Source organism: Adiantum capillus-veneris, chromosome 23 (genome assembly GCF_014529385.1).
Source record: "Adiantum capillus-veneris isolate H3 chromosome 23, ASM1452938v2, whole genome shotgun sequence".
Classification (NCBI taxonomy): Eukaryota; Viridiplantae; Streptophyta; class Polypodiopsida; order Polypodiales; family Pteridaceae; genus Adiantum; species Adiantum capillus-veneris.
The window spans coordinates 34,421,524-34,565,702 of record NC_140953.1 but is presented as its reverse complement, the minus strand read 5'-3'; the positions used below and the strand labels follow the sequence as shown (position 1 = coordinate 34,565,702).

Here is a 144,179-nt window from a genome sequence, read left to right as displayed (position 1 = left end):
CGTAGAAGTCCATCTGTAAAATCATCATACCAAGCATGTCATTATGTGAGAAAACCAACATGCGGCTCAAGATCCAACATCCACCCACATGCTGCTCACAAAACTCAAGTGTGTCTTTAAGATGGAGATGGACCATCAGACTTGGACAATGATAACCATTCATATTCTACCAAAGTGCATGTAGTGTGTTAATTTACAGGTCATCCTCACGCAAACCAATTACTTTCTATGTATAAGAAAACCTCTATGTCATGCAATGGGCCTTTGAATCATACATTCCATCTTTCTTTATCGTACATGTGTCTCAACATTTCAAAAATTTAAGCAGCAATTTTTTTGTATTCCGATAGTTATAGAAAATCCATAGGCTGCCATCTCTTGCAAGGCCCTCACAGGAGGTTGTCGACAATAGAACACGAGTAAAATCCAACACGATGACTTTATGGTCGTTAACCATCCATCTATATTATCAAATTAAGGATGTAATTATTTTAAGAAATCCAAACCAAGTAGTAGTCAACCTTCTTACAAGAATTCATTCACCAAATTATTACCACAATTCACGGCGTAGGTAGTTATTAGTGGTGAAGGATCCCACTTCTGGTCTACCAAAGCCATGTTGCTAGGTAGAAGTTTTGAGTATCTTTTCTGGTCCTCAATGTCTATAATGTATATACTTTCATATATGCTACAGACTTAGCTTTGTTTTTTGTTACAGATCCAACATATCATGTACATAAAATAAATTACAAGATTAAAAACTCGCATACGCTGAGTAAGTGCAGATGCACCTACCTATAGGTCATGTTTTCTTTTTGACATTATCTCCAATGTGTAGGCAATAGAAGCTGGATGTAGATCTTCACAGTAGTAGATGTGTATTTTGTTGTTCTCCTGTATGTGTGTGTGTGGCGAAGGAGTCAACAGTGGAGAAAGAATCGTGCATGAGCCATCAGGTAGGCATGGTACTGATAGCCATTTTTCGGCTCTCCATAATTGCCATAGTAAGTTACTCCACCCTACCAAAATCACCCAAACACTATGGCTATCCCTACCATTTCACTGTAAATAGGCGTGTGTGAGTTAGGGGACTTTTCCCATATTTTCTTAAAAACCCTAAATTAGCTAGTCACTGGGCTAGTTGAGCCAAAAAAATAAAAAATAATAAAAAATAAAAGTATATTATGGCCTCTTTGTGTGTAAATATTTCATTGTATATATGGCCTAAATATAGGGATTTTTTATAATTATTTTGGTATTTTATTTAAATATTTCTACTTAGGTGTGTGTTTTATTAAACCTATGTACACCTTCTTTCATCCTCTTACACCATAATTATATTTTTTGCCAATATGTACATACTCTAACCTCATATTTTTCCTTTATACAAATCACTCCCACATTTTCACCCTCACCCTCGTGAAAACAAAAAATTGATTTCTACTCATTGGTTACTTTTATTATATTATTTACTTGCATACCTTTCCCTCTTTCACCCAAAATAATCCAAGGAGGGACCATATCATATGATTCCGATATCTTTCCATATCCATAACTCCTTCATATTTTTATTATTATTTTTACTCATTATTCTAACACCATGTGCTCATTGAGCTAAAGTCCATGAATAGTCCATACACTAGTCCCACCATGTATATATTTTTTATTTCACCAATAATCCTCCTCCATGCATGGGTCAAGGGAAACTTGAATGCTTTGTATTATAATATGACAAAGGAGGGGCTCACTCTTGGATGCATTGTACAAATTCAACAAAGGAGGGGGCCACTAAAAGACTTTTGCAGGCATAAAAAACAGGCTTTTTGGTGAGAATTTTGGCACCTATCTCCACTCCGAATTTGGAGCGGTGGTCAAAAGAGAAAATGTAGCCCACGCTTTGAATAATCACCTCAAATGTTTTCATGATTTTTGGAGCTACCAGCGGTGAGCTATGATTTTTTGAGTGGACCCCAGCCTGCCCACTTTTCTCACAAGTAGCCCTTAGTCTTCTCTCACCCTTCCACACACCTACTCACTCTTACACATCCCTCCCTCTCCTTCCCTCACTCAAACCTGCAATTTCCATGGCTTCTCCCACCCTCCTCACCATTACCCTTCTCTCTCATCCCTATAGTTCTTTTATGAACCTCTACATACATACACCCTCTCCATGTCTCTCTCTATTGCTTGTATGTTACAATTTCATTTACCTCTCCTAAAAATATCTAAAATTCAGCATCTTAACCATGATAACTTCTGCAAATTGAGGATTTTTCATCAGCAAATCCTCTTTCATCGTGGTGGTCAACCGTGGCGGCGGCGCAAAGAAGCGAAGAAGAAGAAGAAGACCAGCGGTCATTTTTTCCACAATCTACACAAGGGTGAGTTCAAGCTTCTTCAAAGCTTCACCATCTCAATGATTCTCTTTTAATTCACCCCTCTTCCTTCATCAAATCAACTCACTCTACCCATTGTAAATGTAACATTAACTTTCTAGTGATTACTAACGACTAGCATACTAACACAAAATAGCATTGACCTAACCATAAAAGACACCTCACCTCAAGACATGTGTATAGTAACACACTCTCTCTCTCTCTCTCTCTTTCTCTCTCCTTACTTACTTTCACCTTATCTACCATCAATAATGCTCTCGTTTGAGCCCACACCCATGACTCAAGCAGACAAAGAAGGCCCGCAATGTTTTGATATTCAAAAAAATCATAATCCTGATTTGTTAGCTTGTAAATTAGGATTTCCAATAATCTTTATGAGGGGTCTCCAACCTATAAATAGACCCCGCTCCTTCTTGTAAAACAACCTCCAACATCTCACATAGCACCCCAACACTCTATGCGTGAGGAGAGACTTAGGTGTAGCAACCACTTGTGAGCTTCACTCTTGGTGTGAGAGAAGCTTTCAAGCTACACATTGCAAGTGAGAGAGCGTGAGTTTCACAAATCTCAAAACCACTATTGTATATGCTCCTTTATCATCAATAAATTGAGGTTTGGTGCATCAAAGGCGTGATTCGACGTTCAAATCTTCGTCCTTCCATTTGTGCAATACGGTTTGGTGAATTCAAGGTGACTTGTGTATTTTGAGTTTTTATCAGTTGATCTTGATTTTAGAAAGTGTTTTAGTGTGTTTTTCATTGCCAATTTTGTGTCCATTGTAAGAGGGTATTGTGGTGAGAGGTCTCCCACACCCTAAGACAGTGTGTGTGTGTTTTGGCAATGAGTAGCAATCACTAAGCATTGAGTGAGTTTTGTACAAGTTCTACGATAGCATCATAACGAACCATCTCCATTTGCAAGTCACAAATAAGGTATCACGCAAGATCCTTTCCTCTCTCTCTTCCCTTTGCTCTAGCTCTCTCTGGTCCATTTCATGTGTGTCTCGGTGTGAGGTTGCTTGTGTGTGTTGTGTGGTGCATCTTCTTGGTTGTGCCAAAATCTCTCTTGCGTCCTAGTTCGCATACCATAACTAGGTGGTGCCCCTATCTTGTTTGGGTTTGGCTGTGGGTTTGTTGTTGTGTTGTGCTTGTGGTTGCCCCAGCCCCAATTGAGCAGCACGGGAGCCTTGAGGGGTGTTTAGAGGTCGCCTCTCTTGTTGCCCGCCCCGGACCGCCTCAATTTTGGTGCCCCCACTGAGGAGCGATTGTGTGCTTATTGTTGTTGTATTGCATGAATGCTTGAATTTCAGCATAATCGTGTAGATTATATGAATCATGAAAACATGTATGACCGAGGTTAATTTCAAGGAAACAAAAATTGATCTAGAATATGGTTCGGATTATGCATAACATAAGAAAGGAAAAAAACATTTTCACATAAGAATCTAGAATTCATGCTGAAAGACCTTTCAAAACTTTGTGTAGTTAGTTGATGATTGTTTGGAACTAATCTTTTTGTGGTTCTAGCATTGAGAGACTATGACACGCTATACCTTTGATGATATCCCAATCTTCTTCGGAAATCTAGAAGAAGATGTTGATGATTTTCTTGCTGATTTTAGAATGGTTTGTCGTATCCTTGGTAAAAGGGATGACATTGAAAAAGGGGATTTTCTATTGCTATGCCTTAGAGGCAACGCTGAGAAATGGTTTTGGAGTATGTCTTCTCAGATTGAAGATGGATATACCCAAATTTCCAAAGCTTTGAAGGCCAAATTCTCTAAAGTTCCAACAACGGAGAAAGCATGGGCTTCACTACGGAGACTTCAACAACATGGTGAAGACTACTATGCTTATGAGGATATTTTTTCTCGTCAATGGGAAGGATGTGGATTTAGTTCTACATTTCCAGATTATGTAAAAATGGATCAATTTATTTCGGGTTTGTCTCCTTTCCTAAAGACTAAGGTTACTTGTAGTGGACCCTCTACCTTTGAAGAAGCGGTCACTATTGCCCGAAGGAAGTTTCACAAGTACTTCTACATCAAAAATGGTTTCCATCATGCTGGAAGAACCAACCATCATGAAAGTGTTTCTATCAAGGAGTCATCTCTTTTGCCATACTTGTCTCCTTCTACTCCGACAAATGTTGAAGAAGTTACTTACATGCCAACTGATTATTCAAGTGCTAAAGTGTGTGGCCAAGATTCAAATGTGGAATCTCTTTCTTCTACCTTTATCACAAGCATGCAAAAAACGACACAAGATATCTCAAATGGCATTGATGTTTCAATAATGGATATATCCAACCTTTTGGCGGAGGATCAATTTCTAGTCCGAGCAGACGAAGCTTTTGTGCAACATGACTCTATGGAGAATGAAGACCTTGAAGGTAACTTTGATCTTATGGAATGTTCTGAGAGTGTATCTTGTCTAAAAGAAAAGAGTGAAGAAGAAGATGAAATCATAGGTGGACAGATCATAGACCACATTGATCATAAAGAGATGATTGTGTACGTGGAATGCCAACTCCAAAACAAAGTAGAAGAGTGTGAGTTGAATCCATGTGAGGATAATCTCAAAGAAGTGTTTGAGGATGTTGAAAAGCATTGGTATGACCCATGCATGTTAAGCATGGAGGAACCTATCATGCAAGAAGCCAAATGTTTCACAAAATCAAACAGTAATCCATTAACCTTTGAAGTGGTACGATGTGAGGAGTTACAACCTTGCCAAAGGGGGGGCTTAGAAGGGGATGAAGAACATGGGAGAGTAGTAAAAGATAAAATCATAAAAGGAAACTATCAGAAGGGTATCATTCTCTCCAATGGTGTTTTAGTGGTTGGCTCTTCATTCATGGGACAATCTCTTAGCAAGAAAATTCAAGCTTTTGAAGCCCCAATCATCTTCACATTGGGTTTCACCTCTTTAAGGTCAACTTCTCCTCTCTTCACATATAAATTTCATCGGGGACACCATACCTTCTTAAGTGGAAGAGGACATGAATACTTGGTGATAAACGGATGTTTCCAAATCTTCTTCACTTGGTTCTTTGTTGTATGGAGGTCGCACATTGTGATGCTTCTGGTATTCATCATAGATGAAAAACTTGTTGATTGCTACATGTGGATATTTCATCAATCAGTACCAAAATCTATTCTCTTCCAATGTGTTGGAAGCTATAGAAACCTTCATCTATTATCTACTTATGTGGTAAACTATCTGCAATATCTTTCAATAGCAGCTGGAAGCATGGATCAAGATTTCCTAAATCATAAAGGTCATAGAATTTTTTACTTGATGAGCCTACCCAGGTTGAATGAAATTTATGAGCTACAGTTCAGGAATTTGCTCATACAAGATCTTGAAGATCGTAGCAGATACATCAACTTTATACAAGAGGAAGAGAAACCAATCTTTTATATCACATTCATAGTGATAGATGCAATGATGGAAAACAGTAAAATCTACAAGTTTATTCAACCAAAATCAGTAAGTGATTCCATACCATACATCTGGCTTTGGGAAAGATATTTCAAGATCTTTGATCCTGGGGGATGCTTATGGAAACTTTCTCAATGGATGAGGTTTACTCTGTCACTTCATTTCATCTTGCTATTGACTCGGAGAACCTTCTATATCACACAAGGTTTTTTAATCATACAACAAAGGTTCTTCAAAGATAAGAGCAGACAAAGACAGACGTTACATAATATACATGTTGTATGATCAGATAAATGGTACATGAATGTACCATTATCTAAGGGGGGGGCTAATGATAGCCGTTTTTCGGCTCTCCATAATTGCCATAGTAAGTTACTCCACCCTACCAAAATCACCCAAACACTATGGCTATCCCTACCATTTCACTGTAAATAGGCGTGTGTGAGTTAGGGGACTTTTCCCATATTTTCTTAAAAACCCTAAATTAGCTAGTCACTGGGCTAGTTGAGCCAAAAAAATAAAAAATAATAAAAAATAAAAGTATATTATGGCCTCTTTGTGTGTAAATATTTCATTGTATATATGGCCTAAATATAGGGATTTTTTATAATTATTTTGGTATTTTATTTAAATATTTTTACTTAGGTGTGTGTTTTATTAAACCTATGTACACCTTCTTTCATCCTTTTACACCATAATTATATTTTTTGCCAATATGTACATACTCTAACCTCATATTTTTCCTTTATACAAATCACTCCCACATTTTCACCCTCACCCTCGTGAAAACAAAAAATTGATTTCTACTCATTGGTTACTTTTATTATATTATTTACTTGCATACCTTTCCCTCTTTCACCCAAAATAATCCAAGGAGGGACCATATCATATGATTCCGATATCTTTCCATATCCATAACTCCTTCATATTTTTATTATTATTTTTACTCATTATTCTAACACCATGTGCTCATTGAGCTAAAGTCCATGAATAGTCCATACACTAGTCCCACCATGTATATATTTTTTATTTCACCAATAATCCTCCTCCATGCATGGGTCAAGGGAAACTTGAATGCTTTGTATTATAATATGACAAAGGAGGGGCTCACTCTTGGATGCATTGTACAAATTCAACAAAGGAGGGGGCCACTAAAAGACTTTTGCAGGCATAAAAAACAGGCTTTTTGGTGAGAATTTTGGCACCTATCTCCACTCCGAATTTGGAGCGGTGGTCAAAAGATAAAATGTAGCCCACGCTTTGAATAATCACCTCAAATTGTTTCATGATTTTTGGAGCTACCAGCGGTGAGCTATGATTTTTTGAGTGGACCCCAGTCTGCCCACTTTTCTCACAAGTAGCCCTTAGTCTTCTCTCACCCTTCCACACACCTACTCACTCTTACACATCCCTCCCTCTCCTTCCCTCACTCAAACCTGCAATTTCCATGGCTTCTCCCACCCTCCTCACCATTACCCTTCTCTCTCATCCCTATAGTTCTTTTATGAACCTCTACATACATACACCCTCTCCATGTCTCTCTCTATTGCTTGTATGTTACAATTTCATTTACCTCTCCTAAAAATATCTAAAATTCAGCATCTTAACCATGATAACTTCTGCAAATTGAGGATTTTTCATCAGCAAATCCTCTTTCATCGTGGTGGTCAACCGTGGCGGCGGCGCAAAGAAGCGAAGAAGAAGAAGAAGACCAGCGGTCATTTTTTCCACAATCTACACAAGGGTGAGTTCAAGCTTCTTCAAAGCTTCACCATCTCAATGATTCTCTTTTAATTCACCCCTCTTCCTTCATCAAATCAACTCACTCTACCCATTGTAAATGTAACATTAACTTTCTAGTGATTACTAACGACTAGCATACTAACACAAAATAGCATTGACCTAACCATAAAAGACACCTCACCTCAAGACATGTGTATAGTAACACTCTCTCTCTCTCTCTCTCTTTCTCTCTCCTTACTTACTTTCACCTTATCTACCATCAATAATGCTCTCGTTTGAGCCCACACCCATGACTCAAGCAGACAAAGAAGGCCCGCAATGTTTTGATATTCAAAAAAATCATAATCCTGATTTGTTAGCTTGTAAATTAGGATTTCCAATAATCTTTATGAGTGGTCTCCAACCTATAAATAGACCCCGCTCCTTCTTGTAAAACAACCTCCAACATCTCACATAGCACCCCAACACTCTATGCGTGAGGAGAGACTTAGGTGTAGCAACCAATTGTGAGCTTCACTCTTGGTGTGAGAGAAGCTTTCAAGCTACACATTGCAAGTGAGAGAGCGTGAGTTTCACAAATCTCAAAACCACTATTGTATATGCTCCTTTATCATCAATAAATTGAGGTTTGGTGCATCAAAGGCGTGATTCGACGTTCAAATCTTCGTCCTTCCATTTGTGCAATACGGTTTGGTGAATTCAAGGTGACTTGTGTATTTTGAGTTTTTATCAGTTGATCTTGATTTTAGAAAGTGTTTTAGTGTGTTTTTCATTGCCAATTTTGTGTCCATTGTAAGAGGGTATTGTGGTGAGAGGTCTCCCACACCCTAAGACAGTGTGTGTGTGTTTTGGCAATGAGTAGCAATCACTAAGCATTGAGTGAGTTTTGTACAAGTTCTACGATAGCATCATAACGAACCATCTCCATTTGCAAGTCACAAATAAGGTATCACGCAAGATCCTTTCCTCTCTCTCTTCCCTTTGCTCTAGCTCTCTCTGGTCCATTTCATGTGTGTCTCGGTGTGAGGTTGCTTGTGTGTGTTGTGTGGTGCATCTTCTTGGTTGTGCCAAAATCTCTCTTGCGTCCTAGTTCGCATACCATAACTAGGTGGTGCCCCTATCTTGTTTGGGTTTGGCTGTGGGTTTGTTGTTGTGTTGTGCTTGTGGTTGCCCCAGCCCCAATTGAGCAGCACGGGAGCCTTGAGGGGTGTTTAGAGGTCGCCTCTCTTGTTGCCCGCCCCGGACCGCCTCAATTTTGGTGCCCCCACTGAGGAGCGATTGTGTGCTTATTGTTGTTGTATTGCATGAATGCTTGAATTTCAGCATAATCGTGTAGATTATATGAATCATGAAAACATGTATGACCGAGGTTAATTTCAAGGAAACAAAAATTGATCTAGAATATGGTTCGGATTATGCATAACATAAGAAAGGAAAAAAACATTTTCACATAAGAATCTAGAATTCATGCTGAAAGACCTTTCAAAACTTTGTGTAGTTAGTTGATGATTGTTTGGAACTAATCTTTGTGTGGTTCTAGCATTGAGAGACTATGACACGCTATACCTTTGATGATATCCCAATCTTCTTCGGAAATCTAGAAGAAGATGTTGATGATTTTCTTGCTGATTTTAGAATGGTTTGTCGTATCCTTGGTAAAAGGGATGACATTGAAAAAGGGGATTTTCTATTGCTATGCCTTAGAGGCAACGCTGAGAAATGGTTTTGGAGTATGTCTTCTCAGATTGAAGATGGATATACCCAAATTTCCAAAGCTTTGAAGGCCAAATTCTCTAAAGTTCCAACAACGGAGAAAGCATGGGCTTCACTACGGAGACTTCAACAACATGGTGAAGACTACTATGCTTATGAGGATATTTTTTCTCGTCAATGGGAAGGATGTGGATTTAGTTCTACATTTCCAGATTATGTAAAAATGGATCAATTTATTTCGGGTTTGTCTCCTTTCCTAAAGACTAAGGTTACTTGTAGTGGACCCTCTACCTTTGAAGAAGCGGTCACTATTGCCCGAAGGAAGTTTCACAAGTACTTCTACATCAAAAATGGTTTCCATCATGCTGGAAGAACCAACCATCATGAAAGTGTTTCTATCAAGGAGTCATCTCTTTTGCCATACTTGTCTCCTTCTACTCCGACAAATGTTGAAGAAGTTACTTACATGCCAACTGATTATTCAAGTGCTAAAGTGTGTGGCCAAGATTCAAATGTGGAATCTCTTTCTTCTACCTTTATCACAAGCATGCAAAAAACGACACAAGATATCTCAAATGGCATTGATGTTTCAATAATGGATATATCCAACCTTTTGGCGGAGGATCAATTTCTAGTCCGAGCAGACGAAGCTTTTGTGCAACATGACTCTATGGAGAATGAAGACCTTGAAGGTAACCTTGATCTTATGGAATGTTCTGAGAGTGTATCTTGTCTAAAAGAAGAGAGTGAAGAAGAAGATGAAATCATAGGTGGACAGATCATAGACCACATTGATCATAAAGAGATGATTGTGTACGTGGAATGCCAACTCCAAAACAAAGTAGAAGAGTGTGAGTTGAATCCATGTGAGGATAATCTCAAAGAAGTGTTTGAGGATGTTGAAAAGCATTGGTATGACCCATGCATGTTAAGCATGGAGGAACCTATCATGCAAGAAGCCAAATGTTTCACAAAATCAAACAGTAATCCATTAACCTTTGAAGTGGTACGATGTGAGGAGTTACAACCTTGCCAAAGGGGGGGCTTAGAAGGGGATGAAGAACATGGGAGAGTAGTAAAAGATAAAATCATAAAAGGAAACTATCAGAAGGGTATCATTCTCTCCAATGGTGTTTTAGTGGTTGGCTCTTCATTCATGGGACAATCTCTTAGCAAGAAAATTCAAGCTTTTGAAGCCCCAATCATCTTCACATTGGGTTTCACCTCTTTAAGGTCAACTTCTCCTCTCTTCACATATAAATTTCATCGGGGACACCATACCTTCTTAAGTGGAAGAGGACATGAATACTTGGTGATAAACGGATGTTTCCAAATCTTCTTCACTTGGTTCTTTGTTGTATGGAGGTCGCACATTGTGATGCTTCTGGTATTCATCATAGATGAAAAACTTGTTGATTGCTACATGTGGATATTTCATCAATCAGTACCAAAATCTATTCTCTTCCAATGTGTTGGAAGCTATAGAAACCTTCATCTATTATCTACTTATGTGGTAAACTATCTGCAATATCTTTCAATAGCAGCTGGAAGCATGGATCAAGATTTCCTAAATCATAAAGGTCATAGAATTTTTTACTTGATGAGCCTACCCAGGTTGAATGAAATTTATGAGCTACAGTTCAGGAATTTGCTCATACAAGATCTTGAAGATCGTAGCAGATACATCAACTTTACACAAGAGGAAGAGAAACCAATCTTTTATATCACATTCATAGTGATAGATGCAATGATGGACAACAGTAAAATCTACAAGTTTATTCAACCAAAATCAGTAAGTGATTCCATACCATACATCTGGCTTTGGGAAAGATATTTCAAGATCTTTGATCCTGGGGGATGCTTATGGAAACTTTCTCAATGGATGAGGTTTACTCTGTCACTTCATTTCATCTTGCTATTGGCTCGGAGAACCTTCTATATCACACAAGGTTTTTTAATCATACAACAAAGGTTCTTCAAAGATAAGAGCAGACAAAGACAGACGTTACATAATATACATGTTGTATGATCAGATAAATGGTACATGAATGTACCATTATCTAAGGGGGGGGCTAATGATAGCCGTTTTTCGGCTCTCCATAATTGCCATAGTAAGTTACTCCACCCTACCAAAATCACCCAAACACTATGGCTATCCCTACCATTTCACTGTAAATAGGCGTGTGTGAGTTAGGGGACTTTTCCCATATTTTCTTAAAAACCCTAAATTAGCTAGTCACTGGGCTAGTTGAGCCAAAAAAATAAAAAATAATAAAAAATAAAAGTATATTATGGCCTCTTTGTGTGTAAATATTTCATTGTATATATGGCCTAAATATAGGGATTTTTTATAATTATTTTGGTATTTTATTTAAATATTTCTACTTAGGTGTGTGTTTTATTAAACCTATGTACACCTTCTTTCATCCTCTTACACCATAATTATATTTTTTGCCAATATGTACATACTCTAACCTCATATTTTTCCTTTATACAAATCACTCCCACATTTTCACCCTCACCCTCGTGAAAACAAAAAATTGATTTCTACTCATTGGTTACTTTTATTATATTATTTACTTGCATACCTTTCCCTCTTTCACCCAAAATAATCCAAGGAGGGACCATATCATATGATTCCGATATCTTTCCATATCCATAACTCCTTCATATTTTTATTATTATTTTTACTCATTATTCTAACACCATGTGCTCATTGAGCTAAAGTCCATGAATAGTCCATACACTAGTCCCACCATGTATATATTTTTTATTTCACCAATAATCATCCTCCATGCATGGGTCAAGGGAGACTTGAATGCTTTGTATTATAATATGACAAAGGAGGGGCTCACTCTTGGAGGCATTGTACAAATTCAACAAAGGAGGGGGCCACTAAAAGACTTTTGCAGGCATAAAAAACAGGCTTTTTGGTGAGAATTTTGGCACCTATCTCCACTCCGAATTTGGAGCGGTGGTCAAAAGAGAAAATGTAGCCCACGCTTTGAATAATCACCTCAAATTGTTTCATGATTTTTGGAGCTACCAGCGGTGAGCTATCATTTTTTGAGTGGACCCCAATCTGCCCACTTTTCTCACAAGTAGCCCTTAGTCTTCTCTCACCCTTCCACACACCTACTCACTCTTACACATCCCTCCCTCTCCTTCCCTCACTCAAACCTGCAATTTCCATGGCTTCTCCCACCCTCCTCACCATTACCCTTCTCTCTCATCCCTATAGTTCTTTTATGAACCTCTACATACATACACCCTCTCCATGTCTCTCTCTATTGCTTGTATGTTACAATTTCATTTACCTCTCCTAAAAATATCTAAAATTCAGCATCTTAACCATGATAACTTCTGCAAATTGAGGATTTTTCATCAGCAAATCCTCTTTCATCGTGGTGGTCAACCGTGGCGGCGGCGTAAAGAAGCGAAGAAGAAGAAGAAGACCAGCGGTCATTTTTTCCACAATCTACACAAGGGTGAGTTCAAGCTTCTTCAAAGCTTCACCATCTCAATGATTCTCTTTTAATTCACCCCTCTTCCTTCATCAAATCAACTCACTCTACCCATTGTAAATGTAACATTAACTTTCTAGTGATTACTAACGACTAGCATACTAACACAAAATAGCATTGACCTAACCATAAAAGACACCTCATCTCAAGACATGTGTATAGTAACACTCTCTCTCTCTCTCTCTTTCTCTCTCCTTACTTACTTTCACCTTATCTACCATCAATAATGCTCTCGTTTGAGCCCACACCCATGACTCAAGCAGACAAAGAAGGCCCGCAATGTTTTGATATTCAAAAAAAATCATAATCCTGATTTGTTAGCTTGTAAATTAGGATTTCCAATAATCTTTATGAGGGGTCTCCAACCTATAAATAGACCCCGCTCCTTCTTGTAAAACAACCTCCAACATCTCACATAGCACCCCAACACTCTATGCGTGAGGAGAGACTTAGGTGTAGCAACCACTTGTGAGCTTCACTCTTGGTGTGAGAGAAGCTTTCAAGCTACACATTGCAAGTGAGAGAGCGTGAGTTTCACAAATCTCAAAACCACTATTGTATATGCTCCTTTATCATCAATAAATTGAGGTTTGGTGCATCAAAGGCGTGATTCGACGTTCAAATCTTCGTCCTTCCATTTGTGCAATACGGTTTGGTGAATTCAAGGTGACTTGTGTATTTTGAGTTTTTATCAGTTGATCTTGATTTTAGAAAGTGTTTTAGTGTGTTTTTCATTGCCAATTTTGTGTCCATTGTAAGAGGGTATTGTGGTGAGAGGTCTCCCACACCCTAAGACAGTGTGTGTGTGTTTTGGCAATGAGTAGCAATCACTAAGCATTGAGTGAGTTTTGTACAAGTTCTACGATAGCATCATAACGAACCATCTCCATTTGCAAGTCACAAATAAGGTATCACGCAAGATCCTTTCCTCTCTCTCTTCCCTTTGCTCTAGCTCTCTCTGGTCCATTTCATGTGTGTCTCGGTGTGAGGTTGCTTGTGTGTGTTGTGTGGTGCATCTTCTTGGTTGTGCCAAAATCTCTCTTGCGTCCTAGTTCGCATACCATAACTAGGTGGTGCCCCTATCTTGTTTGGGTTTGGCTGTGGGTTTGTTGTTGTGTTGTGCTTGTGGTTGCCCCAGCCCCAATTGAGCAGCACGGGAGCCTTGAGGGGTGTTTAGAGGTCGCCTCTCTTGTTGCCCGCCCCGGACCGCCTCAATTTTGGTGCCCCCACTGAGGAGCGATTGTGTGCTTATTGTTGTTGTATTGCATGAATGCTTGAATTTCAGCATAATCGTGTAGATTATATGAATCATGAAAACATGTATGACCGAGGTTAATTTCAAGGAAACAAAAATTGATCTAGAATATGGTTCGGATTATGCATAACATAAGAAAGGAAAAAAACATTTTCACATAAGAATCTAGAATTCATGCTGAAAGACCTTTCAAAACTTTGTGTAGTTAGTTGATGATTGTTTGGAACTAATCTTTTTGTGGTTCTAGCATTGAGAGACTATGACACGCTATACCTTTGATGATATCCCAATCTTCTTCGGAAATCTAGAAGAAGATGTTGATGATTTTCTTGCTGATTTTAGAATGGTTTGTCGTATCCTTGGTAAAAGGGATGACATTGAAAAAGGGGATTTTCTATTGCTATGCCTTAGAGGCAACGCTGAGAAATGGTTTTGGAGTATGTCTTCTCAGATTGAAGATGGATATACCCAAATTTCCAAAGCTTTGAAGGCCAAATTCTCTAAAGTTCCAACAACGGAGAAAGCATGGGCTTCACTACGGAGACTTCAACAACATGGTGAAGACTACTATGCTTATGAGGATATTTTTTCTCGTCAATGGGAAGGATGTGGATTTAGTTCTACATTTCCAGATTATGTAAAAATGGATCAATTTATTTCGGGTTTGTCTCCTTTCCTAAAGACTAAGGTTACTTGTAGTGGACCCTCTACCTTTGAAGAAGCGGTCACTATTGCCCGAAGGAAGTTTCACAAGTACTTCTACATCAAAAATGGTTTCCATCATGCTGGAAGAACCAACCATCATGAAAGTGTTTCTATCAAGGAGTCATCTCTTTTGCCATACTTGTCTCCTTCTACTCCGACAAATGTTGAAGAAGTTACTTACATGCCAACTGATTATTCAAGTGCTAAAGTGTGTGGCCAAGATTCAAATGTGGAATCTCTTTCTTCTACCTTTATCACAAGCATGCAAAAAACGACACAAGATATCTCAAATGGCATTGATGTTTCAATAATGGATATATCCAACCTTTTGGCGGAGGATCAATTTCTAGTCCGAGCAGACGAAGCTTTTGTGCAACATGACTCTATGGAGAATGAAGACCTTGAAGGTAACTTTGATCTTATGGAATGTTCTGAGAGTGTATCTTGTCTAAAAGAAAAGAGTGAAGAAGAAGATGAAATCATAGGTGGACAGATCATAGACCACATTGATCATAAAGAGATGATTGTGTACGTGGAATGCCAACTCCAAAACAAAGTAGAAGAGTGTGAGTTGAATCCATGTGAGGATAATCTCAAAGAAGTGTTTGAGGATGTTGAAAAGCATTGGTATGACCCATGCATGTTAAGCATGGAGGAACCTATCATGCAAGAAGCCAAATGTTTCACAAAATCAAACAGTAATCCATTAACCTTTGAAGTGGTACGATGTGAGGAGTTACAACCTTGCCAAAGGGGGGGCTTAGAAGGGGATGAAGAACATGGGAGAGTAGTAAAAGATAAAATCATAAAAGGAAACTATCAGAAGGGTATCATTCTCTCCAATGGTGTTTTAGTGGTTGGCTCTTCATTCATGGGACAATCTCTTAGCAAGAAAATTCAAGCTTTTGAAGCCCCAATCATCTTCACATTGGGTTTCACCTCTTTAAGGTCAACTTCTCCTCTCTTCACATATAAATTTCATCGGGGACACCATACCTTCTTAAGTGGAAGAGGACATGAATACTTGGTGATAAACGGATGTTTCCAAATCTTCTTCACTTGGTTCTTTGTTGTATGGAGGTCGCACATTGTGATGCTTCTGGTATTCATCATAGATGAAAAACTTGTTGATTGCTACATGTGGATATTTCATCAATCAGTACCAAAATCTATTCTCTTCCAATGTGTTGGAAGCTATAGAAACCTTCATCTATTATCTACTTATGTGGTAAACTATCTGCAATATCTTTCAATAGCAGCTGGAAGCATGGATCAAGATTTCCTAAATCATAAAGGTCATAGAATTTTTTACTTGATGAGCCTACCCAGGTTGAATGAAATTTATGAGCTACAGTTCAGGAATTTGCTCATACAAGATCTTGAAGATCGTAGCAGATACATCAACTTTATACAAGAGGAAGAGAAACCAATCTTTTATATCACATTCATAGTGATAGATGCAATGATGGAAAACAGTAAAATCTACAAGTTTATTCAACCAAAATCAGTAAGTGATTCCATACCATACATCTGGCTTTGGGAAAGATATTTCAAGATCTTTGATCCTGGGGGATGCTTATGGAAACTTTCTCAATGGATGAGGTTTACTCTGTCACTTCATTTCATCTTGCTATTGACTCGGAGAACCTTCTATATCACACAAGGTTTTTTAATCATACAACAAAGGTTCTTCAAAGATAAGAGCAGACAAAGACAGACGTTACATAATATACATGTTGTATGATCAGATAAATGGTACATGAATGTACCATTATCTAAGGGGGGGGCTAATGATAGCCGTTTTTCGGCTCTCCATAATTGCCATAGTAAGTTACTCCACCCTACCAAAATCACCCAAACACTATGGCTATCCCTACCATTTCACTGTAAATAGGCGTGTGTGAGTTAGGGGACTTTTCCCATATTTTCTTAAAAACCCTAAATTAGCTAGTCACTGGGCTAGTTGAGCCAAAAAAATAAAAAATAATAAAAAATAAAAGTATATTATGGCCTCTTTGTGTGTAAATATTTCATTGTATATATGGCCTAAATATAGGGATTTTTTATAATTATTTTGGTATTTTATTTAAATATTTTTACTTAGGTGTGTGTTTTATTAAACCTATGTACACCTTCTTTCATCCTTTTACACCATAATTATATTTTTTGCCAATATGTACATACTCTAACCTCATATTTTTCCTTTATACAAATCACTCCCACATTTTCACCCTCACCCTCGTGAAAACAAAAAATTGATTTCTACTCATTGGTTACTTTTATTATATTATTTACTTGCATACCTTTCCCTCTTTCACCCAAAATAATCCAAGGAGGGACCATATCATATGATTCCGATATCTTTCCATATCCATAACTCCTTCATATTTTTATTATTATTTTTACTCATTATTCTAACACCATGTGCTCATTGAGCTAAAGTCCATGAATAGTCCATACACTAGTCCCACCATGTATATATTTTTTATTTCACCAATAATCCTCCTCCATGCATGGGTCAAGGGAAACTTGAATGCTTTGTATTATAATATGACAAAGGAGGGGCTCACTCTTGGATGCATTGTACAAATTCAACAAAGGAGGGGGCCACTAAAAGACTTTTGCAGGCATAAAAAACAGGCTTTTTGGTGAGAATTTTGGCACCTATCTCCACTCCGAATTTGGAGCGGTGGTCAAAAGATAAAATGTAGCCCACGCTTTGAATAATCACCTCAAATTGTTTCATGATTTTTGGAGCTACCAGCGGTGAGCTATGATTTTTTGAGTGGACCCCAGTCTGCCCACTTTTCTCACAAGTAGCCCTTAGTCTTCTCTCACCCTTCCACACACCTACTCACTCTTACACATCCCTCCCTCTCCTTCCCTCACTCAAACCTGCAATTTCCATGGCTTCTCCCACCCTCCTCACCATTACCCTTCTCTCTCATCCCTATAGTTCTTTTATGAACCTCTACATACATACACCCTCTCCATGTCTCTCTCTATTGCTTGTATGTTACAATTTCATTTACCTCTCCTAAAAATATCTAAAATTCAGCATCTTAACCATGATAACTTCTGCAAATTGAGGATTTTTCATCAGCAAATCCTCTTTCATCGTGGTGGTCAACCGTGGCGGCGGCGCAAAGAAGCGAAGAAGAAGAAGAAGACCAGCGGTCATTTTTTCCACAATCTACACAAGGGTGAGTTCAAGCTTCTTCAAAGCTTCACCATCTCAATGATTCTCTTTTAATTCACCCCTCTTCCTTCATCAAATCAACTCACTCTACCCATTGTAAATGTAACATTAACTTTCTAGTGATTACTAACGACTAGCATACTAACACAAAATAGCATTGACCTAACCATAAAAGACACCTCACCTCAAGACATGTGTATAGTAACACTCTCTCTCTCTCTCTCTCTTTCTCTCTCCTTACTTACTTTCACCTTATCTACCATCAATAATGCTCTCGTTTGAGCCCACACCCATGACTCAAGCAGACAAAGAAGGCCCGCAATGTTTTGATATTCAAAAAAATCATAATCCTGATTTGTTAGCTTGTAAATTAGGATTTCCAATAATCTTTATGAGTGGTCTCCAACCTATAAATAGACCCCGCTCCTTCTTGTAAAACAACCTCCAACATCTCACATAGCACCCCAACACTCTATGCGTGAGGAGAGACTTAGGTGTAGCAACCAATTGTGAGCTTCACTCTTGGTGTGAGAGAAGCTTTCAAGCTACACATTGCAAGTGAGAGAGCGTGAGTTTCACAAATCTCAAAACCACTATTGTATATGCTCCTTTATCATCAATAAATTGAGGTTTGGTGCATCAAAGGCGTGATTCGACGTTCAAATCTTCGTCCTTCCATTTATGCAATACGGTTTGGTGAATTCAAGGTGACTTGTGTATTTTGAGTTTTTATCAGTTGATCTTGATTTTAGAAAGTGTTTTAGTGTGTTTTTCATTGCCAATTTTGTGTCCATTGTAAGAGGGTATTGTGGTGAGAGGTCTCCCACACCCTAAGACAATGTGTGTGTGTTTTGGCAATGAGTAGCAATCACTAAGCATTGAGTGAGTTTTGTACAAGTTCTACGATAGCATCATAACGAACCATCTCCATTTGCAAGTCACAAATAAGGTATCACGCAAGATCCTTTCCTCTCTCTCTTCCCTTTGCTCTAGCTCTCTCTGGTCCATTTCATGTGTGTCTCGGTGTGAGGTTGCTTGTGTGTGTGTTGTGGTGCATCTTCTTGGTTGTGCCAAAATCTCTCTTGCGTCCTAGTTCGCATACCATAACTAGGTGGTGCCCCTATCTTGTTTGGGTTTGGCTGTGGGTTTGTTGTTGTGTTGTGCTTGTGGTTGCCCCAGCCCCAATTGAGCAGCACGGGAGCCTTGAGGGGTGTTTAGAGGTCGCCTCTCTTGTTGCCCGCCCCGGACCGCCTCAGTACCAAGTGTAAATCATGATTAGCATAAGCGGTACTTTAGACGGATTACCACCATGCTGAATGATTTTGTGTGTAGCTTTGTCATTACATCCAGATCTGTGAATAACGAAGCCAGTACCATTGCACATGAGAGAGAGAGAGAGAGAGAGAGAGAGAGAGAGAGTTTGTGTGTGTGTGTGTGTGTGTGTGTGTGTGTGTTGCATTCTAGACTCATGCATGCAAAACTGGAGAGGGTGTGTGTGTGTTTGTGTGTGTGTGGGATAGCACACACTCACCTATGACATCTCCAGCACAAGAGAGTATGCATGTGTATGCGTGTGTGAGAGCAATAGAGAGAGAGAAGGAAAGCAACTGAAGGAGCGAGCATTTTATGGCATTTGATACAACAAAAATTGCAACTTATCTTTATGGTCGCATGTGAAGGAAATTAAAGAGGCTAGCTACCAATAGTATGTGCAAGTTACCCATTTTTAAAGAGAGTTGTGTTCTTCACATGCATGTCCATGTGTTACTACATTGTGTAGGCCATGGCCATGTGTGTGTGCCCCCAATGGGATGTATAGAAAGTGTTTACACTTGATTGCAACATCGTGAGTGATGCCAAAAGGATAGTAGGAGATCATAGTTTAATGTAGCAAGAGAACATAGTCAAAAGTTGTAGCATGTGTGTGTGTGTGTGTGTGTGTGTGTGTGTGTGTGTGTGTGTGTGTGTGTGTGTGTGTGTGTGTGTGTGTGTGTGTGTGTGTGTGTGTGTGTGTGAATCGATTTATTACCTCCAGGGTGCCTAAGCCTGCAAAATGTGTGGTATTTACATGCGAACACAGAGACAAAGTTGGCGAGTAAGCGGATTCTATAGAGTGTTACTACTCCATAGAGGGTTACATAGGATTCTATAGAGGGTTACCACTCCATAAACTAGAGTCCTGTATGGAAGGGTTTGGTCCAATGTTAGCAAGAAGGTTAGCTTCGACCGACCACCCATGTAAATTTGCATAAGCTATATTGATTGCTCATGGATTTGGTAATCGGTGCCTTATCCATTTATAGTTGATACACCACTAAACATATATATGTGTGTACTTGACCAAGTTTGGTGCCCAAGAGCACCAACCCCTCCGTTTGGAATGGGTGGGTCAAGTATAACAAGCATAATGAGTTTGAGTCAGGTCCATGGAACGAAAATGGGTATGGGCTGCAAATCCTTGTCAAGGGTACTCATAATGAAAATATGCTTTTGACTGATGATTATACTGGATTCTTTTACAAGTTCTTAATGATAGTGAAGTGGGTTTTCCTGAAGATGGTTCTACATCTCTATGTTTTTGCATATGAAGGAGATATGGATGATCGATATTCAAAAAAACGTTAATATTGGTTTGTTAGCTTGTAAAATAGTATTAATCAATAACCTTATGAGGGTCCTTTGATAAAAAGGCCCCTCTCCTTCCTTTTAATTCATCTAACATAGCACACCAACACTATATGTGTAAGGAGTGACCTAAGTGTAGTCACCACTTTGTGAGCTTCACACTTTGGTGTGAGATAAGCTTTGATGCCAAATATTGTATATGAGAAAGAGTGGGGGTACATATCTCAAGTTTCTTATTGTATATACTCATCAATCATCAAAAAAATCAAGAGGTTGGTGCACAAAGGCATAATTTGGATTACAGCATCTCCTTCCCCTCGCTTGTGCCAGACAATTTGATGATGTGACTTATATATTTGGAGTTTTTTTACTTGAGCTTGTTCCTTCTAAGTATTTGTGCTTTCTTCATTGCCAAACTGGTCCATTGTAAGAGGGTGGTACGTTGAGAGGGCTCCCGCAATCATAACACAATCTACGTGTGATGGCAATGATCAACATGAAGCATGTGTTTGAATAGTCTCTGTACAAGCTGTGTGTGTGTGTGTGTAGCTGTTAAATCTTAGATAATAAGACATAATTGAATTTTTACATTCAACAGACAGCTGGCAATGGAACAAGGACTAGATATGTACAAAAACAACTTAGTATTAGAATCATTTAAGTACAATGTTTTTAGGAAAGAGATCCCCTTTCAGAAGCAAAAAGTAAATGAACTTCCCAAGTCATCAATGAGTGTTCCATCCAGAGTAAGATAGCTTGCCAAAGTAAAAAAACCTTAAAAGATAAGATAGAGTCCTTACCTGCATCCATCAAACAAGACAACAATTCAATTAGCCTTGGATGTGTTTTACAGGTATCAATGGACCATACCAGTTGTTATCCATGTCCATCTTATAAACTTTTTTTATTTTAACAAGCTTAGTGAAATTTTCTTCTTTCTCCTTCTTAATAAACCCGAGTTATTAGTGTTAACCCTCACGGCTCTTGGACACCCTATCACCTATGACGGACGTTGTATTATTTACTTGGTAGAGTCAGGTACCGGGCTTGTCGGTCCAATAGGAAAAGGGTAATAGTGATCGCCGATGAGAGGCGTACTTTAACTGGAACATTCAATGGATTAGTTGGCTAAGTATGGGTGCCCAAGTGTGAATGGGGTGAGCTCATATAAAAGTCAACTAAACCTAAAATTCACTCATTCTCTCATTTGTGCAATTGAAGAGTGCTCTTGCTCCATCTCCATCTTCTTCTTCTTCATCCCCTTGTGTGTGTGTATGCGTGATAGAGAGAGAGAGAGAGAGAGAGTGTGTGCAATCGAGCATTACGGAGGCACGATAGCGGAGCGAGGCGGTTGAACGCGGCGTAGCGGCGTCTCCCTCTTCTTTGCGGCGAGGAATCCTCCATGATAGGAAGCGTAGAGCGGTGAGTGACACACCAACGCCATCTTTGAGCTTACTAGTTTAGGCTTGTTGTGTGCTTAGAGCCATTTGTGGCTCACACATAGTGTATCGGCAAGTCCCTTGCATTGACATGTGCGATAGACGCATACATTTTTATGCCGTTGCCGGAGAATGCCATACACTAAGCTTAAATGGCACTCTGTGCTTCTTTTGTGGTGCAATTTCAATTGTAGTAAAGGTAAGGAAGGAGGGTGTGTGTGTTGAGAAGAAGGATTTTGTGTTGCTACCGTGTATTTTTTTTGTTAATGGAGTTTTCAAAGGTATTGTATTTTTTCTCTGTGTAAGGTGTTAGTATTAAGGTTGTTAGTTCTGTGTAATGTAATGTACACTAAGTAGGAAGTAAATCTGTGAGAGCTAATAGAGTGTGTTAGTATGTAACAGTAGGTGTATTAGTTGGAAGTAGGTAGGTAGAGTGTGTGTGTGCTCTCGTGCAGGCCGCGGTGACCTTATCCTTTAAAAGAAAATATAAAAAAAATAAAAATTAATTTAAAAAAAAATTTAAGGTAGGACCGGGATCAAGAATATCTCCCAGACCCAAGCCCAAGCTAACGCTCAGGCTCAGGCCTCAGTCGCCCTTTAAAATTACGAATTTTAGCTTCACACGTAGCAAAAAATCATCTTTTTTGAGGACCAACGGAGCTTCAGGTGACCGAATGTTGTGCTGTAAAGCATACCACGACCCTCTCAGTGATACACTCATTTTGAGCTATCACACTTTAATAAAAAAACCGATCATTAAAAAATATTAAAAAACATAAGAAAATGAGTGAAAATGGACGTCTAAAAAAGGTAAGCGGTTAATCTTCGAGGTTATTCGCCGACGCTTGAAGGGTGCCAAAGACACATGCATCTGCGCTCTGGTCGTGTGCTAGAGACGGAGCAACTAGAGAGAATTTCGACTTACGTGAGTTCTCATTATCCACCTACCTTAGGTTCCGGGCCCTCGGCGGGGACCCAAGGTAGTACAGACCAAGACCCGAACATAGCGGCTAGTAACTCTTCCTCTAACTACGACATCATGGAGGGTTTTCCAATGCCTAATCTCGATAGCTCAAGCCAAGACATGCATGTCATGGGTCCATGGTCCGGACAGAGCGTGCTTAGCCGCTTGAAGGAAACCTTTAGTAGAGCCACTCGCTCCGAACATGGAGCTAATGACGTAAATGAGGGGGGTGGGGAAGTAAATTCTCCATTCATGACCAACGTAGAGCCTATGCCCTTAGAGAATGTGCACGTGAATACTTCATTCATTGCACCTCCTGACTCTTCAGAGCTATTCCCCTCCGAGGTCATATTACCCGATGGTAGAAGCCTTGCCGAAGTGCAAGAGGTTGAGTGATATATCATTGCGACTAGGGAAAAGGAAGTCGAGAGCTTGAGCAAGGTGGAGCAACGAAGAGAGTTAAAAGCGAAATACCCTATGTCACTATCCTTGCTAAGAGAGCAATCAAGTGCTTTTGACTTAGAAACCGCTAAGGGCCAACCCCTAGAAAGCAATATTGCATCTAGCTCAAAGGACACCCCTAGCACCTCAATCATAGATGCGTTCTTAAATGAGAACTGGGAGTATGAACTACAAACGAAAACTCTGACCGACCTATACAGAGGTCACACCTATCACGTGGGTTGGTTAGATGTCCTACAATCCACAATGGGCACTACTAGTGTGGAGGATCAACAACAACGAGTTTGTGAGGTCATCCATAGGGTCATTGAGTTAGAGAGACAAAACAAGGGGATCAACATGCCTTCAACGGGTCTCATGAGATTCTTGGATACAGGAAAGGCTAAACAACCAAGCTTATCGCAAATGGAGACTCCCTCGGTAAGTCCAATGGATCCTCCATATGTTGTTTCTCCAGGGGTCTCAGTGCAATCTGAGCCCATAAGTGATAGCTTCACCTTTCCAAGTCTAGCTCATCTTTCCCTTGATGACACCACGGCTACCATGCCTACCCCAATGATGGACATGCCAAGAAACACGCCATGGACCTCATTTGTTAGTAAAGCACCACTACATGGTAGCTCAATGCCTCCAATAGTACCTACAAGTGTGTACCAATCGTATGCTCCTATGAGTCATCGTACTCATGTAGTCCCTACTCCTCCCATTGTTTCAACAACCTATGCTCCACAACCACAACACCCAAGTTCTTTCCATGGGACTATACCGGCTAGCATTATCATGTCACATCCGATGTTTGCTATGACTAGGGCCACCCATATGAACTATGGACCACCACATAGCACAACATCGTACCCAACGTGGAACCCAAGGGCTTCCTATGCGCCAAGCCCAATGCCAATACCTACTCCATATGTAGTATCTGGAGCGCGGTGCCTTCTCACTTAGGTGACTTGGCAACGTTTGCTCAAGCTATTGGTCGATCTATCGTCGCTGAGAATATGCGTAACACGCCTAATAGAGAACCTAGAAGTAAGGCAGTACAAATAGCCAAGATCACACAAAAATTTAGTGGAGAAGGGGATGTGAGAAAGCATATCAAAGTGTTTGAACAAATATGTGATTCTACACAATGACTTGCATAAGAGTAATGCTTTAAGCCTAACCTTAAGTGGAAAGGCAGGGGATTGGTATAGAACCCTAAGGGTGGAAGAAAAAACGATTTACCCTACTCTTAGGAGACTGTTCTTGAAAGAATACATACGAGAGGGAGTAATTTGTTGTGTAGCTTCTCAGCTCCAGAAAGCCCAACGAGAGGAAGGAGAGTCGGTGAGAGACTTTATAAGTCGCTTGAAGCATTTGAATTCTCGTTGTAATCCAAATGAGCGCTTCAACAATAACCAAATGCTTGATAGATTCATTACGGGATTACGACATGAGGATATCTACAATGGCCTAGTCATTAGAGGTATCACCACTTGGGAAGCAGTCACCACCAATGCGATCCAATTGGAGGATAATTTAATGATTCAAGGAGAAAGAGTGTTTGTTGAGCCTAAATCTATTAGCTCACAAGCATCAGGGCATCAACCAATGACCCTAAAGCATATTTCTAAGGAGCCAAAGATATCTGAGATGACTTTAGCAGATCTCACCAAAGCTATTCAAGAGAGTCTTAGAGACAATCGTGCTCCACAAAACAATCATATGTATCCAAGAAGGGAGCAACAATGGTGCTCAGTATGCTATGGACCGCATAGTACCAGTGAATGCCCTACTTTTAGAGTAAAATTCAATGGGAACTGCAATGCCTGTGGGAGGTATGGTCATCAAGCTAAGGATTGCATAGTATTAAGTGCACGATGGCCAATAGACCAACCTTAGCATGGACAGACACACCTCGAGTGCCTGCATTGATTCCGGACTCACCTCTTGAACAAAAAACACAACACATGGTCCCTAGGGCCCAAAATGTTGTTCAAACAACACTCTTACCACCTCCAGTGCTAGGACCGCAACCACCACATCCGAGAATCACTTCTGTGAATCAAGTGGGTTGTGAGTCATCTATTGCTTGTTTGGAAGGCTGTGAGGAAGATATAGATCCTAATATTGCCTATGGGATGGATGTGCTTGAAGAAAGTCCACAATACTACATGGAGGACTATTGGGGACAAGTCAAACCTGTATATCAAGTAGCTGCTCTTGCGGCAAGAGGCCAAAATATCAATTACACTGCTAAGAGACCACCTCTTCAATGCTATGAGTATGGAGGTCCACATCGTGTAGCCGAGTGTCCTATTAGGCTACAAAAGAATGCCACACTAATGCAAACCAATCAAGCGAGCACGTCTACAATGCCGATACTCATGTGTAATCGATGTGGCATAGATCATTTGATTGCCCAATGTCCAAATAATCCAAATGCACCAAAGATCACGCCATTAAACTTGATTGAAGTTATCGAGGATCCATCACAAAGTACACATGTGGTACCAGTAAATGTACTCACACGATCGATGCTCCAAAAATATATATATATTCTTGAGGAAAGAGACACGGCATCAATTGCCCAATCTCAAAAAAAAAAGAAAACACAAAGGAAGAGATCGCAAAAAGCAGCGAAGTCAGACCCCAGTTCAAAGACCAACATAGGGACTGGTGACGACCCCGTATATATGAACGACGCTAAAGAGGATTCTGATTCAGGTGAAACCATGGAGACCAAAACATCCACTAAGATAGAAATCAACAAGGAAGACCTTCATGAGCCACAATGGCCAGGATCCAAGAAGAAGAATGAACTTATCCAAACCCTACAGAGGAGATTGAGCGAGTCAAGCAATTAAGGAGTTTGGTAGAAGATACCCAAAGGGATCTAGAAATAGCACCTAGGCAGATCCAGATTACAGACACCGTGTTCCCTACGCAACAACAACCTCACCAAGTCCATAGACCCTTAGCCATACCTAGTGTCATCCAAGAAGAAAGTGACTTAAAGTCATGGTAAAGTGGGCGTACTCACTTCTTGATGGAAAGAATGTTTACAGAGGGACTACCTGATCCTATCAAAGAAATGGAGTCCCATCTTCCCCACGTCAAGGGACTGAAGCCCAAAAGGTGCCGTTAAACATTGCCAAATTGATGGATTTCATGTCTTCAGAAGTTAGAACCACCATCATGTCCAAACTATATAAAGACCCTGAGCTAGTCTCAGCTCTTCGAGACTTCCTCAATGGAGAACTGAAGTTTGGGCTACCACAATTTGCCCAGATGGATGGAGCTGGGAAGATGTCAATAGAGGAGGAACACCTAGATGAGAACCTTGTTATAGAAATACATGTTAACAAGTTGGGACAATACTTTGAGGGTGATGAATCCAAGCGACCATACCAATCACTACTAAGGGATTAACTATGAAGTAAATCCTTGATGGTGGCGTTGGGGTTAGCATTGTGACTAAAAATTGCTGGGAAACTATGGGAAGACCTCACCTTGCGACCACAACCATAGTAGTGAATATGGCCACTGGTTCTATTGTTGAACCTATTGGGATGCTAGAAGATCTCAAGATCAAGGTCTTTGGACATAAAATAAGGATTACCTTCATTGTTATGGATTTCTCTAAACACACTATGGCATCGGAGATGATCTTAGGACGTCCTTTCATGAGGGAAGCAAAAATGGTGCATGACTGGTCTAACAACCATGTCTACTTGCAGTTCCAAGATTCTGTCATTCGAGTGGATCTTGATACTAGTCGAGCACATCCTCTAGGAAAGAGGTTTATAATTGATCATAGATATGACACCACAGTTCACTCGGCCCCATTGCAGTATTGTTACACGTGTAAAGCGGACACTGATGCTGGGGAAGATTCTCCTTATATGGATGTACTACCTGGGATGACTGAGTCGGACAATGTGGATTGAGTTCACCAAGCAGCAATCATAGACATTTGGGGAAACAGGGGGAAGACCTGGGTAACACCTGAGGGGGATGAAATGCCCGTACCCTTAAATATGCTACAAGCAATGCATATAGCTTTTGACAAGACCCATCCCAATATAGCAAAGAAAACATACAAGTGGGTCCCTAAAGCTTCTTTAGCGACCATAGCCAGTGCTAAAATCCAGGATCCTGGTAAGAGACGTCCCATGCACCCCAAGAAATGTAAAGAAACATTGTGTTGGATTCCTAAAAAACTATTGGAAGCCCAAGGCTAATATGAAGAAAACGATCAAATCTGGGTGCCAAAACGTAAATTGTGCTCTTACTTGTCACCGGGCCCATGTGAGCTCAATCGTGTCGCTCCAAAACTAATTCAAGATCGTGGAAAGTAAAAAATCACAGAATGTTACACACCTGCTCCAGAGTTAGTTTGGGTACCAAAGAAAGAACGATTTGTTCCACCTAGCTCAGGAACAGGGAAATCAAATGAAGCTTCTTGCTCTTCAATTAGTTCCTATACGGAAATAGAAGCTTCGACACAACCTCCACCTACCATTGTACATATCCATACAAGCAAGAAAGAGTTTGCACCTCCGGTTGCAAGTTCCGGTTGTAAGTTCACCACCTACAACAATGTTGCAAATAAAATCATGGGAGAGTACCTTATCACCCTTGCAACTAGATGAAATGCATAGGGCGGTCGAAAACTATTGGTTAAAACCTTCACCCATAACAACTTGGAACAACTGGTTTCAAGGGGTGACGACATCATTCCAAAAGGTATTATCTACCCAAGGAAGGGGGGAGTGTTTGCTGACATCCATCATTCACTTGCTTCCCTCTCAACCTCCTCCCTGAATTCTTAATCTCCAATCTTAGGGAATGTATATATAAAGCTTTATACTCACAAAAACAAAATAAAAAAGTAAAAGAGCAAGAGCCATAACACAAAATCATAAAAACACATTATGCACAAGAACACGGCCCTTGTAATATTTGCACTCTAACCATCATCTATTTGTGTGTACAGATATGGCTAGTACGCTAGAGTCATCCACTCCTGCCTTGGGTGAGAGGTACCCTCATTACTTTTCACAAATGTTTCACATGGTCTTTCTGGTGCTTGCACGTGAATGGGATTTGGTAGGTACGCTAGCATGTGAGAGGAATTTTGAGGAGTTAAAATGGCTGATACGTCTCTTGACCACGACTGGTCCATACTTAGTAGAGAGCATTTCTCCCATTGCACAAGCCTACCCTTTTGACCAAGATGACTATAGGCGTCTAGTGACCTTCTTAGTAAACATGGGTATCTATGATGAAAAAGAAGATTTATATGACTACACGGATGGCACATATGGTCTCATGGATGATGACTTTGTTTATCTCGACGACGAGGATAGGGGTTTAGTCTTAGGGTTTCCCCCAATCTCTACAATATTCTATTCCCTTGACTCTCTAAGGGGAGTGCAAATAATTAGGTTAGGGTTCCTTATGTTTTTTTGTTGTGTTCAATAAGTGTTGGTACCTTTTCCCATTGATGTGCCTCCTAGAGGTATTCTTTGTGTTTCCTAGTGTGTACAGGAACGTGTTGCTGTTGTTAGGATTTGGACCTTCATGGAATCTTTCTCTCGTTCACACTTCAAATGAAGCGCGACCATCAACACAAACAGGTGTTTCTTGTCCATTGACATTGCCCCTTATCTTTTTGCATCCATGTTTGTCTGCTTTAATTGTGATTGGTAGCATAATATTCAACACATTTGCTTAGTATCAAACATTAAATTCAATGTAATTTTTGTCATAATCACTTGTCTAGGTTTAAAAATCAAGCAGTCCGACTAAGCTAGTTTGACCAAGCTAGGCGTTAGAGATCTTCTCTTAATACCATGGGGAATGCCTTCCTAATAATTAATGGTTACTTAGGTTCTTAATCCGATTTAGGCAGCATTGTGTGAAATGTACTAGGGCTGTCTAGTGGGCTTAGTCCCTATTGACCTTTAGCTTAAGTATTATAAAGGGAGTTTACTAGTGTGATGAGCCTGGGAAGGGTAACAGTGTTATATGTGTTAAGTATGGAGCCTGATTTACCCTTGTAATTTTTTGTGGTAAAAGCGCACATTTGTAAGACCCCCATTATGAGGAGAAGCCATCGTGCGTGAAGGAAAATCACTCACCGGAAATCAAAATTTTCACGGACAAGAATCAGGGGCAACTTTAAAGGCCTCCGCCCCCGAGACTTTTTTTTTCGCCGGAATATTCTTTTTCGCCGGAATATTATGGCCGGACGGCGGCCGGAAAGTGGTCGGAAAACAACCGGTCGGTTGGCCGGTGGCCGGTAGTCAATGGCCGATGGCCGGTGGTCGGAAGTCAATGGCCGGTGGCCGGTGGCCGAATTCAATGGCCGGTGGCCGAATTCAAAAGCGGACTTGTCTTCTCAAGGGCGGCCACACATGGGCAGATTGAAAGGTCCGATTTGGACTTATTCGCACAAGGGCGGTTACACATGGCTGTCTCTCATAAGAGAGGGCAGCCCTTTTGGCCTATAAAAGGAGGCCATTTCTACACACATTTTATAGTGTGTGAAGTTGATGCAACAAGGTGAGTGTGAGGTGCTGAGAGTGAAGCAAGGCGGGAGCTCCATTAAGGGTATAATCCCTTTGTAAACTACTTCTTGTTTTGAAGTACTAAAGCCATTGAGTGGCTGCTTTCCCGTGGACGTAGCCCACATTGGGTGAACCACGTATATCGTGTGTACTCTCTCTCTCTACTCTATAATCTCGTATATATAAATCTGTGTCTCTCCATTAAGTAATCTACTCAATTATCTATTTAGCTACGTCTTATTTCCTAACAATATGACCTCCCAAAGTTACAAAATTAAAATGCTGAAAACGAACAAACAAAAAATCAAAGTGCCACAATGTAAAATCTTAAGCTGGAAGAGAAATCTTAAGCTTGATTTGGTACTTCACTCACATGTATCGCCTATGGTACTAGAGCCCTAGAGGTTCCCAGTGTGGGCGCTTTTCCTTGAAAAGCAAAAAACCCAAGGCATACAAAATAAGCACACACATCAAAATTGAATCATTGTGAAAAGACTTTGGGGGGTCAAAGAAAAAGTAATCAGTCATGCGATGATTTCATGAGAAATTCCTTTTATCGTAGCTTAACTACAAGGTCTTCTAGGTATAGCCTCTAGTCAACCCTCGAACATGAAATACTTGGCTCTCGTGATTAAACAACTTAATTGACCAGAGAAAATTGAGAAGCTTATCCATGGTATTAATAGTCGATCTTTAGTGCCTTTCGATCGTTAAATTAGCGACCCCAAACTTGTTCAATTTTTTACATTTCCAACTGTTTATGCGTTTGATTATATTGCAATTTAATGTTATTGCTGAAAAATGGTTTAGAATTTTGCTACCAATCAATTTGTCTGCCTAAAACTGCATATGCTTTTTAATTGTATATGAGAATGCAATTACTGTGCCAATGTTGTTTGATTTTGTAGACTGAAGGAGGCTAAGGACAATCATCTCAAAAGCTCTTCCACCTCGATGAACGAGCTTCAACTCAATAGCTTCCGTGGATGGAATCTACATCAGGAAGGGGGGCATGTTAACCCTCATGGCTCACGCACACCCTATCACCTACAACGGATGTTGTATTATTTACTTGGTAGAGTCAGGTACCGTGCTTGTCAGTCCAATAGGAAAAGGGTAAGAGTGATCGCCGATGAGAGGCGCACTTTAACTGGAACATTCAGGGATTAGTTGGCTAAGCATGGGCGCCAAAGTGTGAATGGGACGAGCTCATATAAAAGTCAAACAAACCTAAAATTCACTCATTCTCTAATTTGTGCAATTGAAGAGTGCTCTTGCTCCATCTCCATCTTCTTCTTCTTCATCTCCTTGTGTGTGTGTATGCGTGAGAGAGAGAGAGAGAGTGCGATCGAGCATTGCGGCGGCACGACGGTGGCGAGACGGTTGAGCGTGGCATAGTGGCGTCTCCCTCTTCTTCGCGGCGAGGAATCCTCCACGATAGGAAGCATAGAGCGATGAGTAACACACCAACGCCATCTTTGAGCTTACTAGTTTAGGCTTGTTGTGTGCTTGAAGCCATTTGTGGCTCGCACACAGTGTATCGGCAAGTCCCTTGCATTGACACGTGCGACAGACGCGCACAATTAGCAAAAAAAACATCATTCTTATTAGAAAGCCACGACCCCTTCTAATCCAAGTGTCATAGTCCCCTATCATGAATGAATCCTTCAAGATTAATGAAATTTAACCGAAGCTCAAAAAAGACCTCTATTACAGTTCAAAAAATATATAATAAGCTAGTTTATGTTTGTTTTTAGATCAATTAAGTTAAATGTTCATCATGGTATAAGGAATTTAAAACATCCTATAGTGTGTATGACTATGATAGATAAATCTCTTAGCTCATTAAGTGGAAAGGAGCCCTTGAAGTAACCAAGTAATTCAAAATCCATATGCAGCTGGTAGGCCAAGTCTTCAAAAACCATATAGCTGGTACCAGTTATTACGCAAGAGATGTCCGGTATCATATCCTTCTCATGCCCAACCAAAGGGTACATGATATGTAGTTAAATGAAGTCAAAAAAAACAATCCCATAGTGTATACTTACCTTAACTAGGTAAAGGCTCTTAAGTAAGAGAAAATGGGATATGTTACAAAGCATCGGGTGCAACAAGTCAAGGAGTACTTGTATACAAAATTGTATAACTACCCAGCGAATGTGACAGAGGTAATCGACAACCTAATTCCAGATTTTGTACAGCAAACGTATGCAGCCTGCCCAACCAACCCCGCACACAGTGCGTATGAAGCCAAATCAGTACTCCTTATATAAAAAACCAAACGATGAGTTTTACCAGCTTGTATTCTCACCAAATGACCAGTGAACCGTTATCCATGCTTATCAATCAAATCCCAAACCATACCTTCTAAGCAGTTACCTCAATAAAGCAAGAGAACTCATATAGTATTGGTTAGCACCCGGAAAAAAACCTTGTTATAGTACTCCTTTAAAAACCAAAACGATGAGTTTTATAAGCTTGTAATACCACCAAATAACCAGTGAACCATTATCCATGCTAATCAATCCAATCCCAAACCATACCCCCCTTTTTCATACAATACTGGTTAGCACCCGGGGAAAGAAACCCCTCCCCTCCCCTTTTTTTTTAAACAGTAAGTGAATTCCAGTTTTAAGCTAGCCAAGAAAAAAACCCAATTGCCCTTTTCCAATGAATGCCAAATTATCCCGGCCAATCCTTACCCATAATTTCCATGCTTGAGTGAAATGATAAAACCTATCATTCAAGGGCAATAAAAACACCAGCTGTACACAGTGTGAAAACCGACAGACCTCGGCAGGTGTAAGACCTATCATGAACTCAAGCAGAAAATATCTAAGGTAAAAATCCGCCACCATGCTAAAACATATAATGTTTTACCTTATGTTCTCTACAAATAGAAGAAGGAAGCACACTGTACAAAATTCCAGTATAACCAATAACGAGGTAAGCTAGGGTAGGAGAAAACCTGAGACACCTGAGTGGTGAGCTCCATAGCTCCTTTTTGTGAAGCAGGCAGTAAGACTTCTCATAAAAACACAACAAAAAAACATTGGCTAAGTGAGGGGCAGAGATGCGCCCTCACCTGTTTAAATAGCAGAAGGAGGTTGGTCTGCACGTCCTCTGAGTTGGAGTAATGAGTGATTCGGTCCGCACTCCCTTGTGAGTGTGTGGTAGCACAAAACGGCACGTAGATACCCATGAATGGGGAGATCCAAAGCCAGGGAGGAGAGGCCGCCTTCACAGCGTAATGAGGAAAGAAATCATTACTCACACTCGGCTCTTCAGGGGGTTTTATATATCATATTCTATTATTCAAGGGGTAGGCCCCATGGTTTAAACAGGGTAATGTCCTATTTTGAGTCATATCACTTAAGTGACCCAGTAAGATCCGGGCTAGATCCAAGTGGTGGTGGGGGGGGGACTGTTGTGTGGGTAGGTTTGGAGGTGTGTGGGGGTGGTTTGTTTTATATAACTATAAGAGTATAACAGAGTGTGTGTGTGTGTGTGTGTGTGTGTGTGTGTGTGTGTGTGTGTGTGTGTGTGTGTGTGTGTGTGTGTGTGTGTGTGTACCCGGCCTATCCCAGGTGCCATACACAATGGGTCGGTAGTAGGCCCATTGTGTATGGTCCTACTAACTAATTAGAGAAATGAGATTCTCTTGTCTAAAGTGTAACCTAGGCCAGTTATGTTGGGTGAGAGCATGTATAATAGTGTTACAGATTTGATTTCTATTAAACCCATTAAGGAAATTCTTTTTGATAAGTAACCAAAGCTCCTCCCAGGCAAGAAAAGGGGTAGATGAATAATAGCAAATTAATTGTAGTAGGCCAATACAAGAGCTAATAACACCCTTGTAAGGCCTATTGCTATTCTTGTTAATGAATTAAATAAGTGGTACTTTCAGGAGATCCCTTTTCCTAAGATCATACCCTCCAACAGATGGGACATGAAGGGAGATAGAGAGGTTAAGAAATTGGACAGATGGTGCAAAAAGCCCCATAGGGTGTGACGGTCTCATGGAGAGAAGTAGGTTCAATTTTAAGGCAGTGAGGGTAAATCAAACAGATTTCATTGGGGAAGTCACTATTGTTGATGCTAAGTAAATCATACATGTATCTATAAGTATGTCTAAACTGTGAAAGCTTATTCTTGTAAGTTTCCGTGGTCTTGAGACACCACTTGTATTCAAAGAAAGCAAGGTAAATGTTACACATAAGTGGAGAGCAAGAGAATCCCATGGGGATGCCAACGCATTGGTTAAAACAAAGATAACCTGAAACTATAGTGCAGTTACTCAGTAGCGAGGAGATGTAGGAGCAAAGCTTAGTTTCATTAAAGTGTAAAGAGTGTTCGGAGTGAGGTAAGTGAATCCACCTGGGTTTTTTGGAAAGAGAGATGTAAAAAAGCTTCTTCTTTCTAGAATTGTAGAAATCCAATTTAATTACCTTGGCAAGAACAGCCTTAAGGCCAAGATCCCCATCAAGGGGAATGTTTTTGTAACATTGTGTAATGTCAGTAAAAATATGGAAGATCTGCTGAGGAAGGTTAAGCGAGACCTATGTTGAGTTTTTGGTAAGCCAAAAGGGATTATATTGAACATGCAAGAAGTCTTGGCAAATTTTCTGTTTAGTGGCACAAATAAGCTCTAATTCAGATAGTATAAGGTCACGGCAACAAGTAATATCCTTGGTGATATCAGAAAAGATACAATTGGAGGCATCGGATATCCACTTGAACTTATGCTTCTGAATTTTATAAGTGGGAAATAGTACTGGTAACTTAGTGTTCAGCACAGAGTAGCCTAGAAGCCCTAAGTGTTTAGAAATTTTATTGGTAACAATTTGAAGTGTAGATTCAATATGACAGAATTCCTTACCAGATACTCGATCATGGGCGGCCTTCCAAGCCAGGTATTTGCAAACAATAGTGGGACAGTTAGAGCTTTTGTGAAGCCTGACAATAAACCATTTATCAGAGATCTTTGAAAATCAAGAGTTAGTTGAGAAGTAAGCCAAGAATCATTGGCACTATTATAAGAAAATTCTAGAATAGGGAGATAATATTCCCAATCGAATTGCTTCTTGCTAACGGATGCTCATAGCATATTCTCTAGCACTTGGTTAATGCGTTCAGTTTGACCATCCATCTCTAAATGATCAGAAGTACTTACATTGAGTTGTGTTCCCAATCGTTGAAAGACAACCCTCCAAAAATGACTCTCAAACTTGGCATCGTGATCACTCACTAAATTGCTAGGAAAACTATACAAATTGTCCACAAATAACTTGGAAAACTCTGCAATTTTAAAGGTGGGCTTGGTTGGAATATACATACAAAGTTTAGTTAGCCTATCTACAATCACCCATATTGAGTCCTTACCTTGTACATTGGTTGGTAGACCCACAATAAAATCCATAGAGATACTCTTTTCATTTACTAATGGGAGGATGTAAGAGACCTTCTGTCTTCAGGTGCTCTGCTTCTTAAGTTGAAATTTTTAGCAATGCAAGATGTAGTCTTGAACATACCCATGTAATCTTTGCCAATAGAAATGTCCGCATACAAGTACATGTTTTCTTTATGCGTTGGTGCCCTGCACTTGGACTATCATGGTATTCATAATTTTTTGGCTCTGAATGTTTGTGCTCGTCAATACACAAACTCTCCCTTTGTGGAGTAGGTCAATGGCAAAATTATTCAAAAAAAGGATGGATTTTCTTGAATGTCAAATATTAAGCAAGATGTTTAACTCAATTTAGAAAGACTAGCCTGGTGCCACTTCCCTAGGACTCTTTTCTGTACATGAGCTCCTCAAAGCAGGATGCGCATTCATCACCCACTACGCCATGCCTTCTTTTCGCAACTTTGGCCTTGCTGACTGCCCTTCCACACATTCAACTTAGGGAAAAGTAAATGGCACTGCAAGATTCCATTATCAATGGCTTCGCTGATGTCTCACATTGACTTGATGTAAGCAGAGCTACTGATTTTGGTCCTTTAGAGGTGCATCAACTTTTTGTGATTTCTCCTCAGGTTTTCTTCTCGTAGCAAGGGAAATTTCAAGGCATCCAAAGAGAGTTGTGTCCATAGATGTCTTACATGGAATAATCAAAGGACTATCATATGCAGACATTGCTATCGTTTCCCATACCAGCATGTACAACCCCCTCTTCAGGCCTGGGCTAAACAACCCTAATAGATGTATGCCTTTCAACTTCTTCGAACATGCTTCTTGGATATCAGAGGACACTCCTATGTTTGAATTTCACCCTAGAATGTATGAGCATATGCCCCTTCCCAATGAGCACATAGCTCCCAATGAGAATAAACCCATCCACCAGCTCCCTATTCGCCCTATTAAAGATCACCCTAACATTGGGCTTTTTCCCCCTTCAAGTTTTGGAACTCAAAAAGGTCCAAGTCCTACTCCTATTCCCTCTAAGAAAGAGAAAATGAAGATCTGCTAGTTATCAATAAAGTTGAGGTAGATAACTAGTATGATCAACTACAAAAGAAAGTTGTGATAGGGTTATTTCATGGCCCTAGACCCTCACTAGAGTCTCTTAAATCTTGGATCATAGTCAACTGGGAAGGCAGGAATTTTTTTCTTACCACATGCCCAATATTTACCTAATAACTACTATTTATTTTTCTTTGAGGAATCAAGCAATGCAATGCAAGTTATATATGATGGCCAATGGCTTATCAAAAGTACCCTAGTCTCCTTTTACAAATGGTATAAAGGTTTTAACCCCAAGGGTGCTAAACCAACCAAGATAACTCTTTGGGTAGACTTCCTGGATCTACTAGTGGAGTACTACCCATGGCTAAGGAATATAGATGTTCTTTTGGGAAAAGTCTTAGGGAAAAAGGCCAAAGGGGGGATCAAGCCCAAATGGGACTCCCAACTTCTTTATGAAGTGGATATGAGCTATCAAAGACTCAGTTGGCAATTTTCTCCAAACTCAGCATATCTTCTATAGAAATCTTCCCAAGTCATGTTTTCACTGCCACTTTCAAGGACTTCAAATCAAGGACTGTCATGAAATCGTTAGGAATAAACAATAGGAAAAATCTTCTATCTCTACTCAACAAGGAGGTCAAAATAAACAAATCCAACCAGGTGGGAGGAGGAATACTTGAATATGTCTTTGATCCTATGAATGATGTAATGGATAGAACTAACCACACCTCTCAAAAAAAGACAAATACGATTGAGTCAGTTGTCCCCAATGAGGCTATCCCTACTAAAAACATCCCTAGACTTAAAATTCCTCCAACAAGCCCTAATGATTAGCCTCAGGGTTTGTCTTCAGGCTCTAGCAGTGATGAAGTTATCAACAACATACAAAGCATCTCTCAGAATTCTTGAGAGTTTAAGGAGACTAGGGAGAGGAATTTGTCAAAGAGCTTGAAGGACTAGACAATCTAACAAACACTAGCTTGCAGCCTCTCCAAAACCTTCAACCGAGATCACAATGACACAGGCAGAAGAATAAATTCATCCAAGACGTGTTGTACTCAAAATTAAGAGGAAAAAAGAGAACAGCAATGATCCCAGCACAACATCTGTGTCATCATCCAAACCTTCTTCAATTAATTGTAAAGGCTTAACTGACCCTCTCAAGACCCTTTGCATCAAAAAGTGGATTAGTGATTACAGTCTTCAATTGGATTACATATGTTTATTAGAAGTGAAAGTGTCTGCAAAGCAGATAAAGGTTAATCTCAAAAGGATTAGTTCTAAGCATTGATGGTACTACACAGACCACTCTACGGGCAGAGGAGGTGTTGTCAGTGGTATTGCCCAAGATTACAACCATCCGGTTACTTCTGTCCAAAAATCAAGGAGAGACTATTGGATTGCAATCACTCTCAACTTTCCTTTTCACTATACTCTAGTCAATGTGGATGCCCCTAACTCCACTACTAAAAGATCACTATGTTGGCAAGAAATTACATACCTAACCAATCCCATGCCGCTTGTGGGAGATATTAACATGGTTAAGCTAGTCAATGATAGGTGGAAAAATAAAGGTCATAGTATTTAGGTAATTAAAAGCTTCATTGGGATCATATGGCTAACAAATAGGATATGCTGGATATTTCAAAAAAATTGTTGTATTCACCTGGAGAAACAGGCAATCAAGGGCCTCCTACTAATCCATGCCTCATGTGGGAGATTTTAACATGGTTAAGGTATTCAATGATAGGTGGAAAAATAAAGGCCATACTATTTTAAGAAATGAAAAGCTTGAGTGGGATCATATAGCTAACAAATAGGATCTGCTGGACATTTCAAAAAATGTTGTATTCACTTGGAGAAACAAGCAATCAAGGGCCAGCTACAAAGTTGTAAGGTTGAACAGGGTATAGATGTCAGTTAATCTACTTCAGGACCACTGGCAAACAGCAACTAAGTTTGATTCCTCACTGCTTGTATCTAATTATAAACATGTTCTTTTTTATCTCTGTAGAGTTGAGAGCAACTTTAAGGCAAGATGAATACATCTAGATCAGTCCTCCTTCAAGTTAAAGGTTATTAGAAATAAAATTTCAGAAATCTCTATTGAAGCCTTAAACTCGTAGCCTAATGCTTTCTCGGCAAAGCTGTTGCTAAATCCATACAAACTACCCTCATCAACTATAAAAATTTGGCTAAAAAGGTGAGAGCATAGAGAAGGATGATGATATCAAGACATATTCTTCCCCTAGAAGAATCCCTCCCCATCCTAGACTCTCCCATCACTGCTATAACCTTTGTACTCAACCACTATCTTCTCCCTTTCTTAATCTATTTCTTATCTTGTTGGATGCTTTTCAAAACACGAGTAAATCAAGCTATCAAGCTGGCTAGAAGATTTCTCTGAGAAGGGGATGATATATGCACTAGAATTTCGAAGGTAGCATGGAAGATATGATATCCTCACACAACCAGAGGATGATTGGGTATTTTAAATATTGAGAAACTTCCAATTAAATTGGCATCAAAATGGATTCTTAGATCCATTTCCTCAACAGACTTTTGGGCTTACTTGATCAAGAGGAATATCAGCAATCCTACATGTAAGATTATTAAGTCTGGAATAATCTCTCCCTTTGGGATGTGATCATTGCACCAACTACTATCAAATGTCACAACTCTACTACCTCAGACAAATTTTGGTCACCTTGGTTTGAAGCCAAAACACTTAATACAATTTCTCCTTTTACAGGACTCATTTTGGTTTGGACATGTTCCTAATAAGTTTAATCTCACGCCAGGTATTAAAGCACACAAATGCTTTAAACAAGGGATTAGAACCTGGCAAGATATCCACATTAATGGCAGGATCATGTCTTTGAAGAGATTTCTAGCCTTTTTAACATCGCTGCTAGTTGTCTGAGAGAAGTGCTCTACGGGGGTGGAGAAATACAATCTCTTTATTAAAAGTCCACCAGGAAGATGGAAAGTTGAAGACCTTCTTGGGAAAGTTTCTTTGGTACGCTACAAGCAATTATCTCTATTGGCTGATTTTGACTACTCATTTAAAGCTCAGCTAAATTCTAAATGGAATGTCCAATGGAGTTGCAAACAGTGGTTCCATAGGTTCAAATGCATATGGGCAAATTTCATTCCCATTAAACACTCCTTTTTATGTTGGCTGATTGTGCATCAAGGGATCTGGACAAGCAAGAGGGCCCGGCCCTTCAAGCAAAGATTGGCATAGGTCAATACCCAAGGTGTAAACAACAAGAAGATATCTTCCATCTGTTTCTTCAATGCCCTAAAGCCAAGGACCTTCTCATCTATCTGCAAAAGGCTTGTATGTCTTGTACATACTTAGACCTTCTCCTTCAAGGAAATATTACTAGTACAATGATATTCTTTTGTGGAACTTATGGAGGTCATCCTATTGATGGCAGTGCTAGTGTCAAAGAATTCAAGTTGTATATAATTATACACATTTTCAAACTTTCTCATTTTCGTATAAACTTAAGAGATTTTCTATAATTGCCACTCAGTTAATGAGAGGAGCAAGATCCAAAGATCTATCCCTAGGCTAAATTGGTCCTCTACCCTACCACTCTTCTATTCTAGAGAGAGGATTTTTATGAGAGATGACTGTTTAAAAATGTAATACAAGTGAGGTTGGGACCCGCCCCGGCCTTTGCTTGTACACTTTTCTTTTTAATTCATTTCTATATTCCCTCCAAAAAAACAAGATGTTTAAATCATTTCGTTTGAATCAAACACAGAGAAATAACGTGATTTGGCCTCTCGTCCCCTCTCACTTGAGTTCGAGTTAAGGAATCTAGTTGCTCCATGTATGGGACTTTTTGTATCTCCTTCCTTGTAAGCAACAGCAACCGGATCCTCCGGTTGTTCAAGAAACCCCTCACTAGTTAACACGGCCATTCAAAACTCATAACTAACACAACAATCTCATGATTATTAGTTATACCTGAGTGGGATCCTTCGTTTGTGGGAAGAAATCCCTCTATAAGCAACATTGAAATTTAAAACTCATAGCTCTCTAGTTCGCATGAGAATTAAAAACTCATAGCTCTCTAGTTTGCATGAGAATTAAAAACTCACAATAAACACGACAATCGAAAATCGATGTCAACGTTTTTTTTCATCTAGGCAACAAACAAAAAAGAAGAAGCAAAAGAATGAGCATCAAACGTTGGACTTTGACGGCCAGGAATAGTCTTGCACAAAAAGTTCCCATAAGCAGTACTCTCATCCTCCGTGGGTCGCCCTGATTAGTGGGAATGGTCAGTGCATGACCATTCGCTAATCCATAACAATCAATTTCCTTCGCCATAATTCCGTCTGCATCGGCCACATTTGGTGCAAAGGATAGTAGAATCCTCTAGGAAGAGAGTTATATGAGAGCAATGACCAGCAAAAGTTTCTAACATTTACCAATGTGAAAGGAGCTCTTTTCTCAAAAGTTTTCACTATAGGGTTCAACGTCATGAGCTATTGTGAGGGAGGGATCGCATGCCTGGTTAGGTGCGGTCAGCCAAGCATGCGATCCCTCCCTCGCAACAGCTCACTATGTTGTTATAGTCCGCAATGTGGGAATCATAATGAGAATTTGGCTAAAATTTATTGTGCATAGAGAGAGATTTTTGACGTCTACTATGAGACAAGGGTGTCCTCTTATGTATACATGAGGATAAAAGATACAAACAGCGTCCTATGTAATGACCGAGAGAGAGAGAGAGAGAGAGAGAGAGAAAGAGAGAACCTCTCTACTGCTAGCAATCAGTTGCGTTGTATAGTCAGTCAGTGTCTATCGGCTCACTTTTGTAGGAGCATTATCGCTTTACTTAGTTTACCTTATTTTTGCCATATCGAAACTTGATACTGGGAGATAGAAGAAATATATATATATATATATATATATATATATATATATATATATATATATATATATATATATATATATATATATATATAGAGAGAGAGAGAGAGAGAGAGAGAGAGAGAGAGAGAGAGTCAAGGCTAATGCAAAGAGAGACTCTATTTCAATCTTCAAGAATCAATCAAAACACCATATAGTTGATGACATAGACTCCATACTCCCCTTCAGATCTTTCTTCTTAACCATTACAAGCAAAACTGCATCCCCCCCCCCCAACTGATTAATTAAGAATGAAAACCAGCATATAATGAAGAGTTCATCTCTCCCCATATTCGAAGTTCAGGAAATGGTGTACTTGAGAGAAACTTTCTTAGGGCTTCACACCCAATAAACACATACACACATTTGGGCTTTTAAACACTTCCACCCGTAGAACTCTTTACAAAAGCTAACAAACCTACAAAGAGTATAAATGTACACGAAGCTACAAGTTTTTCTGCATATAGTCGTAGCAAAGACGACATATCTGCCGCATCCACTGAATGCAATATAGTGAAATTTGACATGAGGTGGTTATATACCACTACCAATATTCACACTTGCAAGTATACGCTGCAAACATCTGAGCTCGTGGATTATTTTACACGAGCCATAACTAAAAGGACTGCTTTGATGCATGATGAGCCGTATCTATACTAAAATTATGGCCATTGCCGATTCCCATCTGAGCTGCAGCAGATTTAAGCCACCGTACTTCTTCCTTTAACGTGTCATTGAGAGCTGAAATAACATTCATAAATGTAAGAAGTTAGCATTGTTACCCACAAGCTACCTCTTGCAGAAATACAACCCCTCATATATGCACTAGCAAAGCAGCAAAAATCACTTAAAACCTGAAGCCACGAGCCCACTTCTTACTAACCATAATTGATGGTTATTTAATTGCAGAGAGGTCAGCAAAGGCTTTTACATGTTCAGATGGATCTTAGCTAGCAAATGCTTTCTCCTCTCTCTCTTGCAGTGTCACATGGGTTTCAGCCATTTAAGAGTTCAAGGATTTAAAGTGTTTTGTTTGTTTCAAAGCACAGAAAGGTAAATCAGGTTTTGTGAAGATAAACATGAATTTAAGTATGTAAACATACATACATATATATGTATATATGTCCAATTACGCATGTACAAGGAAGGGTAACAAGTATTACAAAAATGAACGGATTGAAAAAACATTATGCAGTTCTTGTGTGGCTGACATACAATCTGTTCTGCCATCGATGATTGCGCTAAAGACAACTAATCATCCTGGGCCATGCAGGTATCCAAAAGACTGTCTTTCTTCAAAGTGTAGATGAGTGCATGGGTCTATCTTTTACAGAAACCCGCGGAGTGGCTTGTTACCAAGCTTGCCCTCCTCTGAGTTTGTGACGGGGAGAGATTTGTACATACACATAAGAGGTGAGATCTCACCTAGAGGGTGCCAAAAAACAAAGTTTTTTGCGACAATCCCTCGAAATTCAGGTTGTGATGTATGAATGATAAGAGGGGGATTTCTTTCCTCCTAGAAGCAAAGGATGTTCTTTGATTTTTTATTTTCCATCTGATGGAAGTTTCAATTCCGGCTTCAATGGATTCTTGTTCATCCAGTATGCATGCAGCAGACCAAGTTCACGTTCCAATGCATGTGTTGGAATTGGCTTTGAGAGGCAGAGGGGAATTCCCTTATCTCCAATACCACTTCTTGTATGATCATCCGACTTCTGAGGTTGAAGTTTAGAGGTGGAGCATGTGGTGCCACATGCTTAGCCAACTATGACAATAGTTCAAGGAGGTTTTATTGGAGTGTGGACTACTCCGATCTCCATGTTCTATCTTCATCGATGGTAGTGTGGCCCTACATATTTGGTCATTTCTATGGCCTTTTGTGAGCTTGTCAATACAAGTTGAGGGACAAGTTCTAGCTGTAAGGTGCATCAGAATGAATGTTTGAACTTTGCTCAAAATGAGTGCTCCGAACTGTGCTTAAGGGTTCCTTTTACTTATGGAAGGGAGAGCCTTCCATTCCTTTAGTGAGAGAATGCAATGGACACAAACAAAGTGAATGGACACTGTGAATGGAAGTGCATGAGACTGAGAGATAGAGAAGAGAATACGACACCAGAGACATTGTAAAACCCTTCTCCGAAGGCCCCACTCTCTATGGTGAGAGCGGTCTACTTATGGTTGCACAAATCTCTACAATGCTTGGACTTGCCGATGATGTCGACGACGACGAGACGGGCTGAAATCTGAAAACGCTAATGGCTGAAATCTGCAAATCTTTATCTGTTGAATTCTGACTCTATGTCGGTGACGATGTCAATGGCGACGGTGCGACGACGACGCGCTGAAAACGCAGATGCTGAAATCTGTGTTTTCCGGGCTGAAACTGCAAACTTCGATGGATCCCACCGTGCGGCGAGGAACTGCTGGGGGAAGGTGAGATCTGCGAGGTTTGGGGGTTCTACTGCGGATACTAAATGCTGAAAACTGAAAATGCTGGGGTTCCTGATGCTCTTGTCGCGCCAGAACTGCAAAAACACTGAGTGTCTATGCTGCTCCAAAAACGCTAGGCTGAAAACTGTCTTCCTGCTATGGAAACTGCTAACGCTACGGGATCTCCTGTGTCGTGATGACGCCGGCTGATTTGCTGAACAAAACTCCAGGGCTGGTCTACTGATGCAAAAATGCTAGTGTAGCTGCTGTGAGGCAAAAACGCTAGGCCTTGCTAGGGGTTGATCTTGCTGAGAAGTTGCCTGTTAACCAATGCTCCTGCTGCCTCTTTTGCCAGAAAGTGCTAGCACTAGGTTTGCTTATATACAAACTTAGCAAAATTGCCCTACCTACTTTCCAACAAAAGTCACTTAATAAATAAGTGAAAAATGTCAAAAATAGGGAAAATAGATTTAATGCACTAGAAAATTCCCCTGAAGGATTCTGATGGATTCTGATGGGAATGCTTATGATCATGCTGTGTGCAACTAGAGGATATGCATCTAATCTAAGTGACTAGTCATGCACGGTCTGCGAACAGACTCACAAAAGTGCCATATCACTTCCTATTCTAGACTGACTTGATCGAACTGAACCCTGGTCATGCTGTAGCTTGTCCACGGACACATAGGGTTGGATGTGTCTCGTGACATCCCCTCCTTTTCAAAGTGAGGTACTGGTACCGAATTGTATGGCGTCGAGGGAGATTGCCAATAGCATCCGGAATCCTAGAAGGGACTCTTCGCCGGCCCACTCTGATGTGTGGGTCGTGTGGTACTTGAACTTCATAAAGGTCTGCAACGCTTCCTTCTTTGGGCCGCGCCGAAAGAGACACGAAGTTTTTTGTGGCTCCTTCAATGCTTCAACTTCGTCTAGAGTCATGCTTCTTCCTTCTTCAAGAATCTCCATGGCTGAAAATTCCTGAAACCATTTCCAACACAAAACCATGAACATACATATTCCCTGTAAAGTGATTGGAAAAAATCTCGTCTGTCGAACAAACTGTGCATGCAATGTAGATGAACATAGAGACGAAGTGCCAAACCGTTCACCACACACACGCAAACAATGAGATCTAATCTTGTCTTGCTGATCTAAATCAATCAATTGTGGCAATTCACAACGGAAATGCCCATGCTTGGTGCTCATACTTTCGTGTGCTCTTTCTGCAACTGTGTCGTGCCGAGGAAGAGACATGAAATGTGACTTCCTTGAATGCATACTTTTCAGCTTTTCATGAACAATCCATATACATTCGTGCTCAACGTACAATATGTCATGCCTAGGAAAAGGGATCACATAAAGACGCTGACTAAAATACAAGAAACAATCACGAATGAAACACTCGTACAATGCGTGCTGACTAATCATGCGAACACATAGTACTTCCTGTGGGGGTTCTTTGGACCAAGGCTCGAGAGCCAAGAGCGGTTATTCCTGAAGGGCTTTGGACCTAGGCTCGAGAGCCAAGATAAATCCTTCGTGATTATTCGAATCTGCAACGAGGTTAGCTTCACTAGAAAAAGCATTAACTAACTCATCATCCTTGTGAACAATCACGTCATCTTCATGCAAATCATCATGCTTGTCATTGTCATCCAAATCATCATGCTCATCATTATCATTCAAATCATCATGCAAATCTTGTGTATCATGCTTTGGAGAAGACGAGACTGAGAGAGTCTCCTTTTCTTGAATCTCTTGCATTTGTGCCTGAACTTGAGAAAAGAGTCGCAAGAATTCTTTCATGTGTTGGTCGCTCTTTTCTTTGATGGCTTTGTTCTCGCGATCAAATTCTGCTTGTCTTGCTTTGTTCTCTGCTTGTCTTTCTGCGCGCTCACGATCCACTTTGGCTTGTCGTTCTTTGGCTTCCAAGCGTGCTTGCTCACGCTCACGTGCTATGGCTGCCATTCTTTCTTGGTGTTCGCGCTCCATTTTTGCTTTTCTTTCTGCTCTTCTTGCTTCGCGTTCTAACTTCCTTTCCATAAACATCTGATCCAAAGCCTCCATAGGAGTTAGTGCAATCCTTGATGTAGATGGGGAAGGGGGAGGGTCGCAAAAACCTCCTGGTGGGAAAATTCTTCTTCGCCTCTCTCATGATCATCACCTCCAAGCGAAGTATCCATTCCGCTTCGCGTGATGACCATCCACTAAAGTCTTGGGTTCTTGTGGTCTTGGGTTCTTAAGTTCACGAGGAACTTGGGTTCTTGGGTTCTTGTGGGTCTTGAGTTCTTGAGTTCTTGAGGTTCTTGAGGGTCTTGAGGTTCTTGAGTTCTTCTTTCGCTTGCAATTTGTGTTAGAGAAGGATCTTCTCTTCACCCGAGTTCTGCTCTTTTCCGCGGGCGCACCCCTTGGCGGCCTTGCGCTCACACCAAGGTTGTTTTTTCCCACCTCACGTCGATTGGCTGGCCGCTAAGTGCATGGTCCGCTCTCAATGAGTGAAAAGAGGCACAACGGGAGGCTAGACAAGCCCTTCATTCCTGGGATTCCTGTCACTCTTCAAAAACACGATTAGAAATCGACACGCCCAAGCGAACTTGGGTTCGTGCGACCTCAACAAGCAAAAAAAATTCTTGTGATTCTTGTGGTTCTTTCCTTGGGTGATACAGAACACTGCCAAAGCTCTAATACCAATGTAAGGTGCAGCGGAATGAATGTTTGAACTTTGCTCAAGATGAGTGCTCCAAACTGTGCTCAAGGGTTCCTTTTACTTATGGAAGGGAGAGATTTCCATTCCTTTAGTGAGAGAGTGCAATGGACACAAACAAAGTGAATGGACACTGTGAATGGAAGTGCATGAGATTGAGAGATAGAGAAGAGAATACGACACCAGAGACGTTGTAAAACCCTTCTCCGAAGGCCCCACTCTCTATGGCGAGAACGGTCTACTTATGGTTGCACAAATCTCTACAATGCTTGCACTTGCCGATGATGTCGACGACGATGAGGACGACGACGAGACGGGCTGAAATCTGAAAACGCTAATGGCTGAAATCTGCAAATCTTTATCTGCTGAATTCTGACTCTATGTCGGTGACGATGACGACGGCGACAACGACGTGCTGAAAACGCAGATGCTGAAATCTGCGTTTTCCGGGCTGAAACTGCAAACTTTGATGGATCCCACGGTGCGGCGAGGAACTGCTGCGGGAAGGTGAGATCTACGAGGTTTGGGGGTTCTACTGTGGGTACTAAATGCTGAAAACTGAAAATGCTGGAGTTCCTGATGCTCTTGTCGTGCCGGAATTGCAAAAATGTTGAGTGTCTATGCTGCTCCAAAAACGCTAGGCTGAAAACTGACTTCCTGCTATGGAAACTGCTAACGCTAGGGGATCTCCTGTATCGTGATGACGCTGGCTGATTTGCTGAACAAAACTCCAGGGCTGGTCTACTGATGCAAAAATGCTAGTGTAGCTGCTGTGAGGCAAAAACGCTAGGCCTTGCTGGGGGTTGATCTTGCTGAGAAGTTGCCTGTTGAGCAATGCTCCTGCTGCCTCTTTTGCCAGAAAGTGCTAGCGCTAGGTTTGCTTATATACAAACTTAGCAAAATTGCCCTACCTACTTTCCAACAAAAGTCACTTAACAATTAAGTGAAAAATGTCAAAAATAGGGAAAATAGATTTAATGCACTAGAAAATTCCCCTGAAGGATTCTGATGGATTCTGATGGGAATGCTTATGATCATGCTGTGTGCAACCAGAGAATATGCATCTAATCCAAGTGACTGGTCATGCACGGTCTGCGAACAGACTCACAAAAGTGCCAGATCACTTTCTATTCTAGACTGACTTGATTGAACTGAACCCTGGTCATGATGTAGCTTGTCCACGGACACATAGGGTTGGATGGGTCACGTGACACCAGCAGCAAGCAAAGTCACAGCGTACGCAGGCAGAGCCACCCTCCGAGCCTGGGGCTCAAACGGAGGAGGGCTGGCAGTAGGTTCGTGCTCTACGTCGGCAGGGGCCACCGCGCCAGCCTGGCACTCATAGTGGTCCTCAGGCTCCTGCAAAGCAGTAGTGGGTTCCCACAGGGAACCGATTCGACCCTCTTCAGCAGGACGAGGTCCCTGCTCCAGCCTCCACCTCAGTCTCACCCTTGAAAACACCCCAAGTTCCCCCCCTCTTCCCCCCCCCCCCCCCCCCTTTCTCCCTCTGCCTCTCCATCTCACCCTCCTACCTTTGTCGATCCCCCTCGCCCCCACCTCCTCCCGCTCCAGTCCCACATCCGTCCCAGGAGGCAGTGCCTTCCTCGGCTGCTAGGAGATCTCTTGGCAGCGCCTTTGCCACGAGTCGCGCGAGAGAGGGACACGCTTAGCGAGAGAGGGACAGCATTTCTTGCGACCCCCTCTTCTGGTGCAGACGTCTCCCTTTGCAGCAGTTCCTCGTGGTCTGACGAGCTTCGACATTCGTCGTCATTGGGATTTTTTGCCTACGACTTTACACGGTTTCTTGGCGACCCCTCACCAGACCTTTGAGGCAGCCTGCTTCAGAGTTCATGTACTGTTCCTTGTAGCTAGGGGGATAGAGGCCTTGGACTTAGAGGTTGGCTTCGCTTTTCCCCTATAGGGTAGGGACCAGGCTGAGTGGACTATAGACTCAGTGTTGGAGTGGCTGCAGACACAGACCCTAGAGTTCTCTCATCAAATGGGAGACCTAGGGATTATAGAGTCTAGACTTGCTTTAGACTCTTTGGCCATTGGCCAAGTTTGTTGAGACACCTCCAGACGCAGCAGGATGTAGACACATTGTGGTTCACTTTTTTGCTGACACGCAGAGCCCGCCATGCTATGTACACATACATGAGGACTCCTGGACAAAGGAGGTTACTTTACGCACGGCTCGGTCTACTTGGGCTTGGGCTAGACACTCTTTGCAGTCACGCCTATCTCGAGGACGCTCGGATGCGGATTACTTCCCATCCAAGCTTGCCTCAAAGATAGCACGGTTAGCTGCTGCGGCAGCATCAGTTCTCTCTCGCTCCCCATGAGGATCGTCTCATGGAACGTACTGGGATTAGGTGGGCCCCAGTTTCAGCGTCAGAGGGGCCGACTGCGTCAGGAGCTTCAGCGATGCCTTGTGGGAGGAGAGATTGATCTTCTTATGCTACAGGAGCATCATCTGTGTGAGAGCCGCATTAGACGTTGTGGTCAACTTTTGCATGAACGATATTAGACTTTTTGGTCAGCTGCATTTGGACCTGGAGGCATCCAAGGTGGGGTATGTATGACTATTGCAGATTCTTTGCATCAGGCCATTGTGGGCAGACGGATTATTGTGCCGGGCAGGGCTCAGTGGATCACTATGCAGGTTCAGGGTTGTCTCGTGGGCTTCCTGAACATCTATGCGCCCAATGTGGCGAGTGCACGTGCAGAGTTTTGGTCTCAGATTGTTGAGTCTGTGCCGCAAGCAAAGCAATGGTGCATAGGGGTGACTTCAACATGTTGGAGGAACCCTCTAACAGGATTGGTGGTAGCCATACTACTGTGCATGTAGTTGAGCTGGCAGCTTGGGAGAGGTTTTGTATGACTTTGCGGGTTTCAGATGTGTGGCAACATTCTAGCTTTGTGAGGCCCCCAGACAACCTGCTGGCCTTCTCTCGTTCGAACCGCAGAGTAGGAGGCATGAATCTATCTCGGATAGATCGCTTCTACACTAGTGACCACTTCTATGACTTGGGTGGGACAGTTGGCATTCTGGCAGATGCACCAGTGATCCTTAAAGTGACTGATAGACAGAGAAGGGGGAGCACGATGCTACGCATCCCAGAGAGGGTCTTGCTGGACTCGGCGCTTAGAGAGCGAGTGGAGGCTCTTTGGACAGAGACCTTAGACATGCAGGATTCTCCTGCTGACAGAGTGGGCTCAGGACTTGCTCAGCTTAATCGACTCTTTCTTCAGGAGTCTTCGCTCGCTTGGCTGCAGCGAGAGAGGAGGAGCAACGTCTCCGACGAGGTGTTGCTTCCTTGCAGAGGATGCAAGAGCAGCATCCAGACAGTCCTTGGTTGGAGGAGCAGTGCAAGCTCGCCAGGAGCTCGTCAGCACAAAGGAGAGGCGCCATGAGTTTGCTTTCCATCGACAAACATCTCAGTGGACCCAGGTGGGTGACAGAGTGACAGGCACTTTCTTTGAGGCAGTGGGACCCCGGCATACGCATGCCAAGGTCAGCCAGTTGAGGAGGCCTGACGGGTCAGTTGCTTTAGAGCCAGAGGACATGCGTGCAGTTGCTACTAACTTCTACCATGATCTATTGTCTGCAGAGCCTCAGTCAGAGCGTCAGGATGCATGCAGAGAGCAGGTGTGGACACAGATGCCTTGTCTTTGACTGAGGAGATGCGCGAGAGGCTTGAGCTGCCTCTTCAGCTAGAGGAGCTACACACGGCTCTTAGAGCACTCCCCCATGGTAGCTATCCAGGTGAGGATGGCTTGACTCCCAGCTTTCTCTTGGAGTACTGGAACTTGCTTGGCTCAAATCTCTGCAGTGCTTTTCAGTTCATCCTGCACAGAGGAGAGATGCTTGACAGCATGAGTGAGGGCTTGATTTACCTCATTCCCAAGGAGGGTGGCTCCTTGGATGAGATTCGACAGTGGCGCCCCATCACCATCCTCAACTCAGCCTACAAAATTCTTGCCAAGGCTCTGAGTTTGAGGATTTAGCCACTTTTAGAGAGCATTATACATGGGACACAGACAGGTTTTATCAAGCAACGTAGTATCCTTGACAACATCTTTACTTGCTGGAAGGCTTTTGCCCTCGTGGGGCTCCGTGGTGAGGATCTGGTGATTCTTCTTCTCGATTTTGAGAAAGCCTACGACAAAGTTGACTGGGACCTTTTGGAGGGCACTCTACACAAGATGGGCTTCTCACCTTGAGCATTGGTGTTACGTTATGTATTGTTTGCACAGCTGAGTGGATATAATCTCTCTAGCACAAGTGGAAAGGACAAAGTTTTGACGAAGATTTTAAGTAAGCAAGTTACAACAATGGGAGTATATGTGCTCTTTCTCAGGTCTTCACTTTCTTAACACTTCGAGTTTACCGGTGCTCTTCATGTGTCTCGAGGCTTAGGAGACTCAAGTTTTGCTATTCAGTTATAGAGGAAGTAGTTTACTCCATGTTGTCACAAATTTCTTTCTCGTGATACTTATTCTCTTTTACAAGGATTAAGCCGGAACAGGGCAAGAAACAGAGCAGTTCCATCCCCAAATGCACTAGCCCCAAGGACTCGTGTCCCTTTCGGTATTTCTTTATTATTGCTTTGCAAATGTGAAACTCCCAGAGGGTCCAGCTCACTCCGAGACTCTGCGTCCAAATGCTCTCTAAAGACTGACTCTCTAAACAGTACAAGGGTTGCCAAAAGCAAAGCCCAAAAAGCTTCAGTTCCAAAAGAACTTACCCCCAAAAGCATGACCAAAATCTGGCGCTAGGACTGGCTGTCTGTATGTTGCTGCCACGCCAACAATTTTCATAAATCACATTGTTAATTGCCGCATCATCACCGATCCGCATTTCATGTTGCTTGTTGTCACCTCAGTGTATGCCCACGTTATACGCTATTGGCTGGTCCTTGGAGGACCATCACATCGAGCTTATGGAGGGAGCGTGGCCTGTCAGTAAGGCTCCCTACCGTTTGAACAAGTCACAGGAGGAAGAGTTAGAGTGACAACTCACGGAGTTGGTGGCTAGAGGATTCATACGTCCTAGTGTAAGTCCTTTTGCTGCTCCTATTTTGTTTGTTCGCAAGAAGGATGGTTCGTCTTGTTTGTGTGTTGATTACAGGGCATTAAACAAGATGACCGTCAAGAACAAGTTTCCAATGCCTCGCATTGAGTATATCCTTGATAGGCTCAATGGGGCAAAGGTTTTCAGCAAGGTCGATCTTAAAAGTGGATACCATCACATACGGGTATTCAAAGGCGACATTTTCAAGACCGCTTATCGCACTGAGCGAGGGCAATGGGAGTATATTGTTATGCCTTTTGGATTGACAGGTGCAGTGGGTACGTTCAATCGTCTCATGGTAGGTCGTTTCGGCGATATGGTCGGTGTATGTGTGTTCATCTTTTTAGATGATATTCTCATTTTTTCTGCATCGTGGGAACAACATGAAAGAGATGTTGAAAGGGTACTAACTCGTTTGGATGAGTGTCAGTTGTACATTGCAGCTAAGAAGTCTGAATTTTTTCTTAATGAAGTCACTTATCTGGGTTATATCATTTCTGCAAAAGGCGTCAAGCTAGATCCCGCGAAGGTGGAACAGGTTCGTAATTTTGATTTGCCCAAAACTGCATATGATGTGCGTCCTTTTCTTGGTTTATGTCAAGCATATAGTTCGCACATAGAGAATTTTGCACGCATTGTTGCACCTATGACTGATGTTTTGAAAGGGGTAAAGACTCGCCTTCAGCGCGTAGACTTGCCCGAGGCAGCCATTGAGGCTTTCGCAGTTCTCAAGGTTGCGGTGACAGAAGCATCCTGTCTTATCCTTGCCTCTTGGGATGATCCCTTTGAGGTATGGACCGATGAGAGCAATGTCGCCATCGGCGCTGTGCTCCAGCAGCATGGTCCTCTTGTAGCTTTCCTTAGCCGGAAGCTCAATAGTGCGGAAAAGAATTATTCAGTTTATGATAAAGAACTTTTGTCTGTCATTCACTCTCTTAAGCATTGGAAGCATTTTCTGTATGGTAGAGAGTTTACAGCATAGTTACCGGGGAACGCCTATATGGGGCCTTGGAACGCCGGAACGGCGTTCCGGCCGATCAAAAATTCAGGGAACGCGTCGGAACGGACTGCCGTTCCGACAGGCAGGCCATCACCGGAACGGACCGGCTGGAACGGGGCGGAACGGCCCGGAACAGCAGCAACGGGCAAAAACGGGCAGTTTTTCAACTTTTAAAAATATAGCTGTTTAGGAGATTTGGGCAGCCAACGGCCATTTAAATTTTACAGCCCTATATAAATCCCCCCTTCCCCCATTCTTCACCAAAGCATCAAGGAAGTTTGAAGGGGGCCATCTCTCCCTTGCTCTCAACTCTCGAGTCTCGACTCTCAAGCCACAGGGGCCTAGCCTCTAGCTCTCAAGCCATAACCTCTCTCTCTCTTGGGCCAACCCTCAAGGCTCAAGGGTCAAACTCTCTCTCTCGGTCTCAACTTCCAAGAGGTGAAGCCTCTCTCTCGAGTCTCAAGCTCTCTATCTCAACTTCTCATTGCTCAAGCCTCAAGCAAGAACGGAATCAAGCCTCTCTCTCTCTCAAGCCCTCTCTCAAGCTATCTCTCTCTCTCAAATCCTCAAAGATCAAGCTCTCTCTCTTTCACGGATAATCCATGGCCTCTTCTTCTCGTTCAACCCCCTCCGTTCATGCGGGCAACACTCAAAAGGCGAAGGAATGGTCGTGGTGGGATGAAGTGACCTCGGAGGGCACCTTGTCGGCGGCGGGAGGTTCTCGTGCATGGGGATGCAAGCTATGCTCTTACACACGGACCTAGACCTTGATGATGAGGAATGGGAGGATGTGCATGATTTACAGCCGGCTACTACGGATTGGGAGGCCTCTCAGGCTAGTGGCTCTTGAGTCTTGAGTCTTTGCCATTTATCCTTACCTTTTTGTATGGCTGCTTGAGCCTTGCCCTCTTTGCCATTTGTAGCTACTAGCATCTTTATGGTATTTGTCACCTTCAGTCTTTTGGTATTGTGGTCACTGAAGTCTGGTTTGAACTTTGCCCCCCTTTGGTTTTTTTGTAGCACCTTGGCCGCTGGCGGCCCTTGAGGCTTGTTACTATGTTAGCCATAATTAATTCCAAAGTGTTATCTCTGACTACTACTCTTGCAATTATTTGAGAGCATTGTGTATGTACTATGGAAATTGTGTTTGCTCATTGTTGTTCATCTGGCTATGTACTCTGGGCGCCTCACATCCCAATCAAGTCATAATAAGGTTAAATGGTCTTCGAATCGTGTTTTTTGTGGGTATTAGAGTCAAAGGACTCTAATACTACTTGTATTCAAACACATAACGCTAAAAAAAATAATATTTGGGTGTTTTTTTAGCCTGCCGTTCCGCGCCATTCCCGTTCCGGGCCCATTCCCGTTCCCCCGTTCCGCAGGGAGGCCCGTCGCCGTTCCCGTTCCGCGTTCCAGGTAACTCTGGTTTACAGTGCGCACATATCATCAAGCCCTCAAGTGGCTCCAGTCTATGCCTAGTGCACATTGGAGTGATCGCCAAGCGCGGTGGTCACAATTTTTTGAGCAATTTGGAGGTTTGATTGAGTATGTGCCTGGAAAAGCTAACCCTGTTGCAGATGCGTTGAGTCGCAAAGGACAGATTTTGGCTCTTGACTCAAGAACCACATTTTCTATTCAGAGTCAGTCTTTTGACAGCATGAAGAATCAGTATGCGGATTCCGAGTTTGGTAAGTATTGGTTGCAGGCTCTTGCTTCCCAAGGGCCCAACAACTATCTCATTCGTGATGGATTGTTATTTTTTCGTCAGCGTTTATGTGTGTTTCCCTCTCTCAAGCCAACCATATTGCATGATGCACATGATTCTCTCACAGGTGGGTACATGGGAATGAACACCAGATTGGAAAAAATTGAACGATTTTTTATTTTGGACTAAAATGAGAAAAGATGTGTTTTGTTATGTCACACAGTGCACTATATGTCAAAAAGTAAAAGCTCCTCGGGGTAAGCAGCAAGGCCTCTTGCTTCCGCTGCCTATTCCCGATGGACCTTTTTAGGATATTTCTCTGGATTTTGTGACTAACCTACCACCAAGTTTGCATTAAAGGAACGCTCAATGTTTAACAATTGTTGATCGTTTCAGCAAATTTTGCATGTTGATTCCTTGTAAAGCCACAGTTACTGCACAAGATGTAGCACGATTGTTCATTAAAAATTGGTACCCCCTCTGTGGTTTGCCAAAATCGATTGTTTCAGATAGGGATGTTAAGTTCACGTCCAATTTTTGGCGTGCACTCTTTGAAAATTTTGGCACAAAGTTGAATTTTTCATCGGCTTTTCATCCACAGTGACATGGTCAAACAGAAATTTATAATCAGTTGGCTTTTGATGTGTTAAAATCTTATGTTCATGATCAGTAGTCTCAGTGGGAGCTCTATCTCCCATTGGTTCAGGCAATTTTGAATGACTCCTTTTCTTCTGCTATTGGTCGAACTCCATATGAGGCAGCTTTTGGCCATCCGTTCCAGTCACGTTTAACTAGATCGGTCAATCAAATGCTTGATGCCAATGCTGAGAGTCAGTCATTGGATGAGATTTTAGAGAGTGTGAAGCTTCGGCTAAGCAAGGCTCAGGAATCTTATTCTCGACAGGCTAACAAGCATCGTCAGGAGGTCTCAATTAAGGAAGGAGATTGGGTATATCTAAGAATCATGAAACGTCTTAAGCAAGTTGGAAAGAAATGTCCTAAGTTGTCTTTTCGTATGTATGGTCCATTTCTAGTCATCAAAAAGATTAATGAGGTTTCAATGAAATTGCAGTTGCCTAACTCATGGTCAATGCACAACGTTTTCCATGTTTCTTGGTTGAAAGTGTTTCAGGGAACACCTCCAAAGGACATTTCGGAAGAAGAAGAACCGGAGATCATCGATGAAGCTGAAGTCATGGAGCCGGAGCAAGTCTTGTTGTATCGGTTTCGCCATGGTTCAAAGAAGCAAGTACGACCATATTTTTTGAAGTTCAAAGATCGAGGAACCCATGAAGCGGTGTGGGTAGACGAAGAGTTCTTCAAGGATTATCCAGAGTTGTTCGCAGACTACAAGGAAGCCATGCAACTCGGTACCAGTACCTCACTTTAAAAAGGAGGGGATGTCACGTGACACATCCAACCCTATGTGTCTGTGGACAAGCTACACCATAGCAGGGTTCCCGTCAGTCCAGTCATTCTAGATTAGAAGTGATCTGGCACTTTTGTGAGTCTATTCGTAGACCGTGCATGCCCAATCACTTAGTGTAGATGCATATCCTCTGGTTGCACACTGCATAAGCATAAGCATTTACATCAGATTCCATCAGAGTCAGTTTGGGGATTTTTCCAATGACTTTAGCCTAATTTCCCTATTTTTGACATTTTTCACTTATTTATTAAGTGACTTTTGTTGGGAACTAAGTAGGGCAAATTGGGTAAGTTAATATATAAGCAAACCCAAGTTAGTACTCTTGGGCAGATGAGCAAGGAGCACAACGGGCCCCCAGGCAACAGGTACTCCCTCTCTCTCAGCAGGAACTCCTCAAGCATCCCCTATCAGCATAGCGTTTTCCTCATCGCCAATCACTCCCCTTCCTTGGCGTTTCTTTTCAGCCATTGCTTGATCGCAATTACTCTTGCATTTACCGTTACCAGATCAGCCCTTAATCACCGCAGGAACTTCAGCGATTTCAGCATTGAATCAGCAGTAAAAACGCAACCCTAGCAAGCTAGCGTTTTCAACAATAAAGGGCTGCAGGTATCAGCATTTTCAGCCAGCGTTTTCAGCATACAAAACGCAGCCCTAGACCTGCTATTTCTCAGCGTTTTCATCAGCCTTAAGACAGCAGACAAACCAGCGATTTTCAGCCACAAAAACAGCAGCCAAAACAGCGTTTTCAGCACCCCAAAGTGGTCCCAGATTTTCAGCCATAATCTCTTTGTGGACAGCAGATAGAAGAGCACCAATTTTCAGCCATAAGGTCATCATCGTCGTCACCGACATAGTCACGAGTTGCATCAGTCCATGCATCATCATTGTTCACCTTTGTGCAATCAATAAGTAGACCACCCTCGCCGACGACAGTGGGGCCTTCGGAGGAGGGTTTTACAACGTCTCTGGTGTCGTATCTCTCTTCTCTCTTTCTCTCAGTCTCATACACTTGCACACACAATATCCACTCACTTTGTTCGTGATCATAGCACTCTCCATAAAGAACGGAAGGCTCTCCCTTCCATAAGAACTAAAAGGAACCTTGAGCAAATATGGATCACTCATCTTGAGAAAATACAACATTCATTCCGCTGCACCTTATAGTTTAGGTCACTCGGTTGATGCTCCATTAGTTAGTCGAGTTAGAGTTTTTAACTCTGACTTTATGGTTCTCTCGGCCAAACTTTGGCATGCCATGGTGCAGCCAAAGAAAGTGAATGCCTTAAAAGGTGAAAAGTAGAGTCAAAGATGTTTACACATAGGTTTTAGGTGGTCATGACTGAGAAACGAACCTGTGCACTCGCTGCTGCTCTCGCTCTCCTCTTGCCATTGCTACTCCCCTCCCCTCCCCTCCCATGCCCATCAGCTCGCGCTGCCCTAGCCCCTTCGCCCTTGCTGCCCCTTGCCCTCTGCCCGAGCCCAATCGCCCTCGCTTCCCCCAGCGGCGCAGCCCATCCCTTGAGCCACTGTCCACCCATTGGCAACTACTGCCTGCCGCCCAGCCTCTGCTCCACGCCCTCCCCCTTCCTCCCCTCATCCCCCCCGTCTCAATCTATTTCTGTCGCGCCCATCCTTTTGCTTGTGGGCTGAAAATCGCCTTCGCCTCCTTTCCCTTGCCGCCCCCCAGCCTTAGCTATCCTGCTTATCAGGACACGCCATCACATTCGGCGTGCTTGGTCCAACGGGAATTGCCCCTCGCGTCATCGTTTCTCTGCCTTTTGTCCACAGCAGCAGACACAGATGGAGGCTCATGCTCCGCCACAGAGGAACTCCAATGAAGTCCCCTTGCACGACCCCGCTGAGCCCACCATTCGACTTACTCTTTCACTGACAGAGCAAGCGAGCCTAGCCACAGAGGTAGAGCGCCTACATGCGACTTCTGTCATCTGCAAGATTCTCGGCACCAGACCTAGCAGAGGAGGGCTGCTTGATCTTCTCCCGGCCCGCCTTCTCGCAAAGGTGTGCAAGATCTTGGACGTTTAGATCCTCGGACGCGGCTACTATCAGATCAAGTTTGAGACCTCCGAGATGGCGTCCAAGGTCATTGCCATGAGCCCCTTCACCATCCGAGCAGTTCGAGCCCACTTTCGACAGTGGAGACATGGTTTTGACCCTGCTCCAGATGTTCTGGTAGAGGAGGCAGACATTCCCATCTCCGTCTGCTTTCCTGGTTTGCGGAGGGAGTACTTACCACTTTTGTCTAGGATAGGCTCAACGATTGGGACTGTCCTCGAGACACCTCCACGGCAGCCTCAGTAGCTGCCAAGGCGGCCGGTATTCTCTCAGTTCGCGTTCTGGTTAGGGACACTCACACTCTCCCGAAGGTCATCCTTCTTCCTCGAGTGAGTGGGGGTCAGTTTAGACAGCGTGGAGTATTCGGGCCTCCCGAATCAGTGCTTCATTTGTCGACAGATGGGCCATCTTGCGAAGGCATGTCCACGGAGGAGGCCTCGACCTACACCACAGGCGCAGCCCCAGCCTCCAAGGGCTGGCCAGCAGCAGCAAGAAGAGACACAAAGCACACAGGCAGAGCCACCCTCCGAGCCTGGGGCTTCAGCGGAGGAGGGATGGCAGCAGGTTCGCGGTCGACGCAGGCAGGGGCCACAACGACAGCCTGACATTTACTTTTTACTTTTTTGGGCTAGAGCCAGCAAGCCAGCAAGGACCTGCCTTTGCTTCGCGTGCACGCAAACGAGTCAAAGACAAATTACCTTGCGGACTTGCCGACAAGGGGAAAAGCGCCTCCATGCCGTATCGTGGCATGTCAACGGGGAATGGAAGCAAGTTTCCCCCTCGGGGGAGTAAAAAGTCTTTTCATGCCATGTTAGTCAGTACATGTTCCCTTGTTAGTCACGCCACCCGAGGGTAACGTCGGGAAATCACCAAACGAATTCAGTGATGCATTTAAGGACCAAGGCTGAGAGAGAGGGACAAACCCTTGTAACTCACAGACCGTACTGAATCTTGCCCAGGTACTCCAGGATTTTCGCCTGGTAGAAAAAGGCCCCCGTCCAGCGGATGTCCGGTAGGACTGCCATACCCAAAGTGGGCGTCGGCTCAAAGGAGGCAGCCTGACACTCAAAGTGATCCTCGGGTGCCTGCCCAACAGCAGTGGGTTCCCACGGGGAACCGGTTCAATCCTCTTGAGCAAGACGAGGTCCCTGCTCCAGCCTCCACCACAGCTTCACCCTCAATAGCCCCCCCTCCCCCCGAGTTCCCCCCCTCCTCTTCAGGCGCTCCCCCCCCCCCCCCCCCCCCCCCCCCCCGCCTCCTGCTCCCTCTGTCTCTCCTTCTCGCCCCCCTACCTTTGCCGATCCCCCTCGCCCCTCTTCTCTCCCCTCGCCCCCTGCTCCTTCACCCCCCCCCCCCCCCCCCCCCCCCCCCCCCCCCCCCCCGCCTCCTGCTCCCTCTGTCTCTCCTTCTCGCCCCCCTACCTTTGCCGATCCCCCTCGCCCCTCTTCTCTCCCCTCGCCCCCTGCTCCTTCACCCCCCCCCCCCCCCCCTCCCCTCCCGCTCCAGTCCCACAGTCGATCCAGGGGGCAGGGCCATCTCCGGTTGCTAGGAGATCTCTTGGCAGCGCCTTTGCCACGAGTCGCTTGGCACGAGAGGGACAGTCTTTCTTGCGACCCCCTCTGCAGGTACAGACCTCCCTTTGCATCAGTCCTCGTGGTCTGACGAGCTTCGACATTCGGCGCCGATGGGACTTCTTTGCCTACGACTTTACACGCTTTTTCGGTGACTCCTCATCAGACCTTGAGGCAGCCTGCTTTAGGGTTCATGTTCTGTTCCTTGCAGCTAGGGGGATAGAGGCCTTGGACTCAAGGGTTGTCTTCTCTTTTCCCCTTTGCGGCAAGGACCAGACTGAGTGGACTCTCGACTCAGTGTTGGAGTGGCTCCATACACAGACCCTAGAGTTCTCTCACCACATGGAAGACCTAGGAGTTACAGACATGCTTCAGACTCTGTGGCCATTGGCCAAGTTTGCTGTGACCCCTCCAGATGCAGCAAGATGTAGACACATTGTGGTTCACTTCTTTGTTGATACGTAGTGCTCGCCATGCTATGTACACATTCATGAGGACTCTTGGACAGAGGAGGTTGCTTTACGTACGGCTCAGTCTACTTGGGCTTGGGCCAGGCACTCTTTATAGTCACGCCTATCTAGAGGACGCTCAAATGCGGATTACTCCCCATCCAAGCCAGCCTCGAAGATAGCACGTTTAGCTGCTGCAGCAACATCTGTTCTCTCTCGCTCCCCATGAGGATCGTCTCATGGAACGTGCAGGGATTAGGTGGGCCCCAGTTTCAACGTCACAGGGGCCGACTGCGTCAGGAGCTTCAACGTTGCCTTGTGGGAGGAGAGATTGATCTCCTTATGCTACAGGAGCATCATCTGTGTGAGAGCCGCATTAGACGATGTGGTCAGCTCTTGCGTGGACGATATGATACTTTTTGGTCAGCTGCTTTTGGACCTGGAGGCATCCAGGGAGGGGTATGTATGACTATTGCGGATTCTTTGCAGCAGGCCATTGTGGGCAGAGGGATTATTGTGCCAGGCAGGGCTCAGTGGATCACTATGCAGGTTTAGGGTTGCCTTGTGGGCTTCCTGAACATATATGCACCCAATGTGGCGAGCGCACGAGCAGAGTTTTGGTCATAGATTGTTGAGTCTCTGCTGCAGGCATAGCAGTGGTGCATAGAGGGTGACTTCAACATGTTGGAGGACCCTTCTGACAGGATTGGTGGTAGCCATGCTACTGTGCATGGAGTTGAGCTAGCACCTTGGGAGAGGTTTTGTATGACTAGAGGGTTTCGGATGTGTGGCAGCACTGTAGCTTTGTGAGGCCCCCAGACAGCCTGGCCTTCTCTCGTTCCGGATCGTAGAGTGGGAGGAGTGAATCTATCGCGGATAGATCGCTTCTACACTAGTGACCATTTCTGTGACTTGGGTGGGACAGTTGGCATTCTGGCAGGGACTTCCTTCTCGGACCATGCACCAGTGATCCTCACAGTGGCAGATAGGCAGAGGAGGGGGAGCACGATGCTTCGCATCCCTGAGAGGGTCTTGCTGCACTCTGCACTCAGAGAGCGAGTGGAGGCTCTCTGGACAGAGAGCTTGGACATGCAGGATTCTCCTGCTGACAGAGTGGCCTCAGGACTAGCTCAGCTTAGCGTTTCTTTCTCCAAGAGTCCGGCTCACCTGGCTGCACCGAGAGAGGAGGAGCAACGTCTCAGACGGGGCGTTGCTTCCTTGCAGAGGATGCAGAAGCAGCATCCAGACAGTCCTTGGTTGGAGGAGCAGTTACAGCAGGCTCGCCAAGAGCTTGTTAGCACAGAGGAGCAGCGCCATGAGTTTGCTTTCCATCCACAGGCATCTCAGTGGACACAGGTGGCTGACAGAGTAACTGGTGCTTTCTTCGAGGCAGTGGGACCTCGGCATACGCATGCCAAGGTCATTTGAGGACGCCCGACGGATCAGCTGCTTCTAAGCCAGAGGACATGCGTGCAGTTGCTACTGACTTTTACCGTGAGTTATTCTCTGCAGAGCCTCAATCAGAGCGTCAGGATGCATGCAGGGAGCAGGTGTGGGCACAGATGCCTTGCCTTCAGACTGAGGAGATGCGTCTGAGGCTTGAGCTGCCACTTCAGCTTGAGGAGTTGCACACGGCTCCTAGTGCACTCCCCCGTGGTAGCTTTCCAGGGAGGATGGCTTGACTCCCAGTTTTTTCTTGGAGTACTGGGACTTGCTTGGCCCAAATCTCTGTAGTGTTACATCTTGCACACATGAGAGATGCGTGACAGCATGAGTGAGGGTCTGATCTATCTCATTCCCAAGGAGGGTGGCTCCTTGGATGAGATTCGATAGTGGCGCCCCATCACCATCCTCAAATCAACCTACAAAATTCTTGCCAAGGCTTTGAGTTTGAGGATCCAGCCACTTCTAGAGAGCCTTATACATGGGACTCAAACAGGTTTTGTCAAGGAGCGCAGTATCCTTAACATCTTTACCTTTTGGGAGGCTTCTGCCCTAGCGCGGCTCCGTGGTGAGGATCTGGTGATTCTTCTTCTCGATTTTGAGAAGGCCTACGACAAAGTTTACTGGGACTTTCTGGAGGGCACTCTACGCAGGATGGGCTTCTCAGATGCTTGGATCAGAGGGGTGTCAGCTTTGTACTGACGAGCACACAGTCAGGTACTTTTGTCAGGAGGTAGAGGTGATCGTTTCATGCTCACACATTCGGTCAGACAAGGCTCCCTCTTGCCCCCTCTTCCTCTTTCTGTTCTATGCTGAGGCGATGCAAGTTTTTGGTGTCACAGCAGGTTGGTTTACGGGGCTTCGCACTCCCTATTTGGGAAGATAAGCTACTCGACCCTGAGTTTGCTGACGACTCAGCCTTGTACTTGGATGGCCAGGAGGCCAACCTTCACAGGTGTGAGCAAGCTCTTGAGACCTTCTGTTGTGCATCTGGTGCATTGATCAACTGGAGAAAGACAGTGGCTTTCTCGGTTGATAGTGCTCCTGTGCACGATCGGATGCCAAGTGAGGGTTTCAGGTGGATTCCCCCAGGGACTGCAGTTCGGTACTTGGGCTGTCAGGTTGGTTTGGACTTGTCTCCCGAGCAGCAGATTGCTCCCCTCCTCCTGTCTATCAGGAGGAAGTTGTTACATTGGAGCTCCGCACGACTTTCTTTGCCTGGCAGAGTTGTAGTGGCCAACCAGGTGTTGTTGGCTACTATGTGGTACATCACTTCTTGTTGGATCTTCTCGAGTTCTTGCATCAGCCAGGTACAGCCATGTAGAGAGGCTGATCAGGAACTTCCTTTGGTCAAGGCGTGACACTCAGATAGCCCGAGCCAAACTGGCTTGGCAGGTTATCACTCTTCCTTGTTCACAGGGAGGGCTTGGGATCATAGACCCGCACAGCAGAGCAGAGCCCTTCTTGGGAAGCTCATCGTCCGAGGACTTCTTCCAGGTGAAGAGCCCTGGAAGGAGTTCTTGCAACAGCGGCTTCGTGCTAGGGTGCCTCAGGCAGGAGGCCCCCGGCAACCTTCGACCAGATGGATCTTCACAGAGATGCGCAGAGTTTGTTTGAGCAGGAGACTTGAGGACCGCTTCGCTGTGGGTTTGCTTCGATCTTGGGAGCATTTGCGGCAAGGCCTAGAGCAGCGGCAATCTACTTGCGCGAAGGAGCGCCTGCAACAGCCCCTTGTTTGGAACCCCATGGTTAGCACTCAGAGAGGCCACTTGGTTGGTAGTCAGCCTCATGTTTCCTGGGGTCCCATGGCAACGGGTCCAGCACGCTCTTTACGTGACTGGTTACAAGTTTCAGGCTTGTCAGAGGAGCTGCAGGGCTTTCAGTTACAAGGCATGAGAGGGGTGCAGAGCATGTGCCAAGACATCTCAGAGGCAGTACCAGCTAAGTGGCTCACACCTCTCGAGTCAGCAAAGCCCACATGGATGGGAGCCTTCACGCGACTGGAGGTTCTCATCTCAGTTCGGGCTTGCTTAGAGACTGTTCCCTCCCTGTTTTTCAAGTAACAGGGTGAGGGACGCTTATAGCGAGTTGCAGTAGAGGCTGCGCAGGTGGCAGAGTTCTTTTTTCAGAGGATCCGAGTAGTGGGCAGCTGTGGAAGGACTTGTGTCATCGATCCTGACCCAGCTGCTCTTGAGACTAGACTTTGGAGACCGTGGGCTTGGGAGTGTTGTCCACTGGTACGAGTACAGTGGGATCCTAGAGAGTAGTTTTGGAGGAACCCTTTCTCTTCTGCAGACCACCCAGGTGTCCCTTTCTTTCAGTACAATGTTCGACTGGGACGTCACATACTGGCAGCACAGAGAGAGGCTTGCCTTGCTGCAGCACCTCATTGGCAGGAGGAGGGTCTCACAGCTGAGTTCTTGGCAGCTTCTTGGGAGAGGTTGTGGGACTCCAGACCGCCAAAGCGAGTCACTTTGTTTCAGTGGCTAGTCACACATAGAGCTACAGCAGTTGGGAGCTGGCTTGTGCATAGTGGTCTCTCAGCCGCATGCGCAGCTTGTGACCATCTTGTGGAGAGTCAGCGTCACTGTCTTTGGGATTGTCCCTTGGCACAGCAGGTGTGGCTTCGTGTTCTTCGGCTGATGCTTGCTCTCTCTACGGCTCGCAGTACACTTGGGGGGCAGCTGCTTGGTACACTCTCACGGGCCCGGCACTTCAATTTAAGCTATCTTCCACCAGCAGGATGATAGTGATGCAGGGGGGGGCGACACTCCAGCCTGCCACAGAGCTTACTCCACAGGAGTGGTGTAGTGAGAGAGAGGAGTTCTAGGAGCTCATCAGTGGCCTGACACTCTGGTTCATCTGGCGGGCCCGTTGCTTCCGCGTCTTTGAGACTCGCCCTGTACCACCAGCAGAGACTATTCGCGATCTTTGGCTAGAGCTGATCCACACTCTCAGAGGACAGCTAGAGAGACTCCAGGGCAGCTCCGACCGCATGCGGGAGCGCAGAGAGGCTTTCCTTCGACTGTGGCGTCCTATCCTTTTTTCACCATGGTCCAGGGTGTACTCAGATGGCACTACCGTCCACCTGTGTGGCTTTTCCCTCCTCCCATTTCTTGATTTAGCCTCATTGTAGGTATGTTGTTTTTTCATTGGGAGAGTCTCCCCATCATGGTTGTTGTAGCCCTCTCTTGAAGAGGTGGTTGTAGCCCTATGGGCAATTTCATTAACTAATAGAAGGATCTCTCTCTCGGGAAAACAAAAAGATGTTTACACATGTATGCCAAAATGTCAAAGTAGGTATGACAACTTAGGGGGTCCACGATGTATATGATTTATGTGGTTATGCAGATCAAGTGCAGAGCTTTGATACTTGCAAAAAGGGTTTTTATGTGAAAAGCCTCTTAAACCATGCAAGGTAAGTTGGGTAGCTTGAGGCCATCTCACCCCGGATAGAGAGGAAGGAAAGTGGGTAAGAGACTAACTCTACCGCATGAGAGAGGCCAAACGTGCTGGTCTATAAACTTTTTGTAAAACGCATTTTTTGTAAAAACGACCCTCGTAAAGAGAGGAAAAGGCTATTTCAAACATTTTTGCGTCTCACGCACATAGGCAAATTCCACACCATTTGAGAGATTTTTAAGTTTCGTGCTCTGCTGTTTTTTGAGACTGCGAACAGAACAACGAAGGAGAGAGCTCTAAGATATTTGTATGCTCCACCATTTGCAAAGAAGCAAGCTCTAATTGCATCTTCTCTGGTGTCATCTCTCCCCATCCCGTGTCCTTTTCTCTTCTCTTGTGCAACAGCGTTGGTATGTGCGTGTGTGAGCCCCCCGAGCCAATTGGTGTGTGTGCAAAGAGAGAGAGAGAGAGAGAGAGAGAGAGAGAGAGAGAGAGAGAGAGAGAGAGAGAGAGGTTATGTGTGTGGTTGAGAATCGGAAAACAATTAAACCATTGGAATGCAGTAAGTTGTGTTTTTGTGTGTGTGCGTGCTCGGGAGTGTGCAATCGAATTGTTGCTGTCAAGTTTTGTTGTTCGATGTGTTTTTTTTAGCGGATCAGGGTGTTGTCATTCCACTTGGGCTATAGAATGGCATGTATGTGTTGTCGGGTGTGTTTCCCCTTTCCCCCCTTCCATCTTCTGGTGTCCCTACTAAGGAGCATCGGATTGCTTCTTGGTTGAAGAAAAAGCAAGTTTTGAAGACGTAGGTATACAGATGTGGTCTATTTGGCCAAGGTGAAGAGCAAAAAAGTAAAGCGAAAGTTGGAGATGGACTTGTTGAAGCCTGCAAATTATCTGCCTATTCAACAGTGGTACATCTTGTAGGGCAATCGAAGGTGGTTCGAGTTGCTCGTGCAAAGCCTACATGGGTAAGACCTATTGTGAATTATGCTCCTTTTAAGTTTCCTATTTACAATGTGTCCATGCCAACGGTGAACAAGCTCGTCAACGAGGGTGCGAGTGCGGATTTTATTGAAGAGGACCTGCACGCAAAGGGGATAGCAGACGCGAAGTCTGAAGAATAGTGTGAAGAGGTAAAAGAGCCTGTTCTCATAAGTTTTATGCATGCAAAGGTAGCAGAGTGAAAACAAGCGACAAATGCCAAGGGTCTAGAAGCAAAAGAACATGATAAGACAGCCACGGTAGTGGGAAGCCCTTATGGAGCTGTAAGAAGATGAAGATGCACATACAAAGACGGCCTATGATGATGTTGATGATAATACAACCTCCAACTTCTGGGAGTCACAGTAGGAAAAGCGTCCAAGCTTGCAAACATCGATGTGCATGCAAAGGAGGTATGCAGTACGATGTTGGTGGCTCTGCTAATGAAGGTAGCTATAGAGCCTGCTGTTGTGCAATTGGTGCAAGACTTTTCAAGAAAGAATAAGTCCACATCCATGGACATCCAGCCAAGCTAACAAAGGTCCTGTACAGCAGAACGAAAGTGAGGTGCAAAGCAAGGGGTTGGGAAACCCTCCTATGCTTGGTGATGCTCAAAAGAGAAGGTATCGTGTGATTACTTGCACAATTTGATTGATGGGGAGTTTGAAGAGCAAGTAAATGAAGATTGCTACCAGGAAGCGATGAATCATATGGCTCAATTTTTGTGGCCCGTACTCGTTCCCTACTAATCCACTTGAATTTTCCGTACCGCCTCTCGCTTCGGAGATGGTAGATGGAGTCGTCTGATTCTTTTCAATATCCATATGTAAGCTGGGATTCTTTATGGCTTTATGCCCTGTAAGACAGGGTTATGAAGACGGGAGCGTGTCACAAGACGGGCACCACGTGCCAATAGAAAAGAACAGACTAGACTGACTTTTAGCACTTCAACAAAAACAGAAATGAGAGAGAGAGACGACACGCGACACGGAGTGGCGGAATTCCACCCCAGAGAATATTGGCCGCAAACCTTGACGCCCCTTTTGGTATTTCTTTATATTGCATCAACACACTACAAGCCGGTACTCCAGACTCTGCACCTTCTCCAGGAAGCATGCTAAAGAATGAGCCATAACCTCATATTTAAAGGCCCTTCGCCTAAAAACCAATCACAGTGAAGAGCCTTCAAACTCAAAAGCATCTGGTCCAAAAGCAATGCCAAAAAGCTGCCAGCGTAAATCACGGAAATCCGTACAGCCTGCCACATCAGCAGTCAACACAAAATGCGAAAATCCGTAGAGCATGCCACGTCATCAACCAGCGTGATTTTCAAAAATCTACCACGTCATCAACCAGCTTCGCAATTCTTGTGTGTGTGTCTGAGTCCTGCTTTATTTTAATTCTTTATGCTACTTGGGGCCCCATCGAATGGGGTCCCCATAAGTTGGTAGGACGTCTTCTTCTGTTACTTGTTCTTCTTAGGGTTTAGGCCCCTCGGCCGGCATCTGTAAGTTGGCTCCATTCTTTAGGCTTTGACACGTCAGCAGCTTGTGACATCTCCCCTTCTTGAAAGAGAGTAATCGTCCGCGATTACAGCATATCTGTAAAACAACTCAAGTTAGCTCAAAAAAAAAAATTCCGAGGGACAATTAGTTTGCTCTTTTTGTTAAGGAGTTACCTTCTCCTTTTGGCTCTTTTGATCAAGGAGTTAGCTTCTCCTTTCGTCCAGATCGGAACTCTTGATATTCCGGCATAGTAAAATTAGCCATCAAACCCAGACCGTACTGATCTTCCACGGGTGTCTTGATGCACTAAAATTATATACCCAGGCAATCTCATCCAATTAGGAATATTCAGTAATTGGTACATCATAATGCAACACAAATGCTCACATATGCATGTTACAAGACATAGAAACATAAAGCCGCCGATGAACACTCCTCCCGCATAACCTAACAAGGTCCGTGCCGAGAGATATTCAACGACTCCCTCATCACTCCTCCTGTATAACCTAAAAAGGTCCGGGACGGAAGATATAGAGGCCTTTTACAACCAAACACCCCCCAAACCGCAGCCTGCGTCGTTTGGAGGTGATGATAGTAACCACTGCTCAGACTTCTTAATACTCCTCCCGCATAACCATCCAGGTCCGGGCCGGGAGTTACAACAACAATACTCCCCCCGTAAATAACCACAAGGGTCCAGGCCATGAGTAAAAACAACACTTTTCAATCATTCAATACTCCCCCCGCAAATAACCACAAGGGTCCGGGCCATGTGTATGAACATTATCACCAATTATTGAAACCAGTATTAAAACCAGAGTCAAACAATTCAAATCGGCACCAAGACAGGTTTAAAACAGATAGCATCCATTTCAAACAAATTCCAAACAGGATCACCAAGCTAGTTCTCAAACAGATTCTCAAAAAAAATTCAAACTTAAAAAGCAATCTCGACATCAGCCGAGCTCGAAAAGTCGAGTGACTTTCCATCCTGAAACTTGCACCAGAAATTAGGGTAAGGTTCCTTCCATGAGGTCGTAGCCGAGCACAGCATGGTCCATCAGCTCTTGGACAGAGAGTGTTTTCTTTGGCGGCGATGGTAGTCCCAAAAGATAGCAATCACACCAAATCTCCAAGGTCATCTGCTCGTGAAGACACATCTACTGAGAGATGTCGAGAAATTTCAAGTTATAATCTGCTAGGGTTTCCATGGCAATCATTTCAGGATACCCCACTCTGCCAGAAGTTACACTCCGAAGGAAGATGTCAGAAACCATATAACTTCGGGCAAAAAAAATTTCTTGAAAGCTTGTCAAGTACTTGGAATATGCTGCTTGGTAGCTGTAGACATCAACATCTGCATGGCACTGCTTCTGAGAAAAACAGTGACTTGAAACAAATCTGGATCCTTCTCTTGCAAGTGATCTTAATTGGCTTATGCCCTGTAAGACATGAGCGGTGAAGACGGGAGCGCGCTCGATGCACGATGAAGTAAGGGTGGGAGTGGCTAATAATTCCGGGTTGGAGGGCGAAGATACCTCCAATAAATTCCAGAAGTCTGCTCTTTTGTGGGACCGGTATGCTTTCAGAAAAGCACACGCTTGATGCTCTGATACCACTGTCACAAGACGGGCACCACATGCCAATAGAAAAGAGAAAATTGAACCCACTTTTAGCACTTCAATAAAAACAAAACTGAGAGAGAGAGAGAGAGACAACACGCGACACGGAGTGGCGGAATTCCACCCCAGAGAGTATTGGCCCCAAACCTTGGAGCCCCTTTCGGTATTTCTTTATATTGCATCAACACAATACAAGTCGGTACTCCAGACTCTGCACCTCCAGGAAGCATGCCGGAGAATGAGCCCTAACCTCATATTTAAAGGCCCTTGGCCTAAAAAGAAATCACAGTGAAAAGCCTTCAAACTCAAAAGCATTTGGTCCAAAAGCAATGCCAAAAAGCTGCCAACGTAAATCACGGAAATTCGTACAGTCTGCCACATCAGTATAGTCAGTGCAAAACGCGGAAATCCATAGAGCACGCCACGTCATCAGCTAGCGTGATTTTCAAAAATCTGCCACGTCATCAGCCAGCTTCGCAATTCTTGTGTGTGTATGAGTCCTGCTTTATTTTTATTCTTTATGCCACTTGGGACCCCATCGAACGGGGTCCCCATAAGTTGGTAGGACTTCTTCTTTTGTTACTTGTTCTTCTTAGGGTCTATGACCCTCGGCCGGCATCTGTAAGTTGGCTCCATTCTTTAGGCTTTGACACGTCAGCAGTTTGTGACAGAGCACGCCCGATGCGCGATGAAGTAAGCGTGGGAGTGGCTAATAAGTCCGGGGTCGAGACACGAAGATTCTTCAATAACAATTGCCCAAGTGGCATGTTTGCTCTTTGATAGGACCGGTATGCTTTGAGAAAAGCGCACGCATGATGCTCTGATACCATTATAACAAACTTGGGCACCCCGAGTCTAGGATCTGCCAAAGCTCGTAAAATAACGGTCAGTGTTGCTGCTCTTGCACGCCCCCCTCTCGCCATCCCTAGCCTCTTCCTCCCCCGCCCTCGCGCTGTTGTGCCTGCGCCCAGCCAACGCGTTTGCTCAGCACGCTCCCCTGCACCTCCGCTGCTCACCATCGCCTCCTCCCCCCTTCGTTCGTTGCCCTTAGCCCCCCCCCCCCCCCCCCCCCGGTTTTGCTCGAAGGACTCGCCCTGCTGCTCACTCGTGGTTTGGTGTGCTCTCTCCAGCAAGGCTTGGCCTCGCCTTCATCCCTACCGCTTTTCTGTTAGCAGTAGACACAGATGGAGGTTCATGCTCCACCCCAGAGGGACTCCAGAAGCCCCTTCACCCGACCCTACAGAGCCCACCAGCCGACTTGCTCTCTCGCCGATAGAGTAAGCGAGCCTAACCCCAGAGGTGGAGCACCTCCAAGCGACCTCCGTCACCTGCAAGATCATCGGCACCCGACCCAGCAGAGGAGAGGTGCGTGATCTCCTGCAGGCCTACCTTCTAGCCGAGGTGGGCAAGATTCTCAATGTTCAGTTTCTCCAGTGTGGCTACTACCAAATAGAGTTTGAGACTCCAGAGATGGCGTCCAAGGTCATTGCGATGAGCCCCCTGGCCATCCGAGCAATTCGAGCACACTTTCGACAGTGGCGCCATGGTTTCGACCCAGCTACCGACGTTCTTGTCGAGGAGGCAAACATGCTCATCTCAGTCTGCTTCCCCGGCCTGCGGAGGGAGTACCTTCTGCTCCTTTCCACGATAGGCTCAGAGATTGGGACTGTCCCAGGAGACCCCTCGCATGGCAGCCTTTGTAACTGCCAAGGCGACCGGCATCCCAATAGTACGTATTCTAGTTCGAGATACCCACAATCTCCCGAAGGTCATCCTACTACCTCGGGTGAGTGGAGGTTGGTTCCATGAGAGCGTGAAGTATTCGGGCCTCCCAAATCAGTGTTTTATTTGTCGTCAGATGGGGCATCTTGCGAAGGCCTGTCCACGGAGGAGACCCCGACCTACACCGCAGGCTCAGCCCCAACCCTCAAGGGCTAGCCAGCAACAGAAGACAATCACAGGGTACACAAGTAGAGCCACCCTCCGAGCCTAGGGCTCAAGCGAAGGAGGGCTGGCAGTAGGTTCGTGGTCGACGTCAACAAGGGACACCACGCCAGCCTGGCACTCAGAGTGGTCCCCAGGCTCCAGTTCAGCCGGAACTGTTTCGACCCTCTTCAGCAGGACGAAGTCCCTGCTCCACCCTTCACCTCAGCCTCACCTCCGACAGCCCCTCCCCCCCCCTCGCCTCCTCCCTCCGCCTCTGACAGCCCCTCCCCCCCCTCCACCTCTGAGCTCTCCAGCTCGCCCTCCTCCCTCTGGCCCCCCTCTCCTCCTCCTCCCACTAGGCCCCTTGCTTCCACATCTCTTCCCGCCCCTTCCCTGCAGCCGTCCGAGGGGGCAGGAACATCCTCGGCTGCTTGGAGATCTCTTGGCAGCGCTTTTTCTAGCAGTCGCTTGGCGAGAGAGGGACAGAGTGGCTACAGGCACAGGCCCTCGAGTTCTCTCATCACATGGGAGACCTAGGGGTTACAAACTTGGTTCAAACTCTGTGGCTGTTGGCCAAGTTTTCAATGACACCTCCAGACTCGGCAGAATGTAAAAACACTGTGATTCTCTTCGTTGCTAACACGCAGAGCCCGCCATGCTATGTACACATACATGAGGACGCCTAGATAGAGGAGGTTGCCTTGCGCATAGCTTGTTCTTCTTGGGCTTGGGCTAGACACTCTTTGCAGTCACGCCTATCTCGGGGACGCTCGAATGCGGATTATTCCCCATTCAAGCCAGCCTCGAAGATAGCACGGCTAGCTGCTACTGCAGCATCAGTTCTCTCTCGCTCTCCATGAGGATTGTCTCATGGAACGTGAAGGGATTAGGTGGGCCCCAGTTTCAGTGCCAGAGAGGCCGACTGCGTCAGGAGCTTCAGCAATGCCTTGTGGGAGGAGAGATTGACCTTCTTATGCTACAAGAGCATCATATGTGTGAGAGCCGCATTAGACAATGTGGTCAGCTTTTGAGGGGGCAGAATGAGACATTCTGTTCAGCTGCATTTAATCGTGGTGGCATCCAGGGAGGGGTATGTATGAGGATTGCGGACTCTTCGCAGCAGGCCATTGTGGACAGAGGGATTATTGTGCCTGGCAGGGCTCAGTGGATTACTATGCAGGTTCAAGGTTGCCTCTTGGGCTTCCTAAACATCTATGCGCCCAATGTGGCAAGTGCATGTGCAGAGTTTTGGTCTCACATTGTAGAGTCTCTGCCGCAGGTAGAGCAATGGTGCATTGGGGGTGACTTCAACATGTTGGAGGACCCCTCTGACAGGATTGGAGGTAGCCATACTACTATGCATAGAGTTGAGTTGGCAGCTTGGGAGAGGTTATGTATGACTGCGGGTTTCTGATGTGTGGCAGCATTCTAGCTTTGTGAGGCCCCCAGACAGCCTGGCCTTTTCTCGTTCGGACCGTAGAGTGGAAGGAGTGAATCTATGTCGGATAAATCGCTTCTACACTAGTGACCACTTCTGTGACTTGGGTGGGAGAGTTTGCATTCTGGCTGGGACTTCTTTTTAGGACCATGCACCAGTGATCCTCACCGTGACAGATAAACAAAGGAGGGGGAGCACGATGCTACGCATCCCTGAGAGATCTTGTTGGACTGTGCTCAGAGAGCGAGTGGTGGCTCTTTCAAAGGGCCTAGACATGCAGGACTCTCTTGCTGACAGAGTGGCCTCTGGACTTGCTCAGTTTAGTCGGCTCTTTCTTCATTCAGGAGTCTACGGCCTGCCTGGCTACAGCGAGAGGAGCAGCGTCTCCGACGGGGCGTTGCTTCCTTGGAGAGGATGCAGGAGCAGCATCCAGACAGTCCTTGGTTGGAGGAGCAATTGCAGCAGGCTCGCCAAGAGCTTGCCAACACAGAGGAGAGGCACCATGAGTTTGCTTTCCATCGACAGGCATCTCAGCGGACCCAGGTGGGTGACAGAATGACAGGGGCTTTCTTTGAGACAGTGGGACCCTGACATGCGCATGCCAGTGTCAGCCAGCTAAGGAGGCCTGACGAGTCAGTTGCTTCAGAGCCAAAGGACATGCGTGCAGTTGCTACTGACTTTTACTGTGATCTACTGTCAGCAGAGCCTCAGTCAGAGCGTCAGGATGCATACAGATAGCAGGTTTGGGCACAGATGCCTTGTCTTATGACTGAGGAGATGCGCCACAGGCTTGAGCTGCCTCTTCAGCTAATGAAGCTCCACGCGGCCCTCAGAGGCTAGAGCACTTCCCCGTGGTAGTTGTCCAACTGAGGATGGTTTGACTCCCAACTTTTTCTTAAAGAGTACTGGGATTTTCTTGGCTTATATCTCTGCAGCGCTTTTCAGTACATCCTACACACATGAGAGATGCTTGATAGCATGAGTGAGGGCCTGATTGTCACGTGACACATCCAACACTATGTGTCCGTGGACAAGCTACAGCATGACTAGGGTTCAGTTCAGTCAAGTGAGTCTAGAATAGGAAGTGATCTGGCACTTTTGTGAGTCTGTTCGCAGACCGTGCATGTCCAGACACTTAGGTTAGATGCATATCCTCTGGTTGCACACGGCATGATCATCAGATTACAGTCAGAAACCATCAAAAGCATTTTTTACAGTGCATAGACCTATTTTCCCTGTTTTTTGACATTTTTCACTTATTATTTTTAAGTGACTTTTGTTGGAAACTGGGTAGAGCAATTTGACTAAGTAAATATATAAGCAAACCCTAGCACTAGCATTTCTGGCAGAAGAGGAAGGAGAGCATAGGCACCCCGTGCAGCAGGCCCTCTGGAGCATCTTCTCAACAAGAACCAAGACCACAGAAAAGCCAGCGTTTTCGTCCAAGATCACCTGGCGATTTCAGCCTTGAAGACTTGGCGTTTTCCCCTCAGATCAGGCCAGTGTTTTCATCACCTTCAGACTCAGCTAGGCCATCGTTTTTCAGCCCTGCTATCGCAACGAATTCAGCCCATGACCAGCGTTTTTGAACAGCCATAAATCAGCGTTTTCAGCAGCGTTTTTGCTATCAGCATTCAGCGTTTTTGAAGGACAGCAATCAGCGTTTTATGAACAGTAAAACCAGCAGCAGTTCAGCGTTTGCTACAGCAAATTCAGCCAAAGAACCATCGAATTTGCAGTTGCTACTTACTTTTATCGTGATTTGTTGTGTCACAAACTGCTGACGTGTCAAGTCACTGAAGAGCAGAGCCAACCTTCAAATCACGGTCGAGGGGCCTAAAGCAAAAGAAGAAGTTCTACCAACTTATGGGACCTTGTCCGATGGGGCCCAAGTGACAAAGGAATTAAAATAAAACTGGACCCTCACGAACACACAAAAGACAGAGTAGAAGTTGATGACGTGGCAGCTACAGTTTTTTCCGTACGCGTGTGGATGCCCAACCGTACTTCCGTACTCATCCGAGTACGAAAGCGTACGGAAAGTGATTCCGTACTTCATTACTTTGAGGCTCCATCTCTCCACTTTTTGTTCTTTGTCTACATGCCTTTGTGCCTTAGGCAATCACATTTTTCTAGTTATGAATCATGATGGTCATTGACTGATTGGTGTACCGTGTGCACTGTGCAGATCGAGCAACAAGCTAGTGTCTAAATTCTAATTTCTAAAGTTTCTATGGTCTTGTGTTTGTGTATAAAGTTTTAAACAGGATGGTGTAGTATGTAGGCTTTTAAGCATCCTATGTAGTAGGCAATATGACGTGTGGAATTTTCGCGTAGTCTGATCCGTACTGATTCCGTACTTCCGTACCCGTGTACGTTTGACGTGTGGTTGACGTACGGAAAAACTATGGTGGAAGTAATACAGATTTCCGAATTTTGCACTGATTGCTGACGTGGCAGCCTGTACGGATTTCCGGATTTTACGCTGACCTGCTGACCGGAGTCTCAGTAGAGGCTCCACAGGTTGCAGAGTGTTGTTTTCAGAAAATCCGGGTTGTGCGCATCCGTGGGAGGACTTGGGTCATAGATCCCGACCCAGCAAATCTTGAGTCAGGACATTGGCGGCTTTGGGCTTGGGAGAGTCGTCCTTTGGCACAAGTGCAGTGGGACCCAAGAGAGTGGTTATGGCGAGATCTTTTCTCGTCAGCCGATCACCCAAGGATTCCTTTTTTCCAGTACACAGTTTGTTTGGGGCAACACATACTGGCTGCACGACGGAGCGAGGCTCGCCCAGCTGCAGCACTTCACTGGCAGAAAAGGGCCTCACAACCCGTTCTTGTCAGGCTTCTGGGAGCGGTTGTGGGACAGCATGCATCCGAAGAGAGTTACCATGTTTCAGTGGCTTGTTGCGCATAGGGCTACAGCAGTTGGGAGCTGGTCGGTACACAGCGGCTTCTCGGCAGTATGTGCAGCGTGTGGTCATCCTTTGGAGAATCAGCATCACTGTTTGTGGGACTGTCCCATGGCACAGCAGGTTTGGCTTCGAGTTCTTCGGCTGATGCCAACCCTCTCGACACACTTGGGGTGCTGCAGCCTAGTCCACACTCACAAGCCCTGCGCTCCACTTTGAGTTCGCTTCCACCAACAAGATGATAGTGATCCATAGGGATCGACCTACACTTCAGCTTGCCACAGAGCTCATCCCCCAGGAGTGGTGCAGTGAAAGAGAGTGATGTTGGGAGCTCATCTGCAGCCTGACACTCTGGTTCATCTAGCGGGCCCACTGCTTTCGCATCTTCGAGGCTTGCTCTCTTCCATGGGCAGAGATTGTTCGTGACTTTTGGCTGGAGCTAGTCCATACACTCAGGGGTCAGTTTGAAAGACTTCAAGGCAGTTCCGACTGCATGCGGGAGCACCGAGAGGCCAGGGCCTTTTTTCACCATGGTTCAGGGTGTGCCTAGATGGCACTACCCGCCACCAGTGTGGCTTTTTCCTCCTCCCATCTCGTGATTTAGCCCTTATTGTACTTACTTTGATTCTCACTGGGAGAGTCTCCCCCATTTTTTCATGTAGCCCTCTCTCGCAGAGGTGGTTTGTAGCCTTTTGGGCAGCTCTATTAACTAGTGGAAGGATCTTTTTCTTGCAAAAGAAAAACTATATACTCACATGACAATGGAGATCGAAACAGCAATAGGAATGAGGAACAAGGGAGCGAGGACTCAACAATAGCCATTCTCTGAAGCTATGGTGGTGGAAGGCTGGCTGCTAAGAATGTTTCAACGAGCGTTCGAAATGCACACCAGTTTAGTGCTGAAAATAGTTGAAATATAGGCTTGCAAGACTGCATGGCAAACTCGTGGATGGAAAAGGACAGCATGTCCAGCATCCTAAGAAAGCATCCTATTAGTGACATCATGAAAACAGATTCATCAACCACCCCTCAAAATCAGGCAGGACCCAGCAACCACAAGAACCAACAAACTATACCCAAGGTAACACAGCCATTATCAAGGCGCACACCGATCATCATACAATGTCAGCCTGCCAGAGAACCCATAAGGCTTATGCAAGGACATAAAAAGCCATCAGTGTGGCTTTTTCCTCCTCCCATCTCCTGATTTAGCCCTTAATGTACTTACTTTGATTTCTCACTGGGAGAGTCTCCCCCATTTTTTCATGTAGCCCTCTCTCGCAGAGGTGGTTTGTAGCCCTTTGGGCAGCTCTATTAACTAGTGGAAGGATCGTTTTCTTGCAAAAAAAAAACTATATACTCACATGACAATGGAGAAAGAAACATAAATAGGAATGAGGAACAAGGGAGCGAGCCATTCTCTGAAGCTATGGTGGTGAAAGGCTGGCTGCTAAGAATGTTTCAATGAGTGTTCGAAATGCACACCACTTTAATGCTGAAAATAGTTGAAATATAGGCTTGCAAGATTGCATAGCAAACTCGTGGATAGAAAAGGACAGCATGTCCAGCGTCCTAAGAAAGCATCCTATTAATGACATCATGAAAACAGATTCATCAACCACCCCTCAAAATCAGGCAAGACCCAGCAACCACAAGAACAACCAAACTATACCCAAGGTAACACATCCATTATCAAGGCGCACACCGATCGTCATACAATGTCAGCCTGCCAGAGAACCCATAAGGCTTATGCAAGGACATAAAGGGCCATTAGCATGAAAGCAAAAACACATCTCCTGTAAGGTGCAGCGGAAGTGAATGTTGAACTTTGCTCAAGATGAGTGCTCCGAACTGTGCTCAAGGTTCCTTTTGCTTATGGAAGGGAGAGCCTTCCATTCTTTAATGAGAGAGTGCAATGGACACAAACAAAGTGAATGGACACTGTGAATGGAAGTGCATGAGACTGAGAGATAGAGAAGAGAATACGACACCAAAGACGTTGTAAAACCCTCCTCCGAAGGCCCCACTCTCGATGGCGAGAGGGGTCTACTATTATTGATTGCACAATCTGGTACAATGGCTGAATGCAAATATAAGGGGCTATGTCGATGTCGACGGAGTGGACAACGAGGACGATGCTAAGGCTGAAAACTGAGAGCTTCGCATCGCTGATTTGCTGCTGAAAAATCGTTGTCCTTATGGTGCTTAAAGGCTGCTCTAAACCGATGTGTTTCTGTTGTGGTACTGCTGCAAATCGCCAAGGCAATGGCTGAAGAAAACGCTAGTTGCAGGGCTACTAATCGCTTGCGTTTGTTGCTGAAAAACGCTGTTTCAAAAGGCTGGCTGATGCTGTTCAAAAACGCTAGGTGCTCGGGTACAAAAACGCTATCTGCAGGGCCTTGTCCTCGTTGAATTTGTTGGTTGGGAAGCGCCAATGCAAAGGCTGAAAACCCTGATGCTACTGTTCCTTTGCTGGCTGAAATCGCCCAAGACTCAAAGCTGGGAAACGCTAGGGAGCTTGTGGGTAAAAACGCCACCAAGGGGAAGTCTTGCTTGAGAGAGGTTCTTGTCCTTGTTCTTGCTGAGAGTCAGCCTGCTAAGCAATGCTCCTGTTGCCAAATCTGCCAGAAAGTGCGAGCTTTGGTTTTCTTATATATTATCTTACCCAATTTGCCCTACTCAGTTCCCAACAGAAGTCACTTAACAAATAAGTAAAAAATGTCAAAAACAGGGAAAATAGGTTTAAATGCACTCGAAAATTCCTCTGATGGATTCTGATGGGAATGCTGATGATCATGTTGTGTGCAACCGGAGGATATGCATCTAATCTAAGTGGATATGCATCTAATCTAAGTGACTGGTCAAACACGGTCTACGAACAGACTCACAAAAGTGCCAGATCACTTCCTATTCTAGACTGACTTGACTGAACTGAACCCTGGTCATGCTATAGCTTGTCCACGAACACATAGGGTTGGATGTGTCACGTGACATCCCCTCCTTTTAAAAGTGAGGTACTGGTACCGAACTGTATGGCGTCGAGGGAGATCGCCAATAGCATCCAGAATCCTGGAAGGGACTCTTTGCCGGCCCACTCTGATGTGTGGGTTGTGCGGTACTTGAACTTCATAAAGGTCTGCAACGCTTGCTTCTTTGGGCCGCACCGAAAGCGACACAAAGTCTTCTGTGGCTCCTTCGATGCTTCAACTTCGTTTAGAATCATGCTTCTTTCTTCTTCAAGAATATCCATGGCTGAAAATTCCTGAAACCACTTCCAACACAAAAACATGAACATACCTATTCCATGTAAAGTGACTGAAAAAAATTTCGTCTTCCTCAAAGACTCTGCATGCAATGTAGATGAACAAAGCGACTGGAGTGCCAAATCGTTCACCACACACACGCAAACAATGAGATCGAATCTTGTCGTGGTGATCTAAATCAATCAACTGTGGCAAAACACAATGGAAATGCCCATGCTTGGTGCTCATAATTTCTTGTGCTCTTTCTACAACTGTGTCGTGCCCAAGGAAGAGACATGGAATGTGACTTCCTTGAATGCATACTTTTCAGTTTTTCATGAATAATCTGCATATATCCGTGCTCATTCATGAGTGAATCGTGCTCAACGTACAATATGTCATGCGTGGAAAAGGGATCACATAAAGACGCTGACTAAAATACAGGAAACGATCACGAATGAAACACTCGAATAATGCGTGCTGACGAATCATTCGAACACATAGTACTTCCTGTAAGGGTTCTTTGGACCTAGGCTCGAGAGCCAAGATCGGCTCTTCGGGATCTATCGAATCTTCGTGTGGTGGTTTTGGGGACCTCGACTCGAAAGTCAAGATCAATTCTTCATGATCGATCGAATCTGCAACGAGGTTAGCTTCGCTAGAAAAAGTATCAACTAAACCATCATCCTTGTGAACAATCACGTCTTGATTATACAAATCATCATGCTTAAGAGAAATCACATCGTGGTCATCAGGCAAATCATCATGCTTGTCAGTGTCATCCAAATCATCATGCTCATCATTATCATTCAAACCATCATGCTTATCATTATGCAAATCCTGTGTATCATGCTTTGGAGAAGACGAAACCGAGAGAGTCTCCTTCTCCTGAATCCATTCAATCTTCGCCTGCACATTAGAAATGAGAGATGGAGAATGAACAACTTGCTCCCCACGAATGACAATGGGAAGAGTCACTTTTGGCATTGAAAGTGAACGTATTTTCCGCTCAATCAATGAGAGGGTTATGCTCACGAAACCATCGAATGCCCAAAAACACATCACATCTTGAAAGAGGAGAGACTACAAATTTCCTTCGGAAAGCAGCTATTTGTACTGTAAACAACACATCAAAGCACTCCTTCGTGATGAGAGAGTCCATACCGGGAGCGAAGCCAGACCTCACGAGGAGATTTCTGACTAACCTCTAGGCGGGCTCTCTCAACAAGAGAGGGACTAATCACATCATGCATACTGCCTGGGTCAAACAATATGACAAAACGCTGCCTCGCCAGATGACCATAACATTTAATGAGAGACTCGTCAATGGGAGGGTCATGAGAAACTTGGGGCACACTCGTGTTGTCATTTATTGCATTGACAGAGGAAGTGGGTTCTATGGATTCTTTAGATTCATTAGAGTCAAGCTTAGGACATGTTCTTTTTATGTGACCCTTAATGTGACAATGAAAACAATGACCTTTCTTGAATAAGTGCTTTGCTCTTCCGACGAGATGTATCCTCTTAAAATTCCTTGTGCTACCTTTTCATCTGGAGTGAGCTTAGGTTTAGCAATTGTGTTAGCCTTATCCTTAGGTTCATTAGACTATTGGAAGATTGGTTAGAAGAGTTACCGTTCTTACCATTCTTACCGTTCTGAGGGTTCTGAGAGGTACTTGTGGAAGTCTTATTCTCCTTAGGCTTTCCCTTGTTGTGCTTCATCTCCTGTGCGAGAGCAATCGCTACCGCCTTGTTGAGATCGATTGGATCGAGCACTTCAACATCGTACTTGATATACTCGTCCAATCCATAAAGGAATGCCTCTTTGCGCTCATCATCCGACTTGCGTAATTGGGTACCTAGCTACAAAACACGATTAGAGAAAGACATAACTGGCATACCATTTTGCTTGAGAGCGCACCAATCATCCTTCAATCGTGCGAGGTATTGAGGTGGCATAAACCGCGCCTTGAGCTTGTCTTGGAAATCAGCCCAATTGAAGGAAAGGGGAGTGAATTCGTCGGCCTCCTCTATGTGCGCGGCTAATTGTGCCTCTTGCCATGCGTGGTACCAATTTATGGCATCACCAGCAAGGTACATAACTGCCGTCAAAACCTTGCTATTTCCTATCTTCTTAGTTGTCGCAAAATAAGCATTAAATTGATGCGATCAAGAATGAATAACCATAGCATCCATCTTACCATCATACTTACTGAAAGTCAACTTCTCTGTGACTGGGTTGTTGGAGTCCGAATCTCGGCTTGCGCCACTTGAGGAACTACCAACATCTTTGGTTGGTTCGGACTTCGAGGCAAGGACCTGTCGAACCAATTCTTGAGTGCGGAGGTCCCTTTGAACCTCTCGATCGGCCTCGAAGACCGCTCGTCTTGCTTCAGCTTCCAAGCACATTTGCTCACGCTCACGCTCAATAGCCGCTTTTCTATCTGCTTTTCTTTCTTTGCGTTCATCGCGCTCGCGTTCCCTGTCAATGCGAGTCGCTTCTTGTCGTGCCATCATGTCCATCATTGATTTTACCAAGGCCTCCATAGGATTTGGTGCAATCCCTGGCGTAGGGGGAGGGTCAGGAAAACCGCCATAGTGAGGAAATTCTTCTTCACTACTTTCATGCCCATCACCTCCATGCGAAGTATCCATTCCGCTTCGGGTGATGACCATGCACTGTGATCTTTGGTTCTTAAGTTCACGAGGAACTTGGGTTCTTGTGGGTCTTGGGTTCTTGGGTTCTTGGGGGTCTTGAGTTCTTGAGGTTCTTCTTTAACTTGCAATTTGTGTTAAAGAAGGATCTTCTCTTCACCCGAGTTCTCCTCTTTTCCGCGGGCGCGCCCCTTGGCGGCCTTGCGCTCACACCAAGGTTGCTTTTTCCCACCGCACGTCGATTGGCCAGCCGCTAAGTGCACGGTCCGCTCTCAATGAGTTAAATGAGGCACAAGGGAAGGCTGGACAAGCCCTTCTTTCTTGGGTTTCCCAGTCACTCTTCAAAAACACGATTAGGAATCAACACGCCCAAGTGAACTTCGGTTCGTGTGACCTCAACAAGCAAAAAAAATTATGTGGTTCTTGTGGTTCTTTCCTTGAGTGATACACAACACTGCCAAAGCTCTGATACCAATGTAAGATGCAGTGGAAGTGCACGTTGAACATTGCTCAAGATGAGTGCTCCGAACTGTGCTCAAGGTTCCTTTTACTTATGTAAGGGAGAGCCTTTCGTTCTTTAATGAGAGAGTGCAATGGACACAAACAAAGTGAATGGACACTGTGAATGGAAGTGCATGAGACTGAGAGATAGAGAAGAGAATACGACACCAAAGACGTTGTAAAACCCTCCTCCGAAGGCCCCACTCTCGATGGCGAGAGGGGTCTACTATTATTGATTGCACAATCTGGTACAATGGCTGAATGCAAATATAAGGGGCTATGTCGATGTCGACGGAGTGGACAACGAGGACGATGCTAAGGCTGAAAACTGAGAGCTTCGCATCGCTGATTTGCTGCTGAAAAATCGTTGTCCTTATGGTGCTTAAAGGCTGCTCTAAACCGATGTGTTTCTGTTGTGGTACTGCTGCAAATCGCCAAGGCAATGGCTGAAGAAAACGCTAGTTGCAGGGCTACTAATCGCTTGCGTTTGTTGCTGAAAAACGCTGTTTCAAAAGGCTGGCTGATGCTGTTCAAAAACGCTAGGTGCTCGGGTACAAAAACGCTATCTGCAGGGCCTTGTCCTCGTTGAATTTGTTGGTTGGGAAGCGCCAATGCAAAGGCTGAAAACCCTGATGCTACTGTTCCTTTGCTGGCTGAAATCGCCCAAGACTCAAAGCTGGGAAACGCTAGGGAGCTTGTGGGTAAAAACGCCACCAAGGGGAAGTCTTGCTTGAGAGAGGTTCTTCTCCTTGTTCTTGCTGAGAGTCGGCCTGCTGATCAATGCTCCTGTTGCCTCATCTGCCAGAAAGTGCTAGCTTTGGTTTTCTTATATATTATCTTACCCAATTTGCCCTACTCAGTTCCCAACAAAAGTCACTTAATAAATAAGTGAAAAATGTCAAAAATAGGGAAAATAGGTTTAAATGCACTGGAAAATTCCTCTGATGGATTCTGATGGGAATGCTGATGATCATGTTGTGTGCAACCGGAGGATATGCATCTAATCTAAGTGACTGGTCATGCACGCTCTGCGAACAGACTCATAAAAGTGCCAGAGCACTTCCTATTCTAGACTGACTTGATTGAATTGAACCCTGGTCATGCTATAGCTTATCCACGGACACATAGGGTTGGATGTGTCACGTAACATCTCCACACTCCTTTAAAAAAAAGTTAACACCAGTACCCTCCCGAGGAAGCCATGCGTATTACAACCACCAAAATCCCTAGCCTCACCCAACCGTTTTGAGAAAAAGGAAGGAGGGCATCAAGGTGCCGTGAAGCTTTCTTTATCTGCGTTCTCAGATAACGAGGAGGATCCCAATACAATGAATCCACAGCAGCATTGGGAAACACTGCCTGTTCAAACCAGTCCTAGTGTCCATATAGTGACGGGAAACCTCAGACATAGCAAAACAAATGGAGGGGGAGACAACCAAGCTCCAAGCTCTTGCAGGGTCCCACTATTTAAAACTGACCAGCATCTTGATCTTTTAAGCACTACTACCTCACTGACTGTAGTAATATGGTGTATCAAGAATTGTCTTAGTTTGCTTGTCGACATGCTGATCAAAGTTTATAGAGGTGAACGTAAACAAGGTCAAACTAATACATTGTTGGATTGAGCATAAGCATGAAAAGCTACTGTTACAGAATATACAAATGCATGGGAAGATGTTTATAAAAAAAGCTAGACAACGCACATCAAGCAAGTTTATGCCACACTAAAGCTTCTTACATACAAAGATCCCAGTCTACAAAGCAAATCAGAAAGTACCATCACGAAGGAGTGCTTGTTGCTCCATGGCCTGCAATCTTAGTTTCAGCTCGCTGTTCAATGTGGAAAGGCCAGATGTATCCCTCTGGAGCAGAAATAAAAAATTTACAAATCTCTCTCTCTCTCTCTCTCTCTCTCTCTCTCTCTCTCGGATTCCATAGCATTTTATTCTGTCATTTTATTTTGTCATTTTTGCTACTCTGACTTTATATCAGATCCACCACATTGCGACTTTCTGGTCTCATAGGTCATTCTGGCCTTCTGAAGACGTTAATATAACATTTCATTTCATTCTCTCTCTCTCTCTCTCTCTCTCTCTCTCTCTCTCTCTCTCTCTCTCTCTCTCCTCAAAAAGAAAGAGGCTAATTTCTATTAGTTGGAAAATTCCTTAGAACTCCCAAAATATAAGGGCAAGTACATCACTGATTACATGGCAGGCCCAAAGGCGACAATCTGAAAACTGTAAAAATTGGATACAACTAGCCACATGGCAAACTGTAAAAAATTGTAAGCCAGGGTAAAAAACCTCTCCTAATGAGAGTAAAAAGTGCCTTGGCAAGCGAGGATGACAGCAGCCTCTGAAAGATGGACGCTTCCACCAAAAGCATACTCAGCTACTGTATATCAAAAACCTGAACCACCAAAAGCCACCAGCGATGGAAAGGACAAGACCCAAAAACTTCACCCCGGTCAAACTTATTAATAAATCATTTTATGGATTTATTTTTAAGAATTTGACAGAGGGTTTGCCCTCCCTAAACCTGAATTGGTTTATAACCAGCGGATTGGCCTATAAAGGGAGCAAGAACTTCATCAATTGGCCTCAAATCAAGAAGCGCTAGCAAAAGAAAAACCCTAGCGTTTTTGCAATAGCAGACCAGCCCTAGCGTTTTCAGCTTCAGATCAGCCCTGGCGTTTTCAAATGCAGATCAACCAGTGATATGCTGCCTCAGCCCTAGCGCCAGCTTTTCCCTTGCAGATCAGCCAGCGTTTTCAGTTTTCAATCCTTTCCTCATCGGAGGTGTGTGAGATCTGCAATCACTAGCCATCCAGATGCGGTCCAGTACTTCGGCAGCCCATTGAGCCTCTTCTCGGCCATTCCCTCGCCGTATCGAGTGCTCCCATTGCTGTCCATCATCGGCATAGTCGAGGTCTGCATATTCAGCCCTTCTTTCCTCTCACATCGAGAGCTCAAATCACCCCCAGATCTACCCTTGGTGGCCACCAGCAATGATGCAATCCCACATCAAGACGGATCCAAAGGTGCATCAAATCAACCCTGAAGGTGCTTCATTTTGAAGAGTTACCACGGTGACATTCCCACATCGGCAACGGTGAGGGGGGCCCTTGAGAGGGTTGCTTGGGACCCCATCGGGTGTCATTCTCATCTTCTCGCTCTCTCTCCCCCTCTACACATCTCCACCTCTCATCCTCTCTCTAAAAGGAACGGCAGGAATGCAGAACAGGGATGTGGAATGGGGGCGGCCGGATCGGTAGTTTGAGAATAGGGCTCCCTCCCTCAAGGCTCTCTCTCCCTCTCCCTCAAGGCTTCAAGCTTCAAGGCTCAAGCTCCATCCCTCCCTCTCTTCCAAAGTTCCGAGTCCCAAGCCCCCTCCCCCCCCCCCCCCAACTCTCTCTCTCACTCTCAAGCTCCCTCCGTTGTTCCAGGCCCCTTCCGTTCCGGAGCCCTCCGTTCTTGTTCTATGTAACTTTGGTAGCACTTGGCTTTAGAGATTGGTCACATTAGAGTGAAAGCTAAAGGCTTACCTCAACAACCACCCTTGTAAGCTGGATTCTAATCAAGGAGTTTCATATGGGTTACAGTGAATAACTACATATGGCTCATAAAGATGAATTTCATGCAAGAGAGGAGGTCTTAACACCAAACTTTGGGTTTGGGGTAGTGTCGAAACCCATTAGAATACATCCTCATAGTAGACAGTGTTGACATCACCTTCTTCTTCTTCTACTACTATTACATGTACCTTGCTTTTGGAATGTTAGAATTCTTTTGATTCTTCACATTATCTTTGAAGAAACACGTGTTAGGTGCATGTCTCTTCTTTATAGTAGACAGTGTTGACATCACCTTCTTCTTCTTCTACTTTAGACGCTCAGTGGATGACCGAGCAAGAATTAGCATCTTATCTCGAGATTCTGGAAGGATATATACAAGCACTATTGTTGAGGACAACTGTTTAGAAGCAAGAGAGATGTTGCTAAATGGACTATTCTCTTATTTTTCAGAGTAGTTTCTATTTATTGAAATTAGGATGTTTAAATGTGTCCGCTTGAAATAAGACGGTTAGGAACTGTAGATCTACTGGAATTCATAAGAACAAACAACTCTGATGTGTCATATGATGGGTGACATTAAGCAACCCGAAGGAGTTGTATTGTTAGTTCGATGGGAGAGGATGCGTCACATGATGATGACAGGAGCATCAAAAAGGGATATTTCATTAGTTTGGCATGAAATCCAAACTGGAAAAAGGAATACACGTAAAGACGCAAGCACAAGAATAAAGATGGGTTTTGAGAAGCTTTTTCTAAAAAGAGGTATATTTTTAAGTGCTTTCCCTTGAGAAAAGCAGATGCTTTTCCGCGAGGAATCTGTGTCTGCATTGCATCTGTGCCTGAGAATTACATCCAGGGATGCCCCGCTATTGTTGCCGGCAATTCATCGGCTATTGCTGCTGCCCCAAATGCTTATAAAATCAGACATCACCCTCTCTCTGTCTCCCAGTTCCACCAGCACTAGCAGCAAGAAGCACCGCCATCGGGAATCTGCAAGTGAATCGTGCGAAGCCAGCGTGCAAAAGTCACTTTCCGCACTTGGAGGCACACGTACCAATTGTGAAAACGCTCTACGAGTGGTTGTTTTCGTGTTTGTACTTTTTGCAGGAACTCCATCGTGGAGGAGAAGTGAGGAGGCCTCGGCCTTCCGGAAACGGAATCAAGAACAGCCTGCAAAGTTTCACACTCCGTGTGCAGATAGAATTGAGAGCTCATCTCTCGGAATTTCCCATACGGGAAGGAATTGACCATGGAGTCTGAGATTTAGAACGGAGGGGTTACTCCGGTTCCTGTGCTTGTAAAAAGATTCTCCCTAATAAAGATTTTCTTTTAAGGGGGGGGACCAGCCCATCTGTTGGTCCCCAATATTGTCTCGATCTTCTCCCCGTCTCTTTTGGTTGAAAGTTTATTTATTTTCATCTTGTTGATTATTTGTGTGTGCTCCCGTTTGTGACAACCTGCATGCCTAGACAGGTCAATAGTTGCATACCCTCACTTGCACGCTACGGTTACATAATCACATAAGAATATAGGCATATGAACAGTTACTAAAGTCGTTAATTAATAAATAATTAGTGAAGTCATGGGGTTCTAGACTCTGCTCAACCTACTCCTTTTCCCCTATATATGAGAGCATGGGGCTCTCCCTATCGCCATCAAAACCCGGCATCGAGCGCCCACAGCACCTCTAATACCTTAGCGTTTGTAGATTGCATCAATTCAGCCAAACATTTTTGAATCAATTCAGCCCAACAATTTTGCACCAGATCAGCATAGCGTTTTTGCATCAAATCAGCCCTAGTGTTTTGTTTCCATCCACATGAAGTATCAACATTTAGCGATTGTAGTAGTTTGTGCAAGTAATCTAAAGCAAGTAGTTGCTCTAAACACAGAGCAAGGGGGCCCTTGAGGGTGGTTGGAACCTGACATGCGGTGTCATCTCCCTTCTCTCGCTATCTCTACCTCTCTCATATTATGTTCAGTTTAGTTTCACTTAAGCGAAGTAAAGTAACCTTATGTTTGTGCGAAGTACTAGATCTGAGTTGAAATCCTTAAACCCTTCCGTTGCTCCTAACATTCACACTGCAACATTTAAGGGACTCAAGTTGAAGCTGACTACTGGGCAGTTTTGATTTTGGCTAACTTGCAGAAATCTTGTGAGTTTTACTGTGATTCTTGTGGAAGTAGTTTGAGTGCGGTTTTGTTAGGTGCAGCAGTGAATGTTGAACTTTCTCAAGATGAGTGCTTTGAACTGTGCTCAAGGTTCCTTTTACTTACGGAAGGGAGAGCCTTCCGTTCCTTTAGTGAGAGAGTGCAATGGACACAAACAAAGTGATGAACACTGTGAATGAAGGTGCGGTCACTGAGAGATAGAGAGAGAAGAATACGACACCAAAATGCTGTCAAACCCTCCTTCGAAGGCCCCACTCTCTATGGCGAGAGCGGTCTACTATTGATTGCACAAATCTCTACAATGCTTTGGACATGCCAACGATGTCGACGACGATGAGGACGACGACGAGACGGGCTGAAATCTGCAAATCTTTATCTGCTGAATTCTGATTGTATGTCAGTGACGATGTCGATGGCGACGATGCGACGACGACGCGCTGAAAACGCAGATGCTGAAATCTGCGTTTTTCGGGCTGAATCTGCAAACTACGTGGGATCTGACCGTGTGGCGAAGATCTGTTGCGGGAAGGTGAGATCTGCGAGGTTTGGGACTTCTATTGCAATGTCTGGCTGCTGAAAACTGAAAACGCTGGTGCTACTGTGGATCTTGTCGCGATGAAATTGCAAAACGCTAGGGGCTGATCTGCAATTCAAAATCGCTGATGCTTCTTAGGGTTCTGTCGTCACGGTGAATCTGCAAAACGTTGAAATGTTATGCTGATGCAAAAACGCTAGGGCTGAAAACTGTATGCTGCGGTGGAAACTGCTAACCTATGGCTGATCTGTTGTCTTGATGCCAAAAACGCTAGGGAGTCATGTTGTCTTGCTGCTGTCGGGGCTGATCTGCATTCCAAATCGCCAGGGCTGATCTGGGTGAAAAACGCTAGGTCTTCTACCTTGGGGGGTCTTGCTGAGAAGTTGCCTGATGAACACGGTTCTTGCTAGCTCTTCTGCCAGATTCGCTAGCGCTAGGTTTTCTTATATACTTCACTTGCTAATTTTCCCTACCGAGTTCCCAACAAAAGTCACTTAAAAATAATTAGTGAAAAATGTCAAAAATAGGGAAAATAGGTCTATGTACTGTAAAAATGCTCCTAATGGGTTCTGACTGTAATATGATGATCATGTGTGTGCAACCAGAGGATATGCATCTAATCTAAGTGCCTGGACATGCACGGTCTGCGAACACTCTCACAAAAGTGCCAGAACACTTCCTAATCTAATTGAATTGAACCCATGTCATGAAGTAGCTTGTCCACGTACACATAGGGTTAGATGTGCACGTGACATCCCCTCCTTTTCAAAGTGAGGTACCGGTACCAAACTGTATGGCGTCGAGGGAGATCGCCAACAGCGTCTAGAATCCTAGAAAGGACTCTTCGCCGGCCCACTCTGATGCGTGGGTCGTGCGATACTTGAACTTCATGAAGGTCTGCAACGCTTGCTTCTTTGGGCCGCGCCGAAAGCGACAAAGTCATTTGTGGCTCCTTCACTGCTTCAATTTCGTCTATAGTCGTGCGTCTATCGTCTTCAAGAATCTCCGAGGATGAAAATTCCTAAAACCACTTCCAACACAAAAACATGAACATACCCATCCCATGTAAAGTGATTGGAAAAATTCTAGTCTTCTTTAAAGACTGTGCATGTAATGTAGATGAACATAGAGACGGAGTGCCAAACCGTTCATCAAACACACGCAAACAATGAGTTCGAAACTTGTCTTTTTGATCTAAATCAATCACTGTGGCAAATCACAATGGAAATGCCGATGCTTGATGCTCAATCCTTCTTGTGCTCTTTCTAATACTGTGTCATGCCAAGGAAGAGACATGGAATGTGAATTCCTTGAATGCAAACATTTCATCGTTTCATGAGTAATCCGCATACAACCGTGCTCATCCATGAGTGAATCGTGTTCAGCGTACAATATGTCATGCCTGTGAAAAGGGATCACATAAGGATGGTGACTAACATACAGGAAAGTATCACGAATGAAACACTCGAACAATGCGTGCTGACTAATCATTCAAACACAAAATACTTCCTGTGGGGGTTCTTTCGACCTCGACTCAAGAGCCAAGTTCGGTTCTTCAAGATTGAATGAATCTGCAATGAGGTTAGGTGCACTCGACAAAGTATCAACTAAACCATCATCCTCGTGAACAATCACATCATTATCCTACAAATCATCATGCTCGTGAATAATCACATCTTGATCATGCAAATCATAATGCTGATCATTATCATGCAATTCCTGTGTGTCTTGCTTTGGAAAGAAGAGACTGAGAGAGTCCCCTTTTCCGGATTCTTTTCAATCTTCGCCTGCACATTAGAAATGAGAGACAAAGAATGAACAACTTGCTCTCCACGAATGACAAGGGGAGAGTCACTTTTGGCATTGAAATTGAACGTATTTTCCGCCCAATCAATGAGAGGGTTATGCTCACGAAACCATTGAATGCCCAAAAGCATATCACATCCTGAAAGAGGAGAGACTACAAATTTTCTGCGGAAGGACACTTGTTGAACAATGAACAAAACATCAAGGCACTCTTGCGTGATGAGAGAGTCCATACCGGGAGAGAAGCCGGGACACCTCAAAAGAAGATGTCTTGCGAACCTCCAAGTGGGCTCTTTCGACAAGAGAGTCACTAATCAAATCATGCATACTGCCTGTTGGGTTAAAGGCCTAAGTAACCCCTTTTTGTACATTTTTATACTTTGTCCAGGTTTATATTGAACCTGGACACATTTTTTTAAAGTCATTTATAATAAAAGTGGGAAAACCCAAAACTCACTTACTGAGTTTTCCCCAAAAACGTGAGCTCTCTGTCTCTCCCTGCTTCGATCTCTAGCGCTAGCTCTCTGCTGCTCTGATACCAATTGAAAGCGCTAAGCAGAAGATGTCACAAAGTGATGACGTGGCTGCCCGCTATAAACCCTAACCAACTGCAAGAAACCCTAATTGTAGGTTGTACCCTAACCCCAATTGCTGATGTGGCAGTAGAAATGACACGTGGCAGGCTGTACGGGTGTCAGCGCAAAATGCGGCGCAAATTGTGGAATTCCATACTGTTGGAAGTTTTTTGTGCGGCAGATTTTTGGTATCGCTTTTGCTTTATTTTAGCGAGAGAGAGAGAGAGAGAGAGAGAGAGAGAGAGAGAAGCCTCTTTGTTTTGTTTTAGAGAGAGAGAGAGACTCTGCTTTATTTTTACAAAGCTTTTGAGCTTTTGATTTTTAGCGTTTGGGGCACTGCTTTTGCCATCCATTGCAACCTTTAAACTTTAAATACGCGGGTTGGCCTCTCACAACTCAGAGCATCTGGACGCAAAGTCTGAGTGTGAGCGCCTGCCCGCACTCTTGTACTTTGAACTCAGATTAATACAAAAAGAAATACCGAAAGGGGCGCCAGTCTTTGGGGCCAATAACTCTAGGCACGGAACTCCGCCCGGCCAGTGTCGAATAAATTGTGAACTGTGAACTGTTTTGAATTGGTTATTTGGTGCTGTCGCGGTAGATTCTTGACTTGGAGTGTCCAAGTCTGTTACGGTGGTATCAGAGCACGGCCGATTTCTCTTCTACGGAAAATCCGATCCCACTTTTTTTTCCGCGGCGCCTATGGTTTCAGGCAAAGATCATCGACTCCCTCTGCATCCAGAGATGCAGGAAGGGATCACAACGAAGATTCCGGCAAAGAGTATAGTCCGCCTCGGCCTACTCAGGCGGAGAGTCGAGAGATGGAGCATCGTCAATTGAACGGCGATGCAACAAAGATGATGCTTAATTTTGCCCAAGGACCCGAAGATGGAAAAATATATGAGCAAGACCTCTTTGGAGGAGGTGCACACCCAGTGGCAGAAAACCACAACACCACCCCTAAAACCTGCTCTCAAGAAACCTCCTGCTCCGAAGAAGTATATATAGACGAAATTAGAAGAGGTGGTTGATGCACAAATTGCTCAGCTTTTTGACGTGCAGAACAAAGCTAAAAAGCACGGAAAAAAGCAGAAGAAAGGCACTGAGTTCCCGGGCTATTTGGGTCGTCAGTAGACTTTTGAAAAGCCAAAGAAACAGAAGAAGCGTGTTCGATTTGAAGGAGTATCTAGTTCTTCTTCTTCTTCTTCTTCTTCTGACAGTTCTTCTAGCTCATCTGACTCGAGCAAAGAAGACCGCAAAGGCAAAAAGCGAAGCAAGAAACAACGCTTCGAAAAGGACAAGAAAAAGGCAAAGAAGTCTAAATCTCACCCAGTGAGAGGCAGTTCTACAGAGGACTCGTCTACAGACAATTCAGACTCTGACGACGGCAACTTTCATGCAAAGAAGAAGAATTTTTATAAAGCCAATTAGTATGACTTTCTCGAAGATAAAAGCAAGAAAGTTCGAGAGTTTAAGGAAGGTGGACAGTCAATTAAATTTAACACGTTTTCGGGATATAGAGATGCTTCGAAGGCTTCGAAGATTCGGAGAGCTGCCTCTTACTCTAAGGGGAATGCTCGAACTTGGTGGTCCACGCTTCTTTTAAACAAGATTGCGCCAGTTAAATGGCTGAAATTTAAGAGGCTTTTTATTTCTTCTTGGCTGACTCAAGAGTATGAACGCGATATACGAACTGCTTGGAACCATCTTCGGATGACCAAGAAAGATACAGTGGACGCTTATTGCGAGAGATTCTGGAGCTTTTTTCTACCCGCCTCTTCATTCAAAAAGATCTCGTTCAAAGAACAAATTGAGCGGTTTACCTTGGGTCTACCTACAGAGATCCGAGACCACTGCTTGGAACAAAAGTCGACTTCCATTCAGGAGTTGATGAGTCGTGAGAAACGGGGTTTTGCCATTCACTTTGGCACTCTGACCTACCCCACCGATGAGATCATGACACAAAGAGCCGAACAAACTTCGACAAATGCAAGTAGAAAGAGAAAGAGCAACCCAGAAAAGAAAGATGCACGACCCAAGCTTACTCCTCAGGAGAGAGCTCGCTTCATTAGGGAAGGGAAGGGCTTTGGATGCGGGGAATCTGGACATATCTCCGCGAAGTGCCCTAAAAAGGCACAGAAAGAACAGACCGGCAAGGACGACGAAAGGCCTGAAAGTTCGAGAGCAGCTGAGGAACGTGGAAGAAAAGGTAGATAAAAAGTAGAACTGGTACCACATTGCGTGGGACCCAAACCGAATTACATAAAGGAAAGTACAAAACTTTGCCGTTTTTAGGACAAAGCGACAGATCAAGAAGCTCTTTTGAAGGAGCCAAGGCCAACTTCTTTTGAATTGGCGGCTCGAATTGAAATTATGCCCGACAGGCTGAGGCCACAGGCGAAGGTAGTTCGAGTGGCACCCGGACGGGATGTTGCCATTACACCGAGCATTGGCAAACTTCATTTGCAATGACGGAGGCTTTAGGGCACGAGGAGTTTTACGTAATTGCCTTGGAAAGGCTGTCACGTTGTACTCGAAATCCCTTGGTACCACAAGAACAACGCTGTGGTTGACAACCGGGCCGAGAAAGCGACTTTGACAAATGAAGGGCTCAGAGATTGTACTTGATGAACTTCTCTTTCTTTACTCACTTTGGGAGAGAACTGAACGATGAATGAAGGTCGAATATGTTTTGACCTTAACAAAAGGACGCCAAGATTTTCTCCACACTCATGCCGAATGCTTTTCAGAGGGCCTGCTAGGCGAGTTGCCACTAGTTCGTCCTGAGGATCATTCCATTGATGGAAGCACACCACCGAACCGGCCACCTTACCGTGTGAGCCGAGCCTAGAACGAAGAGATTATGAACCAAGCGAAAGACCTCTTGGAAAAGGGTCTTGTCCAGCCTAGTGTTTCACTGTATTGCTCTCCAGTGTTGTTGGTTTTGAAGAAAGATAGACCTTGGAGAATGTGCATCGATTATAGAGCTCTCAACAAAATCACCATCAAGAACAGATTTCCGATTCCTAGGATCGATGATATACTCGACAGATTACGGGGATCCTCGTGTTTTAACAGGATTGATTTGAAGAGTGGATATCATCAGATCCGAATCACACCGGATGATGGACAGGATTTTTCGAGAGTCCAGGCTATTTGTTGGCACTTTCTTTGACGATATCATTGTTTTCTCCAAGAATGAGGCAGAACATAGAGATCATCTGCTTCAGGTCTTTCAGGCATTACGAGATCACAAGTTAGTGATTAATACGAAGAAAAGTGAATTTTTCCTACCACAGATGCACTTTTTTGAGACAGCAGCAGGAGTGCAAATGGATTCGGCCAAGATAGAGACTATTAGTGATTGGCCCAATTTGAAGAATGCCCATGAAGTTAGAAGCTTCTTGGGATTGTGTTCGTATTACAGGTGGTTCATTAGAAAGTTTGCAGAGGTTGCTTCCCCTTTGCATATCTTGACACAGAAAGGAGTCCCTTTCTCGTGGGACCCACGGAGGTGACTGCCTTTCAGACTTTGAAAGAGAAATTGACTACGGGACCAGTTTTGACTTTGCCGGACTTGCAGAAGTCATTTGAAGTATATTGTGATACTTGTGGTCGTAGTCTGGATGCGGTCTTAATGCAAGAAGGCCAATGTCATTGCCTACGAGAGCCGATTGTTCTCAAGGCCAGAATTGACAGCACAAATTTGTGAGAAAGAGCTTTTGGCAGCTATCCATGTTTTTATTCAATGGCGACATTACCTACTCGGAGTTGATTTTACGGTTTTACAGTTTTCACAAATGATGGGAGTTTACGCTACTCCTTGTCACGGAAGCAGCTATCGGAAAACGCAAATGCGGTGGACAAAACTTCTTGTCACGGTTTACTTCCGGATTGTCCATGTGCAAGGACAGAAGAAATTGGTGGCAAATACTTTGTTCCAAAAGCTGTTGGTTCTGGCTATTTCTACGATACATCATAGGAGCTTCGAGGATATGGTCGATCAGTACGCCACAGAACAGAATTTGCAGATGTATTCAGTTGAATACAACAAGGGGAGATAGTAGCGGATTATTCCATTCGGGATGGCTATTTGATGAAGAAAACCATGTTGTGCATTACACAGCCGTTGAGGGAAAAGGTTCTAACCGAATGCCACTGTCCGCCTTTCGGGGTCATCGCGGCATTGCTACCACCTTGAAAGGGGTAGAGGGATACTTCTTTTGGCCGAGACTCAAGAAGGATGTGGACGAGTTTCTGTCTAGTTGCTTGGTATGCCCAAAGGTCAAGTTTGACAGGCATAAAGCACAGGGATTGTTACAGCCTTTTACCCATACCCACCTGCCCTGGGAAAGTATTGCAATGGATTTCATCTCCCGAGAACACAGCGTGGGCAAGACTGTTTATTGCCCAGGTCCTTAGATTACATGGCATGCCTCAGACAATTGTCTCCGACAGGGCCCCAGGTTCACGAGTTTATTTTGGACAGCTATTTGGGAAAACATAGGCACGTGATTGCAGTTCTCGTTCCACCCGCAGACTGACGGGCAATCAGAGATTGCTAATTCCGTGGTATTGGATTTGTTGAAGTCTTCTTGGTTGGATCAGAAGACTACTTGGGAAAGGTTTTTACCTTTGGTGGAATATACCTAAAGAAACACGTTTGACTCTTTGATGGGGAAGATGCCATTTGAGATTTTTGAATTTGCTACGAAGGTTCTACCCTTCCTTAGCGCGAAAGATAAGAATTTTTCTTTGAAGCCCACCAGTTCACGCGGGACTTGGTCCCAAAGGCTTTACAAAAATTTCAGGACAGATAGAAAAAAGCAGCAGATCGCCATTGTCGCAATTTGAAATTGAAGGAGAAGAATGGGATGCTCTTACATTATGGGAAGGCACGACCGAGAAAGAAAACAAAAGGGAAAGGAGCGGCTTCTTTGTAAGCTTAGCATGACATAGTGTGGACCTTTCCAGGTTTTCCGAAAAGATAAATGATATCTCCTTTGGACTGAAGCTGCCAGAATACTTGGAGGATTCACAATGTTTTTTTTTAATGTGAGTCTCTTAAAGCCTTTTGAAGGCGATGTGTCCGATGATGGGAAGCCAGAGGTGCAACCCGAATTGGACGAAAATGAGCAGATACTCGTTCCAAAACAAAAATTGGCACAGACAGAAAGAAAGAAGGTAATGCGAATTGACGGTTTTTGGTTAAATTCAAGACCTACTTCACATTGGATGCGAAGCAAATGGAGGAGGAAGACCTAGCAAATATTCCTCGGAATGTGAAGCTTTACCTTGAAGGTTTTGGTTTAGCATAGTCTATTTCAAATGGAACCCAGAATTCAGCTTGGCCGGAGATATGGTGCAGTGGGTTTGCACAAGAGGGGAGTTACTCCGCTTCTTTGTCATCAGATGCCTCGATTTTTGAATACTAGTCACTGATGTCTCTTTGAGCTTCAAGGATACTGAGAGCTGATAGTATTCTGCTGGATGACTTTATGAAATGGAATTCCTTAATATGAAACTAATTTGTTCTTGACTTGTTTTTAAGTGCAGAAACTGATAGTCAAAATGACTACAGCATTTTGGTCTAAATGATCTCGAATAGACATGGTTGCAATAGGGGTTACTCGATCGGGCATGTATGAGGTCCCGATTGGATCTAGATGCGATTGCTAGCTACATTGCCGATAAATCATGGTCTAAGATCCGAATGAATGTTGAATGTCATGTGATGTCGTGTGATGTGACTATCGATTGGTACATGTGCTAGATGTGTATTCCTAGTACGTAGGTACTAACAGTCAGTGTCTGCTAAGACGGTTTATGGCCTCTCTCTGTTTTGCACGCGTAATCGAGGGCGATTACAATGCTTTCAAGAGGGGGGTATGTCACAAAGTGATGACGTGGCTGCCCGCTATAAACCCTAATCAACTGTGGGAAACCCTAATTGCAGGTTGTACCCTAACCCTAATTGCTGATGTGGCAACAGAAATGACACGTGGCAGGCTGTACGGATGTCAGCACGAACTGCGGCTCAAATTGAGGAATTCCATACTGCTGACGTGCCAGCACTGTACGGCAGCTTTTTGGCAGTTTTTTGTGCGGTAGATTTTTGGCATTGCTTTTGCTTTATTTTAGAGAGAGAGAGAGAGAGAGAGAGAGAGAGAGAGAGAAGCCTCTTTGCTTTATTTTAGCGAGAGAGAAAGAGAAAATCTGCTTTATTTTGCCAAGGCTTTTGAGCTTTTGATTTTCAGCTTTTGGGGCAATGCTTTTGGCATTCCTTGTAACCTTTAAATACACGTGTTGGCCTCTCACAACTCAGAGCATCTGGACGCAGAGTCAGACTGTGAGCATCTGCCCGCACTCTTGTACTTTGAACTTAGATTAATACAAAAAGAAATACCGAAAGGGACGCCAGTCTTTGGGGCCGATAACTCTAGGCACGGAACTCCGCCAAGCCAGTGTCGAATAAATTGTGAACTGTGAACCGTTTTGAAGTGGTTATTTGGTGCTGTCGCGGTAGATTCTTGACTTGGAGTGTCCAAGTCTGTTACAGAAGGTACCGGTAGGTGCACGTCGCGATGTAGTGCAGGATTGGGGCAAGAAGTAGGATACATTTGCATTCTCAACATCCCTGGAGAAATCACCTGATGATTTTTCCCCCTTCTTCTCATCTTTCTTCTTCTTATCTTGCGTTTCCTTCTTCCTTTCTTGCTCTTTCTTGAAATACCTGTAAATCGGGTTTCTTGTGACCTTTTCTGCCACATTGATAACAAGTGACATCCTTATCCTTTGTCTTGCTCTTACTTCTATTTTGAGTCCTGTTGCCCGCATCACGCTTTTGATTTCTCCTCTTGCATTGTAGGCAGCACTGCCACCTTCCCCACTAGACTTGCATCTAATCTCTTCATTGAGAATAGACCCTCTCACACCGTCGTAAGTGAGGATGGGACTGTTGCTCAAGGAGACAACCAAAGTTTCCCAAGTATCTGGCGATGTCATCAGCAAGAAAATAGCTTTCAGCTTATCATCGAATTGTTTTTTTTTTTTTCCCCGAGAAAAAGATCCTTCTATTAGTTAATGAAAACTGCCCATAGGGCTACAACCACCTCTGCAAGAGAGGGCTACAACAAACATGATGGGGAGACTCTCCCAATGAAGAAACAGCATATATACAATGAGGCTAAATCAAGAGATGGGAGGAGGGCAGAGCCACACAGGTGGACGGTAGTGCCATGTGAGCACACCCTGGACAATGGTGTAGAAAGGCCCGGGACGCCAGAGTCGAAGGAAAGCCTCGCGGCGCTCCCGCATGCGGTCGGAGCTGCCTTGTAGTCCCTCAAGTTGTCCTCTAAGAGTATGGATCAGCTCTAGCCAAAAGTCACGAACAGTCTCTGCTAGTGGCACAGGGCGAGCCTCAAAGATGCGAAAACAGCGGGCCCGCCAGATGAACCAAAGTGTCAGGCCACTGATGAGCTCCCAACACTCTTCTCTCTCACTGCACCACTCCTGTGGAGTAAGCTCTGTAGCAGGCTGGAGTGAAGGTCGCCCCGGCCCCCCCCTGTATCACTATCATCCTGCTGGTGGAAGATAGCTGAAACTCAAGTGCCGGGCCCGTGAGAGTGGACCAAGCCGCTGCCCCCCAAGTGTACTGTCGAGCCGTGGAGAGAGTAGGCATCAGCCGAAGAACTCGTAGCCACACCTGTTGGGCCGAGGGACAATCCCAAAGACAGTGACGCTGACTCTCCACCAAATGGTCACAGGCTGCACATGCGGCCGAGAGACCACTATGCACTAGCCAGCTCCCTACTGTTGTAGCTTTGTGTGCGACCAGCCACTGAAACAAGGTAACGCGTCTCGGCTGTCTGGAGTCCCACAGCCTCTCCCAAAAGGTTGCGAAGAACTCGACTGTGAGACCCTCCGTCTGCCAATGACGTGCTGCAGCGGGGCGGGCCTCTCTGTGCTGCAAGTATATGACGTCCAAGCCGAACAGTGTACTGAAAGAAAGGGACTCCTGGGTGGTCTGCAGAAGAGAAGGGGTCCCTCCATAGCCACTCACCAGGATCCCACTGTACTCGTGCTAGTGGAAAACACTCCCAAGCCCATAGCCTCCAGTGTCCAGTCTCAAGAGCTGTTGGGTCAGGGTCTATGACGCAAGTCCTCCCACAGATGCCCACTACTTGGATCCTCTGGAAACAGCACTCTGCTACCTGCGGGGCCTGCAACTCGCTGTAGTCATCCCCCACCCTGAAGCTCGAAGAACAGGGCTGGGACAGTCTCTGAGCAGGCCCTGACTGAGATGAGAACCTCCAGTTGTGTGAAGGCTCCCATCCACCGGGGTGCTATTGGCTCGAGAGGCGTGAGTCACTCAGCTGGAACTGACTCTGAGATGTCCTGACACATGCTCTGTACCCCTCTCATGCCCTGTAGTTGGAACCCCTGCACCTCCTCTGACAAACCTGTGAACTCTAGCCAGTCACCTAGAGAGCGCGCTGGACCTGCTGCCATGGGACCCCAAGAAACATGAGGCTGACTACCAACCAAGTGGCCTCTCTGAGTGCTACGAGGGGCTGCCGTAGGTGCTCCTCCGTGCACGTCGGCTGTCTCTGCTCCAGGCCAGGCCGTAGGAGCTCCCAAGATCGAAGCAAACTCACAGCGAAGCGGTCCTCCAGTCTCCTACTCAAACCAACTCTGCGCATCTCTGTAAAGATCCATCTGGTCGAAGGTTGCCAAGGGCCTCCTGACTGAGGCACCCTGGCACGAAGCCTCTGCAGCAAGAACTCCTTCCAAGGCTCCTCACCTAGCAGAAGTCCTCTAACTATGAACTTCCCAATAAGGGCTCTGCTCTGCTGTGCTGGATCAATGATCCCAAGCCCTCCCTGAGAACAAGGAAGCGTGATGACCTGCCAAGCCACCTTGGCTCGGGCTATCTGAGTGTCACGTCCTGACCAAAGGAAGTTCCTGATCAGCCTCTCTACCTGGCTGATACAAGAACTCGAGAAGATCTAGCAGGAAGTGATATACCACATAGTCGTCAACAACACCTGGTTGGCAACTACTACTCTGCCAGCCAGAGAACGTCGTGCTGAGCTCCAATGTAACAACTTTATCCTGATAGACAGGAGAAGCGGAGCAATTTGCTGCTCGGGAGACAAGTCCAAACCAACCTGACAACCCAAGTACCGAACTGCAGTCCCTAGGGGAATCCACCTGAAACCCTCTCCTAGCATCCAATCTGGCACAGGAGCACTACCAACCGAGAAAGCCACTGTCTTTCTCCAGTTGATCGGTGCGCCCGATGCACAACAAAAGGTCTCCAAAGCCTGCTCACATCTGTGAAGATTGGCCTCCTGGCCATCTAAGTACAAGGCTAAGTCATCGGCAAACTCAGCGTCCAGTAGCTCATCTCCCCGAATAGGGAGTGCTAAGCCCCGTAGACCAACCTGCTGTGACACCAAAAATCTGCTCATCGCCTCCGCATAGAACAGAAAGAGAAAGGGGGCCCGGCCCTGTCTGACCAAGCGTGTAAGCATGAAGCGATCACCTCTACCTCCTGCCAAAAGCACCTGACTATGAGCCTGGCTGTACAAGGCTGACACCCCTCTGATCCAAGCATCTGAGAAGCCCATCCTACGTAGAGTGCCCTCTAGAAAGTCCCAGTCAACACTGTCGTATGCCTTCTCAAAATCAAGAAGAAGAATCACGAGGTCCTCACCACGGAGCCGTGCCAGGGTAGAAGCCTCCCAGAAAGTAAAGATGTTGTCAAGGATACTGCGTTTGTTGACAAAACCTGTCTGAGTCCCATGTATAAGGCTCTCTAAAAAGTGGCTGAATCCTCAAACTCAGAGCCTTGGCAAGAATTTTGTAGGCTCAGTTGAGGATGGTGATGGGGCGCCACTGTCGAATCTCATCCAAAGAGCCACCCTCCTTGGGAATGAGGTAGATCAGGCCCTCACTCATGCTGTCAGGCATCACTCCTGTGTGCAAAATGTACTGAAAAGCACTACAGAGATCTAGGCCAAGCAGGTCCCAGTACGCCAAGAAAAGTATGGGAGTCAACCCATCCTCACCTGGACAGCTACCACGGGGGAGGGCCCTAAGAGCCGTGTGCAGCTCCTCAAGCTGAAGTGGCATCTCTAGCCTCTGACGCATCTCCTCAGTCACAAGACATGGCATCTGTGCCCAAACCTGCTCCCTGCATGCATTCTGCCGCTCTGACTAGGGCTCAGCAGACAGTGACTCACGGTAGAAGTCTGTAGCAACTGCACGCATATCCTCGGGCTCACAAGCAACTGACCCATCGAGCCTCCTCAACTGACTGACCTTGGCATGCGAGTGCCGAGGTCCCACTGTCTCAAAAAAAGCACCAGTCATTGTCACCCGCCTGAGTCCACTGAGATGCCTGTCGGTGGAAAGCAAACTCATGGCGCCTCTCCTCTGTGCTAGCAAGCTCCTGTCGAGCCTGCTGTAACTACTCCTCCAACCATGGATTGTCTGGATGTTGCTCCTGCATCCTCTGTAATGAAGCAATGCCCCGTCTGAGAAGCTGCTCCGCCTCTCTAGCTGCCCGGCGAGCCAAAGACTCCTGAAGAGAAAAATGGCTAATCTGAGCTAGGCCTGAGGCCACTCTGTCTGTAGGAGAATCCTGCCTGTCCATGCCCTCTGTCCAGAAAGCCTCTACCCTCTCTCTGAGTGCTGAGTCCAACAAGACCCTCTCTGGGATGCGGAGCATCGTGCTCCCACTCCTCTGCATGTCTGCCTCTGTGAGGATCACTGGTGCATGGTCCGAGAAAGAGGTTTCCGCCAGGATGCCCACTGATCCTCCCAAGTCACTGAAGTGGTCACTAGTGTAGAAGCGATCTATCCGCGATAGATTCACTCCTCCCACTCTGCGGTAGGACCTAGAGAAGGCAAAACTGTCTGGGGGCCTCACAAAACCAGAGTGCTGCCATGAATCCGAGACCCTCAAAGTCATACACAACCTCTTCCAAGCTGCCAACTCAACTCCATGCATAGTAGCATGGCTGCCACCAATCCTATCAGAAGGGTCCTCCAACATGTTGAAGTCCCCTCCTATACACCAATAATCTGCCTGCGGCAAAGACTCAACAATCTGTGACCAAAACTCTGCACGAGCACTCGCCACATTGGGCGCATAGATGTTCAGGAAACCCACAAGGCCACCCTGAACCTGCATAGTAATCCACTGAGCCCTGCCTGGCACAATAATCCCTCTGCCCACAATGGCTTGCTGCAATGAGTCCGCAATAGTCATACATACCCCACCCTGGATGCCTCCAGGTCAAAAAGCAGCTGACCAAAAGGTATCATATCGTCCACGCAAAATCTGACCACATCGCCGAATGGGGCTCTCACACAGATGGTGCTACTGAAGCATAAGGAGATCAATCTCTCCTCCACGCTGAAGCTCCTGACGCAATCGGCCCCGCTGACGCTGAAACTGGGGCCCACCTAGTCCCTGCACGTTACATGAGACGATCCTCATGGGGAGCGAGAGAGAACAGATGCTGTTGCAGCAGCTAGACAGGCTATCTTCGAGGCTGGCTTGGATGGGGAGTAATCCGCATTCGAGCGTCCTCTAGATAGACGTGACTTCAGTGAGTGCCTAGCCCAAGCCCAAGCAGAGCGAGCCGTGCGTAAAGCAACCTCCTCTGTCCAAGAGTCCTCATGAATGTATACATAGCATGGCAAACACAGCGTATCAGCAAAGAAGTACACCACAATGTGCCTACATCCTGCTGAGTCTGGGGGTGTCACCGCAAACTTGGCCAATGGCCACAAAGTCTGCAGCATGTCTGTAACTCCAAGTTCTCCCATGTGGTGAGAGAACTCTAGGACCTGTGTATCCAACCATCCCAACATTGAGTCGAGGGTCCACTCTGTCTCGGCCCTGCCACAGAGGGGGAAGGAGAAACCAACTGCTGAGTCCAAGGCCTCTGTCCCCCTAGCGGCAAGGAACAAAGCATGGACCCTGAAGCAGGCTGCCTCATGGTTTGCTGAGGGATCGCCGAGAAAACGAGTGAAGCCGTAATCGAAGAAGTCCCAGCGGCGCCAGATGTCAATGCTCGTCAGACCACGAGGGATAGCTGCAAGGGAAGATGTTTGTATCTACAGAGGGGGCCGTAAGAAAGGCCGACCCTCTCTCGCTAGGCGACTCGTGGCAAAGGCGCTGCCAAGAGATCTCCTAGCACTGGAGAAGGCCCTGCCCCCTGGGTCGACTGTGGAACTGGAGTAGGAGGGGGGGGAGAAGGAGCTGGGGGAAGTGGTGGAGAAGAGGGGCGGGAGGGGGCAACAGAGGTAGAGGGTCGAGGTGGAGAAGCGACGGGAGCAGGAGGCGGGGAGGGAGGATGAGGAAGAGGGGGGGAACTCTGGGGGGGGAGAGGCTGTCGAGGGTGAAGCGGAGGTGGGGGCTGGAGCAGGCACCTCCTCCTGCTCAAGAGGACCAAAGCGGTTTCCCGTGGGAACCCACTGCTGCTGAGTAGGCGCCTGAGGGCCACTCTGAGTGCCAGGCTGACGCTGTGGCCCCTGTCGTCGTCTACCACGGGCCTGCTGCCACCCCTGCTCCGTTGGAGCCCCAGGCTCGGAGGGTGGCTCTGCATGTGTGCGCTGTGTCGCTGACTGTGGTTGCGGGCCAGCCCTGGCAGGCTGGGGCTAAGGCTGTGGTGCAGGTCACGGCCTCCTCCGTGGACAGGCCTTCGCTAGATGGCCCATCTGTCGACAAATGAAGCATTGGTTCGGGAGGCCCAAGTACTTCACACTCTGTCTAAACCAACCCCCACTCACCCGAGGCAAAAGGATAACCTTCGGAAGCATGTGGGTGTCTTTGACCAAAACTCGAACTGAGGGAATGCCAGCCGCCTTGGCAGCTACTGATGCTGCCGTACGAGCACTTGAATCCTGTCGAGTGTCTTATCATCGAATTGTTGAAGCCCACTGTCCTGCAGCTGACTCAACACACATGTAAAAGCACTCAAATGCTCAGAAGCTGACTTTGAGTCATCAAGCTGCATATTCACCAACTTTCGCATCAAATGCACCTGGTTCACTTGCGTGGTGTTCTCATAATTGGACTTTAGCTTTTGCCTTATTGCATAAGCAGAGTCCAAACGCTTGATGTCCGTCAAAATGTCATCATTGATAGCCATTTTGATGTAGGCCATAGCCTTCTTATTTAACCTGGCCCACTCTTCGTCAAACAAACCAGGAGGCTTATTCTGTTCCAATGCATCTTCACAATACTTTAAAAAAGGATACCTTGCATGCGTTCTTGCCAAAGATCGAAGCCTTGACCATCGAACCGTTTAATTTCCATCAAACTTTTAGTGTCAGATGCAGAAGAAAAAGTTTTGGTTGCGGCTTCATGCCCCTCAGATTTGGTGATAGCTAATGCAGAAGACATGCTTATCTCGAAGAAAGATGTCATTGATGCATTGCTTAGTGCTAATGATGGCCTATCCCAGTCTTGGATAGTGAATTTTGGTGCCTCATTCCATGTGACTCCATCTTTGGAGTGTTTTGCTACGTATGCTGCAGGCAATTATGGCAAGGTATACCTTGGTGATAATTTTGCTTGCAACATTGAGGGAATGGGTACCATGTGTTTGGCTCTTAACAATGGTGAAGAGCTTGTGTTGAATGATGTCAGGTTTGTACCAGGCATTAAAAAAAGTTTGCTATATGTTGGCCAGTTAGATACACACGGTTATGCTACCATCTTTGCTGGGGTTCATGGAAGTTTCTTAAGGGCTCTATGCTTGTTGCAAAAGGGTCTAAAAGAGGTACTTTGTACTATCTTCGATGCAAAGCTTTGTCTGGCAAGTTTCTTGCTATTGTTGAAGTTGCTTCACACACAGAATTGTGGCATAAGAGACTTGGCCATATGAGCCAAAAGGATATTGATGTGCTTTCCTCTCTGAAGAGGGTTGATGTAAAAGGCAAAAACTTGGATTTTTGTAACGATTGTCTTTATGAAAAGCAAAAGAAATCTTCTTATTACTCTGGTGTCTCTCGCAAAGCTAATCCTCTTGATCTTATTCACTCCGATGTATGCACTATGCATGTTAAGTCTTCCAGAGGAGGTTTGTTCTGGCAAACCTGCCTCTTATGATCATTGAGAGTATTTGGCTGTGAAGCTTTTGTTCATGTACGCAATGACTTGAGAACAAAGCTTGATTAAAGGAGTCTTCCTAGGTTATGGGGAAGAAGGTGAAATGGGCTATAGAGTGTGGTTACCACAGTTTAGAAAGGGTAATTCGCAGCCGAGATGTAGTGTTCAATGAAGCAAAATTGCTTAAGAATGCTACAAAATCTGATGCTGACAAGAAAACACTCAGATTTCAGCTTTCCGTGCCACCCATTGATGAGCCTCACGATTCATTACCGCAAGCTGAAATTCATAATCAGCCGGTTAGCCTTGAGCCAGAAGAGGTAGGACATGACTTTGATGCTCCTAATGAGGATGGACAGCCACCTGAATTGGCCGAAAATGATTTTCAGCAGCATGATAGAGCTGAAAATGAGTTGCCTTATGATGTAGAACCGTTGCCTGAGAATGTAGATCATTGGGTACGCAAGTCAACTTGTTTGAGAAGGCAACCACAGAGATTTAATCCCTCTTTGCATCATGTAATGTTGACAAATGAGGGTGAACCTCTTACTTATAAAGAGGCTAAGTCATGTGAGTCAAGCAGTAAGTGAGAGCTTGCAATGCAAGAGGAAATGAAATCCTCGTATGCAAATGATACTTCGGATCTTGTGCCATTGCTTAAAGGGAGAAAGGCTCTTCCTAACAAATGGGTATACAAGATTAAGATTGTGGATGAAAAACCCAAGTACAAGGCAAGATTGGTTGCACGAGGATATGCACAAAAAGAAGGAATTGATTTTCAAGAAATCCTTTCTCCTGTTGTAAAGCTTAAAACTTTACGTGTCCTTTTTGCTCTCGTTGCGGTGCTTGATTTGGATTTGAATCAAATGGATGTAAAGACAGCGTTTTTGCATGGTGACATTGAAGAGGACATATACATGAAACAACCTGAAGGTTTTGTAGTTCCTATACGCGAGGAACTTGTATGCAAACTAAAAAGGGCTTTGTATGGTTTGAGACAATCATCACGGCAGTGGTATAAGAAGTTTGACACTTTTATGCTGTCTCAAGGCTTTAAACGCAGCCATGCAGATCATTGTTTGTATACGAAAAGGGATGAAGATGGTAGTCCCATCATTCTTGTTCTCTATGCTGATGACATGCTGCTTGCCGGGAAACATAAGACTAGTCTTGATGCTTTGAAACGTAAGCTAGATTCAGCATTTGCTATGAAGGATTTGGGTGATGCAGAGCATATTTTGGGCATGCGTATTAAAAGAGATAGAAAGCTGAAATTGTTGTTTTTATCTCAAGAAAGGTACATTGCAAAAGTACTTGACAGGTTTATATAGCTGATGCTAAGCCTCTTGGAGTACCTTTACCTCCATACATTAAGCTTAGCAAAGCAGATTACCCAAAGGATGAGGTGACATTGAAGGCAATGAAGGGAATCCCATATGCATCAGCTTGTGGTTCTCTTATGTCTGCTATGGTTGCCACGCGTCCCGACATTGCTTATGCAGTGGGAGTTGTTACTCGATACATGTCGAATCCTGGAAAAGCGCATTGGGAAGCTGTCAAATGCATTTTGAGATATTTGAAAGGTACACAATCAAAGTGTATTTGTTATGGAAAAAGTGACTTAAAGTTGTAGGGATATTGTGATGCAGACATGGCAGGTGACATGGATACCAGGAAATCTACCAGTGGATATGTATTTACCATTGCTGGTGGTGCAGCCTCTTGGTGTTCTAGGTTGCAAAAATTGTGGCATTGAGTACTACTGAGGCTGAATATATTTCAGCCACAGAGGCTTCAAAGGAGGCCAATTGGTTGGGTAGACTTGCAAAAGAACTTGGCATGCCTGCTCATACACCCGTGTTGGGTTGTGATAGCTAGAGTGCTGTCTATTAAGCCAAAAATGCCATGTTTCATGCGCGTACCAAACACATAGATGTGCGGTACCACTTCATATGTCAGGTATTGGAGAATGGTCTAGTCACCTTGACTAAGATCCATACACAAGATAACCCTGCAAATGTTCTCACCAAGAGTCTTGCTAAGGCTCAACATGAGCATTGCATACAGTTGGTGGGAGTTGGTTAACTTAAAGGCGTCATTTATGCCTTTAAGTGGGAGGTTGTTGGGTTAAAGGCCTAAATAACCCCTTTTTGTACATTTTTATACTTTGTCCACGTTCATATTGAACCTGGACACATTTTTTTAAAGTCACTTATAATAAAACTGGGAAAACCCAAAACTCACTTATTGAGTTTTCCCCAAAAACGTGAGCTCTCTCTCTCTCTCTCTCTCCTTACTTCGATCTCTAGCTGTAACAAACTGCTGACATGTCGACCTACTGAAGAACGGAGCTACCGGCCGAGGAGCCTAAACCCTAGAAGAAGTAGAAGCAACAAAAGAAGCAGCAACAGATTTCCGAAAATTGCGTAGCTACTGATGACGTGACAAATTTCCAAAAAATACGCTACGTCGGCAGGCTGTACGGATTTCCGCATTTTGCGCTGCTTGATGACATGGCATCTGTACCGATTTCCGTAAATTGCGCTGGCAGCTTTTTGGCTTTCCTTTTGGACCAGATGCTTTTGAGTTTGAAGGCTTTTCACTCTAATTGCTTTTTAGGCCAAGGGCCTTTAATATGAGGTTAGGGCTCATTCTCTAGCATGCTTCCCGGAGAAAATGCAGAGTCTGGAGTACCGGCTTGTACTGCATTGATGCAATATAAAGAAATACCGAAAGGGGCGCCAAAGTTTGGGGCCAATACTCTCTGGGATGGAATTCCACCACTCCGTGTCGCATGTCGTCTCTCTTTCAGTTCAGTTGTTATTGAAGTGCTAAAAGTCTGTTCAGTCTGTTCTTTTCTATTGGCACGTGGTGCTTGTCTTGTGACAGTGGTATCAGAGCATCAGGCGTGTGCTTTTCTGAAAGCACACCGGTCCTACAAAAGAGCAGACAGAGCTATTGGAATTTTATTTGAGGTATCTTCGACGTCCGTCCCCGTCTTCATTGCTGTGTCTTACAGGGCATAAGCCTTAAAGAACCCAAGACTTGGAATTCATGGATTCAGCAGAATATTTGCAGTTTCTGCTCAACGAGCTTCACGACATTCTTTCACGGCATCCTCAACAGAATCTTCCTATGCTGCAAAGTTTTCAACAATTTTTGAGCTACATGTTACCCCCTCTAATGCCCCATGTGGTACCTCCTCCTCCGGCACCAAAAAGTACGAGAGCTTCCAACCGGCAACCTTCTCAGCCGTCTGTTCCGATCGGGGAAGTCTCCAGGAATATGATGCAGCCATCTAACCTTGATCCAGTGCAACCGCCTTTGCCACCGCCATTGACCCCACTCCACCGCCACCGCCACCAGGCTACAATGTTTGAAGCCCATATGGATACCCTTATTATCCATACCCGGGATATGCGCCTAACCAACCCAAAGATTTCAAAGATGGTGGCACGACAATCAAATTTTTCACTTTTTTCGGGGTGAGAGATCGCAAGAAAGCATTGCAGTTCCTACAGCAATTCGACAACATCTATGCTTTGGGGAACTATAGAGAAGAATCCAAGATTTCTCGAGCAGAAGGATTTCTTAAAGATAATGCTATGCAATGGTGGAGTTCAATTGCGACACAACCGCATGCTCCAAGGATCTGGCAAGCTTTCAAGACAGTTTTTGCACGCAGTTACATGACTTCGATGTTTGAAGTCCGGATTTTGGCAAAGTGGGGCAACTTGAAAATGCTTGCCACCGAAACTATGGACGACTATAACCAAAGGTTTCTCGACGTGTACCTTCCGGTGTCCTTCTTTAAGTTCATTCCCTTGGAGGACCAGTGCGAGCACTACACCATTGGACTACCATCACCATTGAAGGAATATTGTCTCTCCAAGCAAGTCTCTACCATGCAAGAGCTTATGGACCATGCCGCGGTCGGCTACAAGCTCATGAAAGGAAAGTTGGAATTTACCACAGAAGAACCTCCGGCCACTAACCAGAACTCCCGACAACAACAAACAAATTCTCGTGAATCCCGTGAAAACCAATCTCAACGGCCTCGTCTGACACAACGTCAACGAGACGCCTTGTTACAAGAAGGCCAATGCTTCGAATGTTTCCAAACAGGGCATGCGTTCAACACATGTCCTGAGCGAGCCTCGACGTCCTCAGTGCAACCTTCTGCTCCCTGTCAGACAGATCCCCGAGGCCACCTCCGGCCAAGAAGGCTAGACCTGCTATTGGACTAGTACCCGATATTTATGGTATACACCTCGAGAGTTTTAATGAATTATGCAGAGCTTATGGAAAAGTCAACGGCTTGAAAGCCCTTATTTTCTTTGACCCCGGAGCTATGGAGAACTTCATCCATCCAGAATTCTTGAAGTAGATGCACTTTGATTATGATGCAAAGGGTGGAGAAATTGAAGTTGAGCTAGCCACGGGGCAAACTCAGAAAATGATACCGCTCATTGATGCACTTCCAGTGACTATACAAGATTATCATGGAAAAGCCGATTTCCACATTATGAAGTTGGGTAATTGCAACGTTCTCTTGGGCATGCCCTGGCACGACAAGAATGATGCAACTCTCCAGGTCCGGAACCGAACCATCATCGTGATGCAGAAGGGCAAGCCCATTGTCCTCAAAGTTCGGTTGTCCGAACAAAACCCTGAATGACCTCTCTAGTTGTTTTCTAGTTAGATACTTTTGAATGTTGTTTGAGAAAGTAATGTTTGAAATGGATGCTATCTGTTTTAAACTTGTTTTGGTGCCGATTTGAATTGTTTGACTCTGGTTTTAAATACTAGTTTCAACGATTGGTGATTTTACTCCCAGGTGAAGAAGTGAGAAATATTGTTTTGGTATTGTTTGAACCTCGGAATGACACAGGCCGATGCCTGGGGAGCGTTTCATTGTATGCTAGAAAACCTCCGAACAACGCAGTCCGATGCCTAGGGAGCGTTTGGTTGTATGCTTGAACCTCCAAGCGACGCAGACTGCGGTCTAGGGAGCGTTTGGTTATACAGTCCTTTAAGCTCATGGCCCGGACCTTTTTAGGTTATTTGTGGGGGGAAGTGACGAGGTAGTCGTTGAGTAGCTTCATACCGCAGACCGTTTGTCCAAGGAGAGTGCTCAGCGGCGCTGTTTGTTGTGTCTTGCAACATGCATATGTAAGCATTTGTGTTGCATTGTGATGTGCCAATTACTGAATATTCCTAATTGGATGAGATTGCCTGGATATGTAATTTTAGTGCATCAAGACACCCGTGGAAGATCAGTACGGTCTGGGTTTGACGGCTAATTTTACTACGCCGGAATATCAAGAGTTCCGATCTAGACGAAAGGAGAAGCTAACTCCTTGATCAAAAGAGCTAAAAGGAGAAGCTACCTCCTTCATCAAAAGAGCCGAAAGGAGAAGCTAACTCCTTAACAAAAAGAGCAAACTGAATGTCCCTCAGAATGACCCTCGGAAAAAAAAATTTAGCTAACTTGAGTTGTTTTGTAATCGCGGACGATTACTCTCTTTCAAGAAGGGGAGATGTAACAAACTGTTGACGTGTCGACCTACTGAAGAATGGAGCTACCGACCAAGGGGCCTAAACCCTAGAAGAAGCAGAAGCAACAAAAGAGCAGCAACAGATTTCCGAAAATTGCGGAGCTGCTGATGACGTGGCAGATTTTTGAAAAATACGTTGGCTGCTGACATGGCAAGCTGTATGGATTTTCGCGTTTTGCGCTAGCTGATGACATGGCAACTGTACGGATTTCCGTAAAATGCGCTGACAGCTTTTTGGCTTTGCTTTTGGACCAGATGCTTTTGAGTTTGAAAGCTTTTCACTGTAATTGCTTTTTAGGCCAAGGGCCTTTAATATGAGGTTAGGGCTCATTCTTTGGCATGCTTCCTAGAGAAGGTGCAGAGTCTGGAGTACCAGCTTGTACTGCGTTGATGCAATATAAAGAAATACCAAAAGGGGCGCCAAGGTTTGGGGCCAATACTCTCTGGGGTGGAATTCCGTTGTGAGCGGGATGGAAACACACGCCGCCTCTATAATCACCCAACACACACTCTTGGGATAATACACACACACACTATGGGGCACCACTCGGCTTACACAACCCATCCGGCCGAGACAAGGAACACATCGATGGAGTGAGAGGAGAGAGACTATCCATTTGTCCACTCAACACAAAGAGACACACACACACCCAAAAAACTCAGCTCAAAAGAGGAGAATTTTTGATGTTTAGATACAATTGAGCTTGGGCCAACACCAATGAGGCAAATAGCTCACACAATATAAATGTAATATGCCAGATACAATCACAAATTTGAACAAGGCTTCGCTCATAGGAGAAACTTACATAGCCAAAACAGCAGGAAAAAGTGAGGAATTTGGCAAAATAGACAACGCCATTGCGTCCGGAGCGGCCAAAAACCCCAGTCTACAATATCAAAGCACTCAAATCCGACCTCGGATGAGCAGTTTATGGTCAAAACAGACCCCAAAAACAGCAAAAACTGAGTTGCGGTTGTTCCTCCTCTTCTCTCCACATTTTGCTCGTCTTTTTCTCAGGTTTTTCAATGTCCACACTTCACTTTATCACTTGGGCACCTTTGGCTTTTTGATTGACCTCAAATAGACCCCGAACAGGCCAAAAAATGACCACATAGTGCATTTTTGTTACCCTTCTACATCCATTTGTACACCTGGCACTCAACTTTTTCAATAATGCATCCCGCAACCACATGAAGTGACCCCCAAATACAATCCTCATGATAACCTTTCTGCATAATCATCACAAGAAAACACCCACGTTGTTTCCTCGCTTACCCACGTGCAAGTATTGACCCCATTCGACCTCCTGACGCCACTAGATGCCATCTGACTCACCTGCTTACCTCACGTCGTCGGCCCGTGGATAGCTTCCTCGAGAAGTTTTCGTGCTCCCAACTCCTCATTATTATAGAAAAAACGCACTGGTACTGGTGATAATGAAAATTAATGTACTATGTACACGTTGTCCTACCTGTACACATGTGGGCCCCATGCAACCACCTGGCTCTGGAAAATGGGCAATCCTTTATTCGATGCACCATGCATGTGTATATACATATGCGCAATCACTTCTTCCAAAAAACTCCTAACATAATTTGCCCATCCCCTAGCCTGCTAGATCATTCATGATCAACAGCAGCAAAAAGAGATATGAGACTCGCCGCGTAACAGGCCTCCTCATCCCTCACAGACATTACTTGTTCTGCAGCCAGCTCATCCTACTCCACCATCATTAATCTAGCATGATATAATTTAAGACGCAATCCATTTACCCTTGACTTATGTAGTTTCCCATCCAGGTTAGCCAGCTGATATGTACCATTCGGAAAACACTCCACTACCTTGAAAGGGCCTTCCCACTTGATTTGAAACTTCTTTTGGAATGTCTTGTCCTGCTTACTGTTGTAGCGCAAAACCAAGTCATGTTTCTTGATACGCTTACTTTTGACCTTTTCATTTATCTTTTCTAAAGCCTTATCTTGCATCTGCCCATAATGTTCCAATGCGCTCATCCTATCCAACTGAACCTCTTGTAATTGTAAGAGCCTCTTTTTGAATGCATCACTGGACTGCCCAAGCAACTTTTCTAACATCTTGACCGCAGGCAACTCTACTTCCACAGGCAATAGTGCTTCCTTTCCATATACCCTGTACCTGTCTTTACCGAAGTACGGTAAGCCCATAATGCACTAGGCAATTCCAAATCCCAATTCTTTCCTTGGTGCTCTGTCACTTTCGAAAGAATTTGTACCAACTCACGATTGAATCTTTCATTTAAGCCATTACACTGCGGGTAATAAGAAGTGGTATGTTGATGCCTATTACTGTGGTATCAAGAATTGTGTCGATTCTTCTTTTACGAAGGATCCGCCCCTTTACTCGCAGCACACATGGATTCAGTTGACGAATCCCGCCAGGATGAAACTGTGGTATCCGACCACTCTGGTTCAAGAGAGAACAATGAAGATTCCAATGGACATAGTCCACCTTCGAAAGATTCGGAAGAATACGGCCCGTCCAAAACCCTAAGAAGAAGCAATAGAAGAAGAAGAAGTCACAGACTTACAAAGTCTTGACAAGTGGCCTATTTTTAAAGAAGAGTTCCCACCAACTTACGGGACCCCGTCCGATGGGGCCCAAGTGACATAAAGGCATTAAAAATAAAGCAGAACACACTCAAAAGACTTTGCACATCAAAATATGATGACGTGGCACCTATACGGACGTTTCGCAATTCACGGTGGATTTTTGGGAAAATACCGAAATTTTAGAAAGTGTTTTTTTGGGGTCAGCTTTTCATATTTGATGCTTTTAGGCTTTGGGCCTTTAAATATGAGCCTTGGGGGCCCTCTCTGGCACTCTTTAGCGCGCAGATTGCAGAGGAGGTGCTTCCCGGCTGCTGTACTTTGCGAATCAGTAATAATAAAGAAATACCGAAAGGAGGTGCTCCCCGGCTGTTGTACCTTGCGAATCAGTAATAATAAAGAAATACCTAAAGGGGTGCCAGTGTTTGGGGCCAGTGCTCTCTTGGGGTGGAGCTTCGCCACTACCCGTCTCGTGTCGTGCATCTCTTTCAGTTCAGTTGTTATTTGAAGTGCTTAAAGTTGTTCAGTCTGTTCTTTTCTATTGGCACGTGGTGCCCGTCTTGTGGCAGTGGTGTCAGAGCATCAGGGGTGTGCTTTTTTGAAAGCATACCAGTCCTACAAAAGAGCAGACAGAGCAAACCAGAGACTACTGGAATTTTATTTGAAGTATCTTCGGGTCCCAACCCCGGACTTTTTAGGCACTCCCTCCCTTACTTCATCGCCCATCAGGTGCGCTTCCGTATTCATCGCTCATGTCTTATAGGGCATAAGCCAAAGAGATTACTTGCAAGAAAAGGATCCAAGATTTATTTCGCGTCACGGTTTTTCTCAAAAGCAGTGCCATGCAGATGTTGATGTCTATAGCTACCAAGCCGCACACTCCAAGGACTTGGCAAGCTTTCAACAAAAAATTTGTCCGAAGTTATATGGTTTCTGGTAGCTTCCGGCAGAGTGGGGTATCCTGAAATGCTTGCCACAGAAACCCTAGCAGATTACGACTTGAAATTTTTGAACATCTCTCACCAGGTGTCTCTTCTCAAGCTGATAACCTTAGAGGTCCAGTGTGATTGGTATATCTTGCGTGTAAGGTGCATCGGAATGAATGTTGTATTTCCTCAAGATTAGTGATCTATATTTGCTCAAGGTTCCTTTTAGTTCTTATGGAAGGGAGAGCCTTCCGTCTTTATGGAGAGTGCTATGATCACGAACAAAGTGAGTGGATATTGTGCGTGCAAGTGTATGAGACTGAGAGAAAGAGAGAAGAGAGATACAACACCAGAGACGTTGTAAAACCCTCCTCCGAAGGCCCCACTCTCGTTGGCGAGAGTGGTCTACGATTGATTGCACAAGGTGGTACAATGATGATGCATGGAAAACTGATGCACTTGAGACTAAGTCGGTGACGACGATGGTGACGACGACGTTGACTTAAGGGCTGAAAACTGCGGGACTTTGGGGCTGTTCGTATGGCTGAAAACTACAGGACTCTGGGGCTGTTCGTATGGCTGAAAAATGCAGATGAGGCTGTGTTTTAAGGCCTGATTTTACTTGCTTCTGAACCTGCTGTAAAACGCTGTCATGGCTGCGTTTCCAATGCTGAAAACGCTGATATAAAACACTGAAATCTGCAGTTGGGCTGGCGATCAAAAACGCTAAGTGTTGGGGCTGCTAGAGGTATGGAAAAACGCCAAGGGCTGGTTTCTATCGGCGAGGCTTTGCTTGGGAAAAACGCCAATCTGCGGTGAGAGATGGCGCTAGCAAAAACGCTGGCTGAAGGGGGGAGGTCTCACCTAGGGAGGCTTGGAGAGGGTCTTGTTGAGAGAGGGGGAGTACCTGCTGCTTGGGGGCCTGTTGTGCTCCTTGCTCATCTGCCCAATTGTGCTAACATGGGTTTGCTTATATATTAAGTTACCCAATTTGCCCCACTTAGTTCTCAACAAAAGTCACTTAATAAATAAGTGAAAAATGTCAAAAATAGGGAAAAATAGGATAAAGTCACTTGAAAAATCCCCAAACTGACTCTGATGGAATCTGATGGAAATGCTTATGCTTATGCGGTGTGCAACCAGAGGATATGCATCTACACTAAGTGACTGAGCTTGCACGGTCTATGAATAGACTCACAAAAGTGCCAGATCACTTCTAATCTAGACCGACTGGACTGACGAGAACCCTGCTATGGTGTAGCTTGTCCACGGACACATAGGGTTGGATGTGTCACGTGACATTGCGGCTTCACCACCACACGAACACTGTCTGTCAAGGCTTGTTTCGACTATTCAAGCGCCTATGGACCATGTTGTGGTCGGCTACGACCTCATGGAAGGAACCTAACCCTAATTTTTTGTGTAGGTTTCAGGATGGAAAGTCAGTCGACTTTTCGAGCTCGGCTAATGTCGAGATTGCTTTTTAAGTTTGAGTTTTGTTTCAGAACTTGTTTGGTGATCCTGTTTGAAATGGATGGTATCTGTATTAAACTGCCTTGGTGCCGATTTGAACTGTTTGACTCTAGTTTTTATATTGGTTCCAATAATTGGTGATTTTACTCCCGAGTGGAGTAGTGACAAATGATGTTTGAAAATGCTTGCTCATTCATACTCATGGCTCGGACCCTTGTGGTTACTTGCGGGGGGAGGGGGGGGTATTGAATATTTGAAAAGTGTTGTTTTTACTCATGGCCCGGACCCTTGTGGTTATTTACGAGAGTATTGTTGTTGTTACTCATGGCCTGGACCCTTATGGTTATTTACTGGGGAGTATTGTTGTTGTTACTCATGGCCCGAACCTTTGTGGTTATTTACAGGGGGAGTATTAAGAAGTCTAAGCAGTGGTTACTCTCAGCACCTCCAAACGACGCAGGTTGCGGTCTGGGGGGCGTAAAAGGCCTCTATATCTCATAGCCCCGATCTTTTTAGGTTATTTGCGGAAGGAGTGATGAGGGAGTCTGTCACAAACTGCTGAGTGTCAAAGCCCTGAAGAATGGAGCCAACTTGCAGATCTTGGCCGAGGGGCCTAAACCCAAAGAAGAACAAGTAACAGAAGAAGTCCTACCAGCTTATGGGGACCCCGTCCAATGGGGCCCCAGTGACAAAGGAAGTAAAATAAAGCAGGACCCACACACGCGCGCGCGCAAAAACTGATGAAGTGGCAGCTGTACGAACGCTCCGGGTATTGCGTTGATTGCTGACGTGGGAGTTGTACGGAATTCTGCCAAACGCGCTAGTAGCTTTTTGGCATTGCTTTTGGACCAGAAACTTCTGAGTTTTGAAGGCTTTTCACTATAACTGCTTTTCAGGCCAAGGGCCTTTAAATATGAGGTTAGGGCTCATTCTCTGGCATGCTTCCTGGAGAAGGTGCAAAGTCTGGAGTACCGACTTGTATTGTGTTGATGCAATATAAAGAAATACCGAAAGGGGCGCCAAGGTTTGGGGCCAATACTGTCACAAGATGGCCACCACATGCCAATAGAAAAGAACAAACTGAACAGACTTTGCACTTCAATAACAACTGAACTGAAATAGAGAGAGACGACACGCGACACAGAGTGGCGGAATTCCACCCCAGAGAGTATTGGCCCCAAACCTTGACGCCCCTTTCGGTATTTCTTTATATTGCATCAACACAGTACAAGCCGGTACTCCAGACTCTGCACCTTCTCCAGGAAGCATACCAGAGAATGAGCCCTAGCCTCATATTTAAAGGCCCTTGGCCTAAAAAGCAGTTACAGTGAAAAGCCTTCAAAACTCAAAAAGCTTTTGGTCCCAAAAGCAAAGCCAAAAGCTGCCAGCGTAAATCACGGAAATCCGTACAAACTGCCACGTCATCAGCCAACCCAAAAACGCGGAAATTCGTACAGTCTGCCACGTCATCATATCAGTGCAATTTTCGAAAATCTGCCACATCATTAGTTTTTTTTTTTCATGGATCTTGCTTTATTTTAATCCTTTGTCACGTGGGGCCCCATCGAACGGGGTCCCCATAAGTTGGTAGGACTTCTTCTTCTGTTACTTGTTTTTCTTAGGGTTTAGGCCCCTCGGCCCACATCTGCAAGTTGGCTCCCTTTTCTTTAGGCTTTGACACGTCAGCAGTTTGTTACATCTCCCCTTCTTGAAAGAGTAATCGTCCGCGATTACAGCATATCTGTAAAACAACTCAAGTTAGCTCAAAAATTTCCGAGGGACAATCAATTTGCTCTTTTTAGTAAGGAGTTAGCTTCTCCTTTCTGCTCTTTTGATCAAGGAGTTAGCTTCTCCTTTCGTCCAGATCGGAACTCTTGATATTCCGGCGTAGTAAAATTAGCCATCACACCCAGACCGTACTAATCTTCCACGGGTGTCTTGATGCACTAAAATTACATACCCAGGCAATCTCATCCAATAAGGAATATTCAGTAGTTGGCACATCACAATGCAACACAAATACTCACATATGCATATTACAAGACATAGAAACATAAAGTCGTCAATGAACACTCCTCCCGCATAACCTAACACGGTCCGGGCCGGGATATTCAACAACTCCTTCATCACTCCTCCCGCATAACCTAAAAAGGTACGAGCCGGGAGGTATAGAGGCCTTTTACAACCAAATGCCCCCCAGACCGCAGCCTGCGTCGTTTGGAGGTGCTGAGCGTAACCACTACTCAGACTTCTTAATACTCCTCCCGCATAACCATCCAGGTCCGGGCCGGGAGTCACAACAACAATTATTTTACAAGCATACAACCAAACGCTCCCCAGGCATCGGCCTGCGTCATTCACAGGTTTTCAAACATACAACGAAACGCTCCCCAGGCATCGGCCTGCGTCGTTCTGAGGTTCAAACAATACCAAAACAATATTTGTCACTTCTCCACCCGGGAGTAAAATCACCAATCATTGAAACCAGTATTAAAACCAGAGTCAAACAATTCAAATCGGCACCAAGACAAGTTCAAAACAGATACCACTCATTTTAAACAAATTCCAAACAGGATTACCAAACAAGTTCTCAAACAGATTTCAAACTTTAAAAAAAACAATCTCGACATCAGTCAAGCTTGAAAAGTCGGCCGACTTTCCATCCTAAAACCTGCACCAAAAATTAGGTTAGGTTCCTTCCATGAGGTCGTAGCCGAGCACAGTATGGTCCATCGGCTCTTGGACAAACAGTGTTTCTTTGACAGCGATGGTAGTCACAAAAAATAGCAATCACACTGGACCTCCAAGGTCATCTGCTCTTGAAGAAACATCTACTGAGAGATGTCAAGAAATTTCAAGTTATAATCTGCTAGGGTTTCCATGGCAAGCATTTCAGGATACCCCACTCTGGCAGAAGTTGCACTCCGAAGGAAGATGTCAGAAACCATATAACTTCGGGCAAAATTTTTTTTGAAAGCTTGCTAAGTACTTGGAGTATGCTGCTTGGTAGCTATCAACATCTGCATGGCATTGCCTCTGAGAAAAACAGTGACTCGAAACAAATCTTGGATCCTTCTCTTGCAAGTGATCTTAATGGCTTATGCCCTGTAAGACATGACCGATGAAGACGGGAGCGCGCCCGATGCGCGATGAAGTAAGGGTGGGCGTGGCTGATAAGTCCGGGTTGGAGGGCGAAAGATACCTCAAATTCAAATCAAAATCCAATAGCTCTGTCTGCTCTTTTGTAGGACCGGTATGCTTTCAGAAAAGCACACGCCTAATGCTCTGATACCACTGTCACAAGATGGGCACCACGTGCCAATAGAAAAGAACAGACTGAACAGACTTCGCACTTCAATAACAACTGAACTGAATAGAGAGAGACGACACGCGACACGGAGTGGCAGAATTCCACCCCAGAGAGTATTGGCCCCAAACCTTGGCGCCCCTTTCGGTATTTCTTTATATTGCATCAACACAGTACAAGCCGGTACTCCAGACTCTGCATCTTCTCCAAGAAGCATACCAGAGAATGAGCCCTAGCCTCATATTTAAAGGCCCTTGGCCTAAAAAACAGCTACAATGAAAAGCCTTCAAAACTCAAAATCTTATGGTCCCAAAAGCAATATCAAAAAGCTGCCAGCGTAAATCACGGAAATCCATACAACCTGCCACGTCATCATATCAGTGCAATTTTTGAAAATCTGCCACGTCATTAGTTTTTTTTCTGTGTGTGGATCCTGCTTTATTTTAATCCTTTGTCACTTGGGGCCCCATCCAACGGGGTCCCCATAGGTTGGTAGGCCTTCTTCTTCTGTTACTTGTTTTTCTTAGGGTTTAGGCCCCTCGGCCCACATCTGCAAGTTGGCTCCCTTCTTTAGGCTTTGACACGTCAGCAGTTTGTTACAAATACTCTCTGGGGTGGAATTCCGCCACTCCGTGTAGTGTGTGCTCTCTCTCTATTTCAGTTCAGTTGTTATTGAAGTGCTAAAAGTCTGTTCAGTCTGTTCTTTTCTATTGGCACGTGGTGCCCGTCTTGTGACAGAGTCGTTGAACAACGCATGGCCCGGACCTAGATGGTTATTTGCGAGGGGAGTGTTCATTGGCGGCTTTTTGTTTCTATGTCTTGTAACATGCATATGTGAGCATTTGTGTTGCATTGTGATGTGCCAACCACTGAATATTCCTAATTGGATGAGATTGCCTAGGTAAGTAATTTTAGTGAGATCAGTGTGGTCTAGGTGTGATGGCTAATTTTACTACGCCGGAATATCAAGAGTTCCGATCTGGAAGAAAGGAGAAGCGAACTCCTTAACAAAAGAGCCGAATAGAGAAGCCAACTCCTTTATTAAAAAAAAGAGCAAACTGATTGTCCCTCGGAATGACCCTCGGAAATTTTTGAGCTAACTTGAGTTGTTTTGCAGATATGTTGTAATCGCGGACGATTACTTTCTTTCAAGATTGGGGGATGTCACAAACTGCTGACGTGTCAAGCCACTCAAGAACGAAGTTAACCCTCAGATCCCGGCCAAGGGTCCAAAACCCTAAGAAGAAGCAGCAGCAGAAGAAGAAGAAGTTTTACAGACTTACAAAGTCTTGACGAGTGGCCTATTTTTAAAGAAGAGTTCCCACCAACTTACGGGACCCCGTCCAATGGGGCCTAAGTGACAAAGGCATTAAAAATAAAGCAGAACACACTCAAAAGACTTTGCACATCAAAATATGATGACGTGGCACCTGTACAGACGTTCCGCAATTCACTGGGATTTTTAGGAAAATCTCAAAATTTTAGAAAGTGTTTTTTTGGGGTCAGCTTTTCATATTTGATGCTTTTAGGCTTTGTGGGCCTTTAAATGAGCCTTGGGGGCCCTCTCTGGCACTCTTCAGCACGCATATTGCAGAGGAGGTGCTCCCCGGTTGTTGTACTTTGCAAATCAATAATAATAAAGAAATACCAGCGTTTGGGGCCAGTGCTCTCTTGGGGTGGAGCTTCGCCACTCCTCGTCTCGTGTCGTGCATCTCTTTCAGTTCAGTTGTTATTTGAAGTGCTTAAAGTTGTTAAGCTTATTCTTTTCTATTGGCATGTGGTGCCCGTCTTGTAACACAAGAAGCCCAAGGATTTCAAGGGGGATGGGCAAGCAATAAAGTTCGATACTATTTATGGCTTTAAGGATATCACAAGGGCCTCGCTTTTATTTAACACTTTGACATAGCCTACTCCGGGGGACGCTACTCAAAGCACTCCAAGGTCCAAAGGGCATCTTACCTCATGGGGAACGCACAAACTTGGTGGTCACCCCTACTCCTACGGAGGAACGCACCAACGAAGTGGCTACATTTCAAGCGATTTTTTACTTCTTCATGGCTCACCCAAGAATACGAATGCAATGAGACCACAGGCTGGAATCATCTGAGGATGACCAAGGAAGATACACTAGATACTGTCAGAGATTTTGAGGCACTTTTCTGCCGGCCTCTTCTCTCAAGAAAATCACTTTCAAGCAGCAGATTGAGCAATTTTGTTGTGGTCTACTTAAAGAGATACGGAATTATTCTCTGCTGCAGAAGTCCGAGTCCATGCAACGACTAATGGGACATGCAAAGCAAGGGTTCGCAATGCACGGGGGTACTATTACGTATCCTACACATAGATTGGTCACAATTCGGACCGGACAAGAAACGAACAACGATAACAAAAGCAAGGAAAAACAGCAGAAAAAGAAACCTTCAGGCCCTCGATTGTCAGCGGAGCAACGCACCGAATACTTCAAAGAGGATGTTACCGTTGTGGGGAACAAGGGCATGGATTTGCCAAGTGACACAACAAAGCACCTAAAGAACAGCAAGAGGACAAGCCAAAGAGTTCAAAAACAGCCGAGGAGCGAGCAAAGAAAGGAAAGACAAAAGCAAACCGGTAGCAGATTTTGTGGGGACCGACCGTTATCAAATGGACTTCTTTGACGAAGGAGCTAAGGCCAACTTCATTTCGACTGAATTGGTGGCTCGACTTGCAATTACGCCAGATGAAATGGGACCACCAGATGAGGCAGTTCTAGCGGCACCACGACGGGATGTTGCCATTACACCTATCATTGGAAACTTCGGTTGCATTGTCAAGGGTATTTAGGGCACGAGGACTTTTACATCATGCCCTTTGAGGGGTGTGACGTCCGTTTGGGAATCCCTTGGTTCCATAAGAACAATGTGGTGGTCGACTACAGGCAAGGAAAGAGACTTTGAAGAAAGAGAAGGGTAGAGATATAATTCTTGATGTAAAATTAAAGGGCAAGTCCACATAAACGGGGAGCTAACGTTTGTAAATCGCGTTGCCCTGCCACCTGGCACTACTGTATGGATTTTTGCATTTGTGTTGCTGGCGATGATATGGCATTGCTGTACGGACTTTCTATTTCTGCGCTAGCAGGATTTGGCAGTTTTCGTGTGAGCTTTTTGAGACCATATTTTTTAGAATCAAGTGCTTTTGGGCTTAATGCTTTTGGAGCTATGCTTTTGGCATCCCTTGTACTCTTTAAAAGTGCCCTAGGGCCACTCTTTCAGACATTTGGACTCAGAGCTGGAAGATTTGGACCCAACAGGAGTGTTAGGTGCAGCGGAATGAATGTTTGCGCTTTGCTCAAGATGAGTGCTCCGAACTGTGCTCAAGGTTCCTTTTGTTCTTATGGAAGGGAGAGCCTTCCGTTCTTAATGAGAGAATGCTATGATCACAAACAAAGTGAATGGACACTGTGCGTGCAAGTGTATGAGACTAAGAGATAGAGAGAGAAGAGAGCTACGACACCAGAGACGTTGTAAAACCCTCTTCCGAAGGCCCCACTCTCGTCGGCGAGAGTGGTCTACTTGTGATTGCACAATCTGGTACAAATGGTATGCATGAGACTGATGCAAGTCTAGGCTATGTTAACGACGACGACGGGGATGACGAAGTCGACCTAAGGGCTGAAATCTGCAATCTTTCTACTGTTGTCCAAAAACGCTATGGGCTAAAATCTGCTAATCTTCTCTCTGCTGAATTCTGACTCTATGTCGATGACGACGATGCGACGACGACGCTCTGAAAATGCAGATGCTGAAATCTGCGTTTTCCGGGCTGAAACTGTAAACCTTGCGGAAACTGGCCGTGCGGTGAGGAACTCCTGCGAGAAGGTGAGATCTGCGAGGTTCGGGACTTGATCTGTGGGTACTAACTGCTGAAAACTGAAAACGCTGATGTTCCTTGACTTTCCGTCGCGGTAAAGGTGAAAAACGCGGGGCTGATCTGCAACCAAAAACGCTAGGGCTGAATTTTGGTCCTTCTGTCGCCGGGATTTTGCAAATGCAAAAACGCTAGGCTGATCTGCTGTGTCTGGCTATCGCCGGGGTGCAACCGGAGGATATGCATCTATGCTAAGTGACTGGGCATGCACGGTCTACGAATAGACTCACAAAAGTGTCAGATCACTGCTAATCTAAACTGACTGGACTAACTGAACCCTGCTGTGGTATAGCTTGTCCATGGACACATAGGGTTGGGATGTGTTACGTGACATCCCCTCCTATTCAAAGTGAGGTACTTGTACCGAACTGTATGGCGTCGAGGGAGGCCGCCAATAGCATCCGGAATCCTGGAAGGGACTCTTCGCCGGCCCACGCTGATGTGTTGGTCGTGCGGTACTTGAACTTCATAAAGGTCTGCAACGCTTGCTTCTTTGGGCCGCGTCGAAAGCGACTCAAAGTCTTCTGTGGCTCCTTTGATGCTTCAACTTCGTCTAGAGTCTGCTTCTTTCGTCTTCAAGAATCTCCATGGCTGAAAATTCCTGAAACCATCTCCAACACAAAACCATGAACATACCCATACCATGTAAAGTGAAGGAAAAAAATATTGTCTTCTCTAAAGACTGTGCATGCAATGTAGATAAACAAATAGACGGAGTGACAACCCGTTCATCAAACACATGCAAACAATGAGGTCAAATCTTTTCTGTTTAATCAAAATCAATCAACTGTGGCAAATCACAATGGAAATGTCCATGCTGGGTGCTCATACTATCATGTGCTCGTTCGGAAACTGTGTCATGCCAAGGAAGAGATATGGAATGTGACTTCCTTACATACATACTTTTCAGCTTTTCATGAAAAATCCGCATATATTCGTGCTCATTCATGATGGAAACGTGCTCAACGTACAATGTCATGCCTAAGAAAAGGGATCACATAAAGAGGCTGACTAAAATACACGAAACGTTCATGAAAACATTCAAACAATGCGTGCGTATCAATCATGCAAACACATAGTACTTCCTGTGAGGGTTTTTTGGACCTAGGCTCGAGAGCCAAGATCGGTTCTTCCTGAATGATCGAATCGTCTTGTGAGGGTTCTTTGGACCTCGACTCGAAAGCCAAGATCGGTTCTTCATGATTGATCGAATCTACAACGATGTTAGCTTCGCTAGAAAAAGCATCCACTAACACATCATCCTTGTGAACAATCACATCATCTTCATGCAACTCATCATGCTTGTGAGAAATCACATCTTGATCATGCAAATCATCATTCTTGTCATTGTCATCCAAATCAGCATGCAAATCATTGTCATTCAAATCATCATGCTTATCATCATCATTCAATTCATCATGCTTATCATAATCATGCAAATCCTGTGTGTCATGCTTTGGAGAAGAAGAGACTGAGAGAGTCTCCTTCTCCTGAATCTTTTGCATCTGTGCCTGCACTTGAGAAAAGAGTCGCAACATCTCTTGCATTCTTGCTTTGTTCTCGCGATCAAATTCTGCTTGTCTTGCTTTGTTCTCGCGATCAAATTTGGCTTGACTTTCTTTTTCTTCCAAGTCGTACTGATGCTCTATGGCTGCCATTCCTTCTTCGCATTCACGATCTATGGCTGCCCTTCGTTCTTTGTAGGCCTTTCTTTCTGCTTTTCTTTCTTCGCGTTCTAACTTTCTTTCCTTAAACAACTGCTTCAACTCCTCCATAGGAGTTAGTGCAATCCTTGACGTAGATGGGGAAAGGGGAGAGTCGGAAAAACCTCCTGGTGGGGAAAATTCTTCTTCGCCTCTCTCATGCTCATCACCTCTAAGCGAAGTATCCATTCCGCTTCGAGTGATGACCATTCTGAAGTCGTTGGTTCTTGTGGGTTCTGTGGTCTTGGGTTCTTAAGTTCACGAGGAACTTGGGTTCTTGGGGGTCTTGAGGTTCTTGAGGGTTTTCTTTCGCTTGCAAACCACGTTTGAGAAGGATCTTCTCTTCACCCGAGTTCTGCCCTTTTCCGTGGGGGCGCACCCCTTGGCGGCCTTGCGCTCACACCAAGGTTGCTTTTTCCCACCTCACGTCGATTGGCCGGCCGCTAAGTGCACGGTCCGCTCTCAATGAGTGAAAAGAGACACAAGGGGAGGCTGGACAAGCCCTTCTTTCTTGGGATTCCTGTCACTCTTCAAAAACACGATTAGGAATCGACACGCCCAAGCAAACTTGGGTTCATGCGACCGCAACAAGCAAAAAAAATTTATTGTGATTCTTGTGGTTCTTTCCTTGAGTGATACAAAACACTGCCAAAGCTCTGATACCAATGTTAGGTGAAACGGAATGAATGTTTGCGCTTTGCTCAAGATGAGTGCTCCGAATTGTGCTCAAGGTTCCTTTTGTTCTTATGGAAGGGAGAGCCTTCCGTTCTTAATGAGAGAATGCTATGATCACAAACAAAGTGAATGGACATTGTGCATGCAAGTGTATGAGACTAAGCGATAGAGAGAGAAGAGAGATACGACACTAGAGACGTTGTAAAACCCTCCTCCGAAGGCCCCACTCTCGTCGGCGAGAGTGGTCTACTTATGATTGCACAATCTCGTACAAATGGTATGCATGAGACTGATGCAAGTCTAGGCTATGTTGACGACGACGACGGGGATGACGAAGTCGACCTAAGGGCTGAAATCTGCAATCTTTCTATTGTTGTCCCAAAACGCTATGGGCTGAAATCTGCTAATCTTCTATCTGCTGAATTCTGACTCTATGTCGATGACGACGATGCGAGGACAACGCTCTGAAAACGCAGATGCTGAAACTGTAAACCTTGCGGAAACTGACCGTGCAGCGAGGAACTGCTGCGGGAAGGTGAGATCTGCGAGGTTCGGGACTTGATCTGCGAGTACTAACTGCTGAAAACTGAAAACGCTGATGTTCCTTGACTTTCCGTCGCAGTAAAGGTGCAAAACGCCGGGGCTGCTCTACAACCAAAAATGCTAGGGCTAAATTTTGGTCCTTCTCTCGCCGGGATTCTGCAAATGCAAAAACGCTAGGCTGATCTGCTGTGTCTGGCTGTCGCCGGGTTGATCTGCAATGCAAAACGCTGGGGCTGATCTACAATGGAGAAAAACGCTGGTTGTCCTTGGCTGAAAACGCTAAGTCTCCTGCCGGGGGGTTTCTGCTGAGAAGTTGCTTATTGAGCGTGGAGCTCCTGCTGCCTCTTCTGCCAGAAGTGCTAACTTGGGTTTGCTTATATATTAACTTAGTAAAATTGCCCTACCTACTTTTGTTGGAAAGTCGCTTAAAAATAATAAGTGAAAATAACCAAAAATAGGAAAATAGGCTAAATGTACTGGAAAATTCCCCTAACTGATGCTAATGGATTCTGATGGAAATTCCGATGATCATGCTGTGCAACAGGAGGATATGCATCTATGCTAAGTGACTAGGCATGCACGGTCTACGAATAGACTCACAAAAGTGCTAGATCACTGCTAATCTAAACTGACTGGACTCGCTGAACCCTGCTGTGGTATAGCTTGTCCACGGACACATAGGGTTGGGATGTGTCACGTGACAAGGAGTTGTACTCTTGCAGACAAATAATAAAGAAATACCGAAAGGGGCACCAGTCTTTGGAGCCAATGCGTCTAGGCTCGGAACTTTGTGAGTCGTGTCGTCTTCTCTTTCTCCTCTTTTCAAGTTGTTTTGGAGTACTAGAAGTGTTGTTGAGTGTGTAAATTGTGATTATTTCTGTGTTTCCGCCCGAACAGTCGTCGAAAGTGATTACAGTTCAACTTGTCATCGTCGTTGACTTTCCTCCCCTTAGGCATTTCAAGTGCTGCAAGAGAGGGCCACCCACCCTAGAAAGCTGTCACAAGTAGAGCACTTCTTGCCGGTTGCGTTTTAAACCGTTGAGCACCAAGATTAAAAATGTTGGGCCTCACCTTGCTCCTATCGCTACTTTTCTTTGAACACGACTCTCCTCTTAAGGTCAACGAGCCTTGTGCTCTAATACCATGTCAAAGTCAACGATGTGGAAGTGTACAATGAGGGAGAATGAGAGAGAGAGAGAGAGATTGTTGAACCAACAAACTGGGCAATGGATTAGTGATTATACAATGGGGGCTAGGTGTCTCTTATATACTAGCCTGGGGGCCTTAAAATTTAAATACCCCCCGCGAGCGAGCGCGCGCGCGAGAGAGAGAGAGAGAGAGAGAGAGAGAGAGAGAGATTGAATTATCGTCCACGGAGGTCAGATATGACCCATGGGACCAAAAACAAACATTACAACCACTTCTTCTAAGTGAGGGCAATCGATACATATCAGTTAAGGCCTGAGGGTCCAGCAAAAGAAAAAGCAAAGTCTAAGGGGGGTCCTGTGGGGCAGGAGCAGGGGCCGGTTTAGGAGTTCGAAACTCCTGGATGATGGCCTTCCCTCTGCGGTATACTGCTCACTTGCCTTTGGCTCATGCTTCACGCACTTTTTTCAGCTCTTCGCCTTTGTGCTTGATTTGTGTCGGGGTGAGTTCTTTGGAGATCCAAAATTCGGTGTCTCTAAGGAGACGGGATTGCTGGAGTAGTCGGAGCCGTTCCTCTTTGTCTTTGAACTCAAGAATGGCATGTCCACTAGGTGTGCGCTTGGTGTTGAATTTGTTGACGATACATTCTACCGCATCGTAGTCGACATGGACCGGTTTAAGAGTTTCGTTGAGGAGGTCGATTAATTTGCAGAAATCTTGTTTGCACTCGTCCCATGCTTGGGGCAGTCCTCCAATGCGAAGCTTGAGGGCATTCTCTTCTTGAAGCTGATGTTCCCGCAGTTCTGTCTTCACACAAGTTTCCACTTTGGCAAGTGCAATCGTGTGCGCTTGAGTGACTTTTTCTTCGACTTCCTTCACTTTGTCTGTTGTGAGGCCGACCATGGAGTCAAAGCGTGCTAAGGCGCGCTTTGAGGTCGCGGTTTTCTTCCATGACCATGTCGAGAGCAGCTTGCAATTGTCCGATGCGATCTGTTTTGCTCGGGGCTGCCAAGACAGCGGCAAAGTAGAGAGAGAGAGAGAGAGAGAGAGAGAGAGAGAGAGAGATTGTTGAACCAACCAACTAGGCAATCGATTAGTGATTATACAATGGGGACTAGGTGTCTCTTATATACTAGCCTGGGGGCCTTAAGGCTTAAGTACCCCCTCAACAAATTGCCCTACCCAAGATTTTGACAAATAAGTAAAATAAATACCTAAAGCCCAAATAAATATTGGGATCACATTGGGCTATTCACTTGAGATGCTATAACTTTAACAGGATGATGATCCCAAGCCAGTTTTAGTTTTTCGGCTTTCTAACTTTAAGGACAAATACAAGTACGACTTTCGTTACTTTGATTTCCAAGCAACCCATGCGCTACCGTGCGCACATGCCACAGCTGATACAACAATTTTGATCAGATTTCACATGCAGAGCCTTGCAAGTTACCCAAGTGTGTGAAGACTACTGGTGAAAGCAAATAACCTAGCAATCAACAGAGCGACATGTGACGGCATGCAAGCACTTCCACGAACATTCATACCAAAACATAAAGAAACTGATGAGTAACTAGAACCCTTTTGTACAAAAGTATTTGAGAAAAACACACAGACATGCACACATGCATGCACACACACAAATAGTCAATTGAGACCATGGCCTCTCATTTTTCTTACGTGTTCTCAATTTACCCAAAATGAGATCTCTTGAGAAAAATTACAAGCATTTCATGCAACACCGATAACAAAAAAGAAAATGAAGAGTCATCCAAAAGCAACAGCTCACTGTGTGCAGCAAGTAGGAGGCGAAAGCTCCAGGTAGAAGCAGTGCAAAGAAAAGCATATATGGAAGCCTTCATGACAGCATGAAGTAAGCTGCATCATTATACTTCAACCATACAACACTTCCAGTACATAACTTAAGCAACAAGGAACACAAATTGAAACAAACAAGTAACCTACTTGCATAGCAGACAATTGAGCTGACAGTGAGGTTGCCTCTGTTTGAAGCTTCTGTACTTTCTGTTCCAGCTCAGCAATGTATTTCATTTTACGTTCTTTGGAGCGAGCAGCAGACTGCCTATTTGCAAGTATCCTAACAAGCTCACCTCAAAATGAGAAACACAGACTTTTCAAGAATGTCCGCCCATCAAATTACAGAGTGCGGTGACAATACCTCTTGGCTCGCCTGGGATCTGTAACAGCTAGCTCAGCAAGCTGGTCCATATCCACGGCCTTTTTTTCGAGAAAGTCCAAGTCACTCATCAAGAACTCCTCTGCCATGGCTAACGAGCCATCCATAGACAAGCTGTGATGATGTCGAGGGGGTCGAGGTTGTGGAGGCTTATAGCTTCCTCCCCTGGTGTCCTGCATATTCCTCATAGAATCATACTCGTTTGGTACATCATCGATTGGAGAGCCTTCTGCATAACTAAGTCCAGAGCTTGTAGCAGAACGCGGCAGTCCATCCCGTAAGTTGGAGTTTTTCATACCCAAATACGCAGACAAGAGATCTTCCCCGGTTTCATCGGAGACAGAAAGGTCAGCATTGTCCAGGCCCCAATCATGATCAACCATGAGCTGATCAGGCAGCCTGAATGCTATCTCTGAGTGGGCTCGTCTGTGTCTTCCTCGTTGAATAGGCTTCTCAGCAACGCTGCTCACACTTGACCTGAAATTGGGAGGTTTTCCCGAACTTCGGGGGGCTTCTAGCAGCCCTGGGCTTGTGGAGGATGGCGATTGATGCCCTTGAATCCCACTTTGCGAAAGCGATAGAGATTGAGAAAAGGAGGGATGTGAGGATACATAGGGTGGAGTCGAGCTGGTACTTGATATTGCAGGTGAGGGTGAAAAATCCATTTGGAGATTCTGTAGAAATGCTTCAAACCCATCTCCAACATGACCTTCCATTTGCCACAAAATCCGACAAATGTTGAGGGTGTGTGAAGGTGTTATTGATTGCTACAGCCGCTAAGAAATGAGACTTTCCTCCTTAAGCACATCTTGTGCAAGCTGAACTAATTATTTAAGATCACAGTAGCTGATATGGAACCTTCATTGATCGGTTCAGAGATCACTCCATGTAGATTCCATCCCTGGGCATATCTCTGGGATGCAAATTCTGGGCCTAAATCACACCTTCCAGACTTTCTGCAGCAGATAACTTAGGCAAGGTGACAACAACATCCCAAGGTGTGAAGGCACAAATGGACCCATAAAAGATTCCTAAACCTTCTTTTAAAGACGAGTAAACTGGGTGTAATCTTTTGCTACCTAAGACCAAGCTATGTAGCATTGAAGAGAAACCCAATTTTTTTAAATTTTAAAAAAAAAACTATTTGACTTACAATGAAGGCTCTTCATCTTTGTCATTAGGGCTAATCGACTATTTGCAAAAGAAATTACTTATACAGAGCAGCAGAAGAGGACAAGGGCAGTTCGAATTCAGACAGGAGAGGGGGCTGTGAAGAGACGGCTCACCTGTTCTGACTTCGCACCAAATGCTGGGAGAGTAGGAGTGGGAGGCCGTGAGAGACGCGCACGTCAAAAAGCGGATTTCAATAGACATCTAGCTCGCCAAGCCTACGATTCACGAGCCATGTCAGGATCTCGTCATCAGTGATCACAATGTCTGCGAGGCTCAATTGTGTGCCTGAGGATATCTCAAGGGTTCAACCCCCGGGCCTCGGATTAGGAATTTTGAGACGCTCTCAAGGATACACCCACATTTAGAGACAAAATTTTGGAATATGCTTGGAATCTTGCTTATGTGCCCTCTTGTGGTTTGGTGAAACATGTACTACTACTTCAGCTTGAGTGTCTGTCTCCCAGCCTCCTTGGTTCATATTCGAGTGTGGGTTCAACCCAGACTCGATAGCTCTTGGGGTCATGTTGTGTACTGTGTGGTTTCTTTTGCCCTGGCTTGATCTCTTTGCAAAGCTTGGCCAATCTCCTCTCTCAATAGAAACTCGCATTTCAAAAACTAGATAAATACAATCTAATACATTACAAGATGGAGGTGCTTCCATATCTGAACACATGTTTTAAAGTAGTGCTTGCATGTCATGCTTTGCTTAAAAATTGAAATCCTCGCAGAGATTTCACCAAACTTTAATTTTGAAGGTCAAAAGTTGGGCATTATAGTTAAGTAGTTAAAAATCTCGATGTCAAAAAATCATGGACTCGGTGCCTTCTCTGTTTGTCGTGATGCGGTCTATCACCAATACATGAGACGGATGCTCATGGGCTCTAGTGGTGGCGAGGCCCTTGGTGGCATTCGCCTGCTTGGCAAGGGAGTGTCCCGGGATGGGAAAACCTAGCTATGAGCCCACGGGCTTCTTGGATCCATCTCATGCCGCTCCTTTTTTTTTTTTTTTTTTTGGGGGGGGGGGGGGGGGGGCGCTCCTCAAGGAGAATGGTTTCCCTCCTTCCTCTCTCATAAGAGGGAAATTGGTTGCTTATGATTCCACAGATCTTGACCGACAGGAGGATTTACATTTGATGAAAGCTTATGGATCTCCTGTGGCACCTCCTTAGCCATCTGATGATGGACATGGGTCTAGTGTTGTGTATGGTGGCGTGTTATTCGGTCCTAATATTCTTGTTTGGACATTTGGCAAGGAGTAGATAAATGATTCCGCACTAAGAAAGATCTTCCATGCTAAGTACACACAACAGCTTTTGAAGTTGTGTTCACCTACAAAAGCCATTTTGCTTGATCGTTCGCTCTCGAGCCTAACGAAGACTCCTCCTCTCTAACTCTAACATTTTTTATAGAGTTGAGAGAGGGAAGTCGGGTTCTACCCCCCACTTACTCACATAGCCTTGTGCCAATTTGAGCCTTCCCCACCTAGTATGAAATTGTCCTAAGCTAAGGCTTGTGTTGTCTTGAGACTAAGTGACACCCATATTAAATGCGGGGTTGAGTAATGGGATCAACGGTCGGAGCTGCAAGGCGGGATCTCGAGGCGCACTAAACCTGACCAACGGGAAAAACGAGGCACGCCGTCAAAAAGGCGAGGCGTATTAAACATGGCCAACGAGAAAAACGAAGCGCAACGACTCGATTTGAACCCGAGACCTGGCTGTCCGGGTTTAGAGACACATAGACTAGCCACCTCACCCGCACATGCATTGTATACCCACAGTCGTTTTTACAACATTATATTATAAATTAACATGCATTTTCCAGGTTGTCCAGGTTTAGTGCCCGTCCAAATTTAGTTTTTTATTTGATTGTAGAGGCTATGATCTCCTCTACTGTTGCACATGAACTTCTCCACCTTTGATCCCCCCCCCCCCCCCCCCCCCCCCCCCCCCCCCCCCCACAAAAAACCAAAAATGGGTGTTACTTAGTCGTGAGGGTTGTGTTGTAATGCCTAGAGGTGCTTGTTGTTTGTCTTGTCGGATAAGGCTAGTCCCAATCTCTCTTCAACTTCCCGTGCACTACGAATCATCTAGAAAATTTTCCAATAAAAGAATTAAAAGTCTCTTGTGACTAGATGCCCGTACAATTGTCTATAATTTAATAGGTTTCTTTAGGATAGAAGCAAACATCTTCCTTTGTTTAGATGGCCCCAACATGCATGGGATGAAGGTCTTTTAATAAAGGCTAAGTTCAAATACATTTCAATTTTGAAGAACCTTCACATGACTCCCAAAAATAAGCTACAATTAAACTACGAAAGTCTATGAGGCTTTCATATGGGTGCACATGCATGCGTGTGAGAGCAAGCTCGTGTGCTCATGTATATAGGCATGCATGTGTAGGTGCAAAATTGCATGACATCGAGCCAATGAGGCTAGTTGCAAACTGTTTTTTTTGGGGGGGGGGGGGGGGGGGGGGGGGGGTTCCAAGTCATTAAAAGTGTTGATGTGTCACCTCATTCACATGAAACCTCACCATATTTCATGCTTTGTCGCCACCAAAGTCGTTAATACAAAACATAAGGAGGACAAGAAGCCCCAATTTTACTCCTACTAGCTCCAATCGCACTCCTCATTGACTAAAATCTTCATAGATTCCACAAAGGTGCCATTTTGTCTTTGACAATTTTTTCTAAAAGGTTATTCACTTCGTTGCACCACCCCAATCGAGCTCTCAACCTAGTGTGTAGGAAGAATCGTCTGATGTGAGCCACTCCACCCTTTGCACTTCGTTGTTTCATGCTTTGTCGCCACCAAAGTAGTTAATACAAAACATAAGGAGGACAAGAAGCCCCAATTTTACTCCTACCGGCTCCAATTGCACTCCTCGTTAGCTAGAATCTTCACAAATTCCAACAAAGGTGCCATTTTGTCTTTGACAGTTTTCACTAAAAGGTTATTCTCACTTCGTTGCACCAGCCCCCAATCAAGCTCTCAACCTAGTGTGTAGGAAGAATCGTCTGATGTGAGTCACTCCACCCTTTGCACTTCGTTGTCAAGGTTGCAAGCCATTGGGTTAAAAAAATAAACTATGTTGCTCTGTCCCCCCTCGACAGCCTCCCGTTGTCCTACCCATCCTATCACGTGGCACTACCTCCTTCCCTTCATTTGCTCATGTCTCTAGTGTGAGGCCTCCCGCCACCCCCCTTCCCTGCCTCTTGCCTATTGCTCACTTCGAATCGCCTCTCTCCCAGCTACCCATTGCCCTCACTTGCCACCTAGCTCACCATCTTCTTTTCCCTCTATTCAACCAAAAGGATCTAACCAAATTCGCTTTAATGGAAATCCAAAAAGACGTTGGTACCAACTCTCTCTCTCTCTCTCTCTCTCTCTCTCTCTCTCTCCCCTATACCGCGACGCACAACGTCTCTCTTTGTCCCCCTTTCCCTTTGTTCTCACGTGCCAGTGTCCCCTTTTTTGTCCTTAAACCCAATCAAACATCTTGATAGATTTTTTTTAATCACGTCGAATAACTTTTGTGCCACCTACTTCTAGTGTCTTTATTTCCATAAGATTATTGTTTATTTCAAACCAAAAGGTGGTCAAGTTCAATCACTAATAAGCCTAGGTGACTAAGTGTTCTTCCCATGTAAAGCATGTACTTGACAATGTTTGACATCAAAAGTGTGTAAAAAGGAGGCCTCATGACTAAGTAACACATAGCATTAAAAAAGGGGAGGTAAGGGGATCAGAGTCGAAAAGTCCACGCACAAAGGTCGGGGAGATCATAGCCATGAGTGTCAACTCAAAAACTAAACCCGGCCATAAATTAAACCCCTAAACTCGAATAGTTCATGTTGACTCACAATAAAGAATTATAAAAATGGACAAAGGCACAATATGTGTGTGCAACTGAGATGGCTAGTTCATGTGTCACAAAACCTAAGCTATGAGGTCTTGGGTTCAAAACGGGTGGTGGGGACCTAATTTTTTGCAATGTTTGGATTTAGTTTGGCCACAATTCTTGTGCTGCTCTGGTTCAATCCGTCTTCGAATCCCGCCTTGGACTTTTGATCCATCGATCCTCTTCTCGCCTTCCTCTTTAATGCTATGTGTTACTTAATGTCATGAAAAAAGAGGTGGTGCTTACATCCGTCTTCCAAGTTATCTATTTTATTTGCCTCTCTAGTATGAGAAAATTTGTGTTCATGTGTAACCCTCCTCACCCAAATAGTACATGTGTCAATATTAAAGGCATGGAAGCTACATATAAATGCTTGCAAAAGGGGCCCAAAGCATCACGGATAAACAAGGGTTGCATCAATAAAACTAATGTTTTGGTAACTGGTTGAATGAAGAAAAGTCTATGAGGTGAGTGGAGATAGAGTTCTTTAAATTTAAGTTAGGGTCACAATGTCCCCCAAACAAGGACAAAGAGGACAATAATTTCGCATTAATTATATAAAGGTATATGCATGTTTGTGTATGTGAGCCTAGGGTTAAACCCCTTGTTTAAGGACGTTTAAGTTAACTCCTGGGCACTTCTTGGCTTGCTAGAGACCTTAGTATCTATACGGGCCAAAGGTTGTTCATTTCTACTTGCTTGATATGTGTCCTTCAACAAAGCCTTGAAAGTCTTGAAGAGAAATACATCGTGTCATTTCAAATACTAAAGTTGTACTATTGAGAGAGAGACTATGCAAAATATACTTCATTTACAATATGAATTGGAACTCTATAAGAATTTATGAAAGTATGTATTTTTTGTGAATAGCTCTTTATGTAAAAATAAATTTGTGAGCTTTCAAACTCTTTTTCAAAAGTTGAGAGTATTAGATTTTTTGAACCCCAAAATTTGAAACAAACTTAATTAACCAATGTTTTTTAATTTTTTGTATTAAGACAATATAAAAAAATCTATTTCTTTTTTGAGTTATAGGTATTAAAAGACTATAATTTTAGGTTTTTCTTAGCATTGTCAATTTGTGAGCTCTGTGGTACTACCAGTGATCATCTTTGTGAGAGAGAGAGAGAGATTTCGAAAGGGCCATTCTAATGTGTACTGAAAAAAAACTCATGTACTAATGGCTTTATGAGACCTTGAGTGTAGGCACACCTGGTTGTACATTTGCTAGTCCGGTGTCACCACATGTCTATGCATGGGTTGTAGGCCTTCTTGGAACTCATCTTGTAGATTGCGTAGTGCATGCATGGATGATAGCAGCAACCCGAAGTGGGTCAATTGCCTACGGTAGCAACCTAAAGTGTTAGACGGTACCCATGTCACCAAAAAAGTGTGCTTTTAGGTTGTGGTGTTTGTAGAGAGAGAGAGAGAGAGAGAGAGAGAGAGAGAGAGAAGTCACAGGTAGCTCTTTTGGTACACTTTGACTACATGTATCATGGCTATCTAAAGTCACGAGCCAAAAATACCAGGTGAAAATCGAATCATAGCTTTGTCCTATGAGCGTACAACAATTTGAGTAATGTGTGTGTGTGTGTGTGTGTGTGTGTGTGTGTGTGAGAGAGAGAGAGAGAGAGAGAGAGAGAGAGAGAATTTGTTGAAAATGCCAATGGACTATTTTTATCACAAGCTTCACCAAAGCCTCCACGTGTACGTATTAATAATAGGGGAGAGTGGTAGTGGCCCTTGAAGTAGGTTGCAAGAGCAAAGGCTTCAACAAAATTCTTGGAAGTGTAGCATTTTAGATTGATATTGAACTTCTTTGCTTGACTTTCGGAAGAATACAATACGAAGCCTTTCCCATCTTTTTTTTTTAATAACCACAATTGTGAGTAGAAGTGTTGTATTAACACAATAAAGAATGTAGATAAAGCCCCAAGCGCAGTGAGTGCCTTTAGGAGTCAACACATATGGAGCCCTTCAAATCCTAACATTGAGCACATTGTGCATAGAGATTATATATGGTGTGTTAAGCACATCATCAACCTATGCGAAGCACTCAACATCAATCTGGCAGGCCTCACAAAATCTTCACTTGTTTTGCTTGTTACTCGCTTTCATGATCTGAGTGGCACAAAATATAGCTGAGGCGAAGGCGTTGCAACCTGTAGCAAAAGCGTTGGCTGCAATGGCACCTTTGATAAGGAGTACGACATGCTTCGATAAAATTGTATGTAGAAAAACTTGGGGCCAGTAGCGAGACAAAAAGAGGGGGATTCAAAGACAAGTTCACCGACGGGGATAGAGCACCCGTCATGGCCAATGAAAATTTTGCACCCATCCTCGTAACCGTCCCAACTTCGAAGCTTGGTGGCTTAGAACAGGAGCAGTATAGATTTGTTTTTAGGGGGTCATCCGTTTCTAAAAAGGGGGCCATCTTATTATTGGCCCCCGTACCCTAGCGCTTACACATTTTGATTTGTAGTGTAATTTTTTAAAAAATCATGTTGTAATTCTGATGGACCTTAATTTTCACCGTCAAAGTTTGAGCTTTTTTTTTGTCAAAATTCACAATTTGTGAGTGAATTGTATTAAGCACAACATGAAATTATAAAACAACCTCAAGCTCAAGCCGATGTCGTGCCGTGGCACGTGCATAATGGGAACGAAAGCTAAGCCCTACAATATTATGGATTTTATGTGTATGCCTTAAGTGTGCATAAGTATATGGATTTTCTATTTAGCATGCAAAAAAGCTAGTCAAAGTCTTATGTGTAACTCTTGTTGGGAATGGGCTTCGTCCTATGATCCCGGGCTTCTTTGTGAACCTCTTCTTGGAGCCATGATGAAATGAGCCTATAAAACATACCTCCTATCTACTAGGCATCTTAGGTGGCATATGACATGTGTAGCATGGTCAAAAGTGGCTTTAGTCATAGTATACCCCATGAGGTGTCATTCTACACATAGTAGGTGCACTTTGGAGTAATTATGGACCTAGAAAAATCCCTTAGAAAAATGGTTACGAGTTCTTTTGATGTCATCCATGATGTATGTCAAGCTCCCTCTCAATTTTTTATAAAGATACTCTTGGAGGCTTATGGCGGCAAGGAGAAGATATTTGGAGAAAAATCTAGAAGAACCTCTAGATATTTCTTGAAGAGAAAGATCTAGAAACCTTGAAGATAATTTCAAGATATTTTTGAAAAGGGAGACACTTGTCACACAAATCCCTTGGATATTTCTAAGCAAATATCTTCTTCAAGAGGCAACCTCACCTATAAATAGAGCCTCTTGCTCCTCACTTGGGCATCAATCAATCCCCATAATCAAGCCACTCTATCAAGCCATCACCCAACCTCCTAGACATCTCCTTGAGGAACACTTTCTCTCAATTTCAGCCCAACACATCTTGAGCTTGCTACTTCATGCCTCAAGCCTTCTATCTCCTCACTTGTAATACTCATACACTCTATGTAACCTTCTTTCATCAATAAAGAGGTATTGTTGGTGGCTTGCAAACGGTGTTGGGGACTACTACGCATCATCTACTTCATCAAGTTGGCTACAATACCACAAAGTCTTGAGGTGTGCTTCACTTCTTTGGCTTGAGCTTGTGTGGGTCTTTGTGTGTTGGTGGTCTCTCTTATCTCTTTCCTCCATTGTTTGACTGCTTTCTGAGCTTTCTTAGATGAATAACTTCAATGGTGTAACTTTTTCAACCCTTTCACTTTGTGCAACATATTAGAATTAACGTTTGTATTAGCCGTAAAATCCACTTCCAACAGAGAATTGCGTTACTCTTTGGGCCGGAAAGACTGCAAGAAATTCTTCTTTCCCCATGTCCTCTTATTTTGTCACTACTAGATTACTCTAATTCTTTTGATGTGCACATATTTATTCTCCTCTAGGGGTTGAATCTTGCTTTCTTAATATTACTATGAACCAAGAAGACTTGTACACACAGCTCACTCCTATCGCTAGGCAAAATATCTACATCTTTGTAAGCACTAAGATACAGTTTCAAAGAACCATTCGCAATCTATTTGGAGCACAACGACTTGCTGTTATAAATGCATCAGTGAACCCTTTCATCTTACCATTGATTAGATACGATCAAAGCCTTGATGTTTTCATCTTTGTTTTGTTTTAAGGGTTTCACGTGTCCGTATGTGTGTGTCTACGTGAGATTCCAATGGCTACACACAATGTATTTGCTACAAACACTAAGCTTGCTTAAGTGAAAAGCTTCACAATCTCCCCACAAATCATCACAGCTAGAGGTCCGGCGCCTTCCTAGCAAGACCGTCAACTCTTTGACACACTTTTTGGTGAGCCCGACGTGAAGTTTGTTAGGGTGGGTTAGTGGGGATCTGCAAGCTACTTCAACCATGGGTGATCATCATCCGCAACAGCAATGTATGTTTTTTGATCCTGCTACAATGCAAATGTTTCAAGCATTTGCCTTGTTTATGCAACAACAGCATGCTACAGAAAGATGAGAAGTGGCAGCAACCAAAGCTATTCAAGCAGTGGTACACAAAATGGATCGGTTTAATGGTAAAGATGTGATAAAGTATCTTCGTGGCTATATAAAGGAGATGGAGTTGCATCGTGTGCCAGAAGATGAGATGCTCCAAAGCTTTGATCTTGTTGTGACTCTTGAGATTAGAGAACATGTAAGAGGAATTAGGAATGAGCATGGAAGAAATTGGGAGGAGTTCAAGCTAGCGATGAAGGAGGAGTATTTCATGGAGGACTCTGAGAGAGTAACAAAGAGAACTTTCCTGGAGTGGGTAGCCAAGCTGAAGGAGGGGCTCTCTCTAACAGAGCTACTCAAGGAGTTTGAACGACGATATGCTCAACTCACAAGGACAGAGAAGGCCACACTTGACTCAAAAAAGACAGAGCTCTGATCGCACGACACACAGCTCAGTAACTGGCTACATTCCTGTAGAACTGATGTATGGTCAAAAGCCTATCATGCCCATTGAAGAGACCATTCCCACATGGAATGTGCTACCTTGGCAAGATGGGCTTAGTAGAGAAGGGCTCCTTGCCTTGCGTATAAGACAGCTAGAAAGAAGGCCTGTAGACATTGAGGTTGCAAAAGAAAGATTGAAGAATGCCAGGTTGAAAATCAAGGACTACTTTAATAGATGACACAGGCTAAGAAGGAAGGAAGTTAAGCAAGGAGATTGGGTTTTAGTGTATGACAGTAGCCTTGATAACCAGCATACTGTCATGCGAAAGGTTTCAAAAAGATGGTTTGGACTGTATATAGTCAAGTACATACATGACAATGCCACTTACACCCTGGCTGAATTGGATGGAACAGAGATAAAGATATACATTGCTGGAAAGAGAATCAAGGTATTCAAAAGAAGAGAGGATAGTCATCCGGCTGATCAAATAAGCGAGAATGAAGGCTTGGAATCACCCAGTGAAGATGAAGAAGAAGAAACTCCAAGAGAGTCGAACCTGCAAACATTGGATATGGCACATACTGGAGGATGTGCAAGTTTAGAAGGGGTGGATGTCGTGCCGTGGCACGTGCATAATGGGAACGGAAGCTAAGCCCTACAATATTATGGATTTTATGTGTATACCTTAAGTGTGCATAAGTATATGGATTTTCTATTTAGCATGCAAAAAAGCTAGTTAAAGTTCGATGTGTCACTCTTGTTAGGAATGGGCTTCGTCCTATGATCCCAGGCTTCTTTGTGAACCTCTTCTTGGAGCCATGATGAAATGAGCCTATAAAACATACCTCCTATCTACTAGGCATCTTAGGTGGCATATGACATGTGTAGCATGGTCAAAAGTGGCTTTAGTCATAATATACCCCATGAGGTGTCATTCTACACATAGTAGGTGCACTTTGAAGTAATTATGGACCTATAAAAATCCCTTAGAAAAATGGTTACGAGTTTGTTTGATGTCATCCATGATGTATGTCAAGCTCTCTCTCAATTTTTTGTAAAGCTACTCTTGGAGGCTTATGGCGGCAAGGAGAAGATATTTGGAGAAAAATCTAGAAGAACCTCTAGATATTTCTTGAAAAGAAAGATCTAGAAACTTTGAAGATAATTTCAAGATATTTTTGAAAAGGGAGACACTTGTCATACAAATCCCTTGGATATTTCTAAGTAAATATCTTCTTCAAGAGGCAATCTCACCTATAAATAGAGCCTCTTGCTCCTCACTTGGGCATCAAGCAAACTATCAAGCAATCCCCATAATCAAGCCACTCTATTAAGCCATCACCCAACCTCCTAGACATCTCCTTGAGGAACACTTTCTCTCAATTTCAGCCCAACACATCTTGAGCTTGCTACTTCATGCCTCAAGCCTTCTATCTCCTCACTTGTAATACTCATACACTCTATGTAACCTTCTTTCATCAATAAAGACGCATTGTTGGTGGCTTGAAAACGGTGTTGGGGACTACTACGCATCATCTACTTCATCAAGTTGGCTACAATACCACAAAGTCTTGAGGTGTGCTTCACTTCTTTGGCTTGAGCTTGTGTGGGTCTTTGTGTGTTGGTCGTCTCTCTTATCTCTTTCCTCCATTGTTTGACTGCTTTCTGAGCTTTCTTAGATGAATAACTCCAATGGTGTAACTTTTTCAACCCTTTCACTTTGTGCAACATATTAGAATTAACGTTTGTATTAGCCGTAAAATCCACTTCCAACAGAGAATTGCGTTACTCTTTGGACCGGAAATACTGCAAGAAATTCTTCTTTCTCCACGTCCTCTTATTTTGCCACTACTAGATTACTCTAATTCTTTTGATGTGCACATATTTATTCTCCTCTAGGGGTTGAGTCTTACTTTCTTAATATTACTATGAACCAAGAAGACTTGTACACACGGCTCACTCCTATCGCTAGGCAAAATATCTACATCTTTGTAAGCACTAAGATACAGTTTCAAAGAACCATTCGCAATCTATTTGGAGCACAACGACTTGCTGTTATAAATGCATCAGTGAACCCTTTCATCTTACCATTGATTAGATACGATCAAAGCCTTGATGTTTTCATCTTTGTTTTGTTTTGAGGGTTTCACGTGTGCGTATGTGTGTATCTGCGTGTAAGATCAAAGCCTTGATGTTTTCATCTTTGTTTTGTTTTGAGGGTTTCACGTGTGCGTATGTGTGTATCTGCGTGTAAGATTCCAATGGCTACACACAATGTATTTGCTACAAACACTAAGCTTGCTTAAGTAAAAAGCTTCACAATCTCCCCACAAACCCTCATAGCTAGAGGCCGGGCGCCTTCCTGGCAAGACCGCCAACTCTTTGACACCGAGCCTTGAGGTGATGACGATTACAAGTTGGATGTCAACCGCCTCTCATTAAGGCTTAACATCCCTGGCTTAACAAGAAGGTGAACTATATAGATCTAGGCTTTTACTTATCACATATTGACAACACGGCATGGGTAGCCCTAGACCAGTCTTCTGAGACTTGCTTGCATCCGAGCGTATGGATCATCACACTACCTTCTTGTATAATCTCTGAGAAGCTTGCCACATCAAAATCACGGTGGTGCCTTGCCCGCCATTTATGGTGAAAGAAGAAGTACCTTACAGTTTGAGTGTAGATGAGAATAGCACGACTTCCCAACTTCTTGCCAGCAAGGAAGAAATTAGTCTTGAAGAATATGATATGCGTCCTTTGCACCCACTTGCATATTTTCCCTGCCAAGCCTCTGATTCTCTCGCATTCCATGAATAGGTGGTCCAAATCCTCACTAGCTATCATGCACCCCAAGCAACGATCGGACTTAATTCCTCTTTCCTGGATCTTTACGCCCATTGGCAGAGCACCCCACATCACTTTCATAAAAATATCTTCATAAACTGCGGCCACTTTGGCCTCCAGATGTGCTCCATGAATTCCCTCCACTGTCCTTCCGGCCATTGTCTCTTCCATATTTTATTGAGGGGGCTAGACCAATCATTTTCATGAATAATTGCATGATAAATGCCTTTAGAATGGGGTTTTCATAAAAAGACTACTTCCGAGCCATCTCTAGGCATTCCACTCAAACTTGGATTCAAAAATTGGCATTACAACATTGTCAAGCTCTTTTATCATTCTGTTGACTACCATATCCAAAGTTTGAGAATCTTAGTTGTAACTCCCAATTAATACATTAAATAGGTATAAATATTGGTTGTCTCGTTAATATGACCTTAAAAATCAAGGCCAAGAAAGAGGTTTGTTTTTTAGCAAGTTGTGAGTGTATATGTGCATGTAAACATGTGTGTACATATGTATGTGTAAATGTGTGTCAAACAAAAGAAACAAGGTGAAAGTCATGTTGGCATTCTAAAACAATTATCAAACACGTTGGAGTATCACGATGGCTTGCTAGAGAAAAACAAGGTGAGGAGTTACGATGGCCTCTTGAAGGTAAGGAGGGAGGGAGATATTTATCAAAAGTAGGTCTTAGTCAATTGTGCAATTGTATTGTTTTAATATAGAATTCTATTGTCCATATACACACATAATTATAAACTAGCGATTCCAAATTGACAAACCAATCAGTCTGACCCTTACCACTGCTTTTGATGACAGATTATGGATATGGGAAATGCACTTTCCCTTCATCCACAGTCCTCCACAGACAAATACACACACATTTACATAGAGGTAAAATGATCAAGAAATAGCGAGGTTAAAGTTTGTGTAAATGTGAAAAGAAAAGGGGAGTTTTTTAATGACATTCAAAATGAAAAACGTGGAATCACCCTTAAACGGACACTTCTTTTTTCCAATCTCCATGAAGAAGTAGTAGAGATGCCTTGTTTGTTTTAGTGGGCCACTTAGACAACAAGGTGAAAATATCAAAAGTAAAATAAAAACAATAAAATTAAAATAGAAACAACAAAATAAAGAGACCCCATTACAAACTAAAAAGTAGATTTAATAAGCATAGATAATAACAGAATAATTTTAAGGTAGGTTTAATAAGAATAAGAAATAAAAAAGTACTTTCATGAAATGTTGTAGCATTTCGTGTGTGTGTGTGTGTGTGTGTGTGTGAGAGAGAGAGAGAGAGAGAGAGAGAGAGAGAGAGAAAGAGAGAGATCTAGAACGTAGATTGACCAACAAGTTGAGGTAAACCTCATTGCCGTACAAAGCTTGCAAAAAACATGGGGTGGGTAAAACATTCAATGGATTTTCCAATCATCCTCCTATTAGGCTAAGGCAATTCCAGGATAGAGGATGCACTCATTAAGTCTTCTTGTAGGGTTTGCAACATTAAGTGTAGGGGGTCTTCATCTTTGTTCGCCCATTTCAACTCGCGAGGTATTTGGAGTTGGGAAGCTCCCAGGAATGACTTACGATAGGCAGATGGACAACACATTATCGCTCGGAGCTTGAGAGGACCTGGCATTGTCGAAGGGAGAGGGATTCGCTTCGAAGTGGGGCACCAGAGCCGACCCTCCCTTGAATGCTTTTTTCCTTGCTCTTGCCTTGATTTTTGCAAGCAGGGGAGGCCAACCCTCCCCCCTCCCTTTTGGGAGAAAAATGGTGGCCAGGTTATTGCCGATCCAGGGTATTTTGATGATGATAGGCATGGGGTTGATGTGTGCCAATCTCATCCGACATGGTGGCAACGATCTACTCTCCTTCGATTGTCGGCCAGCTGTGTCTTTTTTGAGGTGGTTCCTCTTGATGGTGTGTGGCTCTCTAGAAAGCCTAGAACTCGGCACTATTGTGGCTACCCAGATCTAGCCTCACCTCTATGTGGCAATTGACGACATGTGGGGGGTGATGGAGACTAAGGCTCCCCCCTTTCGCAGCGATATATGGTCTATTTCAGAAGATCATGTCAGCTTCTTGCATTAAATATTTTGAGTTTCACATTTATCGTTGTCAAGGGGTGGTTCCCCTGTCAACCAATGAAGCAAACAGTTCTTCCTATGGTCAATATTTGCCATGGCTTGGACTGAGCATGGCCTATTTTGTGGAGTTATTTTTTAGTTTCTCTTAATTTAATCTTAACTCACAATTTTGCTAGTATTGCACACAAAAAAACAAGTGAAAGGGTCACGATGGCTTTCTAAAACAATAAGAAAGTGATAAAATCATTAGGTTCAGTTTAACTAGAATTATATAAGGTGAAGCATTGTTCAAGAATGTCTCTTTACTAAGCGATCAAGTTTCCTCCTCGCAAAGAAGTAAACCAAAAATGCTATCCAATTTTTTGAAATTTACAAGATTTTTGAACTAAGTGCTCACATATTTCAGCAATTTTTCTGCCCTTTACCATGGTTTGCTCATTATATATATACATATACATACACACACACACACATATATATATATTCATTAATATATAGATATAAATTAAAAGTTTAAAAAAAATATATATATATATATATGTAAATGTATGAATGTATGTGTGGAATTTACTAGAATTACGCAAGGTGAAGCTTCACTTTAACATTCTAAAAGAATAGAATGCAAGACAAGTCAAGCAATGTGAGTATACGAAACGATAGGTGATATAAAAAGATCCATTTAATAGTAAATCAAAATAACATTCAAGGTAATTCTAAATCATCACTGAAAACATTGAAAGTATGTTTCACTCAACTCTCCTCTAAGGCTTCGTTTAGAAAACCAATACGATGGTTTCATGCTATCAAATGTTGCTAAGCACGATCAAACAAAGATTCAAGTATCTCTCTCTTTTTGTTTTTGCAAAACTCATAACGTTATAATGTGTGCGACCCTACTTATTTAGTGCGATATTGTGTTTGAATTCTCCTTAGGTCCAAAGGG

General features: G+C 44.4%; 1 protein-coding gene across 1 annotated transcript; it reads right to left on the bottom strand.

The window, feature by feature from the left end:
- Positions 1-41,690: 41,690 nt before the first annotated feature.
- Positions 41,691-129,793, bottom strand: LOC147427622 (transcription factor RF2b-like). The gene is made up of 5 exons (XM_086497047.1): positions 129,585-129,793; positions 128,281-129,254; positions 128,067-128,199; positions 83,266-83,350; positions 41,691-42,165 (listed from the first exon to the last, which is right to left on the bottom strand). The coding sequence occupies exons 2-5, from the start codon at positions 129,012-129,014 to the stop codon at positions 42,041-42,043; spliced, it is 1,077 nt and encodes a 358-aa protein (XP_086353173.1). The 5' UTR covers positions 129,015-129,254; positions 129,585-129,793; the 3' UTR covers positions 41,691-42,040.
- Positions 129,794-144,179: the final 14,386 nt, after the last annotated feature.

Coding starts and splice junctions, on each gene's coding strand:
- LOC147427622 (XM_086497047.1), bottom strand. CDS start 129,014: ATGGAAGGTCATGTTGGAGATGGGTTTGAAGCATTTCTACAGAATCTC. Junction 128,200..128,280: donor GATCCCAGGCGAGCCAAGAG/GTATTGTCACCG, acceptor TGAGCTTGTTAG/GATACTTGCAAATAGGCAGT. Junction 83,351..128,066: donor CTCAATTGTCTGCTATGCAA/GTAGGTTACTTG, acceptor TTTCTGCTCCAG/AGGGATACATCTGGCCTTTC.